The sequence below is a fragment of the Lactuca serriola genome, chromosome 1 (assembly GCF_051521515.1).
Source record: "Lactuca serriola cultivar US96UC23 chromosome 1, Lser_US96UC23_V15, whole genome shotgun sequence".
In the NCBI taxonomy this organism is placed as follows: domain Eukaryota; kingdom Viridiplantae; phylum Streptophyta; class Magnoliopsida; order Asterales; family Asteraceae; genus Lactuca; species Lactuca serriola.
The window spans coordinates 122287225-122431403 of NC_136408.1; the positions used below are offsets into that span (position 1 = coordinate 122287225).

Genomic DNA, 144179 nt, shown 5'->3' on the forward strand with positions numbered 1-144179 from the left:
TGTAGTACCTCGAACATAAGGTAAAATACGTTTTAGAGCAGTGAAATGAGGTTCACGTGAGTCATGCTTATATAGACATATATGTTGCACAACATATGTGATATTAGGTTGAGTGAATGTAAGATACTGGAATGCACAAACTAAGTTGCGATATAAAGTAGGATCATCAATAGGAGGACAAGATCCATCCAACTTTGCAGATAAATCAGTTGGACCAGAAGCGGGCTTGCAGTTAGACATAGAAGCTGGATTGAGAATTTCGATTGCATATTTTTGTTCAGACAAGAACAATCCATCAGCCGATTGGGTAGCTCTAATACCCAAAAAATAGTGGAGGTCCCCGAGATCCGACATAGAGAACTCACCACTCAATAGAGAGAGACAATGTGAGTCAGTAAATTAGGGGAAGAACCAGTAAGAACAATGTCATCCATGTATAATAATAGATATGCCGTATGAGAGCCCTGTTTGTATATGAATAAAGAAGTGTCACACCGGCTATGAACAAACCCAGTGCGTGAAATGAACATGGCAAATCGCTGAAACCAACCCCGAGGTGCCTGTTTGAGACCATAAAGAGATTTCTGAAGCAGACACACAAAATCTGGTCGAGAGGGATCTCTAAAACCTGGTGGTTGTTACATGTATAGCATTTCTTGTAAATGCCCATGAAGAAAAGCATTCTTTACATCAAGCTTTCTAATAGGCTACTTATGTGTGACAGCAATAGTAAGAAAGGTGCGAATGGTGGCGGGCTTAACGACAGGACTAAACGTTTCATCACAATCAATTCCGGGACGCTGACTTCGTCCATTAGCAACTAGACGGGCTTTATAGCGAGATAACGACGAATCTGCATCATGTTTCTTTTTTAAACAACCAAATACAGTTAATAACACTAGCAGCAGGAGGTCTTGGAACAAGTACCCAAGTTTCGTTAGAGATAAGAGCAGTATATTCTTCAGTCGTTGCATTAAGCCAGTTTGGATCTTTAACAGCATGTGGATAATTTTTAGGGATAGGAAAAGAGGAATCAATGTGAAGGTTTAGTTTGCGAACAGGTTTAAAAATTCCGTGTTTCGCACGAGTGAGCATAGGATGTTGAGATTGAGTGACATTGGAAGGAGGATTAGTAAATTCATGAGAAGGAGTAGAGATTGGAGAATTAGAAGGAATCGACGTAATCAGATTTGACTGATGAGAGCCAAGAGTAGGTGAGTTTGGGAGGTTGCAGAAGTCCGAAGATGAGGAGGTAGATTGAAGAGGGTTGTCGTGAGAGGATGGTTGATTGGAAGTGCTAGTGTTTTGATCCGAGATGGCTCGTGAGGAGCATCATCCTTGAATGGAGTATTAGGGGTCGGGGTATATGCAAGAGGGTGAGATGAAACAGAATTGTCAAGAAAAGAGTAAGACGGTGCAATATTTGGTGTGATAGATCCAAAAGGAAAGATTGTTTCGTCAAACACCACATGGCAGGATATGATTATTTGGTTTGTGTCGAGATTAAGACAACGATAGCCTTTGTGATTGGTTGGATAACCAAGAAAAACTCAAGGGGTGGATCTCAGGGAGAGTTTATGAGGAGCATTGATGTGAGGAAAGCAAAGGATACCAAAGACGCGAAGGTGATCATATGTTGGAGTTTTATTGTCAAGTTTATGAAAGGAGGTGTCATTGCCAAGGGTGGCGGAGGTAAGTATGTTAAGGAGATGAGCCGCCATGTGAAGGGCTTACGCCCAATAGGTGGGAGGAAGCCGAGCATGAAACAAAAGCGTGTGAATGGCATTGTTGAGAGTGCGAAGCATACATTCAGATTTACCATTTTGTTGAGAAGTATAAGGACACGAGAAACAAAATTTAATGCCATTGTGGGAAAAAAGATTATGAAATTTATGATTGTTATACTCACCTCCATTGTCAGACTGAAAGGTTTTGATATCAGTTTCAAATTCTTTATTGACAAATGATCGGAAATGCACAAACTTGTCAAAAACATCATATTTAAAACGAATAGGATATACCCATACAAAGTGAGAATAATCATCAATAAAAATAACATAATATTTAATTCCACTTAAACTTTGAATGGGAGATGTCCAAACATCTGAATGAATTAATTCAAAAGGAAAATGTGAACCAGAACTAGATAACTAAAAGGTAACTTAACATGTTTTCCCAATTGACATGCATGACATAAAGTAGGGTCTATAATAGACGAACAAGAAATATAATTATTATTAACTAGATTCTTGAACATGTGATGACCGGGATGACCAAGACGTTGATGCCAAATTGACGGAGCAATGGATACGAAAGCTTGAGTAGTTGGAGAAGTAACGGGATAAAGGTCACCAATGTTGTCACATCGAATGAGAATTTTTTTGGTGTGGTAATCCTTCACAGATTATCCAAAAGAGTCAAATTCAATAGAACAATTATTTTCACAAACGAAACGATGAACATAAATAAGATTTTTAATAATGGAAGGAGTAATTAAAACATTTTTAAGATGTAACGTACGATAAAGATTAGGAAGCGGAAGAGTGGTGTGACCCATATTTGTTATAGGTATTTTAGATCCGTCGCCAACTAATATAGATGATGAAAAAAAAATACTATTTTTATTAGAAACGGACTTAAGGATACCTGCATTTGAGTGAAGATAGGAAGTAGCCCCAGTGTCCATGTACCAATCTGTGTGACCCGAATCATTTAACGACATTGTGTTGAACATTTGAGGGAGTGTAGTGGGCTCATGATTTTGCTGTTGGACCTGGTATGCATGCTGAGAAGAATATGGGTTGTTGTTGTTGGGTTGACGAGAAGTAAAAAACTGGTGTTGTTGTTGGGCCAAATTGTGTTCAGTTTGCTACAGTTTGGGCCCAATTACATTTGGAGTTGGCAACAAGCCAAGCTGGGACGGCCCATTAGTAGGATGAGGCACTTGAAACCAGCCGTAGGCCCAGGTACCCCCTTCTCCTTGTCGTTGCAGTCCGCCACCAGGTAAGAATCCACCACGAAGAGAAAAATTGCCACCATAATTATTGTGGAACCGGCCATCGAAGGTACCTCCTCTCCGGCCACCACGATGACCGCCACGACCACCATGATAGCTTCCTCTTCCACTGCAATGGCTATTGTTATTGGTAGATGACTGAACAGAAATAGTATTCGATGAGGAGGTATGATCAGTATGCGTGATTGACGAGTCATGTTGTTCATCATGAAGCATTTGCTTCTCCTCATAGATAAGAATGGATCGAGCATCCCAAAACGAGAGAGGAGGTTCACGGTGATGGATATTAATGGCAATGTATCAGAACTTTTGAGACAAACCATTAATCATATATGCAACAAGATTAGCTTCTGAGACCTTAGCATCCATATGCTCCAAACGATCAGCAATGGATTTTATTTTGTTGCAATACTTTGTAATAGATGAGTTACCAAGGGAGATGTTCCAAAGATCTCTATCAAGCTGAATAATTTTGGAGGCTTTATTTTCATGGAAAACCTTTTCCAGATTTTCCCAAAATTCAAAGGCAGTGGCTTGCTTCTTGAAAATCATGTTGAGAAGAGGAATAGAGAGAGTACCGTATAACCAGGATTTTACAATCGAGTATGTGCGCAACCATTTAGTTAAAAGAAGACTCATCAGTAACCTTTTCTTTCTCTTTGTCTGCAGGAGGAGATTGAGGTTGAGGCTTGAGATGATCGTCAACTCCATAACTGATGCAATGGTTTTCAAAAAGCACTATCCATATAACATAATTCATCTGGTCTAGCTAGATGCAAGACGAACGGGACAACATGTTTTATGTTAATGGTGGAGGAGGGCTTTTCAATCAAAGAGCCTGACATGGTGAAGAATATGAGAGGGAAGAAAGAGATCAAAAGGAAAGGAGTCGTCGACTAGGGTTTAGAATGATCAAAGAAAGTACAGTGCTTTGATACCATGAAATCATATATATATATATATATATATATATATATATATATATATATGCTTAGGTTATTTTGTTTTTACTAACTATTGTGTGCCAGAATGCATAGATCTGGACTACTAGATGAATAGAATCAACAGTCATGATCTGAGGGTCTATGATAATACCATAGGGTAGCATGTATCATATAATCACACAAATTTCAGCAAAAGGGTATTTTGGTCAATTAACCTATTTTAAAAAAGGAAATTTTTGGATTTTAAGGGATCATTAATTCCCTTATTTTTTAAAAATCTGAATTTTTTAAATTAATTCTAATTAAATTTTAATGTTATTTTTAATAATAACAGATTTTATTCTGTCAGAATGACAAAAAGTCAACAATAAACTAGTAAATATATTTGCGGTTTTATTTTTGCAGAATATTATTTCATTCAAGATACTTTTTATATCAAACATGCTTAAAGAATTATACAACATATCATCAAGAATAACAATTTCTTGATAATAACAACATTCTGAAAGAATAACAAGTGTAATTCTTAAAAAATAACAACATTCTTAAACAATGAGTACGATCATTCTTTAATTTATTCTTCAAGCCTTTCCCATCAGGTCTTCAAGCCATTTCTGTCACAAATTCATTGCCAAATATTTTGTAGTGATACACTTGTAACAACTGCACATTAAACATATAAATAATTACCTACAATTCTATCAAAATACAACAATAATATTCTTTACAAAATAAACTATTCTTGCAGAATGGTTTTGAATATTCTTAAAGAATTTGTATTATCAAGAATATATCGAACGAACAAAACATTTGAAATATAAATACAAGAAAAGATCATGTTAACACAAAATGTGACAAAAAAATAACATTCTTTATTGAATATTCTTATAGAATAATATACTTGTTGCATAATATTCTTAACATTCTTTGTTGAATATTCTAACAGAATAATATACTTGTTGTATAATATTTAGAAGTCACAAAAACTTAGCTTTCTTATATGAAAAAAGATAAAAAGATTGCTTAATTTGTTGATTTTCAGCTTTGGTCGTTTTCCAAAAAGGATGGTATGCAGTAAATGCAAGTTCTCATCAACTTTCCTCTTAGACAGCTTGTAAGCCACTGAAACAACATGTAAATTGAGATTTCCATAAACAACATAAAGATATATAAATGTTCTTTGTTGAATATTCTAATAGAATAATATACTTGTTGCATAATATTCTTAACATTCTTTGTTGAATATTCTAACAGAATAATCGATTTAAAAAAACATATCAAACTTGCCTCGTTTACACAAAATCTTTCTCTTTTTGACAGTATATCAAACACTTGGAAGGCATGTTTTATTATCAAACACATGGACAATTTGTAAGCCACTAAAACAACATGCAAATTGAGATTTGCATAAACAACATAAAGATATATAAATATTCTTTGTTGCATATTCTAACATAATAATATACTTCTTGCCTCTTTTACACAAAAACTTTCTCTTTTTGACATTATATCAAACACTTGGAAGGCATGTTTTATTATCAAACACTTGGATAAGATAGGTCCAATTCCATTATTGAATTCACAATCAATGAAATCCAATTAATTTCAAACAAAGACAAAAGTGAAATCAAACCAAGGGAGAATCATACCTGACAGCTTGAAGACGGTTAGTTAGAGTAAAACACCATGGTTGTTTGTGATTGTTCATGCTCCATGGAATGAATAATTAGATGAGATTATCAAACTTGGTTAAAAAAACAGAGCAAAAAATGAATTCCATAAATAAACAGGTACAAGAATACTTAAAATGGAGTTGTTCGTTTACATAATAGATGAATTTATGGGGTTATCCTTGCTACTTTAATTTCTTCCAAATCCCTACAATAAACATGATACCTAAATAAAGAAGATGGTCAACATAGTTTCTAGTAGGGTTCGATCGGTCATGGCGGACCTGCTAAGTTTTCCTTAGTATATAGGATGGGATAAACAAATGGGAAATAGAAGCTATCGATGCTTCAATGATCATGAAAAGCAACCAACAGAAATAACAGAGGGAAAAGAATCGGAATTCATAATTAAAAGCTACTCCGAATTAGGGCTACGGGAAATCGAGGTCAAATGAAATTTATACCATCAAATTACGTCTCATATCGGCTTTGAAGAGTTTGAAAACAAAATTTGGCATATTTACTTCTCATACCTGAATCAATAATCCAAGGGATGATCATGGGAATTTGACATGTGTAAAGCAAAATCGACCGGTGTGGTAAAGCTAGTTAGATATGCAGAGTAGGGTGGTGGCAGTGTTGACTTTTTACCTCTCTCCCACTCGATCTTTATCTATGGAAACAATGCATCGGAAGTGAGGGTCTTCAGTGGCGATGGATAAAAACCCATAGAGCAAGAGTGAAGCCCCATGATCTTCAACATATGTAGACAAGGAAACAAAAATTGTCGGAGCAACCGTCTCATTTTTCTTTGTTGAAATAGATAACGATGGAGAGCCAATGGAGGGATCGTTGGAGGAAGAGGCGATGTTCGATGAAGACGAAGGAGGGTCGTGAAAGAAGAAGAACCGGAGTAGAGAATTTTGTGAGAAGGCGAGATATTTTTGTGAGCGACGACTGAATGATAAAGGGATGTTGGTTTTCTAGGGTTTAACTAATTAAGGAGAAATTAATTGAATGATTTTTTACCATAATTATATATACGAAGTTTACCATTATACACTTTTTTAATTTAATTAATGACTTATTATTTCCTGAATTCTCATTGGTGCATTTACGCACACACTATTTGCTAGAAACATTTGAACCTAGCTCTCTCTCTCTCTCTCTCCATTTCTTTCTCTCTCTCTCTCTATATATATATATATATATATATATATATATATATATATATATATATATATATATATATTGTAAAAATCAGACAAGATAGATTTTCCAAAATCTTCATTTCTTATATCATTATAGGACAAAGAAACAGAAGGTTTTATGTACTTACAACTGAAAACTCACTAAAAAACCCTAATCTACTCTCACAGATTCACACACTCAACCTAAACTAATCAGACCATTCAATGATACACATCTGTACTACTAACTATCAAGACTCAAAGATATTACAACAGTTTGTTAATGCACTCAAGAATAGAGAGAAGTAGACGAGAGAAAATGAGAGAAAACCCTAAAACTCTTGAACTGAAGAAGAAGAGATCTGATCTATCTTCACTCTCTCTCCTATTTTATACATCAGCAACACAAACATGGAGCATATTTGAATATCTGATCCAGATCCGATGAGCTGCGTGTTTCTCCCTACATTTACACTTTTATCCCATAACAATATCTTTGAACACAATAAACCCTTCAGAATAATAACTTAACACTTCACACAAATAAATATGAGATTTATTATACCACTATTTTCAACATCTCCCTCAATCGAAATATTTATTTTTCTTTCTTAAAAATATCAATAAGACCCATTTTATTAGATAGAAAATCATGTTTTATATTTAAAGACATAGTAAGAATATCTGCATTCTGTTCAGAATAACCAATCTTAACTAGTCTTAAAACCCCATTAGAAATTTTTTTCTCTAACAAAATGCAAATCAATTTCAAAATGCTTCGTTCTTTCATGAAACATAGGATTAAGAGCTGACTTAATTGTTAAGTCATTATCACAAACGACAGAAACATGAATAAGATCTATAATTTCCAACTCAAAAAAAGTTTTAGAACCCAAATTATTTCACAAGTAATAGAACCAAGAGCTCTATATTCAACTTCATTAGAAGATCTAGAAACAGTAAACTGTTTCTTACTTTTCCATGATATTAAACAATTGTTAAAATACACCATGTAACCTGTTACAGATTTTCTTGTAGTCAAGCACTTAGCCCAGTCTGCATCAACAAACCGTTTTAATTCAAACTTATCAGATTTGGTTATTGCTACTCCTCTTCCAAGACTACCCTTTAAATATCTTAGTAGTTTGAAAGCAACTTTTAAATGAGATTTTCTAGGTTTGTGCATAAACTGACTAAGCACTTGAACCCCCTAAGAAATATCAGGCCAAATAACAGTAAGATATATAAGTTTTCCAATAAGCTTTTGAAACTCAGTTTTATTATCTTCTCCTGCATTTATCATAAAATTTGTCTATAAAGGTGTACTAACAGGTTTACAACTAAGTATACCATATTCATGCAACAGTTCTAAAGAATACTTTCTTTGATTTAAGTACAAACCATTATCAAAATTTACCACTTCAATACCTAGAAAATACTTAAGAATTCCAAGATCCTTAATCAAGAATTGTGTTTTCATAAAAATTCTAACCTTTTTTAATTCAGTTTCACAATTACCAGTTAATACAATATCATCAACATATACAAGTAACACAATAATTGAACCTTCAAACCTTCTAACAAAATGTGAATAATCACTTATACTTTGTTGAAAACTAAACATAAACAAAGAAGCACAAAGTTTTTCATTCCATTTTCTAGGGGCTTGCTTTAAACCATATAATGACTTTGTAAGCTTACAAACCCTAGAATCATTAGCAGAATAATATCCAGGAGGAAGAGACATGTAAACATCCTCTGTGAGATCACCATAGAGAAAAGCATTATTTATATCTACTTAATATAAAGGCCAAGAATTATGCACAGATAATGAAATAACAATATGAACAGTAACAATTTTTGCAACTGGAGAAAATGTTTCTTCAAAATCTATTCCCTCTCTTTCATTATAACCTTTAGCAACTAACCATGCTTTATATATTTCTACTTGACTTGTATTTAATTTTGAAAACCCATTTGCAACCAATTGGTTTTATATTTTTAGGTAAGTTAGTTACTTCCCAAGTATGATTACGATGAAGAGCTTCCATCTCTTCATTCATGGCCTTTACCCAATTAGGATCAGATAAGGCTTCATTGTAATCTTTAGGTTCAATGGTCTTCTTTAGATTGGAAATAAAACATTCGGTATCAATATCAAGTAGAGAATAGTTAACAGACCTTTCTATACCATATTTATATTTTCCTTCAATAACATAATTGGCAAACTTAATTGGAATATGTGACTCACGCCTAGATCTAGAAGCACCTATAGACAACTCTGCAGAAGGAGTTGAGGGAGAATGACTATTTTCCTTAGACACACCAGAAGAAAAAAGAACAGAATCAGCAGTAGGAGGCACAACTGCCTCGCCACTATGATTGATTGACTCATTTGAGTTACTACCATCCAAGTCAGTGGCTGCATCAGCACCATCCAACTGAGATTCTACTCCCAGTTCATCCGTGTTTATAGAATCATTTAAATATTCATTTGTGTCAGAAACATCATAGGAAAAAGGATCACTAGGGCCAAAAGTATCTAAAGTTTTATCAAAAATAGTTGACTTTAATTTGTAAGGAAACATGAACTCATAAAATCTCACATCCCTAGATACAAAAGAAGTGTTAGTATCCAGACTAAGAAGTTTATAAGCTTTATTATTAGAAGAGTGTCCTAACAAGACACATTTCTCAGCACATTCAGAAAATTTATTAGTAACATTTTGTTTAACAGCAAAACAAAGACAACCAAAAAACTCTTAAATGATCAAAACTAGGAGTTCTTATAAAAACAAGTTCATAAGGAGATAAGCCATTTAAAACAGAAGTAGGCATCCTATTTATCAAAAATACTGAAGTTAAAAATACATCTCCCCAATACTTAACAGGAACTCCTGACTGAATCATAAGAGACCGTGCAACATTAAGAATATGTCCGTGCTTTCTTTCCACAGCTCCATTTTGTTGTGGAGTGTAAGCACAAGAAGGATGAATGACACCATGTTCTATATAAAAAAATTTCATTTGATTATTCACAAACTCAGTCCCATTATCAGACCGAATAGTCTTAATGTTAACACTAAATTGATTTAATAGAATATTCACAAATGATTTAAAACAATAAAAAACTTCACTCTTAGATTTCAAAAGAAAAACCCAAGTGGCCCTAATAAAGTCATCCACAATAGTCAGAAAATACTTAAAGCCCTCAACTGAAGCAAGTCTATAGGGTCCCCAAACATCTAGGTGAACCAATTCACCCAGTTGAGTTGAAAGATGCTGACTATAAGAGAAAGACTCTCTAGTCTGTTTTGCTCTATGACAAGCATCACAAGAAGGTAAAGACTCATTTCCATGTTTAAGCTTATCTTTTAGAACACTCAAGGCATGGTCAGCTGGATGACCGAGTCTACTATGCCAAGTCAATTTTGAAACACAACATTTAGAATTAGTTAGACTAGCTGAATTACCTAAGGGAACATGATAAAGATAATAAAGTCCCCCCCCCCCCAGATTCTTTACCATTATCCACCATCTCCTTTGATAGTGAATCCTGAATTTTACAATTATGTTCAGAAAATACAATCTCACAACCACTATCCTTATAAAGTTTGTGTACAAACAAGAGATTAACATTAAAGTTTGGAACAACAAATACATCAAATGAAGTGAGATGAGAAGATAACTAAATGTTTCCTATTTTATTTATGGGAGTAGAACAACCATTGGGATGTTTAACAAGAAGATTAAGTCTAGACACATCCAATGTGTATTGAAGTTGTGACTCAGAGGCAATCATATGTTGATTCGCCTCTGAGTCAACAATCCAACTTTGTGAATTATTTGAACTGACAAAAGAGTTACAACAAGTAAATGTAGATGAACCAGCCATATTAGTTGCAGCAAATACATCCTCACTAGCAGAAATGTCACTAATGAGATGAAGAAACTTGGAGTATTGTTCACTTGTAAGATAGTGAGCATCACTATTGTGAACAGACTCAGAAGAAACTACATTATTATTATTTGAACTAACAGAAGATGAATTCACAGAAAAAGACTTATTCTGATTATTATTTTCATTTCTTTGTATAAAATCTTTTGGATAACCAATCAACTTATAACACCTTTCTATTTGTAACGACCCAGATTTTTAAAAGAAAATTTTCATTTTTAAATGATAAAAACACATTTGCATAACCATGAAATCCCAACATAATTGTTTCCAAATTTGCATTTATTACAACTTTATTTAAATCATCAAAGTGTCTCAAAACATATCAGTAAAAGAGAGATAAAATGAACGTCACACCATCACGCCTTGCCTTTGCCCCTAGGCTCAGAAGTACCTGAAACAAATCAACAACCTGTAAGCAAAATGCTTAGTGAGTCCCCCAGAGCATACCCCACACAATACACAAACACATACCTAGTTAGCTAATTAAAGCTACACACAAATCACATAAGCCATGCATACGTAAAACCTGTAAAAATGCCATGGGCTACCCCACATGGTCTTTACCTAGGACTTCCATGGGCTACCCCACATGGTCTTATATCCAATATCATGGGCTCCGCCACATGGTCTTTACGTAGGGCTGCCATGGGCTACCCCACATGGTCTTACATCCATTGCCACAATCACATATCATATCAAATCATAGAATGCATAACACATATATCATGAACACATAATAGGCCGACCTTGGTGCCTTAGACCCATGGGTATGGTGAGAAGAATCACCTCTGTCTACTGAATACTACAACTGCTCTCCTAACAGTCTGCAACCTCCCGTGCTGAATAATAATATTAGATAATGTTAGGACCTTAGTTAAACAAAGGAGCCCAAACTCCCAAACCTTCCATAAGACCCAATTATCCCTCCCTTGCTAATGGGCCCACAGTCTAATTCCAAATCCTTAATAAGCCTCGTGGCCCAATAAAGCCCAACCCATAATTCCATGGGCCATAACAATGAAATAGCCCATAATTCACAAAATGTAACCAGTCCAATAACCAAAGTAAGTCCTAAAGACTCACAGGCCTAAAACAGAGTCGGCCCAAGTGAAATGCGTACGCGTGGCTTACTATCCTGATACGCGCAACGTACTGGGGTCTGAGGACTACGCTTAGCATACACTTGGTTACGCCCAGCGTACCACCAGATTAAGTACTTTATCCATTAAGTGCTTAATGCTTGATTCCTTTATGTCTAGAAATCAGATCTAACCCTATTAAGATGACCTAAGGCATAAAGTTGGCAACTTTATGCCTTTGCATGTCTCATATGCTCCCATCAACCTTATTAAGACCTCTTTAAAGCTCTTAACCCATGCATGAGGTCAAAACGTCCACCAAGATTCCATTTTTATGCTGAAAAAGGACTAAGGGACCTCATATCTAACATTTCCATCTTTTAGAGTTGCTTAACTCACCAATGGAGGTCCAAACAACCAAAAGGGACAAAGGAGAAAACCCTATCTAGATCTAAAGATTGAAGTAGAAAGATCCAAGATTTTTACCTCTAGTAGCTTTGCAAGATGCTAATATGCATATGCAGGTTCTTGAACCACCAACTCATTCCAAGCTTGTGTAACCTTCTCTTCTTTTTGGAAAGAACACTAAAAAGTTCACAATTCACTCTTTAAGGCTCAAGAATCGTCTCACAAGTTTCTCTGGAGCATTAGGACATTCTAGGGCAGTGGAGGCTCTCTAGGGTTAAGTCCAAGGGACTTAAGGTTGCTTAAGTAGGCCTCATGTCCGAAAATTAGGGTTTTGGATCCCTGGCACGTACCCTGGTGTACATGCTGGTACGCCTAGCTCCTCCATGTCCATTCATGCATAGTACCCTAAGTGTACACTTAAGTACGCCCAGCATACTTAAAGGACCTATTACGGAAAAATGCAATTCCTTGAGGGTTTCAAGACATACCAGTTTTAAGGTGTTACACTTTGTATGACCTTTAAGGTTACAATGTTTACATTGTAATCCCTGATTTCTAAACCTATTTTCACCTTGTCCTTTTTTAAAATCATTGACTTTGATATTAAAAACAAAAACCTGTGGTTTGAAGAGACCAAAGAATTCAGAGAACCATTCTTTTGAAGAGACTCTTCTCTAGAGAGAATAAAGAATGAAGATTTAACATTTGGCAAAGGCTCCATCAAGAGAATATAACTCTTGACTTGATCATACACATCATCAAGACTACTTAGAAACTCGATTAGCTTCATCAATTTAGAATGATCACTAAGTTTAGTGGCAGCCTCACACACACATTCTGTTAGACTTGTTAAACCATCAAACTCCTTCCATAATGAATCAAGTTTATTATAGTAATCAGAAAGAGAAGAACCATTTTGTTTTAAAGTATTAATTTGTTGATGGATATTAAACTCACAGATCCATCAGCCTTATTATAGGTTTCAAATAATTCATCCCAAATATCTTAGCTTTATCATAATAGACATGACTAGCATATATAGTCTCAGAAATAGATCCTATTTAATATCCGATTGCATACAACAACATTAACACGTTCCCATTTAGAAGATTTAGAGGTTTCAGTATTTTCAAGAGTAATAGTACCATCCACAAAACCCAATTTATTCCTAGCCTTAAGGCCTCTCGAGATAGCACCACGCCACAACCGATAATTTTCATTACCAATCAACTTGATTGTTATAATAGATGTTACAGCATTATCAGAAGGATGGAAATATAAAGGATCATCAAAATCAAGAGTACTATCTTTAAGAGTACCACTCCCTTCAGGAGTATCTCCTGCCATAGTGAATCACAGAAGACACACAAAGAACAAATAGCAAATAGCACACCAAAAAACAACAAGTAACAAAGCATGTGTTCACTTAAAGTCCAGATGGTCACCACAGTGTGTCGGGGACCAAGACAATCAAACATAGAGTCAAAAATAATCAAGAACAGATACAAAATACAAAACAAATAACTGGTGTACTCAAGACAACCAGGGTCTCCCACATTTACAACTAAAGAAATAGAGGAAAATGAGAACAAGAAACCCTCACAGTGCAATAGGCAAAATGTTTATTAAAATCGACTCCCTGAATCCGTTCCCTACAAGGGTTTATCGGTGATGAAATCCGACCCCAAGAGGATTATTTCAGATTAGAGGGATTGATCGATTACTTCCAAAGTTTCAAATCCAAATACGCAACAGCAGTACCAAGAAACGAAATTGCCAATCAGCAAGATCAATCAAACAACTCGCAGTACCAGCATCTCATAAAATAAAATCAAATATAGGGTAAATAGCAAATGAAACCCTAAACCTAACCAGATTCAATCGTAAAACAAAACTTAACCAACAAGAAGAAATACTTTTCACAGATCGTAGAAAAACGAACCACCAAACGAAGAGCAACAACAACCGAAGCGTCAAGATCAAATAACACGAGCCTTACAGCTCTGATACCATGTTAAAATCAGACACGATAGATTTCCCAACATCTTCATTTCTTATATCATTAGAGGACAAAGAAACATAAGGTTTTCATGTACTTTCAACTGAAAACTCACTACAAAACCCTAATCTACTCTCACAGATTCACACACTCAACCTAAACTAATCAGACCATTCGATGATACACATTTGAACGACTAACTATCAAGACTCAAAGATATTACAACAGTTTGTTAATGCACTCAAGAACAGAGAGAAGTAGACGAGAGAAAATGAGAGAAAACCCTAAAACTCTTGAACTGAAGAAGAAGAGATCTGATCTATCTTCACTCTTTCTCCTATTTTATACATCAACAACACAAACATGGAGCATACCCGAATATCTGATCCAGATCCAGTGACCCGCGTGTTTCTCCCTGCATTTACACTTTTATCCCACAATAATATCTTTGAACACAATAAACCCTTCCAAATAATAACTTAACAGTTCACACAAATAAATATGAGATTGATTATACCACTATTTTCAACACACACACACACACATATATATATATATATATATATATATATATATATATATACACACACACACACACGATACATCATAAAAGGGCTAAATACACGGGCCACAAAATAAATGAATACACATACATACTATATATCATATGCTAACAATCACAAGTATTAGAATAAAAGTTCTTTACACTATCATGTCTTTCTTTACTCTATAATTTATCTTGTTATTTGATCATATTTCAAAATAGTATAAAATTACGATGTCAGTTTTGTTGTTTTATTAATAAATAGTTCGTTATTAATGAATAGGATTGTAATATATATCTCACTTTTTATTATATTTGTAGGATTGTAATGTACAATAAATGTGTGTAAATTTAGGTATGTGTTGCATTAATTTGAATTATTAAATTTAACAAAACAAGTAAAATTATTAAATAGAGATTATAATTTTACAATCAAGACACTCCAAATGAATAAGCTCAAAGATGACAGAGCATTTTATACCGGTGAAACTTTAACATTATATTTCTTAATGGGTTATTTAGTGTTATACTCTTTACCAACACTAAATTTAGTGATAGATTTAGTGTGGGGTTGGAGCAACTTAACGTCATTTGTAGTGTAAATTATGAGTTTTATTGTCGAGTTGGAGATGCTCTTAGCATCTCTTACTAGGTATGCATTTTTGGTAGTCTGTTTACAGTTAAATTTTGATCCGAGATGCACGTTTTTAGGATCATGTTACTCAAAGGATGGATTCATCCAATCAATATCACATCCATATTAGTATTATGTTGGTCTTGATCAGCAGATTTGATCCTATCTCTATTCAGAAGACACCTCCTGAATTGGTGATTATAGCGAAAAACAAGATACCACTCTCTCAGATTGAACTATTATTGATGCTTATGTATGTGTATGATCCTTATTGGCATTTAACTTGATAAAATGCAGGGGGAAATTTATTGATGTGGTCGGATGACCTTATTATATTTGCACCAGAAGCCCTATATATATCTAGTACCAATATATAGGTGGAGAAGAAGTGAATTAGATATGGATTAAGAAAAAGAAAAAGGGTGGTGGCTGGCAGGGAAGTGTAAGATGGAAAAACGGAAGTTAGGAGGAGAAAATAGGAGTAGCCAGTGAGACCGGTGTAACAGCAAAATCAAAGTCAATAGAAATATACATGTAAAGGTTAAATGTTCATTTTTCATTTTATAATCTTTGCACTTTACTTTAAATTATATAACTGCAAAATTTTGCCTGAACGTTAGGGTCCAAAAATTGAACCAAAATATGAAAACTTGCCTTTTTTGGTATACATATTCTCAATAAAAAGTTATATATTTTATGATGTTATTCTCAACATCATATGACTAAAACCCATTTCTAGGGTAGACCCTAATTTTAGAAAATTATTAAATTTATAAAAATATAATCCGTTAACGGTTGTAATATATTCTTGCGTGTTGGTTTTTGACTTTTGATCTATTTTTTTTGTTAGCTGGTTCTATGGATTTTGATTTATTTTCATATTTGATCTAAATTTTGTGTTGGTTATAAAATAGTTTTAAAGAATTAAAAAAAAAACAGTTCTAAAAAACATTGTAAAAGGTTAAAAATATTATTAAAAAGTCGTAAAAAGTGTATTAAAATATTTGTAAAATAATATTAAAAAGGTTGTACAATAAGTTTAAAAATGGTTGTAGTTTTGGTAACAAAAAATTCAAAAAAGTTGTAGAAATTATTAAAAAAATGTTAATTTGTAAAAAAAAGTGTAAATTAAAACTTGATTTATAATGTAAGCTTTTTATATGTACATATTTAGTCTTTAGGTACATATGCATACATGGTCGGTCCAAATATATATGGGCTCCAGGGCGAAAAAAAAAGATCCCTTAAAGACAAATATAATAAAAATTAAAAACAAATATTATTTATTTTTCACTATATACGTGTTCAATTAGCAATATCAAACAAGTCAAATTGTTTATCTTTTGAGCTAGTTTTAGTTTGAACCAACTTTAAGCCCTAAAAATCATTTAGGTAATATATATATATATATATATATATATATATATACACACACACACACACACACACACACACACACACACACACGCACGCACACACTACATAGCCTAAAATTTTTGGTCCCCCTGGAGAAGTGGGCCATGGGGGGTTGCCCACCATCTGGACCGGGCCTGTGTGCATATGACCATTAAACCTTTAATAACCGATCATAATGTCGGCAAACAAACTTAATAGCCATATATGTAAATATACGAGATAAAATTTATTACCTTTATAAGTCATTAACGTATAATGATACCAAATGTTTTTATTTCCGGTATACCTAAAAAAAACCTTCCTTGTACTTGAAAATTGTTATCATTCTACCATGGGTTGAGATAGTTACTCAAGTTTCATAGTATCCATTAACCATTATCTATGTTAACCAGTAAGTATTAACAAGTTTGGTTTCCAAACGAGTTAACTACCAGATACAAGCCAATCTAGTCCCATTGCCATGTTAATCTAAATGCCCAATCGACCAGATGAGTTACGATACAAATTCATTAAAAAATCGATGTGAGAAATTTAGAATCCAAATTACAAATTCCACCATAGATCATGAAAAGACGTTAGTACCTCACTTTCACTTGCTCTTTGATTTTCTTGGAAACCATATACACAAAGCCACATCCATAATTTGAAACTAATATATTAGTACATCTAAAGTCTAAACAATATTCAAGTAAGCACCAAATAAACCATATTCATTTTCAGATGATGATAAGACTCAAACCATATAACGGCCGAAAAACAAAAGGGAACGTGCTTTGTCGAAATTGAAGATATTTGAGAAAAACATACATGACAAAGGTGTGGTAATACGATAATATATTATGCTGCCTATGAAGAAAACTTGGGCCCCTTAATCTTTTTGGGCCCTGTGCTTTGACAGCACAGGCTGAAGTCTAAACTCGTCCATGGCTGGGCCTTTCCATTTCCTGGTAATTTAGTAGTATTTTGATTTCTCAAATCCCAACTCGTAAGTTTGCAGGAAAATTCACTAACAAGATTTGCATTATTTATCAAAGGTTGTTGTTGACTTGGACTTTCTGTATACAAACCACTGCTTGTGCATCCATTACTCTTAATCTGATTGTAGATCCATTCTCAAATCATTGATACCTTCAGCCAACTAATAATGGTTATTCTCTCTGATACTGAAGGAGGATCATCATCATCTTCTTCACCGGTTGATGGGCATATGTATGACGTACTTTTAACCTTTAATGGTACTGATAGTCGTTATAGTTTCCCTGATCACCTTTATAAGGCCCTTTGGGCTGCTAAAATCACTACCCGTTTTGATAATAAACAGTTTCAGATAGGGGCAAGATTGAAACTAGAATCAGAGACTCTGACTATAACATATAGGGTTTCTCTTATCTTGTTGTCGGAGAATTATGCTAATTCCAGATGGTGCCTTGAGGAATTGGTGCTGATCCTGGAGCAATGTTCGACATCAAACCATACTGTTCTCCCAATCTATTATTATGTTGAGCCCAGCGATGTCAGGGAGCAACAAGGTAGCTTCGGAGATGCCATGGCAAGGTATAGACAGGAGATGGAGGGCGAGACAGATGCAAATAAAAAAAGTCAATTGGCTGAAAAGATTGAGCAATGCTCTCCCTACGTATTTCAATAGGTTTGTTTTGTTCAACATCTTTAAATAGATACATTTTTAGTGTAATTAATGTTCTTCCTAGGTATTTCAGTAGGTTTCTTATGTGATCTTATAAATTAGATCACATATTGATGGATATACACTTTCTTTTAAAAACAAAATTTCAAAAGGTTTGCTATTTCGTGACCCGAGAGAGTTCTCTCCACAGTCCACTACCTCTAGCCACTTGGATGATGGTTTTTGATGGCTCTTGGTTTATAATACATAAACATTATGACCTTCAACATTAGATAATCATTGATTAGAAGTGAACATATTATACGGTGTGGATGTGAAAAACTAAATTAAACAAGTAGCTTATATGATTTAATTTTTATTTGGCTGGTTGGATAAATTAAACCTGCAAAACTGGTATGTTAATTTTCTGGATTGTGTTTTGTGATTCTTACTAAATTAAGTCTTAGGCTAGAGACTGAGATTATTCAAGACATTGTTAGGGATGTCAACCATATATTACGCAGATCCATAAGAAGTCCTCTGCCTCTAGACCTGAGGTTTCATCCCGAGGTTAGTTTCTGAAATTGGTTATATAGGTATGTTTGATACAGATTAGTTCAATATTAAATAGTCAAGGTCATGTATCATATCTCAGATGGAGCAGCCAAACCACCATGAAATCCCCCTCCAAGCCATAAAAAATTGTGCGGATGATTTCAACAAAAGAAACATCATTGGGAGGGGTGGATACGGAAGTATCTGTAAGGGAATCCTCACCTGGGGGTATCATGTAAACAAGCCAGTTGCTGTAAAACGGCTACATGTCACTAGGGGTGAAGGTAACAAGGGGTTCCAGCAGGGGCGGATGCAGGATTTCATAGTAGGGGTTGCATGTGAAGATTAGGGGTTGCACGATAGTAGAAAAAATAAAAAATTTTAAAAATTTCGAAAATTTTTCCATTGCGGCCGGAAAATTTAGGGGTTGCCGGTGCCACCCCGGAACCCCCCTAAATCCACCCCTGGGTTCCAGACTGAGCTGAAAATGCTTTCACAGTATCAGCACGAGAACATTGTAACCCTTATAGGGTTTTGTGATATTAATGACAAGATGATCCTTGTTTATGAATACGCAATTCATGGAAGCCTCGACACACATTTACATAACCCTTCAGCTGGACTTTCATGGCCACAACTCCTCAATATATGCATTGACGTTGCTTCTGCATTGGATTATCTTCATAATCACGTGGCAGAAAAACATAGAATAATACATCGTGATATAAAAAGCGCGAATATTTTGTTAGACGACAATTGGAATGCAAAACTTGCGGATTTTGGGCTCGCTACAATAGGTCTAACAAATCAACAAAACGCCTTTGTGATCACTAACCCTGCTGGCATGCCGGGTTATTATGACCCACAATACGAAAGAACAGGTTTATTAACAAAAGAATCAGATGTCTACTCATTTGGAGTAGTTTTGTTTGAAGTTTTGTGTGGAAGGTTGGCTTGTGTTGTAAATTACCATGATGAGCGGCGATTCCTTCCCCATTTGGCCAGAACCTGCTACAAAAATGGAGAGATAAATAAGATTATTGATCCAAGAATAAGGGAAGACATCAACCCAAGAACATTGCTCAAGTTTTCAGCTGTTGCTTATCAATGCTTGCAAGAAACTCGGGAAGAACGACCTACAATTGGTGAGGTTGCATTCCAACTAAAGGAGGCCATGAAAATACAAGTATGAACTTCCCTATTATCAAAGTTTTAGTATTAATTGGTTTTTCATCAAATTCATGAATATGGACATAAATTAAGAGGGATAAGGTCTAGATATAAATACATAACTCACTGACCCATCATTAATTTGTTCTTTTTAATTGTTGGAAGATGAGATCCTTCGATAAGTTACACCTTTGAGGGAATTGGAATAAGGTGTGGTAGATATCCTAAACAGACGCCATGGAACTCCGTGCTTGATATTCCCCTTGTTGATTTTGTTTTATGTTGTTGGACTATTTTATGATCAGTGACATCGATGTTTTTTTTCATCTTTATCTTTAGTTTATAACGTTTTTTTTTTATTTTCCTGTCTTAATGTACAAATTCTGTTTATTTTTTCTTCATTATTCAAATCTATTTTATCTAATAAGAACTATGTAACATGTAGAAACATGACGTGTCTGAAACTCAATGAAATGACTATAATACTGATGGACAAAGCTGTTGGGATTAAGAAGCAACTCAACAAACACAAAATATATATGATTATAAGATGTAAACATTAAACAAGAACACAAGGGTTTAAGTGGTTTATTTGGTCATAGTAATCAAAGTAGTCCATTGTAGAACTAAAGAAAGATTTTATTGGTAAACTTTTCACATGCTCTACTTTTAGTCTTTTACAATAAGTGCAACTATTTATTGTGTCGTGGTTAGAAGTATCGAAATCTAGCATTGAAGGGGTAATAAAGTTCATTGCTTGGATGCACAAAATATTAAAATAAAAGGAGGTTATGTATTATTAACTAAAACCGGAAATAATTACTAGAATTAAAGTTGCATAAAATTATAATTTATTGAAATTTAATTAATAAAAAGCGAGGTCAGTTCTCAGTACTAGAAAGCACTATGATAATCAAAAGTGTGTGGCAGAATAGAATGTCATCTCTTATAAAAATTGAAGGATTTACAACACACGTTTTAACGTGTCCTAAAATTAACCATTGTTTTATAAATTTCTAGGTAGCATGTCCTCCTTAATAGCTAGCGGGAAAAGAAATCTCCAAAAATTAAAAACCCCCCACCTTGTTTCTCTCAACATTTGTTTATATCTTTCATCTTCTATCTTTACAAAATCGACAAGACTTTCGTCTTTACCCACCTCCGACCCTTCTCTTTCATTTTTCTATTTTTTTCCTTTCGTTCTTCGAGGCCAAACAACAGATAAGGTTATTCCTTGAAGGATCACATGGATTGGGTTTAAAAGGCTTTAGCGATGTCCAACTCGTCATTGAGAATGGTGGTCTCATTGTTTCTTTATGCAAACACAAAACCTAAGTTTTACTTTAGATTTTAATCTTCCAAGTATCCCTTGTTTAGTTCCTTGGAGGATCTAATCTTCTTATTCATCTGGGAGGATCTCATCTTCCGGTTCATCTTGGACAGATCTAATCTTGCAACTAACAATGAATTAAAACAAATGAGATGTCATTAACAAGTGTAATTTTATATATAGATAATCTTTTTTCCTCATCTTAAAAACATATCTATATTGATGAAATTGATAAAAATGGTATTCAAACTTACTTCAATTTTCATGGCTTCCTTGAGCTGCAACACAAGCTCATAAATTGTAGGTATGTCTTCTCAAGTTTCTTCCAAGCATTAATATGCAATGGCTGAAAACTTGAACAACACTTGTCGTTTAGTATCTTTTCTTATTCTGTGATCAATAATATTGCGTAGCTCTCCATTTTTGTAGCAAGTTTGGGGCAAATGATTGAGGAATTGGCGCTCGTCATGGTAACTGGAAGCACGCACCAACCTTACACACAGAACCTCAAACAAAAAACTACACCAAAGGAAAAGATATCTGATTCTTTCGTTAAGAAACCTGTTTTTTCATATTATGGATCATAATAGCCATGTGTGCCGGCAAGGTTAGGGATCACAAATCTGTTCTGCTGATTTGCTAGACCTATCCTAGACAACCCAAAATCAACAAGTTTTCCGTTCCAATTCTCTGCCAACAAAATGTTGGGACTTTTGATATAATGATGTATTAGTCGGTGTGTCTCTGCTATGCGATTGTGAAGATAGTCCAATGCAGAAACAACATCAATGTATATTTTCAAGAGACATAGCCATAACAGTGTAACTGCCGTTGAAGTGTCACATAAATATATGTTGAAGCTTCCAAGCCTTGCATATTCATATACAAGAATCATCTCCTTGTTATCATCACAAAATCCCCATAAGGGTTATAATGTTATCATGTTGATAATGTGAAAGCATCGTGAGCTCGGTGTGGAACTCCTTATTACCTTGCAACCCAGAGACATCTAGACGTTTTACCGCAACTACCTGGTTTACGTGATCATCCCAGGAAAGGATTCCCTTATATATAGATCCTTCTGTATGCACCTCTCCTGATGACATTTATTTCATTGAAGTCTTGGGTACAACTATTTACGTCCTTGAGGGGGATTTTAGGTTTGTTTGGCTGATTCATCCGGGACATAACACGATTTCTTGAGTTAACCTTTAAACGTTTTACCAGGTCTTGATCTGAACTATCAGGGTCGAGTGAAAGTATACTACGAGTATACATGTTTGCAACCTGTGTGTGTATTCAATATCTATACACATATACAATTCACTAGATATAAGCAATCATCAAATGAATCACTTGAAGGAAGAGTGATATCAAACATTTACCTCAACCTAGAACCGTAACTAAAATGATCAAACCCTAATTCAAGTGGTCAAAAAGAACCGAATAAAAATCAAACATTTTATTAATTAAGTACAAAATAGATAAAACGTGACAGAAACACAACTCAAAAACCAAGCCTAATGATTACACACTAAATTAGTTGTGGGTGTGTGAAACTGAAATCTAAGGGTTTACAACCTAACATGGTTAAAAAAATCAAAATCATTAAATTAATGTATAATTAATAAATCTGACTAAACAAAAGCAACAAGTCAATCGTGTTCTATGAATCATTGATATTTGTCAAAAATCGCTAGAAATTTGCTAAACGTTCGTGTGTAGTAACTAGGTATTCGTCTAAGGTAAATATGTAGTATTTATAGGAACAATTAATATCCGATAAGTAGTCAAAGATTTACATGACCGTGTAATGGGAAACACGATCATGTTACTTATAAAAAGATTTGCCTATCTAAATAAATGAATTATATTTCCATTTTAAGACCTGAGGTGATTTACACGAGTATGTAAAGCAAAACACGATCGTGTAATATGGTCAAGTAACATCATCAAGGTATGTGCGGGTGATTTTAAGGTCATAAAATATCTGCAAAGTAAAAACATGATCGTGTAAATGGAAACATGATCGTCTAAATTTGTCGAGGACTTTTTAGCTCAAAATAATGGCCCATCAGTTCCTTGGATACTTACAATCATATAAGTAGAAAGAAAATAGTGTAACTCGTTTTTCATACAATTTGGACTTAATTCTTCAGTTAAAGCAACTTTCATCCACTCCCCAACTTCATTAAGTAATTCCCTACTACGGGTATGCTCCTATGCTTCCTTAAGGTCATCCTCAAATCTTAATATTCTCGTCCCAGTCCAATTTACCCTCAGAAACATATCAAAAGTATAGGGCATTCTACAAATAAAACAATACATACGTATTTTATCGAAATAGAAAAGGGAAATCACCACAACCTTGTAAGATGATCATAATAAAAATGTGCTAAAAGATACATATATAATGCCTCTAACAATGTTTGAACTAATTTTTATATAATAAACATATGGACCTATAGGAAAACTTGGTTTTCAAAAAACTAGATGACTAGACATTTCTCTTCTGCCAAAACTTCTCCTCACTCTCTACTACATGCGACCTTTGTTCAACATCAACCCCTGTTCTCAGAACCACTACTATCTTAACTTTAATCTTGGAACCGTAATCTATGTTCTAAACAACAAAAAATGTTCTCTGAACCACAACCTCTATTATAGAAACCTATATCCTTGGAACCTCTATTCTCGAAACCTCTATTCTCGGAACCTATATCCTTGGAACCTTGATTTTCATATCAAACATCACATCTCAACAATCTCCCACTTGGAGGCTGACCGAAACTTTGTTTCCGTCCAAACAACATAACCTCTATATCATTCTCTATAGTCCTCAGCTACCGGAAGGCTAGTTGATGCTATGCATAACTTCAATTTTTTTTCACCACCTTCATATACATGTATGCATGAATAATAAGGATTCAAATCTTTTTTACACTAAGCACTCGTTCCTTCTCCTGCTTTTAAGCTTTCTTCTTTATCTTTAACTCTCCATTCTTTATTCAAGTTCTTTATGTGGTATAATCGAGATGCCAAACCATAAGTTTTTATTTGAATTCCAGGAGTTCCATCACCAAAATAAAATTACAACATGATTCAGGTTGTGAGATTTATTGCCGTAATTGTTATGTCTTCGTTTTGGCACTTTTTTGCGACATTTAGGTAGTAATCACGGCTCAACTCTTCAATGCATCTATCTTCTTTCACCAAAATTTATTTCTTCAACTTTTATTTATCAATCACTTGTCTCCCTTTCTCCATAAGCTTTTTTTTTCTACTTCTCCAAGTGAGATAAATCCTCACTTATGTGATGTCAACTCCTCACCATTTTGTTTCCCAAATTTTTACCATAACACTAATACAAACCTGTCTTTTGGTGACGGTTTTGGAAAATAATGATGGGTTTTATGCTATACATCAATCCTATGGTGCACATGCAAAACTCTAAAACTTTGGATCTAGGTTTCTCTATTGTACATGCAATTAATCCAAGACTTAAGAACCCTAGATCTAGCATACAATAATCGAATTAACATATAAACTAGGGTTTATATATTACCTTTCTTGTTATGTAGTAATAACAAGATGAATCCTTCTTGTAATTGACTTATGAAAGCCTAGTGCCTCAAGTGTTGCACATCTAATGGAGTCACAAACACCACTAAGAAACTAGATGAACAAGAGAGAGGAAGAGAGCTCCAAAAACGTCCAGGAACTTCTAGGAAATCATTAGCCACGTTTTTGGAGTCCTAGGGGTATCTTTTATACTTAGGTTATTAGGGTTTTGAACCAGGAAACCCTAATCTGACTGCTTACGCCCTAAGCAGCTCATTGGCTCCTTCCTTAGAGGCCTTGGACGAAATCTTATAGGCTTCCCCATAAATTTCGTCCACCCAACTCTATGGAGTCCATCGGCCCAATTGCAACTATCAGTGATTTGCAATATCAGTCCCCTTTATTTATTAATCTCTTTTAACCAACAGATTAATTCCAAATTAATTTCTAATCAATACTAATTAAATAATATGATTTCTCTTAATATATTATTCTCATAATATATTAATAAATCATAATTAATCTTCTTTCTTCATAATTCATCCTACAAGTTGCTATGGTGAAGGCAACCCAAAAGGACCATGCTCATAATCGGGTCAAGTACATACCAAAATAGTTATGGGTTTAGACACCTAATCCAACAAATAGGATGGTGTCGGTTTTCATATTTCTCGTCACTATAGGTCATAAACTAATTTCAATGATTGTTTCCATGACGGTTTAGTTAACACATCAAATCAATAACAACTCTTTCATTAAGCATTTCCCAAACATTTTAAGAACTTTTGAAGCATCTTACAATATAATTAAGTCCTTAATAGTTAAGTGCTTATCAATTCAATCCTTAACAAGTCATTTAACACTTTGTAAGCAGCACATCAAATCAATTGTCACTCTTTGTTAAGCATTTTCCAAGAATATTAAGACTTTTCATAGGATATGAACATGAAAAACATCTCCCGAATAGGCACATTCCAATTAAGCTTATTAAGACAACTCAATAGCTATTAAGAAGAGCTAAGAACCTAAGAGAGAGGTTGTAGAGGTTGCAGGTGGTAGGTTGTGGCCGGAGGTGGTTCACGGTGATGTTGATTGAAATCCAAGGTGGCTGCGTTCGTCACCAAAGATAGCATGTAGTTCATAATGGTGCCATAATGCATGTGAGTCATGGCGGTGGTTGTTAAACAAGTTCTAGTGGTCGGCGGCAGGTTGGTGTGGTGACTTGTGGCGTCGGTGGTCATTGTCGGTGATTAGATCATCCGAGATGGATCATAGAGAGACTGGAGTTGTTTATACAGTAAAAGAGGGGAGAATATGATCTAATGGTCTTAGGTTTTAGCAGTGCTTGAAGTTGATTATGGAAGAAAGTTTTTGTGGTCTTTTATTTTTCGGGTATTAGCAGCAACAAGGTCACAACTATTGATATCACCACAAATGATGGTGTACGAGACGAGATGTCAGCCGTTGGATTGAGAAATCTAAACAACGGATAAGGTTCTTCCTTGAACGATAACATGGATTGGGCTTAAAAGGCTTTAGCGGTGAAAACGACAATTTGTCGCCACTATAGCTGAGATTTCTTGTAGTGTATAATACAAACTAATAAAAAATTAATAAATTTTGTGTTAAATATGTAAACAAGGAATTGTTAATCTTATCAATTCTTTTTACTTTGTACTCCGATGTCCAACTCATCATAGAGAATGGTGGTCTCATTGTTTCTTTATGCAACCAAAAAACCTAAGTTTTACTTTGGATTTTAATCTTCCAAGTATTCCTTGTTTAGTTCCTTGGAGGATCTAATCTTCTAATTCATCTGGGAGGATCTCATCTTCCGGTTCATCTTGGAGAGATCTCATCTTGCAGCTAACAATAAATTGAAACAAATGAGCCGTCATTAACAAGTGTAATTTTATGTAGATAATCTTTTCTCCGTATCTTAAAAACATATCTATATCGATGGAATTGATAAAAATGGTTTTCAAACTTACTTGAATTTTCATGGCCTCCTTTAGCTGTAACACAACCTCAGAAATTGTAGGTCGGTCTTCCCGAGTTTCTTGCAAGCATTGATATGCAATGGCTGAATACTTGAACAAAGCTTGTGGTTTAATATCTTTGCTTATTCTCTTATCAATAATATTTTCTAGCTGTCCATTTTTGTAGCAGGTTCTGGCCAAATGATGGAGGAATCGGCGCTCGTCATGGTAACTAGAAACACACGCCAGTCTTCCACACAAAACCTCAAACAAAACTACACCAAAGGAAAAGACATCTGACTCTTTCGTTAAGAAACCTGTTTTTTCGTATTGTGGATCACAATAGCCATGTGTGCCAGCAGGGTTAGAGATCACAAATGTGTTTTGTTGATTTGCTAGACCTATCCTAGACAACCCAAAATCAGCAAGTTTTGCATTCCAATTCTCTACCAACAAAATGTTGGCGCTTTTGATATCACGATGTATTATTCGGTGTTTTTCTGCTATGTGATTGTGAAGATAGTCCAATGCAGAAGCAACATCAATGCATATTTTCAGGAGTTGTAGCCATGACAGTCTAACCGCCATTAAAGTGTCACATAAATATGTGTCGAGGCTTCCATGCCTTGCATATTCATATACAAGAATCATCTCCTTGTTATCATCACAAAACCCTATAAGTCTTACAATGTTATCGTGTTGATACTGTGAAAGCATCGTGAGCTCGGTGTGGAACTCCTTATTACCTTGTAACCCGTAAACATCTAAACGTTTTACAGCAACTATCTGATTTACATGATCAGCCCAGGAGAGGGTTCCCTTGTAGACCTTTCCGTATCCACCTCTCCCGATGACATTTCTGTCATTGAAGTTTTGGGTACAACTCTTTACGGCCTCCAGGGGGATTTTGGGTTTGTTTGGCTGATTCATTCGTGACATGACACGAATTCTTGAGCTAACATTTAAACGTTTTACTAGGTCTTGATCTGAACTTTCAGGGTCGAGCGAAAGTATACTGCGAGTATACATGTCTGCAAGCTGTGTGTGTGTTTTCAATATCTATACACATATACACAGTAGCAATTCACCAGATATAAGCAATCATCAAATGAATCTATAGAAGGAAGAGAGATATCCAGCATTTACCTCAACTTCCACGTCGACAGATTGTTCCAGACAGACAGCCCTCAAAACCTCAAACAGAACAGCCTCAGTTTGATAAGCTTTTGTGAGACGGGTACTGACATTAGAAGTAAATATCTGCAATCAGGAATACAAGGCAAAATGAAAATAAGACAACCAAGAAGATGATTACCGATCAACATTGTCAGCATTTTGCAATCTTTGAATGTAGTTTTCATAATAATGCCAATAAAAGGCCTGCATTCCATTAGCATCTCTGTTTCTTTGTCTTCCTGTTGCTTCTACGTCTTGCTGAATAGAATACAAAGATGGAGTTCATAATATTAGGAATTAAAGTAAAAAATGATGCAGCCGCCATTTATGCACTTGCTCAATTTCATAAGGAAAACTAATATTGAAAAACAATTGATGAACAAGACTGACATAATTTTCAACATTCTTGGAACGCACCAATTAAAAATTTTAGAAAGATCTATAGTATATAATACTTCATAGGAAAGCAAGGCCATGTTGACATCCATCAACACCGTTTTTCGAAAATTCCAATTAATGGAAGAAACACTTTTGTGATATGAAATTGTAGTCCAGAATGAGACTTTATTCCCCTAACAAACTTCTTTCCTTCTTTGTTTTAAATAAACATGCCAAAAAGAACAGTGAACACAAAATTGCACATAAATGCTCAGCTCAAGAACAAGAAAAAGTGTGTAGCGAATAATCAGAGCACAAAATATGGAAAGGGAATAAAGGATGCACCTTTTTGAGCCCACGAATCAGGGCAGTTTTGAATTGATGAACACTACCACCACCACTTGATAGTGGATCTCTTCTGTGAGCTTTCTGAAGGGCATATACTCGACCTGATGAAATAGTTTACCTAAATTAAGTTAAGTTATTCCTTAAGAAAGTAGGCACTAACATTTAATACACACTCCAATGCATGGAAGCGCCCGATACAGCCTATATAAAATTAACACTGATTGTCATACAATTTATCAAAACACCTCATCATGCTCCTGATTGATAATTTCAAATTTTCATTTACATGAATTCATTCCTCCTTTTGATTTGGGCTTCAGAAACTTGATGATGCTTGATTTGGAATTGGAGCCAGAAAATGTTTTCCATTTTCCTAATTACAAACTGAGTAAGCCTCCCCTGTTGAATATTCCTCTGTATAACTTTTATTTGACGCAAATTAAAAAATATATGTACAGATTCTATACACACATATAGAGTACATTTTTTTACATTAAATTATTACTTATGCCCTCATAAAGAATAACTCTCATAGCGTTTCACTCTAGAAAGTATGGTTTCTATAAAATTTTGCAACAAGGTAACTCATGGAAAATGCTATTCAAATTAGTTTCTCTCTGTGTGTGATCATCAATTCAAAAGTATTGGTTTTATTTGAAGCTAAGACATGATGTAGACCTTTATGACATAACTCGGTAAGGATAATCAACAATACATGATACAATAAAGGCTTCAAGCATGATAAGACATACCAACAACGATGCCCAACTTAAGGTTTTTGTATTCCACCATTCCTAATTTTCATACTAACCACAATAGTGACATGATGATATTTCTACACCTTACACCACCACGGATAAAATGAATTTTTCTCAAATGATAACATGGAAACACGGTCAAAATAGCTTATACCAAAGCAATAACAAAAGGTTGTCAAAATAGCTTATACCAAAGCAATAACAAAAGGTTGTCAAACCCATTCATCCTACGTACAACCAAACACAAAACAAACAGCTACAAACAGAAATAGGGACTTACAAAGGTAGGCAGCCCTTGGGTTGCTCGATTCAACTTTATCAGCATATAAAGACAAAAACCCTGGTCCAGCCGCCCATGGAAGCTACAAGAAAAAAAAAGTTTCAACACATTTTAGGCATGACTGAAAGTTCAGTTGGTTGAAAAGGGTTGAGGACTATGTGCAATAGACTACCCACACTATACATGTTCCACCTCAGAAACATTTTTCTGTTGATGCTTATGGAACAAAATTTCATGTCATAAGTTTATATTTATCCTGGTAGAAGGAGCTAAACGGAAGTACTAGAAATCTTGTTTTGCAGTGTTTACGTAATAAGATTTTGTGCTTTATTTTGTATTAGGTTTTATATTAGCCTATTAGCTAGAAAACTTTAATTAGCTAGTCTATATATTATGTCTTTTTCTTTCATTGTATTTTGTACTTCTTATATGATAATAGTAGGGAACCCTAGCCATTCTATGTCTTGTTAGTTTACATGGTATCAGAGTTCGTTTGATCATCTTTGTTTTTATTTTGAGGGGAAAATGTGTATGGTTTTCTTACTCGTTTATGTATTCGGTTTAATTTGATTTGTTCGTTTTGTTGATTTCGAGGGTCACTTCGTTTGTTTGTTTTGTTGATTTCAAGTTATTGATTGTTGCTGATGTTATTTGTATTTACTGCTGTTTTGGATATTCTCGTTTGACTGATATTGAAATATGGGCCCGAGAGATGATTCTCTTCGGTCCAATAGTATCCAACATGATGACAACAACTATGCCTATTGGAGTTATGTTATGAAGAATTTCTTGTGAGGCAAGACTATGTGGAGGATTGTTACGGGTGACACGAAGAAACCAACAAATGAAAAGGCTGCAAACGATTCAGCCCTACTGGATTCATGGGAGACTGATAACTCCAAGATCATTACTTCGATTAATAATTTTGTTATCCAGTCTATTAGTAATTAGTTGACGAAGTATGACACAACAATGGAGGTTTGGGATCACTTGGCTAGGTTGTATACTCAATCTAACTTTGCAAAGTAGTATCAGTTAGAGTTTGATATTTGATCCCTCCAACAGAACAATCTCAGTGTTTAGGAATTTTATGTAACTATGTCGGATTTGTCGGATCAGTTGGCTCTTACCGAACCTAATGCGTTGAAGGATTTTAATCCTTATATTGATAGAAGGGAAGAGCAACGTTTGGTTCAGTTCTTCATGGCATTACGGTCAGATTTTGAAGGCTTGCATGGATCAATCTTGCATCGCACACCTCTTCCCATTGTTAATTCGGTTGTTCACGAGGTGATTGTTGAAAAAACCCGTATCAAGTCCATTGGTGAAAAAGGTCCCAAGATAGCCACTCATGTTGTCTTTTTGGTTTCACAACGACCTTAGTCTTCAAACCAGAATCGCCCCAAAGTTGCATTTGATGAGTGTGCTTTCTATAAGAAGAAGAACCATTGGAAAGCAAATTGTCATTTCCCTGACAAGGGAAATAAGCAACAACAGCAAAAGAGATCACCAGCACAGTCTTAGTCACGTCCCTAGTTTCCATCTTTTAGGCCACCATAGTATGTTGTTGTTGCACATTTAGTTATGAATGAGACAAACTCTACAGCACCATCAGCCTTGGATGCTTAGACTTGCTGCACGTGGATTTACTTTATGAAGCGCAAGTCTGACTTTTTCACCATATATAGTGACTTTAGAGCTCTTTTCAACTCTGCTGTCATAAAATGTTTTCAATGTGATTTAGGAGGGGAATTTACCTCTAATGATTTTAAACAGTTATTGGCATCTGATGACATTGTGAATCGGTCATTCTGTACAAACACCCCCAGTAAATGGTGTTGCAGAAAGGAAACATCGACATCTCCTAGAAGCTACAAGATGCTTGCTACTTTCTGCTCAAGTTCCCAATATGTTTTGCAGTGTTTACGTAATACGATTTTGTGCTTTATTTTGTATTAGGTTTTATATTAGCCTATTAGCTAGAAAACTTTAATTAGCTATTCTATATATTATGTCTTTTTCTTTCATTGTATTTTGTACTTCTTATATGATAATAGTAGGGAACCCTAGCCATTCTATGTCTTGTTAGTTTACATGGTATCAGAGTTCGTTTGATCATCTTTATTTTGATTTTGAGGGGCAAATGTGTATGGTTTTCTTACTCGTTTATGTATTCTGTTTAATTTGATTTGTTCGTTTTGTCGATTTCGATGGTCGCTTCGTCTATTTGTTTTGTTGATTTCAAGTTATTGATTGTTGCTGATGTTATTTGTATTTATTGCTGTTTTGGATATTCTCGTTTGACTGATATTGAAATATGGCCCCGAGAGATGATTCTCTTCGGTCCAATAGTATCCAACATGATGGCAACAACTATGCCTATTGGAGTTATGTTATGAATAATTTCTTGTGAGGCAAGAGTATGTGGAGGATTGTTACGAGTGACACGAAGAAACCAACAAATGAAAAGGCTGCAAACGATTCAACCTTACTGGATTCATGGGAGACTGATAACTCCAAGATCATTACTTCGATTAATAATTTTGTTATCCAGTTTATTAGTAATTATTTAACGAAGTATGACACAACAATGGAGGTTTGGGATCACTTGGCTAGGTTGTATACTCAATATAACTTTACAAAGTAGTATCAGTTAGAGTTTGATATTTGATCCCTCCAACAAAATAATCTCAGTGTTTAGGAATTTTATGTAACTATGTCGGATTTGTCGGATCAGTTGGCTCTTACCGAACCTAATGCGTTGAAGGATTTTAATCCTTATATTGATAGAAGGGAAGAGCAACGTTTGGTTCAGTTCTTCATGGCATTACGATCAGATTTTGAAGGCTTGCAAGGATCAATCTTGCATCGCACATCTCTTCCCATTGTTAATTCGGTTGTTCACGAGGTGATTGTTGAAAAAACTCGTATCAAGTCCATTGGTGAAAAAGGTCCCAAGATAGCCACTCATGTTGTCTTTTTGGTTTCACAACGACCTTAGTCTTCAAACTAGAATCGCCCCAAAGTTGCATTTGATGAGTGTGCTTTCTGTAAGAAGAAGAACCATTGGAAAGCAAATTGTCATTTCCTGACAAGTAAGGGAAATTAGCAGCAACAGCAAAAGAGATCACCAGCACAGTCTTAGTTACGTCCCTCGTTTCCATCTTTTAGGCCACCATAGTATGTTGTTGTTGCATATTTAGTTATGAATGAGACAAACTCTGCACCACCATCAGCCTTGGATGCTTAGACTTGCTGCACGTGGATTTACTTTATGAAGCGCAAGTCTGACTTTTTCACCATATATAGTGACTTCAGAGCTCTTTTCAAGACTCAACACTCTGCTTTCATAAAATGTTTTCAATGTGAGTTAGGAGGGGAATTTACCTCCAATGATTTTAAACAGTTATTGGCATCTGATGACATTGTGAATCGGTCATTCTGTACAAACACCCCCAGTAAATGGTGTTGCAGAAAGGAAACATCGACATCTCCTAGAAGCTGCAAGATGCTTGCTACTTTCTGCTCAAGTTCCCAATATGTTTTGGGGAGAAGTTGTTCATATCGCAACTTATGTTATTAATCGCATTCCTATTGTGCACACTTTGGGGAAGTCTCCTTATGAAATGTTGTTTGGGCAGCTTCCAAATTATTTTTCCTTACAAATTTTTGGGTCTACCTATATTGTGTTGAAGCCTCATGTAAAGAGATAAGTTGTCCTCAAAATCAGCCCTTTGTGTATTTATGGGATATTGTATTGGTCAGAAAGGTTATCGGTGTTATGATCCATCAAATCAAAAGTTGTATGTCTCTCGTAATGTCACTTTTTTGGAGCACATTTTGTTCTATAGCTTTCCTGTTTAGTTATATGATGCAACCCGAGAGGAGCTTCGTACTATTGATCCGTTTAACATTGACATTGATGATCTACCACCTGTTCTTAATACACCACCTTTTGCTAATCAACCACCTGCTACTGATCCACCATTTATCGCTGATCCTCTGCTTGCATATCGTCAAGATCCTCCACCATTGAGGCCTTATCGTAATAAGAAGTCCACAAAGCTTCCTGAATTTGTCTTTTCCTCTTACTCACCACTATTGGCCTCATTTATTGCTAATGTACATCGTCTCTCTGATCCAACATCCTATAAATAGGCCATTTCTGATCCTCTTTGGCAGACGGCTCTGGTTGAGGAACTTATAGCTCATTATCAGAATCATACGCAGGATCTGGTTCCTCTTCCGCTTCAAAAGCACACAATTGGTTTTCGTTAGGTATATAAAATCAAAATAAATTCTGATGGATCCGTTAAGCATTATAAAGCCAGACTTGTGGCAAAAGGGTACTCATAAAAGTATGGTATGGATTATGAGGAGACTTTTGCTCCTGTTGCAAAAACGATGATTTTTTGCACATTGTTTGCAATTTCTTCCATTCGTCAATGGAAGATTTATCAGCTGGAAGTCAAGAATACGTTCTTGAATGGTGATCTTCATGAGTAAGTACACATTTCTCCTCCCCCTACTATTGCTTACCAACCAGGTGAAATTTCTTGACTTAGGAAGGCACCATCTGGCCTCAAACAATCCCTTTGTGCTTGGTTTGAGAAATTTTCTACGGTAATTACTTCGCTTGGTTTTAAACCATGTAACCATGACTCGTCTCTATTTGTCTGATGTATGGGAACATGTCAGATTATTCTTTCTTTATATGTCGATAACATGATTATTACCGGTGATGATCATGATGGTATAGAGTCTTTAAAACATGATTTGGCTCACCGTTTTCTGTGAAAGACTTGGGTGTGCTACGTTATTTCTTAGGGATTGAAGTTGTTCAATCTCCAAAGGGTTATATTTTATCTCAAACGTAGTATATTTAATATTTGTTTGAATGAACATGACTCACAGATAATCGGACAATTGATACACATATACAGATTAATGCAAAGTATTCTCCAACTAATGGTGTTCCCTATCAGATTGAAGTCTTTATAGTACCATTGTAGGGAGTTTTGTTTACCTGACTATCACTAGACCAGATATTGCTCATGTAGTTCATGTGGTTACCCAGTTTGTCAATGCCCCTTCTACGGTTCATTAGGGAATTGTTCTTCGTATTTGAGATATCTTCATGGTACTCAGTTCCGCACCCTTGTGTTTCCATGTACATCCTCTCATGAGTTGCATGCCTATAGTGATGCTAATTGGGATAGTGATATTTATGATCGTAAGTCCACTATTGGGCATTGTGTTTTTCTTTGAGATTCATTGATATCATGGAAGAGTACGAAAAAAGATGTTGTCTCTCTTTCTTCTATAGCATCTGAGTATCGATCCATGGCTATCGCCACTTGTGAGATTGTTTGGTTGAGATGGCTTCTTGCAGATATGGGTGTTCACATCTCTCAGCCTACCCTTTTGCATTGTGACAACGAGAGTGCGATAATGATTGCCAAGAATTCACTGTTTCATGAGCGCACAAAAAACATTGAGATTGATTTCCATTTCACACGACATCATCTCCAGAAGGGCACTATCTCCCTCCCTTATGTTCCTTCCACCTTGCAGATTGTTGATATTCTTATGAAGCCTTTGACTACTCCTCGATTTCATTTTCTATGTGACAATCTCTCAATGCTTATTGATGTTGCATTGTGAATTTGAGGGGGATGTTAGCTTAATAAAAATTTGGGCTTTATTTTGTATTAGGTTTTATATTGGTCCATTAGCTAAAAAACCCTAATTAGCTAGTCTATATATTATGTCCTTTGTTTTCATTGTATTTTGTAATTCTCATTCGATAATAATATGAAACCCTAGTCGTTCTATGTCTTGTTAGTTTACATGCAGAATAGACCTCCCACACTACATTTCCTCGGTTGCTAAACTTTCCTTGTCTTTGGAACTTGTGTTAGTTAAATGTGTAGAATACTTTTGTCCATGTAACCTGTGAGTGGAAATATAAATGCAATTTGGTACTTGGGTTAATGGCCCAAGGAATTTTCTTGTAAAAGAACTTCAAACATCTTAACTCTTTGATTCTATGAATCAAGTAAGATCTATTGAACTTTTCGTTATCAAACTTATTCCCTTTGTTGATCTAGATAAAGATTTTAACATGAAGCTATTACCCAAAATTTGCTCAACAATTCTCACCATCAAAGTGTTGGTGTATTTCAAATTGCTCAGAAATAGTTAAGGCAGAAAAATACTTTAGCGTGGAACCAAAGAGAACACATACCTTTTCTAGGCGACGAATTAGGGCAGTCTTAAACAGACAAACACCAACACCATTTGATGACGGATCAAGTATGTGAGCTTTCTCAAAGGCATAGAACCGACCTGATTATGTATAAAAAAAAAAAGTTTCATGATGCCACTGCATGTTAGTAAACAAACACAGACCATACAACATTTAAGTATACAGAAAGTTATGCTTCAGTGATATACTTTTTCCACTATATAATCACTCCTATATGTTCTAAAATATTTATTTGATAAAATAGGAGCTCTGCCTTTGGCAGATTTGCACTCGTTGCCAAAACAACTATCAGCCGACATAATGATAAGGAAATTTTTGAAACCTTACTTTCTTATGGTAAAGATCTTTCTTCATCTATTTTTACAAGGAGAAGAGGGGTGATATCCCACAAATTATTTGATTTCTTGTTGAAATGTCTTGGGCTAATAATAAGGTTCATTTAGTCTTTAGGAGAGTGGCCACTTTTTGTAGACCGTTCAATGCTATCACAGTCTTAAGGAGTGACTCTCTCAATTGAGAGGTCATGGTTTAAGTCTCACTAGGAGATATAACTGGTGTTTAGGATTAGATTAGGAATAGGATAGTATGCCGTTTCAAAATAAAAAAATACAATTATTATCGGTTATCAAACAATTTACCAACTCAAATCAACATTTCTCCCAACAAACATGTCATTTACAACAATACGTTCCTCCCTTTTGTTTGAGTTGACAAAGTTGGCCATATTGGGAATTGGAGTCATAATATATTTTTCCTTCTTCCTAGTTAATTGCCTGTTGATCTAGTCTTTGTCTAGAATCTATACGTGACTCAAATTAAAAAAAAAAAAAAAAAAAAAAAAAAAAAAAAAAAAAAAGAACAAACAAAATTGTGTCTATATTTATACACCTACATGCATAAATACATACACATATACATATATTCTGCAGCACTTTATGTTGTTAATCTATATTGGGGACTTACATAGGTAGGCAACCCTTGGATTTTCTGATTCAATTTCATCTGCAGCACGAAGAATAGGCGCAATCTCAACAACAGATGAAGGTACTACGTCACATGGCATAATGTCCGGCCCACTTAGATTACCAGCTATAAGTTTTTGGCGTTTGTAAGCCATTGGTTCTTCAAAGTTCTAGATTACCAGCTGATAGAGGAATTTTTTGAAATTAGTGCAAATACCACACACAGAGTAGCGCATATTTTCCTACATCAGAAAAAATAAAAACAATTTGTATCCACGATGAATATGAGGATTATAAACTTACGGAGTAAATGAGCATCAAACTTCCACTGCAAAAAAAAAATAGCTTCTCAATACCATAAGGACATCACTGCCACAGAGCCACCGCAACAGCTTTCTAATACTGTCTACGAAAGAGCCAGTCACATGCACAGAAACATATATATGTGTGTTAGCTTTGTAGACAAAAAGTCTTTTGGTCCACGATAAAAAGTGGTTGGGTCCACGACAAAGGCTTTGGGTCCATAATGATTTAAGTGGATTGCAAAAGCCGTGTGAACAAATTTACAAATAAATTTTCATTTTATTTTATTATACAGTTAGTTCATAAATTTATTACATTAATTATAAAATCTATACTTTTCGTCCTCATTGGGAACTAAGAATACATAATTGATAACTTATACCGCTGGATCACATAACTTCAATAGGACAAAACAATAAATTATAACCGATAGTTACTTATACATACTATATATTTCAATAACTTTTTTTAAAAAAATTATATATATATATATATATATATATATATATATATATATATATATATATATATATTATAGAGAGAGAGAGAAAAGACGGTTCACTTGATATCCAAAAAAAAATCTTCAAATTCAACCTCAGCAACATATCTCTCATTTGCTGCTCTAACACTTCAACGTATCGGTAGCAGCGGAGTATACCCCATCATTATATCTAATCAAAAATAATTATATATATATATATATATATATATATATATATATATATATATATATATATATTCACAGATTTAGTAATCATATATGATTATAATGGTTGGTGGCAGAAGAGGTGGCAGTGGTATAAGTGACGAAGGTGGCTGTGGTAGGGTCGATAAGTGGTGGAGATTGTGGCAGTGGTGGTGGCGGTGGCGGTGACGGTTGTTGTGGTGGAGAAGGTGACGGAGGTGAAAGGACTGGGCAACGTTACATAATCATTTATGATTATAACTAACTTGTGTCGCCGGTAAGCCGGAGGGTTAGAGCAACATATGTGAATGATGTGGCTGATGTTAAATCTCAAGATCTTTATATTATCTTGAATCTCAATGAACGTGTGTGTGTGTGTGTGTCTATATATATATATATATATATATATATATATATATATATATATATATATATATAGGCTTAGGTTATTCTATTCTAACTAAGTATTGTGTTATTGTATTCATAATTATGGGCCAGTCATTTTTACTTAATTTTGGAAAGTGAATAATATATATTATTAAATTAAATATAATTAAAAAATACCAACTAATTTCATTCTAAGAGTATTTTAGTCAGTTAACATAAATTTCAAAAAGGAAAATTTCATATTTTAAGGAAAATAGATTCTATTAATTTTAAAAATCTGATTGTATGGATGATAATTCTCGTAATTCAAAAATTTTGACGGAATATGTTTATCAATATATTGAAAAATAACAAATATGATTGAACCATACAAGAATTACATATTCTGACATAATATATATTTTGATTTAATGAACTTCTTAAAGAATAACAAAATTTTGGATAAAGTTAAAAAAAAATTCATTACATTCTTAGAAAAAAAAAATTTATATACTATTCTATACGAATGTTACAATTAATAATAACACAAAAAACACAAATAAATGGATCATTCTACCAGAATATACTGTTACATATATTTTTTTTCATTATATTGTATATTATTCTGGTACAATAATCCATTCTTTTTAGAAGATTGGTGGTCATTGTTCATCTTGATCTCATACAATGTTCATCTTCAAGATTCTATTCTCACATAATCAAAAATAAAGATTCCATTCCAGAAGAATGTTGTAAGTTTCATATGTACCATGTTTTGCTTTGATATCTCTCTTTTCGTACCTACAAAAATAATGGTATTCAACTCTTGATAATTCTAAACCAACAATATAAGATAAAATTCAAGCATAAAGAAGCAAATCAAAATAAAGTCATGCAAAACCCATTAAAGAGAAATGGATTCGTGATTCCATTCCAATAGAATTAGAATTTATGATTTCATTCCAACAGAATTGGATTCGAAACAACACAAAATAGTCGTTGGTTCAAGCATTTTATCAACCAGTTGGTGTGCATCCTAAGAGCTACAATCAAATCTCATAACGAAGGCAGCAAAATATCCCCTATCCATTTCATCTTTACCCATTTCATCTTTACTGACCAAAATCACACAAACTTCAACAAAAAAAAATCAACTTTACTCTTTTTCATAACTCATAAGCAAAATAAGCCATTTGATTTGTTATATGAAACGAAATATTGGTAAAGTTGATCTATTTGATTATGGAAATTCACATCCAATTAAGAAACAATACAAGGAAAAAAAAAACTTGTATAATGAAGATAATGAAACTTACGAGGGATTAAGTTGAGCTATTGTGCACCCTGCACAAAGTTAAATGAAAGTAGCCCATTGGATCTCACTTAACCTATGAAAAGATAAAGTCAATTGAGTTCAAACAATTAAATAAAAGCTGATATGTGAAGTAATCATCAATCATCAGCAGGATTTATATAAAGGATAGAAGCACATACTTCTTCTTGAGAATTATGCGATACAACACAGTGCTGATGATATTCAGGTTTTTCAAGATTTGATACCCTGGAGCATCCACATATGCAACGATATAGTACTACAAAATACAGACATGCATCAGAAAGAATTTAATTAAATTCAATACAACTAATAATGTCAGATTGAAAAATGATAAAAATATAAAATACTTACTTCATCTTCCATTTTGTTCATAAAATTCCGTTGGAACATTTGAAATCAAAGCTATTCACTCCCGTTCCCATCATCATCTACATCTTTGTTCTCAACATACAAAGAAGGCACACCATTCTATCATCTTCCCCACCTTGCTAAGTTGCTAATTAATCTCCCTGACATCCCCTAATTTCATCCGAATTTTCTCACTTCAGCGTTTAGGGCTCTTGCTTCTTCCCAATGATGAAGTGTTTCAGTATTTTCAGTTCCATAACCAAAAGAAAAGGGAAATCTTCACCGGAGCTCCAGGAGCAAAACCCATCAACGAAACCACCAACAAAATTAGTAAATTCATCTGGATCAATCACTTCACCACTATTGAAAGAAGAAGGAAACAACGGTATATAGAGGAATGGAAAACAAAAAGCCCTAATTTTTAGATTGAAATTGCAGGGTGGTTCTTCAATTGAAATGCCGGTTTTTGCTTAGATAAGGGCGGCGTCGGAGGTGGTGAGGTTTTTTTGAAGTGCTTTGCTGGCTGGATCAGGCCCTGAGAAGGATGGGAACATAAAGGGAGACCGATAGAGATATAAGAAACGAGAGAAAAAAAGTTTCCATCTAAGCCATCAGACCTCCTTCCTTCGCATCTCACAGCCAGAGAAGAACAATTGAAGAAAGCATGAGTGAAAACGAAGACGACGTGTGCATTGATTCAGTTGCTATGGTTTTTGTCCTTGCCGATTGTTCTAGCACTTCAAGTAAAAGCATTACAGAGAGTGTCCATGGGGTCATTGTCAAAAAGGGTTGATTAGGGTTACGGTTTTAAAAGACGATGGGTGGAGAAAACTAAGTCAATTGTTACCTTAATTATAGGATATTATTATGGAAAGTAATTATCAAATTACCTTTTTACCCTTATTTATTTATTTAATTATTTATTTTTATTTTAAATTTTGATTGGCCCATATTTATGCATACAATAACATAATACTTACTTTAAACACCTGAACCTCTCTCTCTCTCTCTCTCTCTCTCTCTATATATATATATATATATATATATATATATATATATAGTAGAGTCGAAGGTTGTAGTAAGAGTCGAAAGGTATATCTTTAGGATTTGTGTCTGTAGATAATGAAAGTTAAGCATTTTCGTTATCTAAGCTATTTACAAGGCAACTAAAGGTTTCAATATGTAACGATAAGTCCTTGTCTTTTTTTGTAAGTCTGATGTACCCTATAAATAGGGTAAGTGCTTAGGTCTAGAGTAACAAAACGAGCACTTCTTAATAGTGTTGTACTAAAAAACCTATGTGCTCTTTCCAGACTAAAACCGAGCTAAACAAATTATATTTACATCTTTGTGTTCTTTATCGCTTTCATATAATCAATTGATTCAAACATCGTTTCTAACACTTTTCAATTGGTATCAGACCGGGAGTCACTTATTTGATTGAAGACTCAACGCTTTTCATCTTTTTAAAACGTTCATTATGATTCATTATTCTGCAATTTGAAGACGCAATTCTTTACTTAATCAATAAGTGATTAATTGATTATGCTATTGTTTTTGTCAATCAATTTGATAATCGTCTCATTTTGTTTTGGAAATTCCTCTTTTCATCAAATCAAATTAGATGGAAAATCTCAATGTGAAAACTATGATGATCATGAAGGGAAGATGATCATGAAGGGAAAATGATGCTTGAAGAAGCGTCTGCATTGGGACATTTGGATTCAACATTTTCCCTGAGAATGATGTTTATGCCAGAAGGTCTACAGAGGAAGCAAGAAGCTTTGGACATGTTAAACAATGCTTACCGATAAACAAAAGGTACTTGGAATCTTAGATCAATCTGTTCCAAGGTTCATTTCCACTTAGATAGGGACGGGAAGAAACATGTACACATCCATGGCTTCCATAGAACTTATGTAATGCATAGGTCTGTGATTAGGGTTTCAGATGCTTTTGTTGAAGATTACAAGTGGGTGTTTAGGTGTGGAATTTGTTTGTGGGATGCTTGTTTCGTTAGGTTTGCTAGGGAGTTTGGGATCATTTATGAGTAGTTTGTTGATATATAAATATATATAGTAATTTACTTGGTAAGTAGTCACTTAATGTTGTTACTTGATATATCAATATATAGTAATTTACTTGATAAGTAGTTAGTTGATTTTTTTACTTGATTAGTAAATATATTGTGTTGTTATTAAGGGACTAAAAATGTAAAATTTTGAAAAGTCGTGTGGCAAAATGAAAGTCAACAAAAGCTTACTATTCCTAACTTGCTCAAGTTTTAATATATATACATATTAGTATTTATATTATGTTAGTAAAATTAAATGGTTGTGTTATAATTATAAAATTTTAACATATATGTGAATTTAGTGTATGTTACTTTAGTGTTTATATTATGGGTTTCTTATAGTGTCATGATAATACCCTTGGACGACATATGGGTCATGGGCTGCCACATTAACGAACTTGATGATTCCATGAGTTTTCTTGCCGGTGCAAATTTCCATAGCTAAACATCTATGAAATTGAACTACGCCTTATCAATGTTGCTATGAAATATTATTTTGTAACAAATGCCGTCACAAATTAGCTAGGATTTTTGTTCCATAGCAAACAAGCAAATGAATCAAATTCCATAGTAGAATTCCCTAACAAATACCCATGAATGGTACTTCCATAGCAAATCAACTATGGAATTGGTTTCCATCACAAAGTCCGTTGCATAGTAACCACGATAATTAATTCCATAGCAGCAGTACAACATAAAGTGATTTCGTAACAAAGTTGGAAAATTGCTACGAACTTTTATTCCATAGAAATATCGGTAGCATAATACAAACTGATATGGAGTCGGTAGCATTTTCCCTAGCAAGTCCCATTCTCGCTACTAGAAATAAATTTTGTAGACAATGTGGTAGCAACCTTGCTATGGAAAGACATTCCATAGCACGATCCATTGCAGATTAACAACGAAAATACGTTTCATAGCGACCTTCCCTAGCAATATCGTGTTTTTCTTGTAGTGTTTGTCGTCTGAGTTTTATCTTTAGCATTCCCGTTTGGGACATGTGTTTGTATCGCGTTTGAGTTTTCTAGCATCTAGTGGTGTTTTGGGTCATTTGAAAACTTGTGATATTTCTAATTACAGTGGTTGTAAACATGCAAAATTCTCTGCTTTACCTTTCCATAAAAGTATGTATTGTTCTACTAATCCTTTTGATATTATTTATTCTGATATGTAGGGTACTGCACCATGAAGGAAAATCTTCCAAAAGCAAACTCAATACATAAATACAAGATAATATAAATGGAAAACATACTCGTAGTCGTCATGCGTACTCAGGGCAAAATATGGACCTATCATGAAACATCTTGGTGATCTCGCTCATCGAATCTATTCTCTGCTTGAGCGATAGGTACTCCTGTGCCTTCTGCTCATCTAAAACTTTTAAACCAGGGCTTTGATACCAACTTGTAACGTACCATTTTTAAACAAATTTTTTTTTTCATTTTTAGTTGAGATAAAACACCATTTTTATAAAAACCCCAAATCAAGAAATCCTATTTTTTTAAAATACAATTATACAAAAATCAAATTATCATTATAACCGTGGAACACCAATGTTGCCGATGAGTGTGTACAGTCATGCCTTCGCCATCCCACGATCGTCATAAATACCTGAAAATATTTAATCCATAACTGTAAGCCAAAGCTTATTGAGTTCCCCCAAAATACCACACACCACAATATACATACAAGCAGACACATAATGGCCTTGGACTGGTCCGCCCATTCGTGTTCAACATAGATCTAGTCCACACCTAGCCTTTAGCAAATCACTGGCCCACTCGAGTATCTTGGCCTACAACAAAAAGAAAGATCACATTAACCCACCACAAGATATGTCGACATATATAACAAACAGACAATCAAATTGTAACACTAGTTAAAATAGGTCAATAGACAATCACATGTGATTATGCCAATCATGTAATGTGATTATGTTAACCTAATAATGTGGTAAGAATTTTATGTATTTCATGATAAATTCTAATACAAATATGAACTTTCTTTATGATACAACTCAAAGTATACGTCCATACGATTCCAAAAATATAGAGAACATCTGAATCTGACTTCGCATGAAGAAGTTATGATAACCGAACACTATAAATCTCTATAATAAGAGGAATTTAAAATAGACTTAGAGTTAGCTACGTAAGTCTAAAAGAGAGTTGTAGTACTCATAAATACCTACGCGTGCATATAAAGAACGTCAAAAACGGAGTTCGTATGCAAAAGTTATGGCCTTCCGAAGATTCAGCTTTCAGAAACCCTAAGCTAACTAAATTCACGACGTGAGCTTTATGACACTCATGACGTGAGGAGTCATTTTGCCACATTTCAGAATCTAGAAGGTGTGATGAGGCTGCGAGGGGATAGGATCCAAACTCATGACGTGAACAAGGTGTTTTTCACGATGTGAGGAGTCACATGACCACCTTCCGAAGCTAGGGACACAAATGGCAAGTCTACGGGGTGATCATGCAAGACTCACGACGTGAGCCTTATGACACTCACGACGTGAGAGTCCTAAATTGTTACTATAAATAGCAGGTCCAAATTCAGCTATTCATTACACTATTTCCTTATCTCCTCTCTCCCTTGCTGAAGTCATCTTGCATCCCAAGCCCCGACGATCTCGTACGCTGACCGTTTTGCTTAGATAACATAAAATGTCGCTACTAGGGTGAGTTTCACGGCCCCACTTTCTAATATTTCGGGGGAAAACGCATGCTAGTCATTGTATATATGTTACTATTATGTCTATATGATAGTATATAGTTATGATAATCGAGATATGATTGTTCTAAATATAACATTTTGAATACATAAAACTATTATTAACTTATCAGTATGTTAATTTACTAATGTAGATCTTGAGTTATACTTAGGATTCTACATATATGTTGTGTGCGATATAATACCGAAGTAATATTCGAAAATTCTAAATGTTAAGTTATATAGTATGTTGCTATTAATAGTTTTATGTCAAGATAAAACTGGATATGTTATATGTTGTTATTATTAGTTTTAAGTCAAGATAAAACTTGGTATTGTTATTGATAGTTTTATGTCAAGATAAAACTAGAAACGTTATATGTTGTTATTATTGGTTTTAGGTCAAGATAAAACCTAATTTTTACTTCAAGATATAGTTGTTATACTGCCTAAATATTATGAAGTTAGGAGTAATGTTTAAAAGCAAAGTCTAGTAACTTAAGGTTTTAGACATGAAGATGCTTTTGTTGTTAGAGCTATAGGAAGCCGTCAAAGTCTACAAGAGTAATTGTATTCATCAACTAAGATTGGGGATCTTAGCGGAAATCCTCTGAACTGTAACCGTTAATACCGTGTGAGCGAGGAAGTCATGTATAATTAGTATACAGGCTGACCATCCCACTTGTGACTGTTAGCTACAGTCAACCAAAAGCATGTGATGAACTATCCTTTTATTTGTTATTATTCCGGCGTCGATGAAGCGTACGGTGTTGTTTCTCATGTTAAATCATGAGTGTATTTGTTCTCATGGTAAATCATGAGTGTATTGTTCTCATGGTAAATCATGAGTGTATTGTTCCATCAGAGGTATTATGTCATAGCAACGGTTACAGGCTCATAGTAGCAAATTGTTAGAAACATTATAACTTGTCGTATACAAGTATTAATGTTAAGTATAAGTTTTCCCTTACTTATACCTTAAGATTAAGATTATGTTTAGGTATAACACTTAATTGATAAGTATACCATTATACCTAATGTTGGAGAGTCAAAATGATACTTTCAAAACTATACTTTTGAATGTGTAAAAATGTATTATTTTATGGAGTCAAAACCTGTGAACTCACCAACTTTATGTTGACGTATTTTAAGATGCATGTGTTTTTAGGAACTTGAAAAGCTGGTATGTATTCGAACATGAGAAGTTTTACTATTATCTTTATGTTCAATAAGAAGTATGTCATAGTCGGATATTATGTAATAAATACTAGCAAAACAATAATGTAACTTTCAAACATCAATAAAGGTTTGTATTTTCTTTAAGTATTGTTCAATGTATGTTATATAACTGTGATACTAAAAATGACGTTACACTACCCGGTGTTTCCGCCGACGGCCGGGGTGTGACACAAATAGTCCAACAATACACACAATTGTCTACACTAGTCTACATATCTAATGAATGCATGGTGTCCTACAACACAATACACCACATCTGGAAGATCACCAAATGAATGCATAGTTGTATATAATCAAAGGTAGGATAGACAATCGAACATGTGATCTTACTCTAAAGCCACAACCAAACAAGGAACATGCAAGCAAGCTTAGATCCAGAGTTCTCAAGCTATCCTATATGACTACATACAACCCCTAGGGCTCTCAATTGGATGACCACGAACCTACTAATACTCTAACCCGCATATCACTACCCCTACCCCTTACGTTCTACCTTGCAAGGATATACATCGTAACACATAGTATATTAAAAGAATTCACCTGAATCGTAGAACCGGAGAAACAAAACAACCCTCTTAACTCCCCACACTGATTAGACTCGTGTACCGACTACCAACGAATATGGATGAAACCTCAATCAACAACCCAAATCCTTCAAGTTTGAATCAAGGTCAAACTAGTCAAAAGTCAACGGTTAATGGTCAACAAAATTTAACGGTTAGCACGTCAATGAGCACCACATCATGGCAAGTCCTTGGCCACGTCCAGACAAAAGAGTCACATTGTTATGCATCCCCACACCATGGTTTCGGCTAGGATGCTATTTCTTCATTATGAGCTTAATCCTTTCATATCAATGCTCATAACTTTAGATATACCTCTTTTCATTGACTTAATGGATAAAGTTTCCAAATTTATCCAATAAGAAATCACCAAAAATAAGATCTTGAACCCTAATTTCATTAAGATCTCTAAAGGCTAAGGTGTTGTTTGTTTTTTTGAAGCCAAAATATCTGCAGTCTGCGGACCACATCTGCAAGCCTCTACGGCAGAAGAGGTGAACCAAATATCTAGTCTGCAATAAGAAGATTGTTTGTTTTTAACGTCTGCAGCTGTTGAAATTAATTAATTTTTCAAACTTAATTTCACGTGGTAAACATTAAAAATGCATTTTCAGCAAAAAGAGAAAGAAAAAAAACTAGTGGCCTTTTTTTTAAGGTTAAAATGAGGTCTGAAGATCTTTGAAGACAATGGTCCATGTCTGCACCAGGAAGACCTTGCGTAGACGTTTTTTGATCTGCGCACTTCCAAAAAACAAACACTCTGCGAGGGCATATGTTTGCGCAGCGCAAACAAAAGTGATTCTGCAGATCTTTACAAAAAAAAAAAAAAAAAAAAAAAAAAAAAAAAAAAACAAACAAACAAACAACCCTAAGACATTTTGCATAGGTACAAGAGAACCCAAGCAAGGAGCTTTTTCCGACTTAAGAGAATTCTAAGAGCCTATAAAGTGTCATAATAAGCTTTGGAGTTCCTCAACTCCAAGAACATCCATAAAAGGGATCATAACTAACCATAATGAACTTAAACTTGCATCTAGAAGAACTAAGGTCAAGGTATGAAGTGTCTAACTCAAATGTCTCATTAATCTAAAGAAGATGACGAATATAAGCTAGCTCCTTGCTTCCTTGCACCAAAATGGAGTCCCTTCTTCCTCGAGATTCACCAAAACCAAAAGAACAAGCTTTTCAATCAAGCAAACAAGCTCACAATCATGGATGGAGGCTAGGGTTTCGATTTGGAAAGGTGGAGGCCGGAGAGGTTGACCTAATCCATGAGGTAAAGCCTTTAAATATGGAAGAAACCCTAATTTTCATGGGCTTAGGCTGTAGCGATCACCATGCCATGGTAGCATTCAGGCGCATTTCTCTTTTAAGAGATGTGTCACACCGTGGTCAATAACCTACCATGTCGTTGCATGCCTGGGCAGCAACCCAAATTTCAATTTAAGTTCAACATCACTCTAAGCCCAAAGTCTTAAGACCAAGTCCAAGAACTTTATTCCTTATGGTCCAAACCAAATCCTTAGAGACCCGGGGCCTTTACCAGTCAATTACCACCCGAGCCTTCAATTAAAGATTACCTCGAAACGGGATGTTACAATTGGTATTAATGACAATGACTATTTGCTGAGTGATTTTATTGGTTATCAAAAACTAATTTGAAAATTGATGTATCTTACTAAACCTGTCTGATAGTTCGTTTATTATTAAAACCCTAAGCTAATTTGTGCATGCCCCTGTTAGTTTTCATCTAAAATTGGGTATAATGGTTTTACGATAATCAAAATTAAATCCAATAAAAGGAATTTCAATTTATAAATTACTCAATCAGAAGTTGGTTGCTCATGTTGATGATGATTAGGGAAGTATTTGAGCACCGGGAGATCTATTACTGGTTTTTGCTTATCTCTTGTATTTTCCTTAATTTCCTGGAAAAAAAAAAAAGCAAAACACAAGCAACAGTCTCTAGATTGCCTACAGAATTTGAATATCAAGCTTTTGCCTCAGTTGCATGCGAAGTTTGGTGGGTTGTGAAAATTGCTGAGAAATTTACGTGCTGACTTTTCTGTTGACATTATTTGTGATAATTCTTATGCAATTCAGTTGTCTATTAATCATGTATTTCATGATAGGACAAAGCATATAGAACCTGACGTCAATGCTGTCAAAACCTGTTCCAAAGAAGAGATTGCAGATATCTTAACAAATGGATTAAATGGTTACAACACAATTTTCTTTGCTGAAAATTAATAATGATAGATCCAGTCCAATTTTAGATTGAAAGGCAGTATTAAATGGTTCTCCTTGCTTTTTCAATCTAAATTTGAAATGGTTTAATGGGTATTTTAGAGTTGTATGTTTCTATTTGTGATTCAATAACCTTCATTGTGTGATATTAACAAGAACTGGGCTTGTTTGTATTCTTAATCCTAGATCACAGAAAGTTGTTTGTGTGTTAAAGCATGAAGTAAAGGGGATGAAGGTGTCGCTTCTGAAAGTCTAAGAATGGGGGATCATTTTAATAAAGTTTAAGGGTGTACGGATCCTTTTACCATGTGGATTGACCTAGGTCCGACCTGATAAAAAAATTATTCGAAAATCTGAAGTTTACAGCAAATACTACAAAGAGATTATGATAATCCCCAATTTGTACACAATTTGTCGAAATCAATGTCTTAATGACAATGAATTTTACCTAAAAGGTAAAAGTTTGTAGAATGAATTCCAAATTGTACCAAATTTGGGTATGTTATCTATTAATTCTTTCAACGGTGGACAAAACTGGAATCCAACATCAGTTAAAACGAAAACTACATGAATGGAGATACACCACATAAATGTTGTAACATAATGTGGATAAAACAAGACAGCTGCAACCTATAGAACTTCCATTGACATGTAAAGAAATTGTAAAATAATGAATATATATCCAAATAAACATGTTATATCTATATAACAACAAGATAAAAGTATACATTTAATTCATACCCAAATGGAAACATAGTAACATTAAGTCTACTTTTAGTACTTATCTAAGAGATACGGAGGATGGGCATGGAAACAAGGTACCTATTTAATCAGCCCACCATTACTTTCTGTTATGCTGGGTCTGAAGTTATGAAACGCAAGCTTCGGGCAAAACCAAATGTTAAGATCTTTAAGGCACGGGAGGCGTTGTGGGATTTCTGAAACTGATTCCAAATCCTTAAAACCACTGAGTGTTAGAGAAACTATAGATGATGGAAGAAGAAAAGATGATGAAGTAGTAGTATTCCTCGCATCTTCTTCTAGTGCAAATGAAACCACTCCTGAATTTTTTCCATTTAAGTATAGATCAACTAGTGAGGTTGGATATCTCTGTGGGCCCCACTCTGACATGGCCTTCTTCAAGCCTCCTATATGGAGGGTGCTTAAATTAGGAGGCCACAACCCACAAGGAAAAGAGTAGTCCATACTTGGACAATCGTATATCCATAGTTGTTCCAAACATGTGAGACTTTGCAAATGCTCATGAGGAAATGACTTCAGATTCTTGCAGTTATAGATCTGAAGAGATATTAAGGAAAAGAGGGGATGAAAACCAAAACCTTTATTTGGAATGGGTTGTATGTTATCACAATCATTGATTATCGATTCTGTGACAAGGGATCGTTGCTCTTGAATTGCTGAGAAGGTCAAGGAAGTTATTGAATCACAACTACTAATCTCCAAGCTTTCAGTACTACTTGGACAATCGTAACTCTCCAGTGTATCACAGTTATGAAATATCACTTGTTTAACAGATTTCATGTTAATTCCCAAATTAACATCTTTCTCTCCTAATGATACCATCTTCTTACAATTATGCACCTCCAACTTCCGCAAACTCACAAGAATCTTGCATGCCTCCAAATCTCGTTCCCACAAGTATCTCAATTCATCACATTTTTCAATATACAGACTTTCAAGTCTCCCAAGATGTATTAAGTCTTCTCTATGTAGTTGAGTAAGTCCTTTAACATTCAATATTTGTAAAATAACAAGTGACGAAGACGCACCAATCATGCTTCTTAACACAACTTCGAAACATCGTTCTATATGTAAAACCCTAAGTGAAGTAATCAATCCAATTGACACTTCATCTAGTTTGGGGCAATCTTTTATAGAAATCTCACGAAGACAAGGAAACGATCTAGTAGGTCTTCCATCAACATCATGACTACTAGTTGTCCATCTCTCCCAACCATGCATATCGTCCAATTCCAAAACTTCAAGTGATGGAAATGCAATGTCAACAAGAGAATTTGTAGGTGCAAGTAACTCAAAACCTAAAGTCTTCACCTCATTCATCCTTACAACAAATAATTTCCTAAGCGACTGTAGATGTCCAAGTGTTGGTAGATGTCTACTTCTACAACCACATAATGTAAGCTCAATTGATCAAATGAGGGATCGCTAACCCAACTAGGAAATCTTATTCCCTTGTAGAACAAAATCTTCAAGTTTCTTAACTTATGATGAGAAGGCCTTAACTCTGCAAGTACTTCATATTCAGTCTTCTCATTTCACGAATCATCAAGCACGTGACTCCATATCAGCTCCAAAGCATCAAGACCTTTCTTTTCATGTAACTTGGCATCCTTTGCTTCTATTGGATCTAGAACTTTCTCGAGCCCCGAGATAGAAAGTCCACCTTGAAGATCAGAAAGGCCCTTAAGCTCGGATATTCTGAACCTGCTAGCTCCTGTAGTAATAATGACCTTGGGTAGAGTTTGTAGACTCGTCAACCCACCAATTCCTAAGGGCATCTTCGTCAACTTTGGAGTATCAGTTATGTCAAGATGTCGCATGTTTATTAACTTTGCAAAACTTTCTGGCAAGCATGATAACTCATAACAACCCCGAACCAACAAGCTCTGTAGATTATAAAGGTCACTCACTTGTTCAGGTAAACATGTGATTTCAGTATAAGAAAAATTGAGGTATCGCAGATGCTTGAAACTACCAATGGATTTTGGTAACTTTATGATACTCTGACTACTTAGGCTTAGCACCCTTAGGAATCGTAGTTCAGGAAGTAAATCAAAAAGAACGCTATCCAATAAGTCGTTAGTTTTCCATCCAACTAACATTAGTAAGAAAGTTCGCAAACGTCTAGCTCTTTGTAATTCCTTGAACTTTCTAAATGATCCACATTGTGGACCTATAAGTGAAAAGTGACGAAACTTCTCAAAAGTTTCATTTGTGTCAGATGCATCGATCTCATCATCCAGTCTAAAGAAAAACTCTCCTGCAACACTTGTAGCCAAATCGTTTATCAGGTCATGCATTGCATATCCCAATTCATCATCCATTGCATATTGAAAAAATGACCTTGATTTTAACTCTTCAAAATACTGATGACCTAAACTCTCCATTGACTTCGTTCCTTTTGACTGGGATAAAAATCCTTCGGCCATCCACAGTAGGACTAATTCTTTCTTTTGAAATACATAGTCCTTGGGAAATAAGGAGCAGTATGCAAACAACAACTTTAAATGTGGAGGGAGATGATAGTAGCTTAGTCTTAGAGCCGGAAGAATCTCCCTTCCATCATCTATATCCCATATATCACTATTCAACAAATTTTCCCATTCATAACCATTTCTATTTGTCTTCAAGACCCTCCCAAGTGTTTTCAAAGCCAAAGGCAATCTACCACATTTCTTCACAATACCTTCACCATGCAATTTAAGTGTTGGATGTTTGTCAAAGTTTTTTTCACCAAGCGCATGTTGGGCAAATAAAGACAAAGCAACTTCATTTGACAAAACCTGCAGATGGTAAGCTTCATCAGAGTCCATAACTAATGCAACCCTGGTATCCCGAGTTGTCACCATAAGTTTACTTCCAGGTAACCCTACAGGAGGACTTTGTAGGAGTTCCCATTTACTCCGGTCTACATTCCAGACATCATCCAAAACAAGTAGGAACCTTTTCTTTAAAAGTTTTTCTTTGAGTTTCACATGAAGCATGTCTAGATTATAAAATCTTTTTTCCTCCCCACCTACAGCTTGAAAAATAGCTTTGCTAATACTAAATACATCGCACTCTTCAGAAACACAAACCCATACCCTAACTTCAAAGTGATTCTTCACTTTCTCCTCATTGTACAAAACTTTGGCCAGAGTGGTTTTCCCTATCCCACCCATGCCAACAATGGAGAGTATCCTCACTTTATCATTATTCCCTAACAACTTCCCCAACAAAGCTTCTTTATCCCCTTCCCGACCCATGATTATGGACTCATCAACCAGTGAAGTTTGCTCCAATCGTCTCTCTGATTGTTTTGGCCTTTCAAAATTTACATTTACATTTAAACCCAGACCATTTCTCTCCTCCACAAGATCATGCAATTTGGTAGTAATCGCATTTAAATTAGAACTCATCTGACGACCATACATAATGTTACTAGGAGTGAAATTAGTAGAATCACTACAAGATATCAAAGCATTAGCGGCGACGCCTTTAGCGGCGACGCATAGCAATAGCGGCGACATGTAAATGACGCGTTACATGTCGCCGCTATTGCTATGCGTCGCCGCTAAAGGCGTCGCCGCTAATGCTTTGATTTAGCGATCCGCGTCATTTTCACCCCATCCGTCCGATTTTATTTTGATCTAACGGCTGTAGAGGAAAGCGGAAACGCGCGTTTCCATTTCCCTCCACATATCGCCGCTAATGACCTGATGTCGCCGCTATTGACCTTGCGTCGCCGCTAAAACCCGTCGCCGCTAATACTAAACGTAGATTACCCCTTCACAGGTTCCCTTTCTGCCATTTTCTTCCTTACCTTCCACCTTCTCTCGTTTTCCTCTCTTTCTTTCTTCAATATCACGATTTTTTGACAAGTTTGTGGAGTTGGAATTGCTTCTTGGACCGGTGCTTGCCCCTCCTTCCCCCAAGATTGCCATAAACCGGTGATATTTTTGCAAATTCTGAAATTGCCCCTCCTTCCCCCAAGGTCAAATTTCTCATCTTTTTCTATGATTTTTCTGTTTTTGTGTTAATTAAGATGATAAAATGTGAACATTTTTTAATTATATTGAGTGATTATGTTTGTATTTTGAGATATGAAGTGGTTAATTATGCATTTTGTTGGATAATTTTGTTTGATTATATGTATTTTGTTGGATTATTTTGTTGGTTTGTGTGTGTGTTTTTTTTTTTTCAGATTTGTGGGAATTTAATTATGCATTTTGTGTATATTTTGATAATTATGTTTAGATTACATTGATGTATAAAAAAAATGACATGAATATATACATTTATTGGATTGAAATTTATGTTTATACCACATTGCCTTAAAATGAAATTTAGATGTTTATATTTGTATGAAATTGGATGAAATTGGAATATGCAAATTAGATGTATACATTTGGCTTAATTAGGTTATTAATAGCAACTTACTTCTAGTAATGTATTGTATATGGTTTCAAAGTGTTTAATTTTGTTAGTGACTTAATGTTTGGCCAACTTAATAGCAACATACTTTTAGTGACTTAATGTTGGTCATTACAATTTTAGCTTTAATTAGGTTATTAATAGCAACGTACTTCTAGTAATATTAATTTAATTATAGAATAAATTTAAATTAATTTAAAAAAAACATTAAAAAAATAACAAATTAGTTGTAAAATCAAGTTAATGTTAAAATTAAAATAAAATAAAGTTAGTTTAATAAATTAAAATTAAAATAAAGTTAGTTTAATAAATTAAACTAATAACAAAATAGAAAATATTAAATTAATTAAAAAAATCTAATTAATTTACCTTTAGAATCAAATTAAGTTACCTTTATAAAATCAAATTATTTGAAAATGGAATTTGAATTTGATGTATTGTATGAAATTGGATGTATTGTATAATTGTATGAAATTAATTGGAATATGAAAGTTGTATTGTATGTTTAAAATAAAGTGAAAAAATGGAATTGAATCTATTGTATATATGTATGATTATGTGATATTTAGGTTTAATAGTTTGGTATACATATGATGAGTGATAAAGTTCTTAATTGATAAGTTATAGTTTTTGTAGTAATTTTAATTTGTGCATGGAAATGTATTTAGATGAATTTGTATGATTTTGTATTTAGAAGTATATTTTGGTATAATGAATCTGTAAATTCTATTCATATTGTAATTCTGCAGGCTATATATGGGGTTTAGTTGGGCGATACTCTTCTACGTGATGGCGGATGTTATGGGCTTAGGACATGGAGGTGACGGAGCCGGGGATCCACCACCTCCCGGAGGCTTTGGTCGTGGTCAACACGAACAGGATGGTAAGTCTTATTATGATATAGTTGTTAGATATTTTTATCCATTTATTATAAGCTATCGTGACTAACATTTTTAATTATATTTTTCAGCCGAGCTCCCTAAGAAAAGAAGAGGCCTAGCAAAAAACATTCAACTATCAAAGATAATACGGGCAAACAAGGGAAAGCCTGTAGATTTGGATTTCGATAGGGAGCTGACATATTCCCCTGTCGGGAACCATGGTAATTGGTTTACCCGTGAGATTGGGAAGTATATATGGATGAACATCCCTTTGAACGTATCTGGTTGGGACAATGTTTCCCCCGCTTTAAGGAATGCCACAGTGGTTCATTTAAAGGTAACTCGGACAATATTTTAAATTTAGTTCTAATTGGTAATTAACTAACTAACTTTTTTGTATTTGTAGAATAAGTTTGATTTAGATAAGGTTAACTTGGATCCCGAGCGTGCTCAGTTGTTGCAGAGCATTGATGCGACTTTGCGAAGAATTTATAGAGGCCGGAAAAATAAAGCGCATACTTATTTTGAGAATGTCGGGGGGCTTACAGATATCCCAAGGGCATTAGCCAACCCCCCCCCCCCCCCGATGGAATGTCACGTGAAAATTGGGCGCAAGCAGTCGAGCATTTTCAAACTCCTGAATTTCTAAAGCGTTCGGCGTCAAACAAAGGAGTCCGTGCACAACAAAAAGTTGTAAACAGAGGGGGATCGTGCTCGTATAGCAATGCATGTTTCAAAGAAGTAAGCTATGATATGTTTAATTGTTTATTTAAATTATAATTAATCTAATTTTTAATGTTAAATAGGACATTGCTCGAATCGAAGCATTTCGTAAGGCCAATACTGATCGCTATGGGGTGTTTAGTAGTCCTACAGTCGAGCAACAATACGTAAGTGGTTAATTTGTATTTTCATATAAGTACTTATATCGTCAAGGGGTAGTTAGTAATCTAATTTTTATTATATTTTTTATTTTTTGAAAATACAGAATGCTTTACTCTTTGAGATCAGTCAACAAACTCAAGCTTCTTCTGAAGCCAGCGGTCTAACACTGAAGGATACACAAAATTGTTTTGAAAAAATATTGGGTATTCGACGTGGCCATATTAGAGGCATCGGACGTAAACCTTCTACGGTTGTGTCGATGTACGATCAGGAACAACCACTAACACAACCACCACCACAATCACGGGTGACAAGACTATTTAAATTTGGTAATTGTTTAAAATGTTGGTAATTGTGGGTTTAGTAATAGTTTCAAATTTTGGTAATTGTTAGTTTGATAGTAGTTTACATATTGGTAATTGTTAGTTTTGTTATAGTTTGATATATTGGTATTTTATAGCTTGGTAATTGTTAGTTTGGTTATAGTTTGATATATGGAATGTATATTTTGTATATAGAATGTTATAATGCAAGTTTAACTTATAAGACTATGTTGTTTTATTTGTAGTTGGAAATGCTTCAAACAATGTTAAAAGATCCGGCATGTAGTGCTGCGCTTGAAGATTGGTTTCGTTCGTTGCCACAACGAAATGAAATTGGAGGAAACGAGGAGAGCGATGATGACAAGTAGATAGTTGTAGGATTTTTTATGTTTTATCTGTGCAAGTATTTTAGACTAGTATTTTTGTTATTTTGTTATATGTTAAATCGGACGAGTATTTTAAACGGATACTGTATTAATATTTTGGAATTGAATGATGTAGGATTAGATTAATTAATATCATACCAGTTTTTTTTCAATTTTATTGAGAAATATATATATATATATATATATATATATATATATATATATATATATATATATATATATATATATATATAAAAGAAAAACACCAATATCGGCGACGCCTTTAGTGGCGACAGTCGGTTATTACCGGCGACTGGTCTTTAGCGGCGACAGACAAGTATTAGCGGCGACAGGTCTTTAGCGACGACAGATAAGTATTAGCGGCGACAACTCAATCAATAGCGACAAAACATCAGCGTCGACGTTTTAGCGACGACACGTCGCCGCTAATAGTATTAGCGGCGACAAGTCCCACTTTTAGCGACGACGCTTGTCGCCGGTAATACTCTAGTTTCTTGTAGTGAATAAGTTGGGATGAACTTCAGTACCATACTAGTGTTGGCGCTGGCATGAGTTTCTTGAAACAACTTGGGTCGCCCAGCTTCGGTGGCCAAAGCATCGAGTACATCGTCTATGTCGTAAGCCAAATCCTGGAGATTGTTCACCCACAATTGAACAGCTCTCTCTGTTATCTGTTTCTGGCCTGCATCAGCAAGCACAGCCTGGATCAGGGGCAAGGTTTTCTTCCATTTGTTTAGCTGAGGATCAATTCCTTGGGTTCGAGCAAGCTTCATCAAATCAGCAGAGATAAGCTTCTCACACAGCGTGGTGAGGATGGCAGTAACAACGATTTCAGCCATTGGAATTCGGAAAAGGAAAGATTGTTTCCTTGTTGATGTTTTGGAATTGACAATGAAACGAAGGGGTTGACTTGAGTTTGTACGAGTACAGAGTATCGAATTTCCAATCCGAAAGGTGTGGTGCACTTTTATCTTACATTTTGAAATATAAATATATTTAGGAGTAAATTACAGAAATGGACCCTGGAGTTTGGTTAAAGTTATAAGTTTTGTGTAACTTTTGAAACCCTCATAGATTGTTTCCCTGTATTTTTAAACAATTACACCGTTGCTCCTTTTTAGCTAACATTATTAACCATTAACAATAAGACGTTAAGTCTTAAAAATAACCAATTGACCTTATTTTGTTTTCACTTATTTTGTCCTTTCTTTTAATTTAATTAAAAAAAATATAAATAGAAAGCATCTTCATGTTCCCTCCTTGACTTGAAAACCAGGTTGTATCCAAAGAGATCCCCTCTGCATATGGGCGGTCCTACAATGGGGGACATTGGGGCAATTGCCTCCACAACAAACAAAATTCATTAAAAAATATGTTTGTTTTTTCAAAAAAAAAATATTTTAACCCTTCAAAATTATATATTTGGACTCATCAAAAAAATTTGCCCCCTATAAAATTGTTATAAAAAAATTTGCCCCCTCTTTGGAAAATTCTTGGGTCCCCCTGCCTCTGCATCACCCTCACGGTGAAGGGTTTTTTTTTTTTTTTTTTTTTTAGAATGTATTTTCTTTTTGTCATACACATAGTACTGGGATTATGAAAAATGTACGGATATTATGCTATTCCAAGACAAACTTATTAATCAACATCACTTTAAAGTTGATATTTTTAATACAGTTTTGTATGCAAATTCTAGAATTTGGGAATTGATTTATTGAAATAAGTATTGAATTGTTAGAAAAAAGGGCGGATGTGACTCCTATTGATTCATTTTCTTTGTTTGACAAATAAAATTTGTTGAAGTATATTGAGTTGTCCAAAAATGATTTTGATATTTTCAACATGGTTTTGATATGCAAATTCTGGAATTCGGGGATTGCTTTATTGAAATAAGCATCGAATTTTTAGAAAACTTGACTTTTTGACTCCTTGTGATTCATTTTCTACGTTTGACAAATTAAAATTGTTGAAGTATAGTGAGTTGTAATAAATGATTTTTATGATTCATAAAGGGTGCATCTTATTCGTCAACTTGAGACCGCTTATCCCTCTTTAGCCCTCACATTCACTTCAAGCTACCGAAACTTTGTTACCATCCAAGCAACATATTATTCTCTTTAGCCCTCTTTAGGGTTTTGTGTAGCTAATATTTATATCTGCTTTCTTCTTTGTTGTCTTTATGCATTTTTACCAAGAAGGGAGAATAGAATCTAATGGTCTAAGGTTTTAGCAACGCTCAAAGTTGATTATGTAAGGAAGTTTCCGCAGTCATTTATTTTCGGGTATTAGGGGTGACAAGGTCGCCACTATTGATATCACCGCAAATGATGGTGTACAAGACGAAATGTCAGCCATTGGATTGACAAATCTAATTAACAGATAAAGTTTTTCTCAGCCATATAGATTGGGGTAAAAAGGCATTAGCGGCAACAACAACAATTTGTCACCGCTCAAGCTGAGATTTCTTGTAGCATATAAACAAACTAATAAAAAAAGAGTTAATAAGTCTATGTTAAATATGTAAAGAAACAATTGTTAATCTTATCATTTCTTTAAACTAATAAAAAAATTAATAAATCGTATGTTAAATTTGTAAAGAAACAATTTTAATCTTATAATTTCTTTTTACTTGGTACTCCAATGTCGAACTCATCATAAAGAATGGTTGTCTCATTGTTTCTTTATGCAACCTTTGGATTTTAAGCTTTCAACTATCCCTTGTTTAGTTCCTAGGAGGATCTAATCTTCTAATTCATATGGGAGGATCTCATCTTCCGGTTCATCTTGGAGAGATATCATCTTGCAACTAACAATGAATTAAAACAAATGAGCCATCATTAACAAGTGTAATTTTATGTAGATAATCTTTATTCCTCATCTTAATAACATATCCATATCGATGGAATTGATAAAAATGGTATTCAAACTTACTTGAATTTTCTTGGCCTCCTCGAGCTGCAACACAACCTCAGAAATTGTAGGTCGGTCTTCCCGAGTTTCTTGCAAGCATTGATATGCAATGGCTGAAAACTTGAACAACGCTTGTGGTTTAATATCTTTGCTTATTCTCTGATCAATAATATTGCCTAGCTCTCCATTTTCATAGCATGTCCGGGCCAAATGATGGAGGAATCGGCGCTCGTCATGGTAACTGGAAACACACGCCAGCCTTCCACACAAAACCTCAAACAAAACTACACCAAAGGAAAAGACACTTGACTCTTTCGTTAAGAAACCTGTTTTTTCATATTGTGGATCACAATAGCCATGTGTGCCGGCAAGGTTAGTGATCACAAACGTGTTCTGTTGATTTGCTAGACCTATTCTTGACAACCCAAAATCAGCAAGTTTTGCATTCCAATTCTCTACCAACAAAATGTTGGCACTTTTGATATCACGATGTATTATTCGGTGTTTTTCTGCTAAGTGATTGTGAAGATAGTCCAATGCAGAAGCAACATCAATGCATATTTTCAGGAGTTGTAGCCATGACAGTCTAACCGCCATTAAAGTGTCACATAAATATGTGTCGAGGCTTCCATGCCTTGCATATTCATATACAAGAATCATCTCCTTGTTATCATCACAAAACCCTATAAGTCTTACAATGTTATCGTGTTGATACTGTGAAAGCATCGTGAGCTTGGTGTGGAACTCCTTGTTACCTTGTAATCCGGAGACATCTAGACGTTTTACAGCAACTATCTGGTTATCATGATCAGCCCAAGAGAGGATTCCCTTGTAGACCCTTCCATATCCACCTCTCCCAATGACATTTCTTTCATTGAAGTCTTGGGTACAACTCTTTAGGGCCTCGAGGGGGATTTTGGGTTTGTTTGGCTGATTCATCCTGGACATGACATGATTTCTTGAGCTAACCTTTAAACGTTTTACCAGGTCTTGATTTGAACTATCAGGGTCGAGTGAAAGTATACTGCGAGTATACATGTCTGCAACCAGTGTATGTGCATTCAATATCTATACACATATACAATTCACTAGATATAAGTAATCGTCAAATGAATCATTCGAAGGAAGAGAGATATCCAGCATTTACCTCAACTTCCACCTCAACGGATTGCTCCAGACAGACAGCCCTCAAAACCTCAAACAGAACAGCCTCAGTTTGATAAGCTTTTGTGAGACGGGTACTGACATTAGAAGTAAATATCTGCAATCAGGAATACAAGGCAAAATGAAAATATGACAACCAAGAAGATGATTACCGATCAACATTGTCAGCATTTTGCAATCTTTTAATGTAGTTTTCATAATAATGCCAATAAAAGGCCTGCATTCCATTAGCATCACCGTTTCTTTGTCTTCCTGTTGCTTCTGTGTCTTGCTGAATAGAATACAAAGATGGACTTCATAATATTAGGAATTAAAGTAAAAAATGATGCAGCGGCCATTTATGCACTTGCTCAATTTCAGAAGGGAAACTAATGATGAAAAACAAGACTGACATAAATTTTAACATTCTTGGAATGCACCAATTAAACGTTTTAGAAAGATCTATCATATATAATACTTCATAGGAAAGCAAGGCCATGTTGACATCCATCCACACCGTTTTTTGAAGATTCCAATGAAGGGAAGACACACTTTTTTGCTATCAAATTGTAGACCAGAATGAGGCTTCAATAGGACAATAATCATAAAGCATAAAATTTGAGAAATATAAATATTTTGACGACATATGTCACACAAAAAGAGGAAATGAATGTTTAACAGCCATCAATATAAGGTCCATTGTAACAAACATCAGGAGAGTTCCAAGAACAAAATATAGTTCAAGGTATGTTAAACACAGAAAACTTACAGATATAACTCATTATTTTTTCCGTAATAGAGGGTGCGCAAAGTTTGAAGAGATTTTTGGCATAATTTTAAATTCAGTTGATTGAAATGGGCTAAGGTCTGGTGTGCAATAGACATCGACATTACGGTTTCCGTTGTTGCTAAACTTGCACTAATTAAATTCATTTTCCTTCTTAAATTCATTTAGATTAATTAGTTATGCAAAGGAAATTTGGTTTGCTTTGCAAGTTTAAGATCAACAAAGGTCCAGGATTCCTAAGTTATCAGTTTGAAGTAGACACTTTTTTAAACATTTCCCTAACAAACTTCATTCCTTCTTAGTTTTAAATAAACACGCAAAAAGAAACAGTAACCTAATATTGATTCATTTCAAAATGCTCAGCTCAAGAACAAAAAAAAGAGTGGGGCCAAGAATTAGAGCACAAAATATGGAAAAGGATGAGAAGATGCACCTTTTTGAGGCCACGAATTAGGGCAGTTTTGAATTGATGAACACTACCACCACCATTTGGTAGTGGATCTCGTTTGTGAGCTCTCTGGAGGGCATACACTCGACCTGATGAAATTGTTTATCAAAATTAAGTTGATATATTCCTTAAGAATGTAGGCACTCACATTTAATACACACTCCAATGCTTGGAAGCTCCCACATAGCCTTTATAAAATTAATACTAGTTGTCATACAATTTATCAAAACACCTCATCATGCTCCTGATTGATAATTTCGTATTTTCATTTACACGAATACATTCCTCCCTTTGATTTGGTTTTGAGAAATTTGATAACGTTTGATTTGGAATTGGAGCCAGAAAATGTTTTCCATTTTCCTAACTACAAAACTGAGCAAGTCTTCCCTGTTGAATATTCTTCTATATTGCTTTTATTTGACACGAATTTTAAAATAGATGCATAAATCGTATACCACCAAAATCTAGAGTACATTTTTTTTTACATTAAACTCTTACTAATACCCCCATAAAGAATAACTATCATAGCCTTTCACTCTAGAAAGTATGGTTTCTATAAATTTTTGCAATAGGGTAACTCATAAAGAATCTTGTTCAAATTAGTTTCTTTCTTTGTATGATCATCAATTCAAAACTATTGATTTTATTTGAAGCTAAGACATGACATAGACCTATATGACATAACTCAGTAAAAGCATAATCAACAATACATGATACAATACATGCTTCAAGGTTGTAAAACCCATTCATCCTATGTACAACCAAACTCGAAACAAACAGCTACAAACAGAAATAGTGACTTACGAAGGTAGGCAGCCCTTGGGTTGCTCGATTCAACTTTATCAGCATATAAAGACAAAAACTCTGGTCCAGCTGCCCATGGAAGCTGCATAAAAAAAAAAAAAAAAAAAAGGTTTCAACAGATTTTTTGGCATGACCGAAAGTTCAGTTGTTTGAAAAGCGTTGAGGTATGTGTGCAATTGATCTCCCCACTATATATGTTCCACCTCAGGAACTTTTGTATGTTGATGCTTATGGAAGAGAATTTTATGTCATCACTTTATCCCTGTAGAAGCAGCTAAATGGAAGTACTAGAAATCTTGTTTTGCAGAATACACCTCCCACACTAGATTTCCGCAGTTTCTAAACTTTCCTTATCTTTGGTACTTGTGTTAGTTAAATGTCTAGAATACTTTTGTCCATATAACCTGTGAGTGGAATTGTAAATGGAGTTGCTACTTGAGTTAATGGCCCAAGGAATTTTCAGTTGGTTTTCATGTACAAGAACTTCAAATATCTTGCCTCCTTAAGTCTATGAATCAAGTTAGATCTATTGAACCTTCCATTATCAAACTTATTTCCATTCTTGATATAGATAACATTTTAAAATGAAACAATTACTACAAATGTGGACAACAATTTCCACCATCACAGTGTTGGTGTGTTTCAAAGTGCTCGGAAAGTGTTAAGGCAGAAAGTACATTGACATGGAACCAAAGAGAACACATACCTTTTCTAGGCGACGAATTAGGGCAGTCTTGAATAGACAAACACCAACACCACTTGATGATGGATCTAGCATGTGAGCTTTCTCAAAGGCATAGAACCGACCTGATTATGTATACAAAAAAGTTTCATGATGCCACTGCATGTGTGTAAACAAACAAAGACCACACAGCATTTAAGTATACACAAAGTAATGCTTCAGTGGTATACTTTTTCACTATATGTAATCACTCCTATATGTTTTAAAATATTTATTTTGATCAAATAGGAACTCTACCTTTGACGCAGAACAAAAGCAAAAATATAAAGAAACTTGAAGTATTTTGTTACTGAAATTTTTAAGATGTCTCTAAAGGCTTACAATGAACCCTTTCTAAAGGGTGATGCTAAAGACAAAATTGCAAAAATGGTCCCCATGGGATGCAAATTTTTGGGATTTTAGTCCAAACCACGACTTTTTTGGATTGGTGGTCCTTTTGAGCTAGTTTCTTTGTGTTTTTGGTCCCTACAAATAGTGAAATGACTTTAATACCCTTAGAGTATTTATTTTTCATTTTTCTTTCATTTTCTTTTAAATCTAATACTAATTTATTTATTTTAATAATATAAAAAAATTAAAAGGGCCCTCTCTCTCTCCCTCTCTCTCTCTCTCTCTCCCTCTCCCTCTCTCTCTCTTTTTCATTTTCCCCCTTTCATCCCGTTTTACATCTGCAGATTTGAGAACTACTGAAGCTAGCATTCCTTCAATTACTCATACAACCAACGTGTGTGAGTATGTCGATTTCAACTGGATTTGCAGGTGTGTTGTGTGTGTCGAATTCAACAACTACCTTCTAGTGAGACTCCCATCACTCCAACCTCATGTAAGTCTCCTCACCAGCTTAATGTCAATCAATGTTTCCTCTCCTTTTCTTGAACCCAACGGTGTTATCGACGTCTTGATTGTCGTTGGATTTTTTTGTAGATCATCGAAACACAATTTGTTTCTTGGTGTTTGTATATGTTTTTCAACCCCTCGATTCACCCCCTAGATTTATGATTTTCAGGTCTAATTTTCAATCAGAGGCCAATTTTCGATCATTTGGTGAACATATGATTTTCAATGGAAGCAATGGCAAGACGGATGTTGTACCACTGAAATTGACCCGCTGATGCCTTGATGAATCTGTCAAAGATTGACTCTCAAATTAACCCACTCGTTACATGGAAGTCACCACACAAATTAACCTATAAAAGTTGTTGAATCGTTTGCAAATCAAGAGAGTTTTTTTAATGAAAATGTAGAGGATAAGTTCAGGTCGACGGGGAGGATTTTGGATTTGGTCATCGGTGATGCGAGCACCAGTGAGGAAATGAATGGAAGGATGCAATGTTTGGAATGGTGGTGGTGTTCACCAATACGAGGCTCATCAGAAGGGGGGTGATTCAATGTATGGTTGGTGCTCGGCGCACTGCTACAAGAGGGGAACAGAGCTTATGGTATTAGAATGGGAGTCGTTCACCCATTTTCTTGAAGATTGAACCATCGACGGTGAATTCTATAGAAAGAATTGAGAAGAACAAGAGTGAGCGAAGAGATGGAGATTGTGAGGAAGGGGTGATGCCAATGGTGGTTAACGACATAATCTCGCCGGAGAGGAAGATAAGAAAAAGAAAGGAGAAGAAAAGAGACGATGGCTACCTGAGAGAGAGAGAGAGGGAGAGGGAGAGAGAGAGAGAGAGAGAGAGAGAGACGGCCCTCAAATTAGGTAATTATTTTATTTCTCATTTAAATTAAATAGAAAAAACATAAAAAAAATGTATGAGAAGGGTATAATAGTCTTTTCAGTTTATTAAGGGACAAAAAACGCAAAGAAACTAGCTCAAAAGGACCATCGATCCAAAAAAGTCGTGGTTTGGACTAAAACCCCAAAAATTTGCATACCATAGGGACCATTTTTGCAGTTTTGTCGATGCTAAATTTGAAAACTGAAATCAACAATAAATCTACTAAATAACCTTCTAAATAAGAGAGGGAATTTCAAAAAATAAGGAAAATAAATATTTTGTCATTAAAACAAAATAAAATAAAACGGAAATTATTCAAAAATTTGGGAAAATTGGAATTTGGGGGCCAAAAGAGTGGAATTTGAGGGTCGACTGAAGGGCAGGTTAATGCTGACTTGTCAGGAGCTCCGGCCTATTGATTCCTTTTCGTTGATATATTGTGTGGCTCCAAATTCCTTACGAATCAAAAGTTATTCCTGTTTCAAGTTCAGCCTCTTTTGGCCCCATTTGTCTTTCTCCCACTTGTCCATACACCGCCAGATCATCTATGTGCTCCGCATCAGCCTTTGGTAGATTCGCACTCGGCTCCAAAACAACTATCAGCCACCACAATGACAAGGAAATTTTTGAAACCTTACTTTCTTATCGTAAAGATCTTTCTTCATCTCTTTTTACAAGGAAAAGAGGGGTGGTATCCCACAAATTATTTTATTTCTTGTTGAAATAGCTTAGGCTAATAATGAGGTTCATTTATTCCTTAGGAAATTGGCCACTTACATTTTGTAGACCCTTTAATGCTATCACAAGATGAATATTGCAAGCAAATTCAAACCTTACATTTATACAATTAATATTGTTTGCCATACAGTTTACCAACTCAAATCAACATTTCTCCTAGCCAAACATGTCATTTACAACAATGTGTTCCTAATCCTCCCTTCAGTTTGGGTTGACAAACTTGGCCATATTGGGAATTGGAGTTGAAATATATTTTTTCCTTCTTCTTAGTTAATTGTTTGTTGATCGAGTATTTTGTCTAGTATCTTTACGCGACTCAATTTTAAAAACGTGCGTCTCTATATATATACAACTATATCAAGGTTTTGAAAACTGGACTGGACATCGAACCAATCTTTTCTTAAGTTTTAGAGCAAAATTTACATAAAAAAAAAACTAAAAATATAGATATTCATAACTTTTTATCCTCCATTCATTGATATCAAATTTGATATAAACAAATAAATAAATAAAGATCTGTACAGATTTACAATGTGAAATCTGAACAAATTCACACTGTGAATCTGCGCAGATTCACACTATGAATATGTGCAGATTCATACTGTGAATTTGTCTAGATTTATACTGTCAGTTTATATAAAATTAATGATTTATAGTGCAAATTCACATTGTTAATCTGAACAGATAAAAAAGTAAAAAAAATTATCAAATTTAATATCAATGGAAAGAAGACAAAAGTTATGAATTTCTATATTTTTAGAATTTTTTTTCGATAAATAATAAAATCTAAAACATGAAAAATAATGGTTCATTAGTTCTATGGTTTAAAACGGTTCCTTGAAAACAATGAAAATCTTTTAAAAGTTAAAGTTGAAAGGAAATATGGTAGGTTCCATCTTAAATCTAATCTAATAAATAAAGATTTTTTTATCACATGTCATAATCTTACTTAATTTTTCAAATGTCATTTTATAGTTATTTTGAATTAATTTTTTTTTCCAAATGTAGTTTTATGAGTTTTCTTATTTTATTATATTCCACATAATATTTAAATGTAATAATTATAATAAATGAATAACAAATGGATATCAATTTCATTAATGAACTTACCTTCTAATTTCAAAATTTTCTAATTAAAGCTAATTAGTTTCATTTGTTTATTTATTTAAATTAATTGTTTAAAATTCAAAGATAAAAAAACATTCCAATTTTAATAATTCATTATTTTTCTTGTTTGATTTTAAATTTAAAGTTCTCAAATATTTAAGTTTTATATTTATTTATTTTTAAATTAACATGTGTAATACATGAGTTTCATAATTAATGAATTGATAAATAAATAAATAAATAAAATAAAAAAAGTAGAGGAACAGCTATATAAGTAATAAGATACAAAGAAGAATGGAAACTATCCGAATGTAAGAAGTATGGTGGTGTGTCTTCTTTATATAAGCTTCTCCTACTCACATCATTTATGATTAGTATTAGCATACACTTCAAAGAGAGTGGACCATGTTACTAAAGTGGGCTTCTCTTTATTTAGATGGACCCAAAGTTTATATAGTCTTTTTAAATTTTATATTTGGTGAACTTAGGTTTTAGCTGGTTCAACAAAGCCGGTTTTGACCGGTTTTTGACTAAACCGGTGGTTTTTTCCAGTACATAAACTGGCGGTTTTCTAGGCTAATGGTCCGGTCCGGTTTTCAAAACAGTGACCTACATACATATATATACATATATTCTACAGCACTCTAGCTTGTTATTATATATTGGGGGCTTACATAGGTAGGCAACCCTTGGATTTTCTGATTCAAATTCGTCTGCAGCACGAAGAATAGGAGCAATCTCAACAACTGATGAAGGTACTATGTCAAAGGGCATAATATCCGACCCACTTAGATTACCAGCTATAAGTTTTTGGCGCTTGTAAGCCATTGGTTCTTCAAAATTCTAGATTACCTGCTGATAAGAGAAATTTTTTGAAATTAGTAAAAACCACAGACCGAGTAGCGCGCATTTCCCCACATAAAAAAATGGGATATATACAGTAAAGTCCCAATATTTTCATCGATTTGACAAGAAAGTCCTAAACTTTATTTTTTTGACAGTAAAGTCCAAATTACCGGCAGTTTTTGACACTTTTACCCTTTTTCCCCGGTTAGCCGGTAATTAGGACTTTTTTGTCAACCAAATAAAGTTTAGGACTTTCTTGTCAAATCGTCAATTAGGACTTTACTGTAAAAAAAAAAAAAAAAAAAAAAACTTTAGGACTTTTTTGTCAAATCGTTCAAAATATTGGGACTTTAGTGAATATATAATTTTTTTTGTTAGAAATTTAATGGTATGATACTCTTTAAGCATAAGAGTTATTGAAACATTCTCTAATCAGCTAGATCCTATTGAAATCCTTTACGTTTGCTTCTTGGTAAATCGTTTTTTTAATCTCAACAAACCGACATTGAAAAAAATTGAGATAATCAAGAAAGACAGAAAGAACCAGGGTTGTGTTGGCTTTTTGCAGTCTCAAAAATGGAGAAATAAGAAACCGAAAAAACGAAATTGCCCTTCTTTCCCTTCTCCACATTCACACCCTTTTGACTAGACATGTGTTGTTTGTGTTTGTATAAAGCTAGGGTAATTTCGTTTTTTTAGGTTTCTAATTTCTCCATTTTTGAGACTACAAAAAGCCAACACAACCCTGGTTCTTTCTTTCTTTCTTGATTATCTCAATTTTTTTCAATGTCGGTTTGTTGAGATTAAAAAAACGATTTAACAAGAAGCAAACGTAAAGAATTTCAATAGGATCTAGCTGATTAGAGAATGTTTCAATAACTCTTATGCTTAAAGAGTATCATACCATTAAATTTCTAACAAAAAAAATTATAAATTCACTAAAGTCCCAATATTTTGAACGATTTGACAAAAAGTCCTAAACTTTATTTGGTTGACAAAAAAGTCCTAATTACCGGCTAACCGGGGAAAAAGGGTAAAAGTGTCAAAAACTGCCGGTAATTTGGACTTTACTGTCAAAAAAATAAAGTTTAGGACTTTCTTGTCAAATCGATGAAAATATTGGGACTTTACTGTATATATCCCTAAAAAAATAAAAACAATTTGTATCCACGGTGAATATGAGGATTATGAACTTACGAAGTTACTGAGCATCAAACATCCACGGCACGAAAAAAAAGCTTCTGATCAAAAACATACTGCCGTAGAGTCCCATCGCACCAGCTTTCTAATACTGAATAATCTACGAGAGAGTCGGTGAGATGCGTACAAACATTTATATTGAGTGCGAACCTTGTAGACAAAGACTTTTGGTCCATGATAAAAAGTCGTTGGGTCCACGATAAGGGCTTTGGGTCCATAAGCCTTCAAGTGGATTGCAAAAGCCGTGTGAACATATTTCCAAATAAAATTTTATTTTATTTTATTATTAATGCATAAATTTATTAGATTAGATTATAAAAATCTATACATTTTGCCCATGGAATTTAAAGCCTTTTGTTGGGAATGCACAGGGCCGAACACAAGTAATAAAAGGTGGGGGGGGGGGGGGGGGGGGGGGGGGGGCGGGGAAGCGGGAATTTACAAAAATAATAATAGTAATAATAATAATAAACATATAAACATGTTTAGTTTGGTTCAAAATTGTTACAATTAATAAATACATTTTTAAGAGAACTAAATAAACAGTAAAAGCTAAAAAATAACAATAAATCAAACTAATAATATATATATATATATATATATATATATATATATATATATATATATATAGAGAGAGAGAGAGAGAGAGAGGAATAATCATTTGAGAACCTATGGTTTTCCGAAAACTATACAAGGGTCGTTAGATCAAAATAATAGAAGGTCAAGATGATTTGTGGCATTTTTGTAAAAACTTGAAAAAAAGAAACACGGGGGTATGTGACCCAATTAATCTGAGGGCATTTTAAGGCTAAGATAACTTATACAATGATCCTTTCCTTATACACTATGTCCCCTTCATCTCGTCTCTCTCGCTCTTTTCATCCCCCATCCTTTTGATCTTCATTGCACCTCCCGCAATGAACACTTCAGCCCACATCATCCCCTCTCCGTCGACCGCCTCCCTCCGCCCTCCAACAACCAACCTACATGTGTCAACAATCAACACCTTCGACGGCTTACCGCTATTTCCTTCATCGACCACCACTACGACAACCTAATATCTCCACTTTCTCACTTCTTCCAAAATCCTTCCATCTCTCCACTATCACCAGCGTTGGAAGCCTAACGCTCGACATTTTGCCGGAGATCCATTCAATTTAGTAAAAAAAAGAGAAATCAAAACGAAATGGTGTGATTCTACTTTTTGGTTGGCCAAACTCGTCAAGTGAGATGGTGCAAGCCAGTAAGATAGTGCAAGCCAGCGGCATGGCTTTGTTCCAGATGTGGAGGCGAAGCTAGTGTCGCAGATATGAAGACCGCCACCAGGTTTTGCTATGTTCCATTCTACTGGAAATCGTGGAAAGCTATTATGTGTACTTTCTGTGGTGCCATTCTTAAAACTTACCGGTGAGTTGATCGATTCGGTCTAGAATTTACTGAGGAAATCAATTATTTGTTGAAACGTGACAATTGCAAATGTTCCCTGGACCTCAAATCTAGCTGTTCATCCACCTGGTGTTGGTGTTTTACCTGAGACAAATGCATCTAGTGGAGACATGGCATATGAGAAATTCATGGCAGAGATGAGATGAAATGACGATATTGGAGGAAAGGTACGCCTTCATGTCATGCTATAAACCCTTTTCTTTGTGTGTAACACTTTTTAAAGATGTTTGGCCATTGATGTTCTGTTTGATTAAGAGACACCACTTGCATTAGTTTGCACAAGCACTATATACTTGCAGATACATAATATGTTTAGTTTTGAAAAGTGTTAATGATAAAATTGGTAATGAGAGAGAGCTCAAACATTGCTAAACTAAATCGTAAGGCCTAAATCCCTAAACACAATTTTGGATTCATTACCCTTAGTTACCCGCTATAGCACCAGGTTGACTGGTTAATATATAGCAGGTCACAGGGGCGCTATGAATCTAAAAATCGTGCATTTAGGGTCTAATTTGAGCTTTCATGACCAAAAGGGTAATTCTCAAAATGTTGGATGTTGAATTTTGTCATTAACCCTTCAGTATAATTTTGAGTGTTTTGATTCTCCTATAAGAATTAAAGGTGTGAGGTTGAATCTCTATGTCTAAAATTGGTTGTTTAGTGTTATATTTTATTTCCAAAGGATCAATTTTCAGAACATGGCTAAAAGTGTAGTCTAATTCATTCAACCTTGTAAACTAGTTTATTATAATATTTAATAGTAATCATATATGATTAATCTGAACCATGCTTGTTGAGTGGTTTAATTTATGTTTTGAAAAATGAAATCGTCCAGCATCTCTTTGATTGGTTGGAACTTGGAACTTAGAAATTTTAATCATGTTGATTCACATGTAAGTAACATGTAATTCACATGGAAATCACAAGTGATTCACATGTGAATCACAAGTGATTCACATTTGAATCACAAGTGATTCACATATAAAGCACACATGAAGCACATATAAATCACAAGTGATTCACATATACATCACATGTAATTCACATATAAAATCACATGTAAATCACAAGTGAATCTCATATGAGTTACATATGAATCACAAGTGATTCACATATGAATTACATGTGATTCACATGTAGATCACAAGTGAATCACATAAGAATTACATGTGATTCACATGTAAATAACATGTAACTCACATATGAATTACATGTGATTCACATGTAAATCACATTTAATTCACATATGAATCATATGTAAATCTTATATTATATATGTATGTGTATTTTTGTGAGTGTTCTTGCATTAATTATTTTTTTTTAAAATTTTCTTATAGATTTTGAAGAAATTGTAAAAAATATTGAAGAGGTGAAAAGTGATAAATTGAAGAAAATATGAAAATGTTGATATGACGAAATGATAACATTGTGAATCTTCGTAGCATTTTTTATTTTTTATATTTTATTTTGTATCAAATAAAATACTTGTACTATTATGTTTATAGATTGATTAATAAAAATGAGATTTTTTATGATTTACCTACAAATATTATAGTATAAGAAATATACATATATTCATTTGAAAAAATATGAATATATGCACCTAAAATGTTGATTTTTTTTTGTTAAAAAATTAGAGTTTTTTTTTTAAATATTCTAGTTTTTTATATAAATTTATTGAATTTTAAAAAAATTGTATTTTTTAAAAAAATACAACTTTATTAAAAAAATTGTAGTTTTGTAAAAAACATATTGCAGATTTTTTTTTGAAAAAAATTGCAGTATTTTAGAAAAAAATGCAGTTTTTTTTTTTTTGAAAAAATTACAGTTTTTTTTTTAATTATTGTTTTATTAAAAAATTTGTAGTTTTTTAAATACAGTTTTTTTTTTAAATTGCAGTTTTTTTTTGAAAAAATTATAGTTTTTAAAAAAAAAATCAAATTTTTTAAAAATTTATGCTTTCCAATAAAGTTTAAAAAATCTACTGTCCAAAAAAAAAACGAAAATTATTTTTTTTTAGAAAAAATCCAAAATTTTGTTTTATAATGTTAATTTGAGAGCTTTTTATTAATATTTCCAATAATGCAAAAATTTAAGTGAAATTGGTATGATGACGATCATACACTTAATGATTTGATTTTAATCCAATACTCCATTTTTAGTTCTTAGGTTCTCGGGAAACTAAGAGTTCTCAACCGATCTCAAACATATATATATATATATATATATATATATATATATATATATATATATATAAGACATGTTCATATGTGGATGGCCAATTATTGTGTGGATGTAAGTATTATAAAGACCAATTATTTCCAAAAACCTAATAAAAGATATATTAGTAATCTTATATTTTAATTAATGGTTTAGATCATTTTTGGTCACTTAACTTTTGGTTTTATGCTCATTTGATCACTTAATTTTTTTTAAGTTTTAAAAGGTCATTAAACTTTTGGTTTTGTGCTCATTTAGTCACTTAACTTTTGGTTTGGTCACATTTAGTCACCTAACTTTTAAAATTGTGTTCACTTAGTCACTAAACTTTTAAATTTTTTCGAATGTTTAGTGACTAAATGAGCACAATTTTAAAAGTTAGGTGACTAAATGAGCACACATCTAAAAGTTAACTGACCAAATCGAAAGTTAAGTGACTAAATAAGCACAAATTCAAAAGTTTGATGACCTTTTAAAAATTAAAAATACTTAAGTGACCAAATGAGCACAAAATCAAAAGTTAAGTGACCAAAAATGACTTAAACCCTTTAATTAATGGTATTAATTAATTAAATCAAATCTTAATCGGGTGCATCTAATCAGACCCTCTTTATAATCTTAATGGACCCCATAATCATTATTTTCCTTTTTTTCTTATATAAACTAATTATCACATAATAATTACTTTTTTAATATCTATCATTATATAATAATTTCATAACTTTTATCTGTAATTATTAACTCCTTATTAAAAAATAAAAAAAGCTAAACTTATTTTAAAACATTTAACGCTAAAAAAACTTATTTAAATAAAAATGTTAAAAATATATCTTTTTTAAAACACCCACTTTTTTTAACAAAATGCAACTTTCCTCTAAAAAAAGTCCAATGTTTCTAAGCCCATGTCAATATCTTTCAAACCCTAATCCAACCCAACCACCTATAAGTTATAAAATAAACCCTAAAAAAGTAATCTCTCATCAGCCGCTATCACTCTTTCGTCCCCTCACAGCTATAGCAGCATCTACGACTCCATCATCCCCACCTTCGGCCGACCAAGAGCCACCATCTCTAACAACGCAAGTGACGACAATTATTGGCGGAGAATGTCGAAACACCACCTCCGATCTACATCGCCTCTCTCTACCTACATCGTCAGCCGACCAAATGTCACCGTAAATGCAGTTAACGGTGGAGGTGTGGACGTCAGTTAACGACGACAGTTAGCCTCTCTCAAATGTCACCGTAAATACAGTTCACCGCCCATATGAAATAAACAGGTTATTCGACGTGCTACAGGAACCCACCATGTTCAAGGCAAATTAACCTTGTAACACAACTGAAGAGGTAAGAACGCATGGAAGTTGCTGCTCAAGCAGACATCCAAATGTCACCGTAAATACCTACATCGTCGGCCGACCAAATGTCACCGTAAATACAGTTCACCGCCCACTGCTTTCTGATATTAGGAAGTTTGAAAGATATTAGGAAGTTTGAAAGAGAAGACTTATCTTTGACTAGTGGTGGAGCTTGAATTTCTGATTGGGGGAGCGGGGGGGGGGGGGGGGGGGGGCGTTTAAGACTTGAATTGATCTCAAAGTTCTTCCTCTGTTGAAATAGTTTGTCTATTTCTGAATAGCAAAGCCCTATCCAAACTATCCACATAAACATCCAATTATTCAACACAATCCATCGTTAATCCATCTCAACGCATCTTTCAGGTATAATCTTTTCCTAATACTTGTTTATCCGTCATGTTGTTAATTTTGGTATCAGAGCTAAGTTACATTCTTATTATTTTACACATTCAATCTATCGTCAGTAAGAAAATAAACATATGCAACATCGTAAACATAATAATGAAAATCATTTTTTTTATACTCATATTTAAAAAAGTCATCACCAATAACTAAATTATTTATTATAAGAAGATTTAATATCATAAATATGTCTCAAGATATTTTCAATCGTTATATTACTTTTATCTCTCCATGATAGTATCATTTCGAGTTTTTCTAACTATTAACTCTACATTTTATTAAAATAATACTCGTTTTTTATAATAATAAAATTAATCAAATTCATGCTTGAAATATATATTTATGTCTAACAAAATTTTGAAGAATTGTATTCCTAATAGAAATATTATTTTAAAAATACAACAAATCCATGAATCTATAAATAATTCTGAGCAAATCTCAAGGATTCCTACAAACCTAATAATCAAGGTACGGTTTTTAAACAATAACTATATTCATCATGTTAGATATTTTATAAGAACTAGTATTAAAATTCGTTACAAGCAAATACGTCATCTAAAAACAAAATTATTTGTATTTTAAAACATATAACTTTTAAATATTAATAAGCATTCATTTGTACTATTACTTTTATCCTTGGTATGACCATCCTTATTTTTCATCATAAACATTATATAAATAATCATCATTATAAGTTATTCAAGTTATAATTCTGAGTTTTTCAAGCTTAAACACAAATAAACAAGAATTAAAATTTTTTCATAAAACATTAAAACAGTCTAAAAAATTTCTTCTAAATTTAAAAATAGACTCTAACATATCAATAATAAATTGTATATCTAATATTGAAGCAATACATATAATAAATAATAGTATAAATTGGAAACAAGAACAAATAAAAAACCTTGAAGATAAGATAACAAAATTAATTTGTTACAGAAGTTTCAAAAAAATAGAAAAACCATTAATAATAACTAATTCACTAGAAAAAAAAGAAACTAAAATTTTTTTATTTAATATATATGGAAACTTTACAAGAAAAAGTAGAAACACTAACTAAGTTATTTGCAGCATTAGAAATTCCATCTGAAACTCAAGAAAATAATACAATAGAAAATAATTCAGATAATGATGACGCAGAAGTAATATATGATTTTTCGTCGGATGATGAAAACCCTTATTCAAATCCATATAGAGATTCACAACACAATTTTGGATTAAAACGAAAACAATCATATGTTGAAGATGATTATCAAAGTCAATATATATATGGACCACCTTTGTTAAAAGAAAATTTTTTATATAGACAAGGAATGGTCAAAAATAAACAAAACAAATGGGAAAAAATATCTCCACAATATATACCTAAACTATTTACTTTTCCAACAAATTCAGATATATTCTTTTTATTGATTGTGAGCAAAATCCCGAAGCAAAAATTCAAGAATGGAGTAATAAAATGGGAATTCAAATTCAACTAACTGAAGAATTAAGAAATCTACATCCAAAAAAATTTCTTAATTATATTATACATAAAACACAGGGCAATGCATATCGTTTCCTTTCATCTCTTGATGAAACAGAGACGATGATGATAGCAACCACTGTCGCTATGGAAACATTTAAAAATGTATTAAATCGGCTTATTCAAGAATTCATAGGAAAACAAATAGAAGATAAAACATCTCAAGAAGCTTTTCAATTAGAATCATTATGGAATCTAACTAACTTACGAATTTGTAATATGTGTTATTTAGACCCATTTATATGCGAATATTCTGAACATTATCATAATCTAGATTTTACTAGAAAAAAGATAGCATTAGACATGTTTTATCAAAAATTACCATCATTAGTAAGTCAAAGCCTAATAAAAGATTTCCAAGAAGCATTACAACAAAATAAAATTGCAGATACCTTAGGAGCAAGGATAAGTATATTAAAAGCATGGATGCAGAAAAAATGTTTAGAACAAAAAACAACACAAGATGCAAGAATTGATTTATGCTGTGATACCTTATCTAATAAAGTTAATCAATATGGCTGTAAAGATAATAAAAAACAAAAATATAAAAAGAAAATTTGGAAAAAACAAACTTATAAACCTAAATATAAACAATATTATAAACAAGGTGAAAGAAAATATTTTGGAGATTGAAAACAATATAAGAAAAAATATCAATCTAACACAAATTACTGTCCATCTAATAAAAAAGATTGTAAATGTTGGATATGCCAAGAAGACGGACACAAAGCCTAAGAATGTCCAAAAAAGACTAAAAAAAGAAACAAACTTATTAAAAATTGCATATGATCTCGGGTATGAACCTATAGAAGATTCAGGAATAGATTCAGATATAGATATTTATGCATATATAACTGATACTGATTCTGATTCAGGAAAATAGTCCTATGAAGAAAGCACTATTGGGTTTAGAACATGAGGGAAACCTCATATCTAACCTATCCAAAGTATACATTGCTAAAGCATATATTGGTATGAAAATACCATCCAAAGTAAACAATGATAAAGTATACAGTGATATGAAAATATCACCAAAACATACATTGATATGAAAATTCTCATATCATCATTTAAATTATTAAAAGCAACCATCTTTCAGCAATCATTCAGGTACCCAAAAGGAGCAAATATTCATTCAGCAGAAATATTGAAATGGAAGCCATCATGAAGCAAGTCAAACACCAGTTCAGACAAAAAGAAGAACAAGAAGCATCATTAATCAGACAGCTTGAAGTAGTCAAACGTGAAAAAGAGCAACTACAACAAACAATACAAATTCTATCGTCTTATTCAGCATCTAAAGAAGAAGCAGCCACCAGCTCAACAACAAAGCAACCAAAAGAAGAAATTCAAGAAATATCATCCGATGAAAGTCAACCACAAATAGCACTCGAAACAAAAAAACAAACCATGACGCCAAACCAGGAGGAGTATCCACCACTACAAAGCAGATAATAAAAATATAAAGAAATGGTACGTAATTTTCAACGGAGAAAACAAAGGAGTATATGACGATTGGGGAATCGCCAGTTCATATATTCTTGGAAAAAATATCATTCACAAAAGTTATAGAACAAAAAATGAAGTAGACACCGCATACAACGAGGCATACAAAGCAGTAATAAAAGATAACGTCAAATGTTCAAAAACAGTTATCCTAACACCACAAAAACCTGTATCCATCCCAAGATCCCTTAACCAATTAAATGCAAAAATTGCCCTTGAATCCATTCTATCAACCAAAGAAAAAGAAGCCATGAAAAAACCATCTGCCAAAAAATTTGCCGAATTATGGGACAGCCTTATTTCATACACCGAAGTCCATTCCTTGATGGGCTTTTACCCAGTAGCCAGACGCCCAGGTCCTAAAGCAGTTTTCTTAGCCGACTTATCAGATCCTATGACTTTATGGGATTATTTTATTCATGGATTCATCGACACCATCTATCTAGAAGGCACCAATTTACACTGCATCAGCGAGTTCCCTTCTGCTGTGCAAACTATCATCAGAAATTATAAAACACGATTTGCAAAACAGGAAAGAGGATTATTCATTAAAATGCATTCTAGCTATCCAATTTTTGATGAAGACTCTCAACTAATTGTCCCAAGTATTACTTTCGCAAACATGGGAATAAGCAACGGCTAAAAACCAACAAAAGATGATCTACCACGAGAATCACCAACACAGGATCATCTAATTTTTGCACTCGCCGGTGTCTATTTGGCATCATCACGCATAGGCAACGGTAAAGATCAAAGGTCAAGAATCAGAGTGAATTACGCCAGTAAAACTTTCATTATCTATTCATTAACAGACAGTGAAATCACTTCGGAAGCAATGAAAGCAATTGAAACCTTCGAACAACCTTTCGAAAAGTTTTCTCATCAATTAGCTGAATTACCTGCTGATATCAAAAAACAACTTTGTAAACATATTATGCATGCACCAAGACACAATTGCAGTCACTATTCAGAAAACACAGAAGAAACACCATTCATGGAAGATTAACGATAAAAAAAAACATTTTTTCAAAAATATGTCTTTTTGGAGGCGGGAGGAATGACATTAATAAGACATTATTGAAGACACCTGTCCTTTCAATGTGGAAGGGATTGTAAATTATTTGTCGTTTGTCGTTTTATGATTATTATTATATACGTTTGTCGATGGAGAATAAGATATAAAGTTAGTGTCGGTAGGATAATTATTAAGTGTCGGTTGTATTATTTGTAATGTAACATAAAGTGTGTAACCCTCAATAGTCTAGGGGGCTATAATGTAAATATGTGTGTCATTTTGCAATCAAACGATTGCAACCCAATTATGTAACCGGCTCCTTCGAGCCTATAAATAGGGCCTTCGCCCATATGAAATAAACAGGTTAAGTTTGAATGTTTAAGACTTGAGTTGATCTCAAAGTTCTTCCTCTGTTGAAATAGTTTGTCTATTTCTGAATAGTAGAGCCCTATCCAAACTATCCACATAAACATCCAATTATTCAACACAATCCATCGTTAATCTATCTCAACGCATCTTTCAGGTATAATCTTTTCCTAATACTTGTTTATCCGTATGTTGTTAATTTTACGATGTTGCATATTTTTATTTTCTTACTGACGATAGATTGAATGTGTAAAGTAATAAGAACGTAACTTAGCTCTGATACCAAAATTAACAACATGACGGATAAACAAGTATTAGGAAAAGATTATACCTGAAAGATGCGTTGAGATGGATTAACGATGGATTGTGTTGAATAATTGGATGTTTATGTGGATAGTTTGGATAGGGCTCTGCTATTCATAATTAGACAAACTATTTCAACAGAGGAAGAACTTTGAGATCAACTCAAGTCTTAAACACTCAAACTTAACCTGTTTATTTCATATGGGCGAAGGCCCTATTTATAGGCTCAAGAGAGTCGGTTACAATTATTGTTGCAATCGTTTGATTGCAATACGACATACATATTTATATTATAGCCCCCTAGACTATTGAGGGTTACACACTTTATGTTACATCACAAATAATATAACCGACACTTAATAATTATCCTACCGACACTTCTATTTAATTACATAAATAAAAATAACAATCCCTTCCACGTTGAAAGGACAGGTGTTTTCAAAAACGGCTTTTTTTCGTCATTGCTTACTGTTGAAAATATTCATTTGTCTGTTACAATCTCATATTTATTTTAAGGAAGTTATGAAGGGTATATTGTGTAAATACTGTATTCTGTAAGGATGATAAGTGTATGCAGGTTTATAGAAAACACGCGGGTTGAATCTGGGTCAAGTCTGGTTCGGGTTATATTCGTGGGTTTGATCCAAGATATAAATAAAGAGAGAGAAGGCTCTGGATTTCATTAGTTCAAAAGAAGCTATCAGATCTAGGGTTTTCTCTCGTTCTTCTCTCTTGAGAGTTATTTGTTATTAGTTTGCTATATACATCTATTTTGTTATATTTGAGTATGAAAAGATTTTGTAATCAGTTCTCTTTCATATTTAATTGTTAGAAGTATATTAGGTTGAGTGACAGTTTGAGTGTTTATGTAGTGAGTTTTGATTTGTAAGTAAATTGAAAACCACCTGTTTCTTGATCTTAAATTGATATGAGAAATGGTGATGTTGGGAAATTTGTCTTGTGAGTTTTTTAACATGGTATCAGAGCTTAAGGCTCATCTTCTTTGATCCTGACGGTCGCTTCTTGTTCGTCTTCTCGTGTTTCTACTTTTGACGATCTGTGAAAGGTATACTTTCTTTTTTGTTTTTGTGATTGAATGAGTTCAGTTTAGGGTTTCTGTTTTATTTCCCTAAATCTAGAATCTAGTTATTGAGATCTTGGTACTGCGAGATTTTTTGTTTAATCTTTCGGGAATGTTGTGATTCGAGATCTGATTGAGCGTTGCTGTGTAGAAGGTTAAAACTCTCCAACGTAATCGATCAATCCCTGTTAATCTGAAATAATCCTCTTGCGGTCAGATTTCATCACTGATAAACCCTTGTAGGAAACGGATTTAGAGAGTCGATTTAGTCAATCTCATTTGCCTATTGCACTGTGAAGGTTTCTCTTTCCCTTCTCTCTTGTTTTCTAGCTGTAGATCTGGGAATTTCTGATGCTTTGAGTACATCGGTTATTTGTTGATTATTTCTTGAAGATGTTTTGTTTGGTTGATTGCTTCTTGAAGTTGTTCTATTTTTTTTCACACTGTGTTGATTGTCTTGGGCCCCGACATACTGTGGTGACCATCTGGATTTTAAGTCAACACTAGTGTTGGTTTTTTTGTTCTTGATCTATATTGCTATTTGGTTTCTTTGATTGTTTTTTGTGATTTACTATGGCTGGTGAAACTTCTGAAGGGAGTGGTGTTCCTAAGGAAACTCCTGTTGATTTTGATGATCCTTTATATGTCCATTCTTCTGATAATACTGTAACATCTATTATAACTGTCAAACTGACTGGTAATGAGAATTATCGATTGTGGCGTAGTGCTATGTCTAGAGGTCTTAATGCTAGAAATAAATTGGGCTTTATGGATGGTACTATTACTCTTGAAAGTACTGAGAAAGCTAAAGCCTCTAAATGGGAACGTGTAAATGCTGTTGTTTGTAATTGGATTCTAGGGTCAATTTCTGAAACTATATATGCTAGTCATGTGTATTCGGATAAGGCTAAAGATATTTGGGATGAACTATTTGAAACGTATAATAAATCTGATGGGTCAGTAATTTTTAATATTCATCAGCAGATTAACACATTAAAACAAAATGGTTCTTCTCTTTCTGATTATTTTAATAAACTGGATTCTTTGTGGAAGGAGTTTGATGGTTTAACTAGTTTAACTGAATGTGTGTGTGAGGCAGCTACAAAACTTAATGATCATTCAAAATTGATGAAGTTAATGCAATTTCTTAGTGGACTTGATGATGTTTATAATCAAGTTAAGAGTCACATTCTTTTGATGGAACCTTTACCCAATGTTAAATCTGCCTTCTCTATTCTTTCTAGAGAGGAGTCTCTTCAAAAGAATGGGTCTCTTGGGTCTACTGTTTCTTCAAAACCACAAGTTTCTGTGTTTAATAGCAAAGTTAATGATTTTAAACGAGGGCAAAATCAAGTTAGATTTAAGAACCAAGGTTTATAATGCAAACATTGCAATCTTAAAGGTCACACGATAGAAAGATGTTATAAACTAATTGGTTATCCAAAGGATTTTAAATTTAAAAATGATAATAATAATCAAAACAAATATGTTTCTGTGAATTCTTCTTCTGCTAGTGCTAACAATAGCAAGTCTGTTTCTTCTGAGTCTGGTCTTGGAAGTGATGCTCATTTTCTCACTGGTGAGCAATATTCTAAGTTTTTGCGTCTCATTAGTGAGAATTCTGCTTGTGATGATGTGTCTGCTACTGCAAATATGGCAGGTATGTCTGTGTTTCAATGTTGTAATTCTTTTGTTAGTTCAAATGATTCTCAAAGTTGGATTGTTGATTCAGGAGCCAATCAACATATGATAGCTTCTGAGTCACAACTTAAAGATGCTATAGATGTGTCTAAACTTAATCTGTCTATTAAACATCCTAATGGTTCATCAGCTTCTATAAATAAAATAGGGAATCTTCAATTGTCCTCACATCTTACTTTATTTGATGTCTTTGCTGTTCCTGATTTCAATGTTAACCTTTTGTCTGTCCATAAACTTTGTAAAGATAGTGGCTGTGAGATTGTTTTTTCTAAACATACTTGTAAAATCCAGGATTCACTATCAAAGAAGATGGTGGAGAATGGTAGAGAGTCTGGGGGATTATACTATCTTGATTGTGTTCCCTCAGGTATTTCAACAAATAATGTGTCTAAGTGTTATGTTTCTAAACTAACTTGGCATAGTAGACTTGGTCATCCAGCAGACCAAGCTTTAATATCTTTAAAAGGTGTTCTAAAACTTGGAAATGAATCTCTTCCTCCTTGTGATGTTTGTCATAAATCAAAACAAACTAGAGAATCCTTTCCACATAGTCAACATACTTCAACTAAGTTAGGTGAATTGGTTCACATAGATGTCTGGGGTCCTTATAGATTTGCTTCTATTGAGGGGTTTAAGTATTTCCTGACTATTGTGGATGATTTTACTAGGGCCACTTGGGTATTTCTTTTAAAATCTAAAATTGAGGTCTTTGATTGTTTTAAATCATTTGTTAATATTCTTTTAAATCAATTTAATGTTAGTGTTAAAATAGTACATTCAGACAATGGTACTGAGTTTGTTAACAATCAAATGAAGTTTTTTTTGTTTTGAAAAGGGTATAATACATCAAACATCATGTGCTTATACTCCACAACAAAATGGAGTTGTGGAGAGAAAGCATAGGCATATCCTTAATGTTGCTCGATCTCTTTTATTTTAATCAGGAGTTCCTATTAAGTATTGGGGAGATGCTACTTTGACTTCTTTTTTTCTAATAAATAGAATGCCTACTTCTGTTTTAAATGGTCAATCACCTTATGAGCTTGTTTTTCAAAGAACTCCTAGTTTTGATTATTTAAGGGTTTTGGTTGTCTATGTTTTGCTGTTAAGCCAAATGTTTCTGATAAATTGTCTGAACGTGCTGAAAAATGTATTCTTTTAGGATATTGTTCTGATAAAAAGGCTTATAAACTTCTTAGTTTGGATACTAATTCTTCCTTTGTATCCAGGGATGTGAAGTTCTATGAATCTGTTTTTCCATACAAGTTAAAATCAACTTCTGTTGATAAGGTTTCAAATAATTTTGGCCCTAGTGATCTCTTTTCCTATGATGAATTTGATAATAATAAATATATAAATGATTATATTAATCTTGATGAGCTCAGAGTAGAGTCTCAGTTGGATGGTGCTGATGCAGTCATTGGTATGGATGATGTTGATTCTAGTAATTTTGTCAACCCTGGTGGCGAGGCAATTGTGCCTCCTACTGGTTCATCTGTTCCTTCTTCTTCGAGTGTGTCTGAGGAAAATAGTCAGTCTGTCTTAACCCCTTCTTTGGTTCAGTCTATAGGTGTCTCTAGGTCTAGGCGTGAGTCTCATATGCCTGTTAAGTTTACTGATTATATTGTCGAAGGTAAGTATAAATATGGTGTTGAAAGATCTGTTAACTATTCTTTTCTTGATTCTGAAACTAAGTGTTTTATTTCTAATCTAGATAAAACTGTTGAACCTAAAAGTTATAATGAAGCTTTTTCTGATCCAAATTGGATTAAAGCTATGAATGATGAGATGGAAGCACTTCATCGAAATAATACATGGGAAATAACTGATTTACCTAAAAATAGAAAACCAATTGGATGTAAATGGGTTTATAAGATTAAATACAAGTCAAATGGTGAAATTGATAGATATAAAGCTCGTTTAGTTGCTAAAGGTTATAATCAAAGAGAGGGGATTGATTTTGAAGAGACTTTCTCTCCTGTTGCAAAAATTGTAACAGTTCGCATTGTTATTTCTCTTTTTGTTCATTATTCTTGGTCTTTATATCAGTTGGATATTAACAATGCTTTTTTATATGGAGATCTTACTGAAGATGTTTATATGTCACTTCCACCTGGTTATTACTCTAGTAATGATACTAGAGTATGTAAGCTTACTAAGTCTTTATATGGACTGAAGCAGGCTCCTAGGAAATGGAATGAAAAGCTTTGTGCTTCATTGTTTATGTTTGGTTTTAAACAGAGTATAAGTGATTATTCGTTGTTTATTAGGAAAGTTGAAGGTTCAATAACTGTATTACTAGTATATGTTGATGATATTATTTTAACTGGAAATAGTGAAGTAGAGTTAAAAAAGGTAAAGTCTTTTATGAGTAGTCAGTTTTTAATCAAAGATCTTGGAACACTAAATATTTTTTAGGGATTGAAGTAGTTAAATTTGACAGTGGTTTATGTTTAAACCACTGAAAATATTGTCTTGAGTTGTTGCATGAATATGGTATGCTTGGGTGTAAGCCTGTGACCACACCTTTGGAAACAAATTTTGTTATAAACTCTGATAATCATGATGGGAAAAATGAATTGTTGGAAAATAAAACTGAATTTCAGAAACTAATAGGTAAACTTATCTATCTTACAGTTACTAGACCTGATATTTCTTATGCAGTCCAGGTCCTTAGTCAGTATATGCATAGTCCTAGAAAGTTACATTTAAATATTGCCTTTAGATTATTAAGGTATTTAAAAAATAGTCCTGGAAAGGGAATTGCCTTAACCAGGTCTAGTGTGTTCGAATTAAAAGGTTTTGTGGATGCAGATTGGGCTAAGTGTTTAGCCACAAGAAGGTCTGTGTCTGGCTATATGGTATATCTTAATAATTGTCTTATTTCTTGGAAAAGTAAGAAGCAGTCCACTGTTTCCAGATCCTCCACTGAATCAGAATACAGGGCTCTTGGCTCTATCACATGTGAGATAATTTGGATTTTAAAAATTCTATTTAAACTTGAGGTTAAAAATCTTATTCCTGCTTCTGTTTTTTGTGATAATAGTTCTACAATTAAGTTGGCTCTTAATCTTGTGTTTCATGAAAGGACAAAACATTTTGAAATAGATCTGCATTTTGTTAGAGAAAAAATTTCTAGTGGTTTTTTAAAACTTGTAAAAATTGGTTCTGATGAACGAAATGCTGATATACTCACAAAATCTTTAAGTATGAAACAACATGAATTTTTATGTAATAAAATGGGTCTTATTGATATTTTCAGAAAATAAATATTTCGATTGAGGGGGGATGTTGAAAATATTCATTTGTCTTTTACAATCTCATATTTATTTTAAGGAAGTTATGAAGGGTATATTGTGTAAATACTGTATTCTGTAAGGATGATAAGTGTATGCAGGTTTATAGAAAACACGCGGGTTGAATCTGGGTCAAGTCTGGTTCGGGTTATATTCGTGGGTTTGATCCAAGATATAAATAAAGAGAGAGAAGGCTCTGGACTTCATTAGTTCAAAAGAAGCTATCAGATCTAGGGTTTTCTCTCGTTCTTCTCTCTTGAGAGTTCTTTGTTGTTAGTTTGCTATATACATCTATTTTGTTATATTTGAGTATGAAAAGATTTTGTAATCAGTTCTCTTTCATATTCAATTGTTAGAAGTAGATTAGGTTGAGTGACAGTTTGAGTGTTTATGTAGTGAGTTTTGATTTGTAAGTAAATTGAAAACCACCTGTTTCTTGATCTTAAATTGATATGAGAAATGGTGATGTTGGGAAATTTGTCTTGTGAGTTTTTTAACACTTACGTCATTCCGTGTCTTCAATAATGTCTTTTTAATGTCATTTCTTATGTCATTCCTCCCGCCTCCGAAAAAGCAGATATGTTTTGATTATTGGATTCTTGCGTTAGTCTTCCATGAATAGTGTTGCTTCTTATTTGGGTTGCTTTATGATGGCTTCCATTCTCTTGTTAGTGTGTCTGCTATATGATTGTTGGCACTTTTGATATACTTGAGGTATGGGTGAAATTGATGTAATTGTAATTGCCAACAGATTAAACGTCCACGACAATATTCTTCTTATAATTTATATCGCCAAAAGCCAAGTAGATATTTGGAATCTGTGCGTAACTCGAATCTGGTTTGGAGTAGGTCGACTTTCCATTTTTTCAATGTTCTGAGACATGCTAGTGTTTCACTACATACTTCTTCGAGTTGTTTTTCAGCAATTTCTTTAGCGAATGTTAGTAATATGCGTAGTTGAAAGCCAACTTCCTGTTTGATTATTTTAATAAGATCAAAATGTTTGATAATTGCAGTTTTTATAATACCTTTTGTTGGGTGATTGAGACTTATATGATCATTTGTTTGTATAAATGGTTGATATAATTTAAGAAAATTATTTCCTATCACTACATCTATTCCCGAATCATGTTGATATATAGTTGGAGTTTTAAATAGTGTTTTTTCAATTACTATATCTATGTCTCTTCCTACGAACCAAATTTTGTGAATTGATTTATCAGTAATTGTAATTTTTAATGGTTTTTCTAAATTTTCCCAATTTTTTAATATTTTTCTTCTTCCGAAACATAAAGTAGCTCCTGTATCTATATATGAGACTAGTTCTTTTTCTTGTATTTTAGTTGTAATAAAGGTACTATTTGGATTAATATTTGTTTTTCTTCTACTCATTAGAGTTGATTTATAAATTTCTATATATGTGCAAAGTTTTCATATTAACAAGTTGTGTTTGTTAGAATGGTTGAAGCATTGCGTATTGTTTTTAAATTACGATTTTGTGATTTTTTATATTTCTTAATTCCTTCTTGTAATCAAGATATCTTTTTTAATTGATTACTATATTCTTCATTTTCCGAGTGTAGTCTTATCAAATAGTTTTGTTCATATGATAAATTTTTTTCTAAATGTTGAATGGTATTAGAGATATTAGAATTTATTTTCCAATGGTTTTTTAATATATTAGTTCAAAACATGTAATCTTTTGAAGAATTAATTTGTACTTTTGAATTCATTTTAACAAATTATTAAGGCGTCTGAAAGAAAATTAATTGAATTGTTAATGTTTTTTATTATTATTTTAAAATGATTAATTTGAGTTCTTAATCTTCCTATTTTAATTAATTGATATGCAGTATAATTTTTGTTTTTAGAAATTAGTTCTTGTACTTCAGATTCTTTTTCTTTTAAATGTTTTGTGAAATTTTCTAAATATTTCCATAATTTCTTAAGTAAATTGACTTTATATTTATTATCGAAATTACAATATATTTGAGTTTTATTGCTCATTATTTATTTTTATCATGTAAAAGGTGGTTTAATAGTGAGTGGTTTTCGTTCAAGCGGTTTCTTAAGTGGCTCTTCTTTAATAGTTTTTATTTTTAAATATTTTTCAAGTAATATTTTCTGTTGAGTTAAACCTTGTAATAGCTCAGGAATTTGTTTTAGTACAAGTAAACTTTCTATTTCTATAATATTATTTAGTTTTTGACTAATTATATTTAACTTATCTCCTATTGATTTATCTTCTTCAGAATCAAGACCAATATAATATATTGTTCCTTGTGGTATTTCTATAATCATTTCTTTATCTGGTATGCACGGTTTCGTATTTTGATATGAATCTTCAAGTGTTTTAAAAAATTTAAAGGATTATTAGATGATTCTGTCATATTCTTAAACTTACTGATTTAATCATTTGTTTTATATCTTCTAATTTTTCATCTTGGCTATTATTAGATGTTGTAAGTTGATTTTCAGATATAGAAAATCTACCTGTTATAGTTGAAATTGGAGGTTCTATAATTGGATTTCTTTTTATTAACGGGGTAGTTATTATCGGTTGAAAATTAGTATCATTAAAAATTCTATTATTAGTCATATTTGGTGATTCAAGTGATAATAAAGGTGTAAATAGTTTATCTATATAAATTCTATCTTCTGTTTTAAATGTAATACTATGATGAGAATTTGTTAATGCATAATTTATTTGATATGTAATAGTAAATGGATGATTCCCTTTTAACATAAAATTTTGTCTCAATAATTTATATCGTATGGTAATACTATTACTTATATTTTTATCTTTTAGACTTAATCCTAGTTGTATATTAATATCAAATTTTATTTTTCCTTCAATTAAATTTCCTTTTCCTTTTGCAATAATACTTTCTTGATTATTAATTATACGATCATCTCTAATTTCTAATTCTATTGGTGTGTCTAAATCGCTAAAAGTACTTTTTAAAATTATTTGAGTAGTTGATATATGAATATAAGCGATTTTTGTTCTATCTATTTCTTTAGTATTAGATAGTCTGTTTCTAATCTGTTGTTTATTTAATATAGGTATAATAATATTTTCTTGAGTTGATTCCATAGGTATTGGTTCTTCTCCTAGAATTTTTCCATAATATATAATATTTTTTCTAGAAAAGAAATTTTTCAATGAGTTATATCTAAAATTATGTTTTTCAGATAGTGTAAAATTTGATTTTCTTATAGCATCTTTATTAATATTATTTTTATTAATTAGAGCATCAAAAGTGTATCCCGATTCATTTCCTTCGTTATTAATAATGATTGGTGTATTTTTTATTTATTGAGACATATTTAAGATATTAAATCTTCTTATGATACATATTTTAGTTATTGGTGATGACTTTTTAATTATGAGTATTAAAAAATGATTTTTCATTATTATGTTTACGATGCTGCATATGTTTATTTTCTTACTGACGATAGATTGAATGTGTAAGGTAATAAGAACGTAACTTAGCTCTGATACCAAAATTAACAACATGACGGATAAACAAGTATTAGGAAAAGATTATAACTGAAAGATGCATTGAGATGGATTAACGATGGATTGTGTTGAATAATTGGCTGTTTATGTGGATAGTTTGGATAACGCTCTGTTATTCAGAAATAGACAAAGAACTTTGAGATCAACTCAAGTCTTAAACACTTAAACTTAACCTGTTTATTTCATATGGGCGAAGGCCCTATTTATAGGCTCAAGAGAGCCGATTACAATTATTGTTGCAATCGTTTGATTGCAATACGACATACATATTTACATTATAGCCCCTAGACTATTGAGGGTTACACACTTTATGTTACATCACAAATAATATAACCGACACTTAATAATTATCCTACCGATACTTCTATCTAATTACATAAATAAAAATAACAATCCCTTCTACGTTGAAAGGACAGGTGTTTTCAAAAATGACTTTTTTTCGTCATTGCTTACGTCATTCGGTGTCTTCAATAATATCTTCAATAATGTCTTTTTAACGTCATTGCTTATGTCATTCGAGCCAATAAATAGGGCCTTCGCCCATATGAAATAAACAGGTTAAGTTTGAGTGTTTAAGACTTGAGTTGATCTCAAAGTTCTTCCTCTATTGAAATAGTTTGTCTATTTCTGAATAGCAGAGCCCTATGGCCGTAAGTGCAGATCCCCTCTGTGCTGGGCTGAGGTGGGCGACACGCAGCTAGCCATGGGTCAAATCGCCGACCGTACTCTCACCGGTCTTGAAATCAACCGAGAGACAACGGAGAAGATTGTACAAATCCGGGAACGACTGAAAGCTTCACGAGATAGGCAAAAGAGCTACGCCGATAAGAGACCAAAACCCTTGGAGTTCCAGGTTGGTGCCCGCGTCCTCGGGATTGTAAATTATTTGTCGTTTGTCGTTTTATGATTATTATTATATACGTTTGTCGATGGAGAATAAGATATAAAGTTAGTGTCGGTAGGATAATTATTAAGTGTCGGTTGTATTATTAGTAATGTAACATAAAGTGTGTAACCCTCAATAGTCTAGGGGGCTATAATGTAAATATGTGTGTCGTTTTGCAATCAAACGATTGCAACCCAATTATGTAACCGGCTCCTTCGAGCCTATAAATAGGGCCTTCGCCCATATGAAATAAACAGGTTAAGTTTGAGTGTTTAAGACTCTAGTTGATCTCAAAGTTCTACCTCTGTTGAAATAGTTTGTCTATTTCTGAATAGCAGAGCCCTATCTAAACTATCCACATAAACATCCAATTATTCAACACAATCCATCGTTAATCCATCTCAACGCATCTTTCAGGTATAATCTTTTCCTAATACTTGTTTATCCATCATGTTGTTAATTTTGGTATCAGAGCTAAGTTACGTTCTTATTATTTTACACATTCAATCTATCGTCAGTAAGAAAATAAACATATGCAACATAGTAAACATAATAATGAAAAATCATTTTTTTATACTCATATTTAAAAAAGTCATCACCAATAACTAAAATATTTATTATAAGAAGATTTAATATCATAAATATGTTTCAAGATATTTTCAATCGTTATATTACTTTTATTTCTCCATGATAGTATCATTTCGAGTTTTTCTAACTATTAACTCTACATTTTATTAAAATAATTCTCGTTTTTTATAATAAGTTATTCTAACTATTAACTCTACATATTATAAGTTATTCAAGTTATAATTATGAGTTTTTCAAGCTTAAACACAAATAAACAAGAATTAAATTTTTTTCGTAAAACATTAAAACAGTCTAAAAAATTTCTTCTAAATTTAAAAATAGACTCTAACATATCAATAATAAATTGTATATCTAATATTGAAGCAATACATATAATAAATAATAGTATAAATTGGAAACAAGAACAAATAAAAAACCTTGAAGATAAGATAACAAAATTAATTTGTTAAATAAGTTTCAAAAAAATAGAAAAAGCATTAATAGTAACTAATTCACTAGAAAAAAAGAAACTAAAAATTCTTATTTAATATATATGGAAACTTTACAAGAAAAAGTAGAAACACTAACTAAATTATTTGCAGCATTAGAAATTTCGTCTGAAACTCAAGAAAATAATACAATAGAAAATAATTCAGATAATGATGACGTAGAAGTAATATATGATTTTTCGTCGGATGATGAAAACCCTAAATTCAAATCCATATAGAGATTCACAACACAATTTTGGATTAAAACGAAAACAATCATATGTTGAAGATGATTATCAAAGTCAATATATATATGGACCACCTTCGTTAGAAGAAAATTTTTTATATAGACAAGGAATGGTCAAAAATAAACAAAACAAATGGGAAAAAATATCTCCACAATATATACCTAAACTATTTACTTTTCCAACAAATTCAGATATATTCTTTTTATTGATTGTGAGCAAAATCCCGAAGCAAAAATTCAAGAATGGAGTAATAAAATGGGAATTCAAATTCAACTAACTGAAGAATTAAGAAATCTACATCCAAAAAAATTTCTTAATTATATTATACATAAAACACAGGGCAATGCATATCGTTTCCTTTCATCTCTTGATGAAACAGAGACGATGATGATAGCAACCACTGTCGCTATGGAAACATTTAAAAATGTATTAAATCGGCTTATTCAAGAATTCATAGGAAAACAAATAGAAGATAAAACATCTCAAGAAGCTTTTCAATTAGAATCATTATGGAATCTAACTAACTTACGAATTTGTAATATGTGTTATTTAGACCCATTTATATGCGAATATTCTGAACATTATCATAATCTAGATTTTACTAGAAAAAAGATAGCATTAGACATGTTTTATCAAAAATTACCATCATTAGTAAGTCAAAGCGTAATAAAAGATTTCCAAGAAGCATTACAACAAAATAAAATTGTAGATACCTTAGGAGCAAGGATAAGTATATTAAAAGCATGGATGCAGAAAAAATGTTTAGAACAAAAAACAACACAAGATGCAAGAATTGATTTATGCTGTGATACCTTATCTAATAAAGTTAATCAATATGGCTGTAAAGATAATAAAAAACAAAAATATAAAAAGAAAATTTGGAAAAAACAAACTTATAAACCTAAATATAAACAATATTATAAACAAGGTGAAAGAAAATATTTTGGAGATTGAAAACAATATAAGAAAAAATATCAATCTAACACAAATTACTGTCCATCTAATAAAAAAGATTGTAAATGTTGGATATGCCAAGAAGACGGACACAAAGCCTAAGAATGTCCAAAAAAGACTAAAAAAAAAGAAACAAACTTATTAAAAATTGCATATGATCTCGGGTATGAACCTATAGAAGATTCAGATATAGATATTTATGCATATACAACTGATATTGATTCTGATTCAGGAAAATAGTCCTATGAAGAAAGCACTATTGGGTTTAGAACATGAGGGAAACCTCATATCTAACCTATCCAAAGTATACATTGCTAAAGCATATATTGGTATGAAAATACCATCTAAAGTAAACAATGATAAAGTATACAGTGATATGAAAAATATCACCAAAACATACATTGATATGAAAATTCTCATATCATCATTTAAAATATTAAAAGCAACCATCTTTCAGCAATCATTCAAGTACCTAAAAGGCGCAAATATTCATTCAGCAGAAATATTGAAATGGAAGCCATCATGAAGCAAGTCAAACACCAGTTCAGACAAAAAGAAGAACAAGAAGCATCATTAATCAGACAGCTTGAAGTAGTCAAACGTGAAAAAGAGCAACTACAACAAACAATACAAATTCTATCGTCTTATTCAGCATCTAAAGAAGAAGCAGCCACCAGCTCAACAACAAAGCAACCAAAAGAAGAAATTCAAGAAATATCATCCGATGAAAGTCAACCACAAATAGCACTCGAAACAGAAAAACAAACCATGACGCCAAACCAGGAGGAGTATCCACCACTACAAGCAGATAATAAAAATATAAAGAAATGATACGTAATTTTCAACGGAGAAAACAAAGGAGTATATGATGATTCGGGAATCGCCAGTTCATATATTCTTGGAAAAAATATCATTCACAAAAGTTATAGAACAAAAAATGTAGCAGAAACCGCATACAACGAGGCATACAAAGCAGTAATAAAAGATAACGTCAAATGTTCAAAAACAGTTCTCCTAACACTACAAAAACTTGTATCCATCCCAAGATCCGTTAACCAATTAAATGCAAAAATTTCCCTTGAATCCATTCTATCAACCAAAGAAAAAGAAGCCATGAAAAAACCATCTGCCAAAAATTTTGCCGAATTATGGGACAGCCTTATTTCATACACCGAAGTCCATTCCTTGATGGGCTTTTACCCAGTAGCCAGACGCCCAGGTCCTAAAGCAGTTTTCTTAGCCGACTTATCAGATCCTATGACTTTATGGGATTATTTTATTCATGGATTCATCGACACCATCTATCTAGAAGGCACCAATTTACACTGCATCAGCGAGTTCCCTTCTGCTGTGCAAACTATCATCAGAAATTATAAAACACGATTTGCAAAATAGGAAAGAGGATTATTCATTAAAATGCATTCTAGCTATCCAATTTTTGATGAAGACTCTCAACTAATTGTCCCAAGTATTACTTTTGCAAACATGGGAATAAGCAACGGCTCAAAACCAACAAAAGATGATCTACCACGAGAATCACCAACACAGGATCATCTAATTTTTGCACTCGCCGGTGTCTATTTGGCATCATCACGCATAGGCAACGGTAAAGATCAAAGGTCAAGAATCAGAGTGAATTATGCCAGTAAAACTTTCATTATCTATTCATTAACAGACAGTGAAATCACTCCGGAAGCAATGAAAGCAATTGAAACCTTCGAACAACCTTTCAAAAAGTTTTCTCATCAATTAGCTGAATTACCTGCTGATATCAAAAAACAACTTTGTAAACATATTATGCATGCACCACGACACAATTGCAGTCACTGTTCAGAAAACACAGAAGAAACACCATTCATGGAAGATTAACAATAAAAAAAACATTTTTCAAAAATATGTCTTTTTGGAGGCGGGAGGAATGACATTAATAAGACATTATTGAAGACACCTGTCCTTTCAATGTGGAAGGGATTGTAAATTATTTGTCGTTTTTCGTTTTATGATTATTATTATATACGTTTGTCGATGGAGAATAAGATATAAAGTTAGTGTCGGTAGGATAATTATTAAGTGTCAGTTGTATTATTTGTAATGTAACATAAAGTGTGTAACCCTCAATAGTCTAGGGGGCTATAATGTAAATATGTGTGTCGTTTTGCAATCAAACGATTGCAACCCAATTATGTAACCGGCTCCTTCGAGCCTATAAATAGGGCCTTCGCCCATATGAAATAAACAGGTTAAGTTTGAGTGTTTAAGACTTGAGTTGATCTCAAACTATTTCAACAGAGGAAGATCTTTGAGATCAACTCAATTCTTAAACACTCAAACTTAACTTGTTTATTTCATATGGGCGAAGGCCCTATTTATAGGCTCGAAGGAGCCGGTTACATAATTGGGTTGCAATCGTTTGATTGCAAAACGACACACATATTTACATTATAGCCCCCTAGACTATTGAGGGTTACACACTTTATGTTACATTACAAATAATACAACCGACACTTAATAATTATCCTACCGATACTAACTTTATATCTTATTCTCCATCGACAAACGTATATAATAATAATCATAAAACGACAAATGACAAATAGGCCATCGGTGGTACTTCTTCCACACCCGTCATAACAAAAAATAAGAGAGATAGAGAGTGAGTGAGAGAGAACCAAATCGATAGGCAGTGGTCCGACCACCTGTCTAGTTTCCGCCATATCCCACCACCGCCTAACCCACCTTTTCGCGAGCTACCATCGACCATCAAAGTGTGGTTGAAAGAGAGAGAGAGAGAGATAGAGAGAGAGAGAGAGAGAGATTGAGAGATTAAGAGAGGCTAACTGTCGTCGTTAACTGATGTCCACCAGCTCCGCCGTTAACTGCATTTACGGTGACATTTGGTCGGCCAACGATGTAGGTAGAGAGAGGCGATGTAGATCGGAGGTGGTGTTTCGACATTCTACACCAATAATTGTTGTCACTTGCGTTGTTAGAGATGGTGGCTCTTGGTCGGCCGAAGGTGGGGATGATGGAGTCGTAGATGTTGCTATAGATGTGAGGGGACGAAAGAGTGATAGCGGTTGATGAGAGATTACTTTTTTAGGGTTTATTTTATAACTTATAGGTGGTTGTGTTGGATTAGGGTTTGAAAGATATTGACATGGGCTTAGAAACATCCGACTTTTTTTTAGAGGAAAGTTGCATTTTGTTAAAAAAAAGTGGGTGTTTTAAAAAAGATATATTTTTAACATTTTTATTTAAATAAGTTTTTTTAGCGTTAAATGTTTTAAAATAAGTTTAGTTTTTTAACATTTTTATTTAAATAAGTTTTTTTTTATTGCAAAACGACACACATATTTACATTATAGCCCCCTGTTAGAAATTTGAGTGTAGAAAGGCTTGGAAATTCTGAGAATTGTGATTATCACTTTCAAATCGAAGTATTTGGTGGTACTCCCAAATCTTCAATTGGATAAGACTCAGAAAGACAAGAACCGAGAATGTTTGATGATATTTTCGTATGTACCAGAAAATGAGACCAAAATCAACTTTAATATCGATCCCAGCCAGGGGCTGCCGCCCCTAGGACCCCGCTCCCAGGGGCGCTGCCCTCGGACCCCCGTTCGTTAAGGGGCTTCGCCCCTAAATGACAGTGTACTTTGAAACTTGATCAAACTTAAACAAGTGTGTACTCCACACCTTCCTTACTTGTTTAATATTCATCAAGATCATTTTTGGTTAACACAAAGTAATCTCATTACACTTAAATAACATTGATGATCAAAATCACCAACACCCCCTAGACTATTGAGGGTTACACACTTTATGTTACATTACAAATAATACAACCGACACTTAATAATTATCCTACCGACACTAACTTTATATCTTATTCTCCATCGACAAACGTATATAATAATAATCATAAAACGACAAACGACAAATAATTTACAATCCCTTCCACATTGAAAGGACAGGTGTACTGGATCAAAGATAGGCATCAAGAGGTCCCTTTTTGCTATCCTCGTCCCAAGCCAAGGATAGCAATCAACCACACTTTGATGGTCGATGGTAGCTCGCGAAAAGGTGGGTTAGGCGGTGGTGGGATATGGCGGAAACTAGACAGGTGGTCGGACCACTGCCTATCGATTTGGTTCTCTCTCGCTCACTCTTTATCTCTCTTATTTTTTGTTATGACGGGTGTGGCAGAAGTACCACCGATGGTCGGACCGAAGGTGGTGACGGCGGTTTATTGGAGTTGCTACATTTGTCGGAGCTGGTGGATAAAAACAGTTGGTCAAAAACATATTTACAAGAAATTGTATTTTACCTCATGTTAAGAGAATATATATCCTAATATATTTTGATCTTAATAATCTTTATAATTTTATATAAATTATGATGGATCCATAAAATTATCAATCACATAATGAAATTATAAAAAAAGGTTAGAAGTAAAAAAGAAAAATAGACCTGAACTTAAAAAGTCCAAATTTCCAAGTAATTGAAAAAAATCTGAAAATTAAACTCAAGTTAAAATGGTCGTACAATTTCTAGGTAATTGAAAAAAATATGAAAAAGTTGTTTTTGACCTAATTAGGGCTAGTTACCTTGATTTTATCTCTAACCCTATTTATCTTTCTCTCGTTTCTCTAATCGCCGGCATTCGTCACCATCAATACTCGATTTGAAGAAGACGTTCTTATGGAGAATTTTGCGTGTGGATATTTAAATATTGAAGGAAGCAACATAAACTAACCAATTAACTGCAAATCCAAGGTTAGACGTTCCTCTTTTTTTTTCATCTCTTAATAATGATATCGCTTACATCTACTCTACTAGATAATATTGGTTTATTAATATCGTGAAATAACATTTTGAATCAAACTAACCATAATAATATTTCTTTTGACCACATAATAGAATTGAACAATGGTAAATTAACTAGCATCATTTAACAAACTCATAGGAGAGAAGAGACGCCCATCGGTTTGGGTTTCTTAATAATTCATATCAAAATAAATAAAATAAAACATGATCATAATATATTAATAGAATAATGATTAGTTCATAGTTAATGATGCAATTAGTGACAAATTATGAGACTTAATATCTAAAAGAAAAAGAAAAACGTCACTTTGATTAGGCAGTAAATTCAAGCTAGTGGAAGAGTTTTATCAGTTAAGCATAGGCATTATATATAGCATGTAAAATCGAGTGAAAACTCCATAAAAATTCTGGAAATATATTGAGAATCGAAGGAGAAGTACGAGCTAGAAGTTCTTGGGGATTTTCGAAGTTTCCTAGCAATTAAGTATGATTCCTTGATTTTAGTTTGATATAGTTTTTGATTAAGTATATATATCTCTATTTCGTGTCCTGTTTCCATCAGGCTAATTGTTATCTAATAGGTGGAAAATTAAAATAATATAATTTTAGAAAAGAAAGCTTGAATATATCTTGCTTTGGGTCATTTTTTTGAAAATTGTTTATGGTTACATCTTAGTGGGAGGTGGAGAAGATTAATGGTAATTTTATATGATTATTCAAAAATTTTAGTTTAGATAATGTATGGAGATGTAGCAACCTGATAATGGCAGAAAAATAGATATACATACGGGTTAAGAAGATTATACCCGAGTTCTTTTGTTGGATGGGTCAGAAAACGACCGCGTTCAAAAGATCAAATCATATTTTATTATAACAAATAAATTGTGGTGGTGAATTCAACCTCACCATCTGCCTTGCAGCCTTTTAATTTTCTCGATTTGTTAGTTTCAATTTTAACCCCTATAGTTTCAATAAATTACGGATTTCACTTTGCAACAAAATTCAAAAAGTACGTGGTATCCTTCCTTTTGAAGGTAAAACCAAAATTACGTAAATAGTGGTAATATGTTAGTTCTTATTTTTTTTTGGTGTTACTAAAGTCATCGCTCAGAAAATTCCACATTTCAGCCCTCATGATTTTGTTTTCTTAATTTAAACCATAAAAAAAGTACGTGGAATCATTATATTTACGTCTTGATTGATACTTAAATTTCTTTTAAGTAAATATTTTGGTGATGAACAAAATCTTTATTTTGTTAATTATTTTGGAATATTACTTTTATTAATATTTTGGGAATATTAACGTATCTAGGCCGAAATATATATATATATATATATATATATATATATATATATATATATATATATGTATATATATATATATATATATATATATATATATATATATATATATATATATATATATATATATGTATATATTTCTAATAAAGTGATTAGATAACAATTGTTATTGGCCGAACGAGACATGTGTGTGATGGAACCGAAACGGATGTTGAGGATATTATCTAGGGATGTTGCCTTAGGAAAATTTATTGTTGGAATGTAGGTTGCGGGTAGCGTGACAAGCTTTGGTTAAAACCTAACGCCAATAAGGTGAGTTTCGTGTGAATTTTGTGGTTGCTTGCATGAAAAATTGATTCTAAATTATTTGCAATTATATGTTACGGTTGTTATTGCTATGAATATTTATATGAAATTTTGTGAACTATTTCGTATAAAAGGGTAAAAATGGTGACATATATATAGGGAACAAGTGTATTTACACGGTCTTATTATTAGTCGTCGTACAGGGTGTTAGTACGCGGCGGAGAGCTTAAGCTCTATTTATCTAGCCGTAAGCATATTTGTTGTGCCCGACGGAGGGACTTGTTTCCTGGAAATGACAGTAGTTCCCTAGTGTGTCATCAAGGGTGGAAAGAAATGAAAAGAATTATATTGATAAATTGTTGCATTATTTTTATTTTATTGACGTCAATATACATGAAAACCACGAGCTCACTAGGCCCTAGGCTTACCCATTAGAATCTTTAAATGCACGCAACCCAGGAAATAACGTAGCAAGTGGCAACCGGAATGGAAAGGATAAAGTTCAGACTTGAAGAAGGCGACAACTTTTGAGGAAGACGTAGCGCACAAAGTGTTTACTTAAATTTCTATTTGCTTCCGCTATTATTATTAATAATTACATTGGTATTTGAATCTTGAATTCTGGAAGTTTTGGGAAAGTTATATTGGTATTTAAAACTTGGAGCATTACAGTTTTTGAATATATATATATATATATATATATATATATATATATATATATATATATATATATATAAAACGTATTCAAATTATAAGGAAATGAGGATTTGTATAAATTATATAAAAAGTAAAAAGTAAAAAATAATATTAAAATAGAGTTTTAATGTCTATTATATTCTATGAGAATGATTATATTGTGTATTTAAGAATAAATTATAATTCTTTAATCTACCCTAATAAATGAAAATAACTTGGCACATGTCATTCTCTCATAAAATTAGCCACATGTCATTTTGTCATAATTTGAGATATATTTATTTTCCACTTGTCATTACTTTAATTTTCATTTTCAATATATCATTAATTTAGTTTCCATAAATTAAACCTACCATAATGATTATTAATTTCAAATTTTAAATTTCAAATTCAATTTCAAATAAATTTACAGTTTAAACATTTATGTTTAACATTTTGTTATAATTAACCTGTTTAGTACACACTAAACACATAATTTTAATTTATTTATTTTTTGCATGTTTTTTTTTCTGATAATTTTCATTTATTTCAATTTCAAATTTAAATAAATTTTTTATTTAATCGTTTGTACTTAACATTTTGTTTTAATCAACCCGTATAATATACGGGTCTCACAACTTGTCACAACTGGAAATTTTGTGTCATGTAATCTATACATTCAAGTTAATGTGAATCAAAAACTTCAATCAAATACATTATACAAGTGCTACAAATAGTCATCAAACAATTGGAGACCCTAAAAGTTCTTGTTTAAGTCCATTTTGGGCTAGAACTCCCTTATTGGATCCAAATGGACCAATAAGCTTCCAACTAGACTATCATGGGCTTAGAACCCTAATTGGGCTCTAATTGGACCCACATTTATTTATTTCAACATTTTGGGCCATGTTGGACCTAGAATGAAATGAATTAAAAGCCTTGATACATGAATAACCTAAACTAGTCCAATAAAAATATAAAAATCCTACTACATTCTTTTAGGTATAAAACACACTCTAACTAACTCTAATTTTGGGCTTAAGGGAAAAAGCCCAAATTTTTCTTTTCCCTTTCAGAAATCTCGGCCCAAGGCCCAAATCCAAGGAGATAAGAGATGAAGTTGACTTTGGTTGCCACCTCATCTTTACCCATAGGATATCCATGCAATAATTCTCATTCCTCCATGCACATCACCTCAAATATCACTTCTCTTCTCTCCTCTCTCTTGCTCTCGGCCATACACACACACACACACCACAAAAATCTTTCAACTCTCTCTCAAGAATACTCAAGAACACTCCTCCCTCCCCTCTCCAAAAATCTCGAAAATTAGGGGCTTTCAAGAGGATCTTGCAAGTTAATCATCATCTAAGGTAAGATTATGCTTGGATCTATGGTTTAGATTCGTTTTGTTATCAAAATCCTTTCCTAATCTAAGCAAAAATCGTGATCTTGCATCCTAGAACCATCTCAAACTCGAGATCTACCAAGGAAAGGTGATAAGGCCAAAAATCACCAAGTTTTCTTCCATCTTTTCTTCCAAAAACCGAAACCACATCCAAGGTGAGCTTCATACTCCCTATTTGCTGTTTTTATGAGTTTTGTGGGGGGGGGGGGGGGAATACAAGTGAAAGTGTAGATCTATATGTGTTTGTATGCCTTGTATGATTTCCATGCTTATATGTATGCTTTTGTGTGTTATAATGTTGGATCTAGCCATAAAACCCCTTAAAAACCGAGATAAATCTTGTGTGAAATGATTTTAGCTTCAAATACATTTCTACATACAAAGTGTTTCAAGAAAAATGGCTAAGTGGTTTAGTAACAATTTTCTTTGGGTTAAAAACTCAAATTTTGGGCCTAAAATGTGAAAAATACAAAATTAAGGGTCTAAATTGGCATATCATGAATTCTGCTGGATGAAGTGTGCCAAAACAGTTTCCATAAATCAATTTCTGGAAATATACTCATTTAGGGGATTAAAAATATAAATTCCAAGCTTAATGGGCTAAAAATGACATTTTTGGCCCAATGAGGCCCATTATGCGAATTTTCTGTTTTGGAGGGCCAAAACTGTGAATTTCTCTAAAACAGTGGACCATAAGTGATCCAAGTCCTTTTCAAAGGTTTAAAATGCTTTTCAAATTTAAAAAGGACCAAAGTTGCAAAAATTTTCCAATTTGGGCCAAAATTGTAAAAATTGCGAAAAAGAAGGGTTAAAACCGAGAAAACTGCATTTTTGGGGACTTAAACTGTTTTCTATGAAAAATATGCGGAAAAATATTAATTTCAATAATTTTTGGTGTTAAAATGTCAAGAAAATTAGTTTAAGGACCAAACAGGGAAGTATTTAATAAAAAGGGTTGAAAATGTAAATTTTACAAATAATGAGGGGCTGAAAACAGAAAAATTTCAAGGCTAATTCAATATACACAAATTGATCAAATAATGGCACCGCGGCTTTCGACGAAATACAATACGTTACAATACCAAAAGTCGTTGTTAAACGAATTGGCTCGGTCTCGAACCAATAGAAATCTACAACTACTAACACTACGACACTACAACACTACGGTTCATACAAATAACGTTTGGGAACTTAGCTTACATACGAGTGTGCACAGACGTCTACGCACCATCTTCGGGCCCCAAAAGTGTAAAATCTTGCTTGTTGGGCCTAGCTAGCCCAATGACCTGATCTTAAGGCCCGAAGACGCATATTTTCTACGAAGTGTTGAGTTTCACCGACTTGGCACAACGTAGAGGGACTTTCAATGGCTTGTATACCACTGGTCCCCAAGGGTCCTTGGTATTGCTAGAAGAGTCTGCATATTTTGCGAGGCGGGTCGGGGACCCCTCGTACATTTTATCCCCAACCGGTTAATGGAGTCACCGGGGTCTTCGTGACCTCTTTCTCTTCGGATGTGGGACTACACATAGTCAGGGCGATTGGATAACGTGATTAGTACGGACGACGCCTTCGGGATCGTTAGTATAGCTATAAACTGGGCGTTTGTGTAATGCGGGTTTGTAGTAATTAATCATGCTCAAAAATAATCCAACGTCGCCTGGGACTGACACTATACGCTATGCAATGGTTTCAATGTAACTTCATGTAATACAAGAAATTAGGAAAACATCGGGTTTTCCTAGGGTTTTTCAATACATACAGATTCAAAATGCATACAACCTTACGAACAAATTTTTTTAAGTATAGAAACAAACAAGCATACCTATGGATCTTCACAACATTTTCAAAAGCTTTTCTTTTCAGAAAATATCGGATTTTCTGGTGGTTTTCAAACAATACAAAACATTGGATTTCAAACACTACTTATGAACTCACCAACATTTCATATGTTGACGTTTTTCAAAATACTTGTATTCTCAGGGAACCAGTGAACCAAAGGAAAACATATTCAGTGACGGTTGCAGTTTACTTATGTATGAACCGAACAATTAAATTTTTGGAAATGTAATGATTTGAAACAATGTAATGAATGTAAACATTATCAGTTGTAATATTCAAATGTTGGTGATGAATGATGTTATGTTTCATGCATATTCATTGTGATGGTATTCAATTGAGTCACGACAGCCCCCGGACGTTTCCGCCGTCTGGTTCGGGGGTGTGACAGGTTGGTATCAGAGCTTTGTTTATAGTGAACTAGCATGTCGAGCCATACATTGATATGCAACTATAAACCAAAAAGAGGGGCTAACATAACTCTGAACAAAACAAGTAAATAAAACACACTTGTTTGTATCAGGAGTAAGGACCTAACGCCGAATCAAACACAATAATGCTGGCATCTCGGTTAAATCGGGACTGTTCATAGTGATACCGAGGAGTAAATGTAGCCTGATCAACTACATTCCCTCCAAAGTAAAACTAACACACGTCTTGATGAGATCGGGATAGCTAGGGAACCTAAAACTATACCCCTTATCACCAAAAAGAGAACGTCTGTTTAGTCTGCAATAGTGGAAGAGGCATAGGATAATATTAGTGAACTTTTACGTGTTTTGCTATGTGTTGCGAATCTATGATTGTATGCTAAATGATAGAAGTACTTAAGTTCGTGCCATACACCTAGTCAGTAGGACCACAACCTCACGGAAACCACGTACACCCAACATCTTTCCGTTTCATGACAGAAAGATGCCTCGCCCAGCTACTCGCGGGAATCCCGAACCAACCTCGCCCGAAGTTGACTCCACTGCTTTCCAGGCAGCCATGTCTGCTGCGGTCACAGCAGCTATGGCACAACTTCACCGAGGGAACAACGGAGGAGGTAACGGGCAAGGATCCGGAAGTTCGAACAACGGGACGAACCAAGGACCCACTAAAATGTGCACCTACAAGGACTTTGCGAACGCTAAACCCCGAACTTTCAACGGCACTGGAGGAGTGATCGCTCTGAAGCGATGGATCGAGAAAGTAGAGTTGGTATTCGAGATATGCGAGTGCCCCGAGCAGATGAAGGTGAAGTTCGCGGCCTGCACTTTTGTGGATCAAGCACTTACTTGGTGGAATGGACACGTAGAAGCTGTGACGCTCCCTGTCTCCAACTCTATTCCCTGGGCAGAAATGAAAGAAATGTTAATGGCGGAGTACTGCCCCCGAGGCGAAATACAGAAGATGGAACAGGAGCTATGGAATCTTACGGTGCAGAATGGGAACATCGATGCTTACATATCGAGATTCAGCGAACTATCTCTGTTGTGCCCGGGTATGATCACATCAGAAGGAAAGAAGATCGAACGATTCATCTGGGGACTGACACCCCCCATTCAAGGGAATGTGATAGCTGCGAACCCTGAAACGTTTGACAGTGCTAAGAGATTGGCAAAGAGGTTATATGATCACAACAACAAGAAGGGCGAGAAACCAGTGGAGACTGAAAAGAAGAAGGAGGGTGATGGTAAGAAGGGATGGAACAACAAGAGAAAGGGGCGTCAGGGCCCCGAGACCTCTAAAAAGCAGCAAACAGTGGCAGTTAACGCTGTCACTGCGCCGGTTCCAGCCACACCACATGCTCCAGCCTCAGCTGCTTCAAATGCTTCAAGACCCTATTCCGGTAATTCTCCCAAGTGCAATAAGTGCGGGTTCCATCACCATGGAGAATGCAAGGAGTTCCATTGCACCAGTTGCAACCGAAGGGGACACACTGCAAGGTTCTGCAGGACTTATCCTTCTCAGAATCAGAGTCAGGGAAACAATCAGAACAACAACAACAACAATCACCGCAATAACAACAACACCAATGCCGGCGGCAACAATGCAGGGCCTAGCCACACCTGCTTTGGGTGTGGAAGGACGGGACACTTCCGTCGAGATTGCCCTAATAACAACAACTCAGGAAACAGGGGAGCTGGAAGAATGCTGACTATGGGTCAGAGTGATGCAGTTCAGGACCCCGCAGTTGTGACCGGTACGTTTCTTCTAAACCACACTTATGCATGCATCTTATTTGATACCGGAGCGGAGCGAAGTTTCGTAAGCGAGAAGTTTAAACATTTATTAAAACAACAACCCCAGAAGCTAAATGAAACCTATACGGTGGAAATGGCCAATGGGAAAACCGAATCCACTAGGGAATTCTACATCGGATGTACCCTAACCCTCAACCAACACGTCTTATGAATAGATCTGATGCCAGTATCAATTAGGAGTTTCGATGTGATTATCGGCATGGATTGGTTAAGCCCCCACCATGCTGAGATTATGTGCCATGAGAAGGCCATTCGCCTTCGTCTCCCGAATCACGAAACCCTAGTAATTTACGGAGACAAACCTAGCACGAATCTTCGTCTTATCTCGTGCATCAAAGCACAAAAACACTTGCGAAAGAGCAATTTGGCGTTCTTGGCTCACATAGTGGACAAGGCCAAAGAAGAAATTAACATCCAAGACATTCCAGTAGCGTGTGAATTTCCGGACGTGTTTCCTGAAGATCTTCCAGGAGTACCCCCAGAGAGACAGGTTGAGTTTCGAATCGACCTCGTTCCAGGAGCAACTCATCTCGCTAAATCACCATATCGGTTGGCACCTGCTGAAATGCAGGAATTGTCCAGCCAACTCAGTGAGCTTCTGGATAAGGGATTTATCCGACCTAGCTACTCGCCATGGGGAGCTCCGGTGCTCTTTGTCAAAAAGAAGGACGGATCTTTCAGAATGTGCATCGATTACAGAGAGTTAAATAAACTCACTGTTAAAAACCGCTACCCACTCCCGCGAATCGACGATCTATTCGACCAGCTCCAAGGAGCTAGCTTTTTTTTCAAAAATAGATTTACGGTCCGGATACCACCAACTCAAAGTCCGAGAAGAGGATATTCCTAAAACCGCTTTTCGAACCCGCTACGGACACTATGAATTCGTCGTAATGCCTTTCGGTCTAACAAATGCACCTGCCGCATTCATGGACCTAATGAATCGAATCTGTCGAACGTTCCTGGACAACTTCGTCATTGTGTTTATCGATGACATCCTCGTCTATTCTCGAAGCAAAGAGGAGCATGGCCAACATCTCCGACAAGTTCTAGAGACGCTGCGATCGGAAAAGCTTTACGCCAAACTCTCTAAGTGTGAGTTTTGGCTACGGAGCGTGAATTTTCTAGGTCACGTAGTTAGCCAAGACGGAATTCATGTGGATCCCTCTAAGGTCAAAGCTGTGGAAGGATGGACAACTCCGACTATGCCCACCGAAATTCGTCAGTTCTTAGGCCTAGCAGGCTACTATAGGAGATTCATCCAAAACTTCTCTAAGATCGCCAAGCCGCTTACCCTGCTTACGCAAAAGAGCGTGCCATTCAAGTGGACAGACCGACAAGAGATTGCGTTTCGAACCTTGAAGCAAGCTCTCTGTAGCGCTCATGTACTATCTCTACCCGAAGGAACGGAAGATTTTGTAGTCTACTGTGACGCGTCGAATCAAGGCTTAGGTTGCGTTCTCATGCAACGTGGAAGAGTGATAGCATATGCGTCCCGCCAGCTAAAGACGCACGAAGTAAATTACACGACCCATGACCTAGAACTGGGAGCCGTGGTCTTCGCTTTGAAAATTTGGAGGCACTACCTGTACGGTACAAAGTGCACCATCTTCACGGACCACAAGAGTCTCCAGCACATCTTGAATCAGAAGGAGCTGAACATGAGACAACGAAGATGGGTGGAATTGCTAAACGACTACGAATGCGAGATCAAGTACCATCCAGGCAAGGCCAACGTGGTAGCCGATGCATTAAGTCGGAAGGAGTACTCAAATCGCCGTACGAAAACACACTCGATAACCATTCAGTCTCATCTGGCCACTCAAATTGCATTATCCCAGTCAGAGGCTATGAAAGCGGAAAATAGAACTAGCGAGGCATTACGCGGGATGGAAAAGAACCTAGAAGCAAGAGAGAATGGGGTATACTACTTCATGAACCGTATTTGGGTCCCAAAAATCGGAGGATTTAGGGAGACCGTTATGAAGGAAGCCCACAAGACACGATACTCCATTCATCCTGGATCAGACAAGATGTATTTGGACATTAAACAACACTATTGGTGGCCTAACATGAAGGCGGAAATCGCAACTTATGTTAGTAAGTGCCTTACGTGCGCCAGGGTAAAGGTGGAATACCAGAAACCTTCAGGATTGTTACAGCAACCGACAATCCCTGAGTGGAAATGGGAGGGGATTTCTATGGATTTCGTGACCAAGCTGCCCAAGACATCGGACGGATTGGACACCATATGGGTAATAATCGACCGACTGACGAAATCTGCCCATTTCCTGCCAATCAAAGAATCCTACAAGATGGAGAGACTGACGCGTTTGTACCTACGAGAAATCGTAAGACTCCATGGAGTGCCAAAATCTATCATCTCGGATAGGGACAGTAGGTTCACATCGCGCTTTTGGCAATCACTCCACAAGGCAATGGGAACTCATCTCGATATGAGCACCGCGTATCACCCACAAACGGACGGTCAAAGCGAACGAACCATTCAGACGCTTGAAGACATGCTTCGTGCATGTGTAATAGACTTTGGAAAGTCCTGGGATACCCACCTACCGCTGATTGAGTTCTCATATAACAATAGTTACCATTCAAGCATCAAGGTGGCCCCTTTCGAAGCACTGTACGGGCGTAAGTGTAGATCACCGTTATGTTGGGCGGAAGTAGGTGACACCCAGCTAGCAAAAACGCATACGTCAGACAGAGCACTAACAGGACCGGAAATCATTCGCGAAACCACATAAAAGATCGTTCAGATCAGAGCTCGATTGCAAGCATCGCGTGACCGACAAAAGAGCTATGCTGACAAACGACGAAAGCCCTTAGAATTCCAGGTCGGTGATCGAGTATTGTTGAAAGTCTCACCCTGGAAAGGGGTTATACGTTTCGGAAAACGGGGAAAGCTAAACCCACGGTACATTGGACCTTTCGAGATTGTCGCCCGAATAGGTCCGGTAGCATACAGACTACAACTACCCGCGGAGCTAAACGGTGTACACCCCGTGTTTCGTGTCTCTAATCTGAAGAAGTGTCTATCAGATGAAACCCTTGTCATTCCTCTCGACGAAATCGAAATCAATGAGAATCTCTTGTTCGTCGAAGAACCAATCGAAATCATGGACAGGGAGGTGAAGCGTACTAAACAGAGCCGCATCCCGATCGTGAAGGTACGGTGGAACGCAAAGCGTGGGCCAGAATTCACTTGGGAACGCGAAGACCAAATGAAGCAGAAGTACCCTCACCTATTCTAGCACTCTCAAATCTAGCTTTCAAACAGAATTTCGGGACGAAATTCCCCCTAACGGGGGGATGATGTCACAACTGGAAATTTTGTGTCATGTAATCTATACATTCAAGTTAATGTGAATCAAAAACTTCAATCAAATACATTATACAAGTGCTACAAATAGTCATCAAACAATTGGAGACCCTAAAAGTTCTTGTTTAAGTCCATTTTGGGCTAGAACTCCCTTATTGGATCCAAATGGACCAATAAGCTTCCAACTAGACTATCATGGGCTTAGAACCCTAATTGGGCTCTAATTGGACCCACATTTATTTATTTCAACATTTTGGGCCATGTTGGACCTAGAATGAAATGAATTAAAAGCCTTGATACATGAATAACCTAAACTAGTCCAATAAAAATATAAAAATCCTACTACATTCTTTTAGGTATAAAACACACTCTAACTAACTCTAATTTTGGGCTTAAGGGAAAAAGCCCAAATTTTTCTTTTCCCTTTCAAAAATCTCGGCCCAAGGCCCAAATCCAAGGAGATAAGAGATGAAGTTGACTTTGGTTGCCACCTCATCTTTACCCATAGGATATCCATGCAATAATTCTCATTCCTCCATGCACATCACCTCAAATATCACTTCTCTTCTCTCCTCTCTCTTGCTCTCGGCCATACACACACACACACCACAAAAATCTTTCAACTCTCTCTCAAGAATACTCAAGAAAACTCCTCCCTCCCCTCTCCAAAAATCTCGAAAATTAGGGGCTTTCAAGAGGATCTTGCAAGTTAATCATCATATAAGGTAAGATTATGCTTGGATCTATGGTTTAGATTCGTTTTGTTATCAAAATCCTTTCCTAATCTAAGCAAAAATCGTGATCTTGCATCCTAGAACCATCTCAAACTCGAGATCTACCAAGGAAAGGTGCTAAGGCCAAAAATCACCAAGTTTTCTTCCATCTTTTCTTCCAAAAACCGAAACCACATCCAAGGTGAGCTTCATACTCCCTATTTTCTGTTTTTATGAGTTTTGTGGGGGGGGGGGGGGGGGGAAATACAAGTGAAAGTGTAGATCTATATGTGTTTGTATGCCTTGTATGATTTCCATGCTTATATGTATGCTTTTGTGTGTTATAATGTTGGATCTAGCCATAAAACCCCTTAAAAACCGAGATAAATCTTGTGTGAAATGATTTTAGCTTCAAATACATTTCTACATACAAAGTGTTTCAAGAAAAATGGCTAAGTGGTTTAGTAACAATTTTCTTTGGGTTAAAAACTCAAATTTTGGGCCTAAAATGTGAAAAATACAAAATTAAGGGTCTAAATTGGCATATCACGAATTCTGCTGGATGAAGTGTGCCAAAACAGTTTCCATAAATCAATTTCTGGAAATATACTCATTTAGGGGGATTAAAAATATAAATTCCAAGCTTAATGGGCTAAAAATGACATTTTTGGCCCAATGAGGCCCATTATGCGAATTTTCTGTTTTTGGAGGGCCAAAACTGTGAATTTCTGTAAAACAATGGACCATAAGTGATCCAAGTCCTTTTCAAAGGTTTAAAATGCTTTTCAAATTTAAAAAGGACCAAAGTTGCAAAATTTTTCCAATTTGGGCCAAAATTGTAAAAATTGCGAAAAAGAAGGGTTAAAACCGAGAAAACTGCATTTTTGGGGACTTAAACTGTTTTCTATGAAAAATATGCGGAAAAATATTAATTTCAATAATTTTTGGTGTTAAAATGTCAAGAAAATTAGTTTAAGGACCAAACCGGGAAGTATTTAATAAAAAGGGTTGAAAATGTAAATTTTACAAACAATGAGGGGGTGAAAACAGAAAAATTTCAAGGCTAATTCAATATACACAAATTGATCAAATAATGGCACCGCGGCTTTCGACGAAATACAATACGTTACAATACCAAAAGTCGTTGTTAAACGAATTGGCTCGGTCTCGAACCAATAGAAATCTACAACTACTAACACTACAACACTACAACACTACGGTTCATACAAATAACGTTTGGGAACTTAGCTTACATACGAGTGTGCACAGACGTCTACGCACCATCTTCGGGCCCCAAAAGTGTAAAATCTTGCTTGTTGGGCCTAGCTAGCCCAATGACCTGATCTTAAGGCCCGAAGACGCATATTTTCTACGAAGTGTTGAGTTTCACCGACTTGGCACAACGTAGAGGGACTTTCAATGGCTTGTATACCACTGGTCCCCAAGGGTCCTTGGTATTGCTAGAAGAGTCTGCATATTTTGCGAGGCGGGTCGGGGACCCCTCGTACATTTTATCCCCAACCGGTTAATGGAGTCACCGGGGTCTTCGTGACCTCTTTCTCTTCAGATGTGGGACTACACATAGTCAGGGTGATTGGATAACGTGATTAGTACGGACGACGCCTTCGGGATCGTTAGTATAGCTATAAACTGGGCGTTTGTGTAATGCGGGTTTGTAGTAATTAATCAGGCTCAAAAATAATCCAACGTCGCCTGGGACTGACACTATACGCTATGCAATGGTTTCAATGTAACTTCATGTAATACAAGAAATTAGGAAAACATCGGGTTTTCCTAGGGTTTTTCAATACATACAGATTCAAAATGCATACAACCTTACGAACAATTTTTTTTAAGTATAGAAACAAACAAGCATACCTATGGATCTTCACAACATTTTCAAAAGCTTTTCTTTTCAGAAAATATCGGATTTTCTGGTGGTTTTCAAACAATACAAAACATTGGATTTCAAACACTACTTATGAACTCACCAACATTTCATATGTTGACGTTTTTCAAAATACTTGTGTTCTCAGGGAACCAGTGAACCAAAGGAAAACATATTCAGTGACGGTTGCAGTTTACTTATGTATGAACCGAACAATTAAATTTTTGGAAATGTAATGATTTGAAACAATGTAATAAATGTAAACATTATCAGTTGTAATATTCAAATGTTGGTGATGAATGATGTTATGTTTCATGCATATTCATTGTGATGGTATTCAATTGAGTCACGACAGCCCCGGACGTTTCCGCCGTCTGGTTCGGGGGTGTGACACAACTAGTGTCTATTATATTCTATCACAATTTATAGTTTTAATCTTTTAGAACGCGCTGAATTTAAAATTCTCAAGAAAAATATATTGGTTGATTCTTTTACTGTTTGTGTTGTTTCTTTGTAATTACAACTTAAAATTTTTACATTAATTCTTATAGAATGCATCTTATTCTTTTTACAGTTGTGACAAACTATTATTGATAAATGAAGCTTTGTTTTGGTGCTAGATTACATATATGTTGGAAACAAACAAAGATGGAGAAAAACCTTTTTTCAAAAATTTCGACCAAGCTTTTAAGATTTTTTATACTAATTATGTATTTCGGTTTGTATTTATATTTTAAATTCTTTCTCATAAAAGTGTAAACAGATTTTTTATACCTATTATGTATTTCAGTTTGTTTTTTATACTTACTATGTTATTCTACTCAACTCATTCTTAAAGAATGATAATTTCATTCTAACAGAATGTTATTCTGACAAATTAAAAATGGTCATGATTATAAATAACGTAAGAATTGAAATTGAAATAATTTTAAATAAATAAAATTCAAAATTAAGATAATTAATTATCCATTAAAATCCGAAAATTTATTTTTTCAAATAATGTTTAATTGACTACAATACCCTTACAATTAATTTTGTGAGATTATATGGTACAAGTCACTCCATTTTAATATCATAGACCCTCAAATGATAATCATGCATTTTTTTTCATATATTGATCTAGAATCGTCCTTACGTCTACACAATAAATGTCATTCATATTATAACCTAGCCCATATATATATATATATATATATATATATATATATATATATATATATATATATATATATATATATATATATATAATGTATTATTATGAATTCTAGATATCCAAAATTGTACTTACTCCAACTTTATTGAATCTAACTTTATTTACCCACCCCGACATATATATATATATATATATATATATATATATATATATATATATATATATATATATATATATATATATATATATATATATATATATACCACTTCTTTTATGTGTAAAGCTTTTTTATGTTTATGTTGTACTTACTGCACCTTTATTACCGTTACATATTCGCTACTTACTGCACCTTTATTACTCGTATACATTCACTAGTTCCTTGTGTATATTTATTTATGACTAATTTATAATATCATTATCATATGATACCATATTATAAACGAATCATTTTTCATTTCATTACATTTATTTAAAACTCCCATACATATTTATTTTTACCACATTCATTTGAAACTCTCGTTACTTTTCAATTTTTTTTAATAATAATTATAAGTTGGTTAATAAGATTAAATTAATATCAAACCTAAATTGTAATCATATATAAACTAAATTTCAGTATTAAAATAATATCTTTAATTCTACTTATAAAGTTTATGTTTTTTAAATTTTAACATATTATACTTAATTTATTAGTTTTAATATATTATTGGATGTGAACCGTTATCATTTTAAAGATACAATTTTGGAACAATATGTATAAAATATTTAAATTATTAATTTAAATATAATATTACAGGGTCAACTTAAATATAAATTTTAGTTTAACTTAAACAACCCAAAAGTTAAGAAAACAAATAACTTCAAATAACTTACAATAACAATAGTTAAAATAAGTCTATATAAATGATTATATTGTTACATTTAGAATAAAAAAACAATGTCTGATGTTTAAAATAATTGTAATGATAAAATTAAAAAGTTAAGAAAATAAATTTTAGAAATTAATTAATAATAACAAAAACTATAAATAACATCAAGCCATACATTATATTTAATTTTATTCATGATTAACTCGCGGGTAGAAGTCATTCAAACGGTTGAGATTATATGGTTATAATAGATGTATATATTATCATATAATTCAAAATAATCAATATATTATATCAATTTAGTATACAAATTAATATATCAAATTTAACGACAACGTTATCGTTATATTAAAACAACATATATTTGTAAAGATTTCAACTATATAGGTGTTTCTACACAATGCGCGATCATTCGCCTAGTCATATATACTTATAAAGATAACATTTTTTCTTGAATCTCATGCATTTGAAAACCCATTTTTTAAATTCCTCAAACCACATTCATTTGAAACCACCTTTTTTTAACAAATGCAACTCAAAGTTTTCTTAATTATGATTTACCACTCAAAAGTTTTATAACTTATATTATGTTTAATTAGCATTTAGTGAAAAGTTTATTGTAAAAGGCCAATTTTTTGGGAAAACATTCATACAAATCATATATAAATATCAAAAACAAAACAAACTTAAAAGTTTTTGTGTTGGGTTGAGGTCTTATAACCACTTTTGGAGATATGCTATTATATTATAGCTTTTAATTTGTAAGTTTGTTATACTAATTCGTTTTTATATTTCCTTCGTTTTTGAATTATTGAAATAGACTTTTGGAGATATGCTATTATATTAGAGCTTTTAATTTGTAAGTTTGTTATACTAATTCGTTTTTATATTTTCTTCGTTTTTGGATTATTGTAATACAGTTATTGTATATTGTGGTTTACTCATTAATATATTGATCATATGTTATATAGGGTGATGTCGAAAATATTTAATTAAATATTTTAAATATGTTTTTTTTTGTAATTGTACCGCTTCGAAAAGATAATTAATTAAAAATCATACATATGTTATACTTTTCATCTCTCACTCATACACACACACACACACACACTCTCTCTCTCGCTCTCTCTCTCTCTCTCTATATATATATATATATATATATATATATATATATATTATAATAGAGGTCAAAACACTTCAACCAAAATTCATTTAAAATCTAATATTTCAAATGTTTTTTAATAATGATTGTAAAATTTTCAACATGTGTTACTTAACTGATTGTTTAATAAAAATATTAATGTATTGAAACTCCTAACTCTTAAACTTATATTATTTAAATTGTTAGTTAACTAAAATGTTTTTCCTACATAAAGATAGGATATTTATGTTTGGTTACTCATATTTGTTTATGAAATTAGAAAACAAAGTGTACATAGAATGACTACTTCAATTTCACATATGAATCGATACCATTAGAGAGGTATGTTGTTTTTAACGGTGGTAGGAGATCCACATACCATTTTTAATTATTTATATTAATGCTTAGTAATATCTACTTTATATTCCTATTCACCTTAATTTTTTAGGTATAAATTAAGGAAGAAGATTCTCGGCACACCAACATAAAGTCAAACGTACGTCTTGCAAAATATGTAATTAAAATTAAATATCATATTTACTAATCGACTTATTTTAAAACACTTGATGACATTTATGTATAATGATATATTTTGTATGACTTCATTCTTAATTTTAATATTTAATATTTGAAAGTTCATATATGAAACCTTGGATGTTTTGGTGTAATACAAAGTTTATTAGTTCAACATTGTTTATTAATAGTTCATTCAAAACAACTTATTTCTTATTTTATCCAACAAATATTATCGGGCATAAGAAAAATAGATTATATTAATGTTATACTGAAACTTATAATATATATTGGATATTATAAAAGTAAAAGTAAAGTTTATAAGGTATTGACTATATTAGATACTATCATAATATAAGTTGATGGATTTTTATATTATTTGATAATTCGGTTAATGCCCAAATCATGACTAAAAACGTAAATTTCAACATATTTCTATTTTTTCCCATAATTATTTTAACCACTTAAAAGCATTCTTACGCAACGCACGATGTTAACCCTAGTATACTTATAAAGTAAGCATTTTTTCTTTCACCACATTCATTTGAAACTCTCATGACTTTTTAATTTCTTTCTAATAATAATCATAATTTGGTTAATTAGGTTAAATAAATATCAAACCTAAAGTGTAATAATATATAAATTAAATGTCAGTATTAAAATAATATCTTTTCTTCTACTAATAAAGTTATGTTTTTTAACTTTTAACATATTATACTTAATTTATTAGTTTTAATATACGGTTGGATGTAATCCGTTATGATTTTAAAAATACAATTTTGGAACAATTTGTATAAAAATACTTAAATATTTAATTTAAATATATCATTACAAGGTCAACTTAAATATAAATTTTAGTTTAACTTAAACAACCCAAAGAATATTTTATAAATAGTTAAAAGTGATAAATTGTAGTGCATTTCTAATAATGAATATAAGTTTGTTAATAAGGTTAAATAAATATCAAAGCTAAAGTGTAATCATAAATAAACTAAATTTTAATTTTAAAATAATATCATTACTTTTATATATAAAGTAATGTCTTTAAATTTTGACATATTATATTTAATTTATTAGATTTAATATGTTGTTATATGTAAACCATTATCAGTTTAAAGCTACAACCTTTGAACAGTTTAGACAAAATACTTAAATTGTTAACTTAAATAGAACATTACAATGTCAACTTAAATATAAATTTCAGTTCCACTTAAAAAACCAAAGAATATTTTGTAAATAGTTAAAAGTGATAAATTGCAGTGATAAATGCAAAATCTAAATTGAAATCTCAATTAAACTAAAATATTTCCTAAAAATATTTTTATAATCGTTAAAAGTTTTTAAATAACTAGCTTAAAATAACTTAAAACAACAATAGTTAAAAATAACTATATATAAATGATTATATTGTTACATTTAAAATCAAAAAATATTGTTTGATGTTTTAAATAATTATAATGATAGAAATTATAACATTAATCAAATAAATTTTTATAAATTATTTAACAATAACAACAACTATAAATAAAATTAAACCATATATTATATTTAATTTTATACATGTGTAACTCCTGGGTAGAAGTCATTCAAACAATTGAGATTATTAAGTTATAATATATATATATATATATATATATATATATATAATTCAAAATAATCAATATATTATATCAATTTTGTATACGAATTATTATATCAAATTTGACAACAATGTTATTGTTATATTTTAAAAAGAGCATATATTTGTAAAGACTTCAAATATATAGGTGTTTCTGCGCATTACAATGTCAACTTAAATATAAATTGCAGTTCCACTAAAAAAACCAAAAAATATTTTGTAAATAGTTGAAGGTGATAAATTGTACTGATAAATGCAAAAACTAAATTGTAATCTCAATTTAACTAAAATATTTCCTAAAGATATTTTTATAATCGTTAAAAGTTTCCAAATAAGTAATTTAAAATAACTTACAATAACAATAGTTAAAATAACTCTATATAAATGAATATATTGTTACCTTTAAAATCAAAAAATAATGTTTGATGTTTTGAATAATTATAATGATAGAAATTAAAACATTAATAAATTTTAAAAAATTAATTAATAATAGTAAGAACTATAAATAACATTAAACCATATATTATATTTAATTTTATTCATGTGTAACTCGCGGTTAAAAGTCATTTAAACGATTGAGATTATGAAGTTATAATAGATGTATGTATGATCATATATTTCGATATAATCAATATATTATATCAATTTAGTATACAAATTATTATATGAAATTCAACAACGTTATTGTTATAATTAAAAAAACATACATTTGTAAAGACTTCAACTATATGAGTGTTTATGTGCAACGCGTGGGCATTCGCCTAGTAAATATATAAATGTGATAGTTATCAAGTATCTAGAAACGAGAGATTAGTAAAGTAAGAGACTCATAGTTTAAGTGATATGAAGAGAGACAGAGAGGAAATTAATGTGTACTCGTGCTATGGATTCGGTGGAGAGGAAGGCAGTGGTGGTCCGGCATCAGCGACTTGTGGAGAAGAGAGAATAAGGATCCGACGGAGAAGAGTCGTCTGCACCGGAAAAAAGGAGAGAGCAATAAGTATGGTGAGTTGTAACTTGAACGAGTGTGGAAGGGTTATGATTTCAAATCAATGAAAAGCTAACCAACAACTTCTAGTTACAATACGATCCAATAACGACGATGAGTTGCACGACAACAAGTGGAGGTGATAGTTTTTTTAGGGTTTGTTCATTTAAAGATAAAAGTTAATAATTGATTTCATAGTATTTTTATATAGCTCTTTTGTAAGTTTCCGACTTTTGTATGGTTATTTTCTAAATTTCCTACTTTCTAATCAAATTATTCCTGGCATAAGGCTGCTTTTGATTTTCTATACATCTTAAACTTAATTTTTCTTATTGATATTCAGTAGAAAAACGTGAGGGGCCAATGTATAAATTTCTTAGAATATTAACTTATATTATCACGGAATCTTTAGTTATTGCTATTTAATAGATAAAAAATTAGGGGGCATGGCCCCCTTTAGCCCCTTCTATGTTCCGCCACTGGGAATGCAACAAAAAAAGTAAAGCGAATTTAGACAAAATGATAAATGATTTCGGTAACACTCACAAAAAACTACTGAAAACTGCAAATAAAAACTTAACACAATATTTAAAGTGGTTCGATTTAATCTGACCCATATTCACTCGTATTTTGGCTGTCAAACGAAAAAGTTCTGCACAAAAGTAAACTACCTTACTATCTAATTTTCTATCTGAATTAAAACCACACTTGAATTTTTAAGATCAACAATAGATACACAACAACCATGTATTTATGGAAGTGAAGAAATATGTGTCAGCCATTCACAAATTCTACGAAACATGTCAAGTTGCACTTTTAGTCCTTGGACTATAAGGAAGTTGTCATTTAGTTCATGACTCCATAAATCTTAACAATCTCCCACTTGGAGGCTTGAACAACTTAATATTTCTCTGCCATCTACTTGGAACATTCCTTAATATTTCTCTCCCTCTATCTCTCTCTTTCTCTCTCTCTCTCTCTCTCTCTCTCTCTCTCTCTCTCTCTCTTTCTCTCTCTTTCTCTCTCATACCCCTTTCCTGAAACTTCTAAAAGGTTAGTTGAAGCCATACAAAGCTTTAACTTCTCAGTGGTAACCACCTTGGTGAACATATCTACTAGATTCTTCGTTCCAAGGATTTTCTTAAGATTTAGAGTTCCATCATTAATTAACTCTCAAACAAAATGGCACCTCATCAGAATGTGTTTCGTTCTACTTTGAAACACCAGATTATTTGCCAAGTAAACTGCACTCTGGTTGTCGGAATGCAGGACACAATCCTCCTGTTGCATTCCAAGTTCTGATATGAAGTTCTTCAACCATATAAGCTCTTTATTTGCTTTTGTAATAGCCATATATTATGATTTTGTAATTGTGAGAGCAACACTCTTCTGTAACATAGACATCCAACTGAATGTCATACCTTTGATTGTGAACACATAACATGTTGTGCTTTTACTTGAATCGACACATCCACCTAAATTTTTATTGGCAAACCCTTCTAAGACCGCCCATTTCTTCTGAAACATAGGACAACCTTAATTGTTCCTCTCAAGTAGCATAATAACCACTTTACTCTCTCCCAATGTTATATTCTTGTATTTGACATGAACCTACTCATAACTCCCACTACATGCGCAATATTTGGTCTGGTGCATACCATAGCATACATTAAGCTAACAACTACAGATACATATGGAACTTTAGCCATATGTTCCTTGTCTTCTTCTTTCTTTAGGGATTGCTTCTTTAATAGTCTCAACTGACTACCCCAAGGCGTACTTCTGGCTTTAGCATCTGCCATGCTGAAATTTTCTAAAACATTCTTGATGTTCTTTTCATGTGAAAATTTTAGTATACTGATAACTCTGTTCTTAGTTATGCTCATGCCTAATATCTGTTTAGCAGCCCCTAAGCCCTTCATCTCAAACTCTCTGGATAACTGCTTCTTAAACTTGTTGATCTCCTGCATGTCGTACCTAACGATCAACATGTCATCAACATACAATAATAGATTAATGTATGAGGAGTTAAATTTCTTCGAGTAACAACACTGATCCATCTAACATTTGTTGTGCCCACTCCTTGGCAAAAGGTTATCAAACTTCAAGTACCACTGCCTTGGAGTTGTTGGATATTTATCCAAAATTTGTTTAAAAAACAAGAGATTTATCAACGGAAGACTTTGATAATTTTATCAATATAAAACTAGTTTATAACCAACCATGAATCTTCTTGCAAAATTTGGAAAGAAAACAACAACTAAAGAAGAAGAAGAACATAACAACCTTTGTAGTCTTTGAATCCTCAATGGTAGGTTAGGAAGTTGATGGAGAATGGATGAACCTTTGAGACACCAACAATAATCAAACTTGATGATGATGCTAGTCTTTAAAATCTTAAGCTCTTAAGATTTAATTTCAAAACCAAAGTATGAACTTAAAGAGAGAAAAATGCAAGTGTTCTTTCAAGTGTAAAAGCAAAAACAAGAGAGAATGAGTATGCCAAACATACCCAAGGTTTTGAGAAGTAAAAAAGTCAAGAACGAAATCCTTTCATGCACTCTCTTAAAGCTAAAACAATACACATGAGTCCTTAACCAATTAAGCACTTATGTCATAAAAGGAACTTGTCCCCCATTACTTTAAGAACTAGCCATGCTTTTGATTAAAAAAATGAAAATGTCATGCTTTTTTTATTCTTTCTTATAAAGATATAAAATAAGAAAATAGTTTATAATTTTTTTAAACTTCTTTTATAAAATATAAAATTTGTCTTTTGGCTAAAAGACAAAAGTCTTTCTAGTCCAAAATAATGTACATGACTTAATAAATTATAACATATGATATACTATGTTACTTGCTAATGAAAATTTATTATTTCATGAAATAAATAATTCCCAAGTAATTATATGAGTTTACTAAATATTTATTAAATTTAATTTCTAATAAATAATCAATTGTATCAAGTTCTTGTTAGTGTGAACCTTAGGATCATATTTTAATTAGCAATATCACTTTAATATGACTCTTGAGCATACAAGATCTTTCAATCTCCCACTTGTGCAAGACTGATATTAGACTGATATAGACAGTGGTGAACGTGTAGCAATATTTCACTGCCCTAATAACATACCACTTTTTGCCATTATATCAACATCCAATTCCCTAGAAGCTCAAAGTTTCAATTGGTGTATAAGGTAAGTTATCATCTATCCCTTTTTCACAAACATCATGTTGAAGATGAGATAAGGATCGTAATCAATCTCATCTAGTGTTCAACAATTGGTAAGGTGCCTTAGATGTATAACTCTCAACACATAAGTGGAACAAATCCAATCTTGACTACATAAGCCTCTTGCATAGTTCACACCATACCTGCAAATGGCTTTTATAACTACCCGGTCAAGGACTAGTATTGGACCATATCTAAGCACAACACTCCCTACACTTAAGTCCTACTATGTATATCAAGTGTTAAGGATAAACATATAATACCTTTTAATCAAGTATATCTCATGATATCGATCCATAAGGTTATCTTGATTCGGGTCTGTTCAAATCCAGTTTTCTGGCAAGTACCTATGAATCTTGGTTACAACCACTTTCCTAAGTTCGTCTAGTGATAGTCAACCAATCCAATTCATATTAGTCTTACTTTATAGTTGCTCCCACAATTATAACCAATACAAACATTTAGAATAATAATATAATTCATGGATTAAACATGTTCATACATAACACAACAAGTATTAATGTGATGATCACATACTAGTATATCAAAACATTGTCTAATAGTTGTAGTTACATTGTTCTAATATCTAAGTATTAAATCCAAATCAAAATCTCATTTCTAGAATATTAAAGTCTTAAATCTGAAGTGTGACCATTCATACTTAGCTTAAAAGCAATGACATTACTAATGGGTATGAATAAATTTAGTTTGTGTGAATTCTGTGAATATTATCATCTTCATATTTGATTTTACTCTAGGTGTACTGAAATATCTTGGAGAACATGATCGGTGTTCTTTCGTGATATAGAATCTCTTAGCTTGATTAATTATACTCTAGAAGTCAAAAAGATTTCTATGTGATCCTTGAATGGTAGAAATAAAAATAGTTTTCTAATAAACTCATTCGTCCAATCATATTTGTTTTCAACTTCTAAATCATGGAGGTTGCTCTAATGGATCATTGACCATCTCAAGAGGATGCTGGTGTGCTACATCATGGAGGTTGCTCTAATGGATCAGGAGATTGCAAGTGTCTTCAAGAAGAAACCAACGATCTCTCCTGTTGGCTCGGCCAGTGATCTGAACCAGATGCAGATGGGCAAAATCGACTCGAGGCGAAACTCAGTCATGTTCACAAGGAATGAAGGACAAAAATGTATCTTTGCCTTAGCCGACAAACATCTGTATACCACTGCTTGTCTAGAGCATGTGCTGGGGATCATCCATAGATGCAAAGATAATACAGTGGATGATATCAAGTATTTTGACGATATGATACAATGGTACATTCGGTTCAGACAGACAATCCTGGCGCTTATCTCACGTCTGTTTGATACTGTAAAGAAGAAGGTTCCCGCTGCTGGCCCAAGCAAGAAGAAGAAGTGATCTCGCTCCAACTTGACGCAAAGGGGGAGATTGTTGGGTAGAGGATTTATTTTGTATTGCGTCCATTGGGCTCGACTATTATTCCAAGTTTTGTTACTCCGGTTTGGGCCTGTCCAACCGAGAGCTGATAGGGTTTAATATAAATTAATGTGCTTGCATGCATATTAGGTTAACGATTGATAGGAACGATAGACAGCGATTACGATAGATCACATATTATTTCTTCATCGTTCTTGTAAACCCTAAATCCTCTACAGTAGAAGTTCTTTATCGAGCTCTGCTGAGGATTGTTGATTAATCATTCGACATCTTTGATCCACTCTTGTGTTCTTGCTGTTTACTTGTTTATTATTTTACCTGTTTTAAAGATCTAAACGATCTTCAAGTTAGTTTTTAACTTATCAATTGGTATCAGAGCAGGAGGCTGTGTAATTGATACACTTCTTTTCTGTGAAAAAGGTCTCGATTAGGGTTATTCCGCATTTACTGATATTTATTGAGCCGTCATCTCATAATTGACGTAACTCGATATTTATTGTTTTGCCCTAATTTAATACATTACAAGTCTGATCTTTTAAACAGGTTTTTCGATCAAGTATGGACGAGTCGCAATCCAATCCCATCAATATTTCAAACAGCATTGGATCAACAACGAAGATTCCCATCCTTTACACCAAGGATTATGAAGTATGGGCGCATCACTTTGAGGACTATGTTATAGGATCTGAGGACAATGGATACCTCATCTGGGAAGCAATAGTAACTGGACCCTATGCTCATTCAGCAACCTCAAGGATTATTAAGACGCAGAAGGAGTATAATGATCTTTTGAAAGATGTTAAAGATCTTGCCCAAGACGAAAAAGATAAATTTCAGTGCAATATTAAAGCATTGAGATTAATCAGATTCGCTCTTCAATCCAATACTTTCAGGCTAGTGAGTTCATGCACAACCACAAAAGAAATATGGGACAGGCTACGAGAATTGTACTCTACGGACGAAGATCTTGAACACTCCATTCAAACCTTGCTCTTGTCCGAGTTTGGTGAATTCAAGCAGGGAGCCGAAGAAACCGTGACTCAAACGTTCGATCGCTTCAATCATCTTCTTAGCAAGATGATTAAACACGACATCGAAAGGAAGCTTATTGAGCAGAAGGTTACGTTTTTGAACGGTCTCAGATCTGAGTGGAGAGCTGTTGTGTCCACAGTTAAAGCGTATGAGCAATTCAAATCCTACTCTTTGGCGAAACTGGTGGGCATCCTGAAATCTCAGGAAAAGATCGTGTTACAGGAGAAGAATGTGGTCTCAAGCTTGGGTTCGTTGGCCCTCCTGTCCAAAAGCAAAGCGGTGATGGAAGAAGAAGACCTTAACTTGGAGGACTATGACCTCACTTCTGAGGACTATGCTATGATGGTGACAAGCCCCAAGAGGTTCATCAAGAAGAGATTTCCCACCAACAAGAACCGAAATTGGCAGGGGAGTTATAGTTCTGAAAAGGTCAAAGATGAACCGAAGGCCGAAGAATCGAAGAAGGAACCGAAAGCTGAGGGAGATTCTGGAGTGAGCTGCTATTATTGTGGAGGAAAGAACCACTATGCAAAGGACTGTGTCCTCAAGAAAATGGCAGAAAAGGATGATGAAAAAGATGAAGAAGCTCTGTTGCAGAAAAAGCTGGATGAAATCAGGAAGAAGAAATCTACTGCTAACCCTTCTATGAATGCTTTAATTGTGCAGGGTTCGGTAGCGAATGATGAGTTCGGAGGAGTGGAGGTATGGTCATCCGACTCCGAAGATGATGAAGTAAGGAAGCCTTCTCACGGAAAGGCTTATGTGGCGAAAGAAGAGAACAGTGGTGGAAAATGCCTAATGGTGTCTGACGTATCTCAGATGAGGGAATTCAACACAGATGGTGGGAATGAAGACACGAAGGAGCAACAGAATTTGTGCTTTACAGCTAAACCGCTCAGCGTGCAGTTCAACGAGCTTGATGAACTGATCAAGAAGGTACAAGCCGTTTTTGTTTCATTCAAAGTCCCACAATGCTCATACGAAAAAGAATTAAAAAATGTTAATTCAAGAATCTCTCATCTAGACTGTAGTTTAACTCAAACTCGAGTCACCAATTCTAGCCTAACTGACAAATTAAGCAGGGTGTCTTCGAAGAGTGAGGAACGGCAGATGTGGATCGAACTGAAGGAGTCGGAGTTAATCAAAACAAAAGATGAAAACATTTATTTGCAAAGAGACAATTTAAAGCTTTTAAAACAGCGAAATGTTTTTTGTTTGATTGCTAAACGTCTTTACACTAATATTACTCAGCTTCATTTGGATTGTGAAATAGGACAAAAGATTCATCGCATGATTTTACCCTTCCTTGAGTTTAAGGAAGATGAAATTGACGCTGAAGCGTATAATTGTGAAAGTGTTATTTCATCTGAGGATGTTAATCCGACGTATATGTATGGGCTAGACAAAATCGAATCTTTCATAAAGTCCAAGGACCATAAGGACATGCTTAAAAACCTTCTAGATGAAAATGATAAACTAAAACTGAGGACTGAAACCATACAAAAATTTGACTCATTAAATGCCAACTTGAGCTCAGAAAATAAAATTGATGTTGAAAATGCATCTGAGCTTAATGAGGACGACAATATGAGTGAAATTTCTGTAGAGGACACAGTTGACTGTTCAGAATTTGTCAAGAGCGAACCCGAAAACCACAAGAATCTCATTTCAGAAAATTCAGTGGAGTTCGCTCGTTTGTCCCAACAAAAGTCCCCGATTCTTGCAGAGAAGGCAGTAGTATACCAAAAAGTAAGAACCACTCCAAATCAGGTGTATAAGGTCACAGGCGTAACCAAACATCAGACTGCTGAACTTACAACAATTGTAAACGAAGACAATGCTGATGGCTGTGACGAGTTCTTCTGGTCCGCTCCCATCGACAACGCTGATGAAACGGTAGGCTTGTCTGAAAGTACTTCATGGAAAAGTAAAGGCAGATATGTGCCAAAACCTTTGAATAAACCTGATAGCTTTGATGTGCCAAGTACTAGTGGTACAAAAGATGTTCCTCAAGAAAAAGGAATTCCTGCAAAAGAAGTCACTCCTTCAAGTGAAACATCATCAATTTAGAGTGAACCAGCTAAAGAAAAACAGAAACCGAAAGCCAATATCCATCATCAACCAAAGCAGATGAGAAATCAAAAACAACAAAGGAATCATAGATACAAGAAGAATCTCTCTGAAAGAAAACAATTTTGGCAATCTCAAAATGCCTATTTCTCATATCGTGACAGGTACTTAAAGTCAGAGAAAAGTCCTGTGGAATCACAAGAGAGCAATAACAACCAAAAGCAGAGGTTCGGTTCAGAGAAAAACATCAACCGAAAGCAAAGGTTCGGTTCAGAACATGACTCCAACCGAAAGCAGAAGTTCGGTTCATAGAACAATATCAATTGAAAGCAAAGGTTCGGTTCTGAGTACAAAAGAGATCAAAATTCTAGGGTCGGTCCCACTAATGATCAAAAGCAAAAGGGCCACCTAGAATCTCCAGCCAAGAAATCATCTTAGTCTAAGCTCTCTCATTCTAACTCTTCTAATTCTTCAAATTCTTCTAAACCCCATTCTAAATTCCATTTTGTTCATTCTCAAAAATCTCAATCATCAACTGAACAAAAAGGAAAACAGAAGGTTTCATCAGTTAAACCAGAGTCCAATCCAAAAGCAACGAATCCTAATAAAATTAAGGTTTTCACCATAAAAAAGAAAGATGAAACAACACTAATAAAAAGGACATACCTTGTTGACATCTCTCTTACTATTCCTGTTCCTGTGAAAGACTCACGAGGACCCAAGAAACTTAGGGTTCCTAAATCTGCTTAATTTTTGTAGGTTATCAGTGACGAGCAGTTTGACGAAGAATGGTACATTGACAGTGGCTGCTCGCGTCACATGACAGGAAGGAAGGAAGAGCTAAGGGAATACAGATCTCTTTCAAACGGTGGAAATGTCAAGTTCGGGAACAACTCCTTCGGCACCATAAAAGGATATGGAATGATTACAAACGGCGATTTCACGATAAGGAAGGTTGCATACGTGGAAGGACTACAACACAACCTCATCGGTGTATCTCAGCTTGTTGGAGGTACCGGTCTCAGAGTCTCATTCGACGATGAGGGTTCTGAAATAATTGAGAAGAAGACGAAAAGAGTAATTCTCAAATCGGAGCGTAAAGGTGAAATGTTTCCCCTGAACCTCAAACCCATCAAAGGAAACCCAGCTATCTGCCTGTTATCCAAATCACAATCTGATGAAAGCTGGTTGTGGCACCGAAGACTCTCTCATCTCAACTTTAAGGATATCAACAAACTTGTCACTGGAGGTCATGTTCGAGGTCTTCCATTGCTTAAGTACGATAGAGATCATTTGTGTGCTGCATGTGAAATGGGGAAGCAGAGTCGTCAAAGTCATCCATCTATAATAAACACTAAAGTTGTTGAACCAGTAGAATTACTTCATATTGATTTGTGTGGTCCATCATCTATCGAAAGTATCGACGGTAGCAAGTATATTCTTGTTATTGTTGATGACTTTTCGCATTTTACATGGGTGATCTTTCTGAAGCTTAAATCTGAAGCGACTCACAAGCTAAAGGTGTTCATCAAGCAGATTGAAGTACAGTTGAAGAAAGTCGTTCGCAACATCAGGAGTGACAATGGACTGGAGTTCAAAAATAAAGAATTCGAAGAATTCCTGGCAGAAAAGGGAATTAGCACAACTTCTCAGCTCCCTACACACCTCAACAGAATGGAATTGTCGAAAGACGAAACCGATCTTTGTGTGAAGCAGCCCGAACCATGCTAAGTTTCGCCTCCTTACCTTTATATTTTTGGGCTGATGCTATTTCTGCTGCTTGTTTTACACAGAACAGGTCATATCTCAACAAGCGCTTCACTCTCACTCCTTATGAGATCCTCAACAACAGGAAGCCAAATGTCAAGTTTTTCCATGTGTTCGGTTCACGGTGTTTCATCTTCAATTCTAAAGAACACCGTAACAAGTTCGATGTCAAAGCCGACGAAGGGATATTTCTGGGCTATTCTCTCACTTCAAAAGCATACAGAGTATTAAACAAGTGTTCAAGGAAAATATAAGAAACTTATTACGTGACCTTTGACGATAGCTATGTCAAAAAGCTAAAGATCAACGAAGACACAGCTGGAGAAATCTTTCCTCAAACTGGCCAAGTCACAGCCTCGATCGCTAATCTATTTGAGAAGTTCGTTGAGATATTTGATGAACCAGAGAAGGCCATTCTCTCAGAAGCCAGCGCAGCAGACAACAAGGTAGATCATATGAAGCAAATTGTCGAAGATGTTGCAAAGAGAATGAATGAAGGAGGATCAAGTTCTGACGAACCTCGACCACACAATGCTTTAGTCGAGGGGGAGAAAATTAACTGTTTTTATACAATCTAACAAATATTATCAGTTATTTCAGGTTGCATGAATGTGTGATCAAACGGAAAATACGAAAACACGCGAATGACCGAAAACGCATAGACGAGAAAATTAGTTGTGTGACTAAATAGTTTCAACAATATATATATATATATATATATATATATATATATATATATATATGTATATATATATATATATATACACGTATATATATGTATTATATGTATATTTATGTATTATATATGTATATATGTATTATGTATATATATGTTGTATATGGAAAAGTCAAACAATTGGAAAAGTCAACAAAGAAGTGTCAATAAGTCAAGGAAATGAAGTTGCAAATGAATACCCCACGTTTTTGCCTCCTACTCTACATCAACTTGCAGCCAACTCTCCATATACTCAAGTGCACTAGAAGATATTTGTTTCATGCATATATGTATACATGAGTTTGTGTATGTAAGGGTGTGTGTTCATTTGTAATATTGTAACACTTCCTACAAACTACAAACACTCCCAAGAACATCACCAATCTTCATCTTCTTCAAGAACAAAGACAAATCCCTGGAGCTAAATGAAGAACACCAAGATCAAACAAGAAGCTAAGTGAAGAACACCAAGATCATCAACAATGAAATGAAGAATACCATCAATCATCTTCATCTTCTTCATTGAAACTAAAGGTTTTTCATCTTCATTATCTTTGTTCATCACACCATTTACCACCAAAAAACTCTCTTATATTAACCTCCTTCCAACCTCAAAATAATCTCCAAACACCCTCCAAATACCCTCCTTAAACCTCCTCCAAAAACCCTTTCAAATCACCACAACCATCACCACCTTGCTGTTTTTCGACATCAGAATCTTCAAGTCAAAAACGAAGAAAACTGGGCTCGTTACAAGCACAAAAAGACTAAGGAGATTTTAACCATCAATTCTTCAGGACATTACCTACATCTAGAAATTTTCGTGGACGATTTTGACCATGGGAAACCCCAAAGAGACGCGAGAGAGAATTGGCTATCTAGAGAGATTTCTGTTTTCGAGTTCAGAATCTTCATGTTAGAAAACAAAAAACCGAGCACAACACAGCCAAAATACTACTAGGTGATTTTCACCATCGATTCTTCAGAACCTTACCTACATATAGAAATTTTCGTGGACGATTTTGACCACGGGAAACCCCAAAGAGACGCGAGAGAGAATTGGCCATCCAGAGAGATTTACTCTGAAAATCTACATCCATCACCACCCAAAGCTCCTTCAACTTCACCATCTTTGTTGCCTTACACCACCAAAATTACAACCTTATTCCACCTCCTAACACCCTCCAAATACCCACTCCAACCTCATCAAATCTCCTCAAACACCCTATACTCGTATACAAATACATCACTCATGTACTTTGCACTGTTTTGTAAACAACCCATTTACATGAAAATGAACTTTTTACTACTTATCAAATACCGGATTGATCATTGAACAAATATCGACCAGTCGCTCCAAGAGTCCCAATATCGACCAGTCCATTCAAAGAACAAATATCGACCGGTCGTTCCATGAGTCCAGTTCAGTTAATTTATTGACGAACCTACTTGATATATATTTATATACTTATATACTTTATTATAGCTTTATGTCATTTAAATATAGTCATTTATATTATTTATAGCTTTATGTTATTTAAATACAGTCATTTATATTATTTATAGCTTTACGTCATTTAAATACAGTCATTTATATTATTATAGCTTTCAGTCATTTATAGCTTTCATATTTATACTTATTCCGCAATTATTATTCTTTATATATATCTATATCTTATACCTTTAACTCATATATCTGTCACATAGTAACTGGTAGCCGAGCCTTTTGTTGTGGTAATCAGATTTTTATATTTCCAACAATCGGTATCTGAGCTGATATAAAAGGAATAATATCCAAGAATTGGTATCAGAGCTTGTGTGATTTACCTTGAAATTTTTGTCGAAAAACTTTTGGTTATAGCGTTTATAAACCTTCCATAAGTTTTTCTTTAAAATTTTTTCATTTTAATATCACTTGTTCGAAATCCTTTAAATATATATATATATATATATATATATATATATATATATATATATATATATATATATTCAAAAAAATTCAAAAAAAATGTCTTTGGCAAATTACTCCAACATGAACTCTGTGTCCATTGCAAATAGCTTAGGATCTGGTTCACGGGCACCCATACTTATTCCTGAAGAGTATAATTCGTGGTTTGGCCGTATGAATCTTCATCTTAACACTATAAATGAAGATATCTGGAAGTGTGTAGAAGGAACATATGTTACTCCAGAAAATATGGCTACTCTTGCTACGAATCAAGCCACTCAAACCGATATCATAAGAAAGTTGGAACTCCAAGCCAAAAAGGAACTTGTGTCTGGAATACCTCACAGTATTCTAAGTCAAATGGATGACATTATGATGTTAACCGCAAATCAAATTTGGGAAAATTTGGAAAATCGTTTTTGTGGAAATAAAAGAATTATCGGAAACAAAAGAACATCTGTTTTGAATGAATTCGATAATTTCAAAATGCTTTCATCAGAAACTATCCATGATGCTCATGATAGGTTCAATTTGATTATGGTTAAAATGAACAATTTGGGTATCAAAAAGACACAACACGAGATAAATCTCAAGTTTTTAAACAATCTTTTCGAAAGCTGGAAAATGGTTAAACTCATTATTCAGGGAAATCCAGCTATTCATACCGAATCTTTGTACAATTTGTATGGAGAACTTCAATCGTATGAATCCTCGATTGACCCACCAACCATTGCAGCTTTTGGAGGACCACTTGCTCTTGTGTCCACAACTTCTCAAAACCAAACACCTTACAATGATCAAAACTTTAATCATTTTAATCAGACTACATCTTTTCAAAACCAATCCTTCCAGTCTGGTTCAAATGATGAAGCAGATTATCAACAACTGTGTGCTTTGGTTGCAAACACAAATCTCCAGAGATTTATCCCAAATCATGGTCAATCAAATTTTAGACCAAATTTTCAAACAAGACCATCTTTTGGACAAAATAACTCAAGTTTTCAACCAAGACCGTCTTTTGGACAAAATAACTCAGGTTTTCAACCAAGACCTTACTTTGGACAAAATTCTCAAAGACCTTCTTTCCAAAATAACTCAAACCAAGGTTTTCAAAACCAGGGATTTCAAAACGATCCCAACTCAGGTCATAATCACAATCCAAACAACAGTTTTCAAAATCAAAACAGAGGTTTCCAAAATCAAAGTTACAACAATCAAAACAATGGTTTTCAAAACAACCAAAATTTTGGATTCCAACAAAACCATTCTCAACCTTCCCAACAAACCCAAACTCAAGCACCTGAAAGACTTCCGATTAAAAGTCAAAAGGATGACAGTGATGAAGAAGTGATCATTTGTCACAACTGCAAAGGAACAAATCACTATGCCAGAGAATGCCGAGCCAAAAACAAAACCAAAATCAAAGACTCAGCATACTATGCTCAAAGAGCCGATGAATTGAAGAAACTGGAAAACCAAGAAAAGCAAAAAGCATTGATGGCAATCCATGAACCAAGCGTAGAATACTGGCCAACATCTGATGACGAAGCTGATAATGAACAAGCACAATCAAACTTCTGCTTCGTAGCTGGTGTTGAAATACCTTCAAGAGCTCCAAACGTCATAGAACAGGTATGGTCTATGATCTCTGAACTTGGTTTTTCCAAAACAATTTTTGAGTCCCACATAACAAAAATTGAGACTAGTCTGGAAACTGATCTCAAAACATATCATGACACAATGGTCAATTATGATATTTGCAAATCTGAGTTACAAACCTTGCAACTCAAATTTGGAGAATCAACAAGAACTAAAAGCAAATTGGAAAGAGACGTTGAAAGAAAATTAGAAGATTATAATCATGTCTTGGAACAATTAAATCAGTCCCTAATTCAGAAAAGGGATTTGGAACTAAAAGATCAGTCAATCATTTCTTCTGAAACAAAAGATGTTTTAGAAATGGAAATCCTTCAGTTGAAACAAGACTTTCAAGAATCAACTGATAAATACAATATTCTAAATGAAAAACTGACTGATTCTTTAAAACAAATCAATTCTCTTAAAACCGAGAATAAAAGACTGATATGGAATATGGATTCTATCAAAGTTTCTAGAAAACTAAGTGATGATATTTTCACAAAGGCAAACACCTTAGGAATTGGAAAAATTGATACGAATTATAGACCAGGAATTGGAAGAGAATCCTTTGAAATTGAACAAGCAAAACAGGAAAACATGACGAATTGTGAAAACTTTGAATCTACTCTACCAGATCTTTTCACATCTCTTAATGAGGAAGATTCAGATGACGAAACAGTTATCAACTGTAGTCCAGATGATATTGCTTTCAGTGTTTCCAAAAAGTCTTTCAAAAGAGTTGTAAATTCTGAAACAAACTCTGCAAGTTCTTTAAGTCACCAAATCAAACATACCGATGGGACCACTAAACTCAAAAACTTTTTGAATTGAGAAAATTCCTCTTATGAGGATGGTAGTACTTCTATACCAACTGTTTTTCCTACAATGACTTCATCAATTGTTGGAAAAACTAGTTTGGGACAAAAATACTCCAAGAAACAACAAACAAGCAAAAAATCCATTCAAGTCACCAAAACCCCACTTATCATGCCAAACATTTTTGAAAACCAACCAAAGAAACCAGTTAAACCCTACGTCATACCTCATAAACAGGTTACCAAACAAAAACCAAAACCTTTTGAAAACCGCTTTCAAGATATCACTTTTAATCATTCAAGGAACTTTCAAAAACCATCACATCAGAAAGTTTCAAACCATCATCATCAAAAAGCTTTTCAAAACCGCCCATCACATCCCAGATATGAAGAAAACTTTTCAAACAAACCTTCACATCTAGGATATCTTTCACCAAATCACAGATCTTATCAACCCACAGGCTTTCAAAAACAAATCACATTTTGGGTAAACTTAATAGATCAAATCAAACCTCAACCATTCCATTGTCATAAACCAAACCATTACAATAATGTGAAGTCAAATGATAAAGGAAATTCATCAAGCAAAGCACCCAAAATAACAACTGACAAACCAGGACCCATTCAGATTTGGGTACCTAAACTTTCTGTCTGATTGTAGGTACTTAATGCTGGAGAACCCAATGATGATACATGGTATATTGATAGTGGCTGCTCCAAGCATATGACAGGAAACCGGAACTACTTACGTGATTTCAAACCTATACAAACCAATCAAGATGTTACCTTCGGAAACAACATGAAAGCAAAAATCAAAGGTTATGGAAACATAACAAATGGTAATTTTACCATAAAGAAAGTTGCCTTCGTCGATGACCTGAAACACAACCTCATTAGTGTTTCTCAACTGTGTGATAACAATCTTGAAGTTCTTTTCACCAAACAACGAAGCTTGATCATGGACGCCAAAACAAAAGATGTTATAGTTGATTCTGACCGTGCCGAAAATATGTATCCACTTGACATGGATCTTATCTACGGTAAACCCGATATATGTCTGCTATCTAAAGCCCCAAAAGATATTAGTTGGTTATGGCACCGTCGCCTTTCCCATCTAAACTTTGGGTACATCAACAAATTAATCGGCGATGATCTTGTTGGAGGGCTACCACTTCTGAAGCTTGATAACGAAACTCTTTGTGCCGCATGTGAAAAAGGAAAACTTTCCAGATCCACTCACAAAAGCATCTCAGAATCTAGTGTATCCGAACCACTAGAATTGTTGCACATAGACCTTTGTGGCCCTGCCAAAACCCAAACCATACAAGGGAAGAAGTACATTCTTGTTGTCGTTGATGGTTTCTCACGCTTTACTTGGGTCTTTTTCTTAAGACTAAAATCAGAAGCACCTGAAGAGATGATCAACTTCATCAAACAAATCGAGCTGAAGCTGAAACGACCTGTTCGAAGAATCCGAAGTGATAATGGTTTAGAGTTCAAAAACAATACTCTAGATTCATTTCTCAAAGACAAAGGAATTGAACATAACTTCTCAGCCCCATACACTCCACAACAGAACGGTGTTGTTGAAAGAAGGAACCGAACTCTATGTGAAGCTGCAAGATCAATGCTTATCTTTGCTGATCTGCCACAATACTTCTGGGCAGAAGCAATAGCCACAACTTGCTACACTCAAAATCGTTCCTTAATCCATACACATCTTCATTAAACACCATATGAAGTCATTAACAACCGAAAACCAAACATCAAATTTTTCCATATGTTTGGTTGTCGATGCTTCGTAAAGAACAATAAAGATCACCTTTCAAAATTTGAATCAAGGTCGGACGAAGGAATTTTCCTTGGTTACTCATTTTCTTCAGTTGCTTATAGAGTACTGAACAAACGTATCAGAGTAATTGAAGAAAGTACCGATGTTCATTTCGATGAATTTTATGTCAGGAAATTGGATCGTGAACATTTTGGTTCAAAAATGATTGAAAATATTTTTCAAAATCCAATTCAACAAACACCTTCTCCTGACATAGGCATTGAAATCGATCTTGATTTACTTTTTGAACAACCAAAAACTGCTTACAATTCTGAACTTCTAACTACTTTAATTGATCCTACAGGAACACCCAGTGAAGTTATTCCACAAACAAACCAAAATGATGCAGATCAATTCGAGGGGGAACCACCAACACATACTTCCTCTTTGGAACAAACACCAAATCCTCCTTTAAATGCCTAATCCCCAAATAGCCAAAACAACCCCAATGCATCATTTATGGGGGAACCTTCAAACCTATTCCAAGATGAAACTCCTGGAGAAGAACAATGGGATACTGAAACTCCAATTATTATAGCGGAAGAGAATCGCTTAATAAAGTGGACCAGAAATCATCCAACTGACCAAATCATCGGAGATCCCAACTTAGCCATTCAGACTAGAGCCGCATCCACAAATGAATGTTTATTTGGAGCCTTTTTATCCACGAATGAACCCAAAACCATACATTCTGCTATAAAACATCCAGACTGGGTAAAAGCTATGCAAGAAAAGCTAGCAGAATTTGAAAGAAACGACGTATGGAATCTTGTTCCTACTCCACCCAATGTTACTGTTATAGGTTCAAGATGGGTATACAGAAACAAGACTGACGATCAAGGAATCATTTGTCGAAACAAGGCACGTCTTGTAGTCAAAGGATATTCACAACAAGAAGGAATCGACTACGATGAAATGTATGCCCCAGTTGCTCGAATTGAAGCAATTCGTATCTTTCTTGCATATGCTGCGCATAAGAACTTCAAAGTATTCCAAATGGATGTTAAATGTGCATTCCTACATGGAGAGATAGATCGCGAAGTATACATCCAACAACCACCAAGTTTTGAAGATCCCAAATTTCCAAATCACAGCTTTAAATTACAGAAAGCTGTCTATGGCTTGAAACAAGCACCCCGAGCCTGGTATGCCACGTTGTCAACCTTTCTCGAAGAATCAGGTTTTAAAAGAGGTTCAATCGATCAAACCCTCTTTCGTAAAATATTTAATAAACATCTGTTAATCGTACAAATATATGTTGATGACATTATTTTCGGTTCTACTGATGAATCTTTAATTGTTAAGTTTGCAGATCTAATGAAGAGCAAATTCGAAATGAGCATGATTGGGGAGATGACTACAGTTCTCGGACTTCAAATCAAACAGTCAACTGATGGCATTTTCATCAACCAAGAGAATTATGTCAAAAACCTACTCACTCGCTTTTCAATGGACAAATCAAATACCGCAAAAACTCCAATGGCTTTTGGATACAAAATCGATGCAGACTTAAATGGGAAACCCGTTGACCAGAAGAGATATCGTGGAATGATTGGATCACTCTTATACCTTATTGCCAGCAGACCTGACATCATGTTTTCTACATGTGTGTGTGCTAGATACCAAGCAAATCCTATGGAATCCCATGTAGTTGCTGTGAAACGTATCATCAAATACCTTAAAGGAACTCCCAAACTCGGCCTTTGGTATCCAGCTAAATCCGATTTTCAGCTAAACGCTTTCACCGACTCAGACTACGGAGGATGCAAGCTAGATAGAAAGAGTACATCTGGTAGCTGTCAATTCTTAGGAGGTAGACTAGTGAGTTGGACTTCAAAGAAACAGACTTGTGTATCCACATCAACAGTAGAAGCTGAATATGTCGCTGCCGCCAGCTGTTGCTCACAAGTTATATGGATGCAAACTCAACTGCATGACTATGGCTTCAAAATCTCACAAATTCCCATATTTTGCGACTCAACCAGTGCAATTGCCATTTCTCACAATCCCGTTCACCATTCCATGACAAAGCACATCGACATTCGATATCACTTTATCAAAGACAACATTCAAAAGGGTCATATCGAACTACACTTCATCAACTCCGAAGATCAAATTGCCGATGTCTTCACTAAGGCTCTCGATAAAACAAAGTTTCAATACTTCCTAGGCCGTCTAGGAATGTTAAATCCAGATAACATCCATCCTTAAACTTTTAACTTTTGTTTGTACAAAAGTGTGTTTACTTTCATTCAAAAGAAAATTCAAAAACATTTGAAAATTGCTTTCTTTTTCAAAAATACCAAAAAAATTCAGATAACCAATATTTCCAAAAACATTCAGAAAAATAAATCTTCAAAAATAGAATAAAATACTTGCCATAATAAGCTTTTATAGAACCTTGTGATTAATCGTCTTTTGACTTAATTTTTAGATGCTTATGCTCGATGAAGATTTTAAGTCATATTGATTCTCAATTGGAGTGAAGGTTCAAATCTCCTACTTTTCATAATGTATATAACTTTATTTCCTTCGATTTTATTTCATTATTGATGATTTTAAACAATCAAGGGACATAAGGTTAGGAGGTTCAGATGAAAACAAAAACCCATGTGAGAATTCGTGCCTCGTCAATCTATATCACTGTGGAATTCATTTCTTGTGAGATTAGGTGTGTCACTATTGCTTATAAGGTATATCCGATTATACCTTGTCACAGTCTCATTTTTTCTTAGATATCAAAATGACCAGGGACGATACATTCATTTCTTATATAATAGACAAACTGTCTTTTATGCCACCAATCCCCACCTAGATATAAGCCAACCAAAAATGAACTCTTGAGATCCCGTGATCCATCAACAAGAAAAGACGAAACAAAAAGGATTTCAACAATCACTTATCAAAGATAAACAAAGATCTATCCACATCTAATCTTCAAAGATGAATCAAGATAAAGACGAATCAACAAGAAAGCCATATCATTCACTGAAGAAATACCAAACAAAACCAAAAAAACTCTACATTTGGTATTTTCAAACAAAGTTTCAACCAAATGGTTATTTCAAAACAATCATCAAAAGATCCATTGATTTGTTTTTAACCATTTTTCACAAAAAGGGATATCTTAATCCCGCAAGATAGATACTCTCAAAAATCCAAATTTTCTCAAAATGTAGCAAATTCTCGATGCTAAAACAAAATATATTTTTACAAAAAATCGATATTGATCAACAAAAAGGATACCATCAAGGAAGAGCTGCAACAACAATGGACTTCCCGGGATACTGTAGCCTTCATCAATGAAAGTTCTTAGTTGCAAACTGCACTATGAAAATTGCTAAACCCCTCTACATGTATTTCCCGACGGAGAGAGAGTGAAAGTTAATGGCATGAATGAAGAAACCCGCTGAGTAATGCCGAAACCAGTCTTATGTGATTGATTATCTAATAATGATACTAAGTGACTTTCAGGAAAAGCATAGCTGAACACCTCCAATATGAGTGTGAGTCGTCAGAGAGAGATATCACTCATTTTTAGTGATCATTAACCTGTTCTGCTGCCAGAACAACCAGACACTCAAGTGAAGTGTGAGCTATACCTATGAGCGTTCATCTGAATCGACCTGTTAGACCACTTGTCGTCATTAATAATGCTATAAAATCTTAGGAAATTTCTTTAGATACATATATGGCTACCCTTTGATAACCGAACCCAAGACTTTAATTCGGAAACAAATTTCTGAAAATCTTTTACATAAGATATGTTAAACAAAGTCACAAACGTTCAAAATAATCACTATGTTTTATATATCTTATCTATTGACAAATCTTTTATCTCGAATCTTCAAAAGTTCAAAAATGTCAACATGATTATATCATATCTGTCTTTATTTCAGCAATGATCACATAGGGGGAAATTGTTGAAAACGTTTTTATATGTGACCATCACTGAAACAAAATGAACTGTTTTTATACAATCTAACAAATATTATCAGTTATTTCAGGTTGCATGAATGCGTGATCAAACGGAAAATACGAAAACACGCGAATGACCGAAAACGCAGAGACGAGAAAATTAGTTGTGTGACTAAACAGTTTCAACAATATATATATATATATATATATATATATATATATAGATATATATATATATATATATATATATATATACAAGTATATATATGTATTATATGTATATTTATGTATTATATATGTATATATGTATTATGTATATATATGTTGTATATGGAAAAGTCAAACAATTGGAAAAGTCAACAAAGAAGTGTCAATAAGTCAAGGAAATGAAGTTGCGAATGAATACCCCACGTTTTTGCCTCCTACTCTACATCAACTTGCAGCCAACTCTCCATATACTCAAGTGCACTAGAAGATATTTGTTTCATGCATATATGTATACATGAGTTTGTGTATGTAAGGGTGTGTGTTCATTTGTAATATTGTAACACTTCCTACAAACTACAAACACTCCCAAGAACATCACCAATCTTCATCTTCTTAAGGAACAAAGACAAATCCCTGGAGCTAAATGAAGAACACCAAGATCAAACAAGAAGCTAAGTGAAGAACACCAAGATCATCAACAATGAAATGAAGAACACCATCAATCATCTTCATCTTCTTCATTGAAACTAAAGGTTTTTCATCTTCATTATCTTTGTTCATCACACCATTTACCACCAAAAAACTCTCTTATATTAACCTCCTTCCAACCTCAAAATAATCTGCAAACACCCTCCAAATACCCTCCTTAAACCTCCTCCAAAAACCCTTTCAAATCACCACAGCCATCACCACCTTGCTGTTTTTCGACATCAGAATCTTCAAGTCAAAAACGAAGAAAACTGGGCTCGTTACAAACACAAAAAGACTAGGGAGATTTTCACCATCAATTCTTCAGGACATTACCTACATCTAGAAATTTTCGTGGACGATTTTGACCACGGGAAACCCCAAAGAGACGCGAGAGAGAATTGGCTATCCAGAGAGATTTCTGTTTTCAAGTTCAGAATCTTCATGTTAGAAAACAAAAAACCGAGCACAACACAGCCAAAATACTACTAGAGAGATTTTCACCATCAATTCTTCAGAACCTTACCTACATATAGAAATTTTCGTGGACGATTTTGACCACGGGAAACCCCAAAGAGACGCGAGAGAGAATGGGCTATCCAGAGAGATTTACTCCGAAAATCTACATCCATCACCACCCAAAGCTCCTTCAACTTCACCATCTTTGTTGCCTTACACCACCAAAATTACAACCTTATTCCACCTCCTAACACCCTCCAAATACCCACTCCAACCTCATCAAATCTCCTCAAACACCCTATACTCGTATACAAATACATCACTCGTGAACTTTGCACTGTTTTGTAAACAACCCATTTACATGAAAATGAACTTTTTACTACTTATCAAATACCGGATTGATCATTGAACAAATATCGACCAGTCGCTCCAAGAGTCCCAATATCGACCAGTCCATTCAAAGAACAAATATCGACCGGTCGTTCCATGAGTCCAGTTCAGTTAATTTATTGACGAACCTACTTGATATATATTTATATACTTATATACTTTATTATAGCTTTATGTCATTTAAATATAGTCATTTATATTATTTATAACTTTATGTTATTTAAATACAGTCATTTATATTATTTATAGCTTTACGTCATTTAAATACAGTCATTTATATTATTATAGCTTTCAGTCATTTATAGCTTTCATATTTATACTTATTCCGCAATTATTATTCTTTATATATATCTATATCTTATACCTTTAACTCATATATCTGTCACACAGTAACTGGTAGCCGAGCCTTTTGTTGTGGTAATCAGATTTTTATATTTCCAACAATCAGTATCTGAGCTGATATAAAAGGAATAATATCCAACAGAATTCTGCATGTTTAACTCCTTCGTATCCAAAGTTGAACCAAAGACAGTTAACACTGCTCTTGATCACTCCGATTGGGTTCAAGCTATGCAAGACGAACTGAATGAATTTGAAAGAAACAAAGTTTGGCGACTCATTCCAACTCCTCCAGATGCCTCGGTTGTTGGTCTCAAATGGGTCTTCAGGAACAAAATGGACAAGGAAGGGAACGTGATACGAAACAAAGCACGTCTGATAGTGAAAGGATACTGTCAGGAGGAAGGAATTGACTATGAAGAGACTTTTGCTCCTGTAGCTAGGCTGGAATCAGTTAGAATATTTCTCGCCTATGCTGCACACAAAAACTTTGAGGTCTACCAAATGGACATCAAGTGTGCATTTCTCAATGGAGAACTCGAAGAAACTGTGTACGTGGAGCAATCTCCTGGATTCGTGAATGAAAGGTATCCTAATCATTGTTACATTTTGGACAAAGCCGTGTATGGACTGAAACAAGCTCCGAGAGCCTGGTATGAAACGCTGACAAAGTTTTTAAAGATGTCCAAATTCAAACAAGGTTCGGTTGACCCAACCTTCTTTCGTAAGTAGGAAGGTAACCACCTTATGATTGTTGAAATTTACGTCGATGATATCATCTTTGGCTCAACGAATCCTAGCTTAACAGCTGAATTCAGAAAGCTGATGGAGACTAAATTTGAAATGAGCTCAATGGGTCCTATTAACTTTTTCCTTGGTTTAAATATTAGACAGGGACCCGAAGGCATCTTTATTAATCAGGAAGCTTACACGAAGACTCTCCTTGCAAAATTTGGCATGATGGGAGATTCAAAAGTCAAAGTTCCAATGGCGTTCGGCACCAAGCTCACTCCATCCTTGGATAAACCGGCAGTTGATATCACGCTTTATCGCCATATGATCGGCTCTCTGATGTATCTTACTGCTAGCAGGCCTGACATAATGTTCTCTGTTTGTTACTGTGCTAGATTTCAGGCCAACCCACGCGAACCTCACATGCTTGCAGTGAAGAACATTCTACGTTATCTCAAGCGAACTACCTCTTTAGGTCTATGGTATCCTTCCAACTCAGGCTTCTTCTTTCAAGCCTACTCAGATGCAGACCTTGGAGGTTGTGGACTAGACAGGAAAAGCACCACTGGAGGCTGCCAATTCCTTGACGGGAAGTTGGTTAGCTGGCAATCAAAGAAGCAAACGTGTGTGTCCTTGTCTACAACTGAAGCATAATACATTGCCGCTGCATCCTGTACCTCTCAAGTGATTTGGATCCAGAGTCAACTCCGAGATTATGGACTCAATATGAAAAAGATCCCAGTATATTGTGACTCTGAAATTGCAATTAGGATCTGTCATAACCCAGTGCAACACTCTAAGACTAAGCACATAGCACTGAGGTATCACTTCATCAAAGATCATGTGGAAGATGGAAACGTTGAAATTCACTTTGTTAGAACCACTGATCAACTGGCTGATGTCTTTACCAAAGCTCTTCCTGAAGCGTCGTTCAACAAAATTTTACAAGGGCTAGGTATGATGGAATTAGAGTCAGTACCTCAAACTACCTCTCAAACTCACAAGTAAGAAGCGAAATAGACCGAACGTTCGGGTTCGCTTATCAATTAAAGGTGGTTTTCTTGGTTGTAAATTTCATGTATAATTGTTTCTATTTCATTTCTTTTATTGTCAAAAGTATTTCCTTTCTGAAAATCTAATTTCTTCAGTAACCGAAATAGACCGAACGCTTGGGTTCGGTTTTCCAAAACTTTTCAAAACCGAAACCAACCAAAGGTTGGGGTTCGGTTTTCCAAAATTTTTCAAAACCGAAACCAACCGAACGCTCGGGTTCGGTTTTCCAAAATTTTTCAAAACCGAAACCAACCGAACGCTCGGGTTCGTTTTCCAAAATTTTTCAAAACCGAAACCAACCGAACGCTCGGGTTCGGTTTTCCAAAATTTTTCAAAACCGAAACCAACCGAACGCTCGGGTTCATTTTTCCAAAAGTTTTCAAAACCGAAACCAACCGAACGCTCGGGTTCAGTTTTCCAAAATTTTTCAAAACCGAAACCAACAGAATGCTCGGATTCGGTTTTTCAAAATTTTTCACAATCGAAATCAACCGAACGCTTGGGTTCGGTTCCAAAGTTTTTTTTTTCTTCCAAAGTTTTTTTTCTTCTTTTCCCTTTTATTTTCTTTCTCAATCTTATTATTTTTATTTATTTTTTTAATATATCAAAAATTCCAAAAATATTTCTTTTATTCTAATATCAAAAACTCCAAAAATATTTTGTTCTTTATTTGCTTTTTGTCTTTAATTTTATTTTATTTTATATGTGTGGTTGTTAATGGGGAAATTGTTGAATTAGTTAAGTGTCCCTAGAAGCATGCTGCTGTATGTGCCCAAAGCCTCATCAGATTCTGAATAATAGCCTTAATGACTTGGTATACACAAATCTTGTCTTCCCAATTAGGTTATCACATTTATTTTAATCATGAGCTACCTAACTCTCTTCTCACATGAGATAAGAGTTGTCTGCTTGGTCCTACTTTTCGCAGCAGAGGTACTTTGATTTCTTACACCATCTCTATTACATTTCTCCATTAAATTCGTTTCACAAACGTAACCCTTGAGACTCTCAGAAATTACCACTGAGGTTTATGGTTGCTCAAAAACTGCGTTTGTGATCTTAGTTTCGTGCCACTATGAGCTGAGTGAAACCCAAAATTCATTACCAAATCTGTATTGACGGTGAACAATTAATTTGCTCTAGTTTTCACCCATGAATTGACGGACGTATCTTCATGAAATCTCAAAATTTTCTTTTGTGTGGTTCCTATGAAATTGTTAAAAACCATAACATTTCTTCCCTTGGGATCCATTTTTTAATTTTTATTGAGATTTTATATTTCTCCCAGTCACTCTAAACTTATTACCAACCTACTTGTTCAACAGACTACACTGGTCTCACAAGTACTTTGTTCACTTTCTATCTTATTTCAAGATTAACACTGTTGAATCAAAGCAATAGCCACCCTAAGAAGCCTAATTAAAAGAAGCCTTTCAACACTTCTTAATAAGTGTTTGATCGTTATTCAACGGGAAACCACACTCACACTTTAAGGTCTCTCTTGACTTTGAAGGAAGAGATTCGTGTCCGGGATCCTTTGTTTCGTGTCTTTGTTGACATCACAATTTTTCCTAAAAAGAATTGCTTTATTTCTTTTCTTTTACACCCTAAGCACGAAAATCTTTGATTTTCCAAAATTCTGGTTCTAATAATTACAGGCTTTTTCATTGGATTGGTGATTACTTATAAGCTGTGGTCAATTTTTATCCACGTGGGCGTATTATGCAAAAGATGCCGTTACACTTTAAAGGGATAAGATGAAGAGTTGATGACACAGGCGGGAGTTTCATTGATTTGATTTCAAATGGCAGAACAGGGAACGCGTGCGAATTTGAAACGTCTAATCTCTAACTGACGTCGCAGACGTGTGTGCAAATTTGAAACGATTCTTCTCTGGCGCAGAAAGGGCGCGTGTGAATTTGAAACGGTTTATCAGAAACGGTGCTTGATGGGAGGCGTGTTCTTCGGAATCTGACACTCTCTCTCATGCGTGATCATCGGTTACCCTAACTGTCATGCATCAGTCACACTCCGGAAAACTCTTGGTATTTCGATAGAAGATTTGGGAAGATCTTTCTCTCTCCTTCAACCCCAGTATAAAAGGCGACATCATGTACCATTTACCTCTTTACTGCAATCAAATTTCCTAGAGCGCAATAATTCCTTGAACCCTAACTGTTCATCATCTTCTTCCCTCTCTTCAACAATGGCAGATTCATCCTCTGTTCACGCCACTTCTCACATCCTGCCCATTTGCCCTCAACAATGCCTCATTATCGATTTAACCCCTCAGGCCTATGATTCCTACATGTTCCCAATCATCGAGTGTTTGAAGTATTCGCCGATTGCACCTGCACTTTCAAGGGCAGAATCAGTACCAACAGAGTTCCTGTCGCAGGTCTACGCGACGGCTAATTACGACAAAGTCGTTGACAGGATCTTCTTCGAAGTTTCTCATCACAAAGCATCCATCTCCAAGCAACGATTTTGCTCATTGCTAGGGTTTGAAGCTGATCCAACGAGGGTTAATCCAGAGACAATTCCAATGAGGCACCTCTTCAACATGTTCTACAATATGGGGTATACGGAGACGCTTACTTCCATCGCCAAGTTCAAGAAGTCGTGCTTGCCGCCACAGTGGAACGAGATGTTCACTGTGCTATTCAAAGGTCTCTCTGAAAGAAGCTCTGGTTCAGATGGCTCCAGTCGACTGTTCCTGTCCATCTTGTACGGTGTCTACAACAGCATTAATGTCGATTATGGGTTTGTTCTCTGGCAACAACTCATCCAGAGTTTATCTTCTTCTTCACGGCATTTAGAGGTGTCGTATGCTAGGTTTTGGACTCTAATTATGAAGTGGGTGATGGATACGTACAATGTCCCCACTGTCGCCGGCGCACCGATGTCTTCGATTGGTACATTCCACACCACGAAGATCATCGTCTCAAATGCTTCCAAATTCCCATTCAATGATTCCATTCCGGAAACCATGTTCGCTGACGTTCCAGCTGACAGCAGGATCATTTGGACCTACAAAGAGTTCAAGCGGTCTGGTCCCATGGAACTCACACCGGAGATGTTAAAGTCGATTCATGAAGCCGACAAGCCTGCTTCAAGAGGCAAGAAGGCTGACAAAGGGAAACAGGTGGCGAAAGGGGCTAAAGTCCCTTCTCCTAAGAAGAGGAAACCCACTAAAGC

The 144179-nt window shown here is 34.2% G+C and overlaps 6 protein-coding genes and 2 pseudogenes across 9 annotated transcripts; 5 read left to right on the forward strand and 3 right to left on the reverse strand.

Annotated features, from left to right (window-relative positions):
- The first annotated feature begins 18005 nt into the window (after nt 1–18005).
- Nucleotides 18006–18509, forward strand: LOC145061020 (toll/interleukin-1 receptor-like protein). The gene has a single exon (XM_079008386.1). The coding sequence runs from the start codon at nt 18006–18008 to the stop codon at nt 18507–18509; it is 504 nt and encodes a 167-aa protein (XP_078864512.1).
- Nucleotides 18510–19527: 1018 nt separating this feature from the next.
- Nucleotides 19528–20232, forward strand: LOC145061029 (receptor-like protein kinase FERONIA pseudogene; annotated as a pseudogene).
- Nucleotides 20233–26635: 6403 nt separating this feature from the next.
- On the reverse strand, nt 26636–37665 carry LOC145098178 (putative serine/threonine-protein kinase PBL22). 2 transcript variants are annotated; one of them, XM_079035843.1, is made up of 9 exons: nt 37554–37665; nt 37252–37432; nt 36268–36368; nt 30021–30102; nt 28980–29083; nt 28396–28514; nt 28227–28320; nt 27093–28139; nt 26636–26967 (listed from the first exon to the last, which is right to left on the reverse strand). In XM_079035843.1, exons 2-9 carry the CDS (start codon nt 37403–37405, stop codon nt 26941–26943), a joined length of 1728 nt encoding a protein of 575 aa, XP_078891969.1. In that variant the 5' UTR covers nt 37406–37432; nt 37554–37665; the 3' UTR covers nt 26636–26940. The 2 variants fall into 2 exon arrangements, with proteins under 2 accessions (XP_078891969.1, XP_078891973.1); XM_079035847.1 differs by having other exon boundaries at nt 37252–37492; nt 37607–37647.
- A 6166-nt stretch (nt 37666–43831) lies between these two features.
- LOC145098190 (putative disease resistance RPP13-like protein 1) lies at nt 43832–57823 on the reverse strand. Its single transcript, XM_079035857.1, has 3 exons — nt 57304–57823; nt 44052–44157; nt 43832–43973 (listed from the first exon to the last, which is right to left on the reverse strand). The coding sequence occupies exons 1-2, from the start codon at nt 57613–57615 to the stop codon at nt 44095–44097; spliced, it is 375 nt and encodes a 124-aa protein (XP_078891983.1). The 5' UTR covers nt 57616–57823; the 3' UTR covers nt 43832–43973; nt 44052–44094.
- Nucleotides 57824–59180: 1357 nt separating this feature from the next.
- LOC145098196 (putative serine/threonine-protein kinase PBL7) lies at nt 59181–69332 on the reverse strand. 3 transcript variants are annotated; one of them, XM_079035862.1, is made up of 9 exons: nt 69226–69332; nt 67857–68037; nt 63575–63675; nt 62869–62950; nt 62050–62153; nt 61003–61121; nt 60834–60927; nt 59708–60754; nt 59181–59582 (listed from the first exon to the last, which is right to left on the reverse strand). In XM_079035862.1, exons 2-9 carry the CDS (start codon nt 68008–68010, stop codon nt 59556–59558), a joined length of 1728 nt encoding a protein of 575 aa, XP_078891988.1. In that variant the 5' UTR covers nt 68011–68037; nt 69226–69332; the 3' UTR covers nt 59181–59555. The 3 variants fall into 3 exon arrangements, with proteins under 3 accessions (XP_078891988.1, XP_078891992.1, XP_078891997.1); XM_079035866.1 differs by having other exon boundaries at nt 67857–68034; nt 69226–69325; XM_079035871.1 differs by lacking the exon at nt 61003–61121 and having other exon boundaries at nt 60834–60947.
- A 1082-nt stretch (nt 69333–70414) lies between these two features.
- On the forward strand, nt 70415–70639 carry LOC145070747 (uncharacterized; annotated as a pseudogene).
- A 10387-nt stretch (nt 70640–81026) lies between these two features.
- Nucleotides 81027–92947, forward strand: LOC145061040 (uncharacterized). Its single transcript, XM_079008405.1, has 10 exons — nt 81027–81806; nt 81900–82113; nt 82186–82521; nt 83317–83787; nt 83869–84146; nt 84204–84296; nt 84396–84509; nt 91502–91588; nt 92349–92445; nt 92574–92947. Exons 1-10 carry the CDS (start codon nt 81027–81029, stop codon nt 92945–92947), a joined length of 2844 nt encoding a protein of 947 aa, XP_078864531.1.
- Nucleotides 92948–129191: 36244 nt separating this feature from the next.
- Nucleotides 129192–133838, forward strand: LOC145061048 (uncharacterized). The gene is made up of 5 exons (XM_079008417.1): nt 129192–130068; nt 130504–130763; nt 131016–131510; nt 132246–133062; nt 133468–133838. Exons 1-5 carry the CDS (start codon nt 129192–129194, stop codon nt 133836–133838), a joined length of 2820 nt encoding a protein of 939 aa, XP_078864543.1.
- The last annotated feature ends 10341 nt before the right edge of the window (nt 133839–144179 follow it).

Coding starts and splice junctions, on each gene's coding strand:
- LOC145061020 (XM_079008386.1), top strand. CDS start 18,006: ATGGTTATTCTCTCTGATACTGAAGGAGGATCATCATCATCTTCTTCA.
- LOC145098178 (XM_079035843.1), bottom strand. CDS start 37,405: ATGGCTTACAAACGCCAAAAACTTATAGCTGGTAATCTAAGTGGGCCG. Junction 29,084..30,020: donor CCCAAGGGCTGCCTACCTTT/GTAAGTCCCTAT, acceptor CTATTTCATCAG/GTCGAGTATATGCCCTTCAG. Junction 28,140..28,226: donor CTGTCGACGTGGAAGTTGAG/GTAAATGCTGGA, acceptor ATATGTGTATAG/ATATTGAAAACACACACACA.
- LOC145098190 (XM_079035857.1), bottom strand. CDS start 57,615: ATGGCTGAAATCGTTGTTACTGCCATCCTCACCACGCTGTGTGAGAAG. Junction 44,158..57,303: donor CCAGCGCCAACACTAGTATG/GTACTGAAGTTC, acceptor TTTTTGTTGTAG/GCCAAGATACTCGAGTGGGC.
- LOC145098196 (XM_079035862.1), bottom strand. CDS start 68,010: ATGGCTTACAAGCGCCAAAAACTTATAGCTGGTAATCTAAGTGGGTCG. Junction 61,122..62,049: donor TAATTCGTGGCCTCAAAAAG/GTGCATCTTCTC, acceptor TATTCTATTCAG/CAAGACACAGAAGCAACAGG. Junction 59,583..59,707: donor AGGAGGCCAAGAAAATTCAA/GTAAGTTTGAAT, acceptor ATTCATTGTTAG/TTGCAAGATGATATCTCTCC.
- LOC145061040 (XM_079008405.1), top strand. CDS start 81,027: ATGGCTGGTGAAACTTCTGAAGGGAGTGGTGTTCCTAAGGAAACTCCT. Junction 84,297..84,395: donor ACTCTAGTAATGATACTAGA/GTATGTAAGCTT, acceptor GGTTTTAAACAG/AGTATAAGTGATTATTCGTT. Junction 92,446..92,573: donor CATTGCTAAAGCATATATTG/GTATGAAAATAC, acceptor ACCATCTTTCAG/CAATCATTCAAGTACCTAAA.
- LOC145061048 (XM_079008417.1), top strand. CDS start 129,192: ATGTCTTTGGCAAATTACTCCAACATGAACTCTGTGTCCATTGCAAAT. Junction 130,069..130,503: donor GAGATTTATCCCAAATCATG/GTCAATCAAATT, acceptor ACAACTGCAAAG/GAACAAATCACTATGCCAGA. Junction 130,764..131,015: donor CTCCAAACGTCATAGAACAG/GTATGGTCTATG, acceptor CAATTAAATCAG/TCCCTAATTCAGAAAAGGGA.